General features: G+C 46.8%; 14 protein-coding genes across 14 annotated transcripts; 4 read left to right on the forward strand and 10 right to left on the reverse strand.

Moving 5' to 3' along the window:
* Positions 1-21,118: 21,118 nt before the first annotated feature.
* PtA15_4A6 (uncharacterized protein) lies at positions 21,119-47,120 on the forward strand (the record flags this gene model as incomplete). Its single annotated transcript, XM_053168610.1, has 11 exons — positions 21,119-21,257; positions 21,392-21,535; positions 21,604-21,740; positions 45,425-45,454; positions 45,531-45,678; positions 45,930-45,968; positions 46,064-46,260; positions 46,361-46,685; positions 46,851-46,926; positions 47,008-47,028; positions 47,096-47,120. 11 exons carry the CDS (start codon positions 21,119-21,121, stop codon positions 47,118-47,120), a joined length of 1,281 nt encoding a protein of 426 aa, XP_053019113.1.
* A 16,785-nt stretch (positions 47,121-63,905) lies between these two features.
* Positions 63,906-64,777, reverse strand: PtA15_4A7 (uncharacterized protein; the record flags this gene model as incomplete). Its single annotated transcript, XM_053168721.1, has 5 exons — positions 63,906-63,939; positions 64,049-64,102; positions 64,195-64,421; positions 64,494-64,622; positions 64,721-64,777. The coding sequence occupies 5 exons, from the start codon at positions 64,775-64,777 to the stop codon at positions 63,906-63,908; spliced, it is 501 nt and encodes a 166-aa protein (XP_053019114.1).
* A 384-nt stretch (positions 64,778-65,161) lies between these two features.
* Positions 65,162-67,434, forward strand: PtA15_4A8 (uncharacterized protein; the record flags this gene model as incomplete). Its single annotated transcript, XM_053168816.1, has 5 exons — positions 65,162-65,180; positions 65,263-65,373; positions 65,455-65,537; positions 65,629-66,977; positions 67,053-67,434. The coding sequence occupies 5 exons, from the start codon at positions 65,162-65,164 to the stop codon at positions 67,432-67,434; spliced, it is 1,944 nt and encodes a 647-aa protein (XP_053019115.1).
* A 472-nt stretch (positions 67,435-67,906) lies between these two features.
* PtA15_4A9 (uncharacterized protein) lies at positions 67,907-68,566 on the reverse strand (the record flags this gene model as incomplete). Its single annotated transcript, XM_053168827.1, has 5 exons — positions 67,907-67,924; positions 68,014-68,054; positions 68,143-68,202; positions 68,285-68,488; positions 68,557-68,566. 5 exons carry the CDS (start codon positions 68,564-68,566, stop codon positions 67,907-67,909), a joined length of 333 nt encoding a protein of 110 aa, XP_053019116.1.
* Positions 68,567-69,228: 662 nt separating this feature from the next.
* On the forward strand, positions 69,229-70,291 carry PtA15_4A10 (uncharacterized protein; the record flags this gene model as incomplete). Its single annotated transcript, XM_053167960.1, has 8 exons — positions 69,229-69,296; positions 69,373-69,431; positions 69,498-69,575; positions 69,649-69,756; positions 69,829-69,931; positions 70,002-70,095; positions 70,161-70,190; positions 70,277-70,291. The coding sequence occupies 8 exons, from the start codon at positions 69,229-69,231 to the stop codon at positions 70,289-70,291; spliced, it is 555 nt and encodes a 184-aa protein (XP_053019117.1).
* A 19,802-nt stretch (positions 70,292-90,093) lies between these two features.
* Positions 90,094-96,061, reverse strand: PtA15_4A11 (uncharacterized protein; the record flags this gene model as incomplete). Its single annotated transcript, XM_053167971.1, has 3 exons — positions 90,094-92,032; positions 92,107-92,237; positions 96,059-96,061. 3 exons carry the CDS (start codon positions 96,059-96,061, stop codon positions 90,094-90,096), a joined length of 2,073 nt encoding a protein of 690 aa, XP_053019118.1.
* Positions 96,062-98,391: 2,330 nt separating this feature from the next.
* PtA15_4A12 (uncharacterized protein) lies at positions 98,392-99,435 on the reverse strand (the record flags this gene model as incomplete). The annotated part of the gene is made up of 2 exons (XM_053167982.1): positions 98,392-98,645; positions 98,757-99,435. 2 exons carry the CDS (start codon positions 99,433-99,435, stop codon positions 98,392-98,394), a joined length of 933 nt encoding a protein of 310 aa, XP_053019119.1.
* A 1,313-nt stretch (positions 99,436-100,748) lies between these two features.
* Positions 100,749-102,121, forward strand: PtA15_4A13 (uncharacterized protein; the record flags this gene model as incomplete). The annotated part of the gene is made up of 2 exons (XM_053167993.1): positions 100,749-101,093; positions 101,186-102,121. 2 exons carry the CDS (start codon positions 100,749-100,751, stop codon positions 102,119-102,121), a joined length of 1,281 nt encoding a protein of 426 aa, XP_053019120.1.
* A 1,865-nt stretch (positions 102,122-103,986) lies between these two features.
* On the reverse strand, positions 103,987-105,683 carry PtA15_4A14 (uncharacterized protein; the record flags this gene model as incomplete). The annotated part of the gene is made up of 2 exons (XM_053168004.1): positions 103,987-105,179; positions 105,257-105,683. The coding sequence occupies 2 exons, from the start codon at positions 105,681-105,683 to the stop codon at positions 103,987-103,989; spliced, it is 1,620 nt and encodes a 539-aa protein (XP_053019121.1).
* Positions 105,684-105,946: 263 nt separating this feature from the next.
* Positions 105,947-108,128, reverse strand: PtA15_4A15 (uncharacterized protein; the record flags this gene model as incomplete). Its single annotated transcript, XM_053168015.1, has 8 exons — positions 105,947-106,077; positions 106,139-106,294; positions 106,383-106,667; positions 106,750-106,924; positions 107,022-107,195; positions 107,306-107,745; positions 107,821-107,908; positions 108,009-108,128. 8 exons carry the CDS (start codon positions 108,126-108,128, stop codon positions 105,947-105,949), a joined length of 1,569 nt encoding a protein of 522 aa, XP_053019122.1.
* A 23,385-nt stretch (positions 108,129-131,513) lies between these two features.
* PtA15_4A16 (uncharacterized protein) lies at positions 131,514-132,872 on the reverse strand (the record flags this gene model as incomplete). The annotated part of the gene is made up of 2 exons (XM_053168026.1): positions 131,514-131,966; positions 132,048-132,872. The coding sequence occupies 2 exons, from the start codon at positions 132,870-132,872 to the stop codon at positions 131,514-131,516; spliced, it is 1,278 nt and encodes a 425-aa protein (XP_053019123.1).
* Positions 132,873-133,404: 532 nt separating this feature from the next.
* On the reverse strand, positions 133,405-134,806 carry PtA15_4A17 (uncharacterized protein; the record flags this gene model as incomplete). Its single annotated transcript, XM_053168037.1, has 3 exons — positions 133,405-133,421; positions 133,806-134,530; positions 134,622-134,806. 3 exons carry the CDS (start codon positions 134,804-134,806, stop codon positions 133,405-133,407), a joined length of 927 nt encoding a protein of 308 aa, XP_053019124.1.
* Positions 134,807-135,315: 509 nt separating this feature from the next.
* Positions 135,316-135,738, reverse strand: PtA15_4A18 (uncharacterized protein; the record flags this gene model as incomplete). Its single annotated transcript, XM_053168048.1, has 1 exon — positions 135,316-135,738. One exon carries the CDS (start codon positions 135,736-135,738, stop codon positions 135,316-135,318), a length of 423 nt encoding a protein of 140 aa, XP_053019125.1.
* A 442-nt stretch (positions 135,739-136,180) lies between these two features.
* PtA15_4A19 (uncharacterized protein) lies at positions 136,181-138,470 on the reverse strand (the record flags this gene model as incomplete). The annotated part of the gene is made up of 8 exons (XM_053168059.1): positions 136,181-136,231; positions 136,305-136,505; positions 136,566-136,848; positions 136,949-137,387; positions 137,475-137,685; positions 137,759-137,849; positions 137,915-138,087; positions 138,369-138,470. 8 exons carry the CDS (start codon positions 138,468-138,470, stop codon positions 136,181-136,183), a joined length of 1,551 nt encoding a protein of 516 aa, XP_053019126.1.
* Positions 138,471-143,351: the final 4,881 nt, after the last annotated feature.

A 143,351-nucleotide genomic window follows, 5' to 3' on the forward strand; every position in this document is an offset into this window, starting at 1 on the left:
CTCTGACACAAACCGCAAGCTCAGAGCAGTGGTAAAACCTGATCTCTAAAGCTGCTGAGAGACAGAATCTCTGTCAGCACCAAAGACAAATTCAAACAGAAAAGGACCAAACACTCCAATTCCTCTCAAAAAGAAGGAAACTTAAACAATGATGTGGAATCTCTCATTAGATGTTTTGATGAGTTCCAACCAGACGGAAGGTGATATGCCAAAGGCTAATGCCGTGATAATGTTGCACTACATCTCTGTTCATTATTTCTGTTTTATAAATCTATAGAAGAGAGTGGTTGAACACCTGCTCCTAGGTAAATAGTTAAACCAACTGTTCTACTCATGATTTTTCTACATAGTTTGTCTAGCGCAATCCCTAACAAAAGAAATGAAAACTCCTAGTCTTTTGTCTTCTTTCAAAAGGGTGAGTGGCTTACCTAGCTCAGAGAGATGTGTCAGTCTACAGGTATCTCTCCTGATCAACCAGGGAAGGAACAGGCTGATATTAAATACTGGGTGGATTTTGTAATCAAGTGATAGCTATGCAAAATACTAATGAGACCCCAAAGGAGGGTGCTTAAATGGAGTGTGAAAGCTCTGTTTATGAAGCTTAGGGCAAAAAACACCTTCAAATAAGGGTTTTGGGCCCTAGCACTATAACTGTGCTGATTTAAACACTGGTAATATAAATTACCAAACTTGTTACATGGCAAATACGGCCACTACAAGGGTTTAAACACTCTGTAACAGAGGAAAGATTCATTATGTAATTATCAATTACAGGGAATTAATTTGGCATAAAATTGGGTGGTAAGCGCTTAAAGTGATTGGCTGCTTGACAGATGCAAAGGTCTTACGGCAACTACTTATAAGGATAAAGCTTTAAATATGCTAATAAGAGATGTTTGATGATTTAAAGGTTTAATCCAGTGGATTTTGCATGCAAAGGGTGGTGTAAAAGGAAAAGGGGCTACAATATTAGCAGGGGAGAATATTCACAACAAACTTATGGTTTATGGGCAGTGAATGATCTGGGGGATCTTTTCCTGAGGGCCAAACAGGCCTCTATTTATAGAGGGGACTTCTGTGGGCGCAACCACTAAGTGCTTTTCTCCCTATGGGAGTATCCTGGAGGTTAGGCGTTAAAATGGCTTGGCTTTGGGCATTTTATTTATATTACAATAGTCTAATTTCCCTGACTCTGTCATGTTGTGGTATACAAAATGGGAAAAATCAAAAGTTTTTTCTCATGTGTATATTTACTCAAAGAAGGCCTCACAGTACATCCAAACGGACCCCAGAAATGAAGTCTGCGGTCAAACTTACCCCTATTCACCACCGGAAGTGTAACCAGAGCCCCACTGCACTGGAAGTTAGGCCTTTTGAACAACCTGTAGCATCTCATCAACCCCCTGTCACACATCTCAAGTCACCTTTCCCTCACTATACACATACACACCCATACATCCCCCGCTCCACTCTAGCTCCACTGCATATATTAGTTTGTATTTGTTTGCCATCCGCATTATGCACATCATGTAGCACTGCCCCCGCGAGCTGTGCCCCACTACCCCATTGTTCCTCACCTCATTTATGCACCTCCTTGCATAAATTAAGCACAGCCTCACTCATGCACACACCCTTGCATAAATTGTACACAGCCACTCCTGTATTTGCACAGCCCCCCTGAAGCAAAAATCCCTCACATTTGTCTATATAAGGAGCTCTCTCCCCCCCCCCCCCCCCGTTTTTTTCCCCTAGTTTGTTACTCACCAGTGATTCACTCAACACCTTTTACAAATTACAACTATACTCATAACAGCCCTTACCTATCAATAACAAACTCTTTATACGGTGTCTCAAACAAACTCATCTTGAGCATCCACTCCTATCACCTTATTAAAACTTGCCAAGTGGAGCTTGGTGGGTCTTTTAGCTGGTAGTATAGAAGGGCAGAGCTTTCAACTCCTTAATCCCCTTCTCCATTCAGAAAAAGGGTTTCACAACCACTTTTGAGTCTTACAACGTGACATGTTTATAACCAATTGTCATGCAAAAGAGCTTCAGTAGAAGACTACATAATAGTTTCACAGGGTATTTTTACACAAGTAACATTGCTCTTTTAAGTAATGTTATTCAAATTTATGTACTTTATTTATTTTGCTAACTTTTTGTATGTAATCCTTTTTTGGGCGCATTTTGTGGTGTCCTTATTTATACAATACTAGAGGCTAAGGCGGCTTCGCCGCTGCACTCCCAGGTCTCAGCATCTAAGCTGTATGGAATAATTGTGATCCTCATGAAGTGATCTCTGGATTTACTATTCAATAATGGTGTTCAAATTTGAAATCATAAATTTGTAAGCATAAAATCATAAATTCACAAAGCTTTTGAGTGCTGCTTTTTTATGTGCTGTTTGAGAATTAACACACTCCTTTAAGTGTTTGGGTGATACATCTTTTTTTTTGGCTTGAAGGTTTATGATTTCATTCTAGCCTAAGTCTGCTGATGGAAAGCCTCTTCCTGAGGATATACATACATATGGTCTTGCAAGCGTGTCTGGGCACATGCCCAACTCCTTGGCCAAGCAACAGTGGGGGTTCGGTATGTGCCCAGGGGGCTTGATCAGGCAGGATTGATGAGAGGCAGCACTTTGCACACAGCCAAGTCCTGCTTGGTCAGGATCAATCTCTGGGCCAATGGAATATGTGACTTGGAATGCACACTGCACATGCCAGTGATAAGACTCTGGCCCTTGCCTCTGCCTTGAAAGGCAGCAATAACATACCCTTGAGGAGGGGAAATGTTTCTCCTTGATGGCAGGCACAGCTTTTGGTGGTGTGGCACCCTCACTTGAAATTGGCCCAGCAGGGCTTTGTCCCAAACCCAGCAAGCTTTTCCATGTGCCAAGCAGGGGTTGGGAGTGTGTCAGGCGGGCTTTGGGATTGGCTAAGCAGGCTTTGGGATTGGCCAAGCAGGCTATGGGATTGGCCACACACGCTTGGCCGCTTTTTGGCTGAATTTTGGCATGTGCCCAAACTGGCTTACAACACCATACTTCAGGAAGATATTAGTTAATCATAGACATTGATCTGACCAGATTGATGTTTTAAAAGTTCTATTAAATCATCAAGGGGGTAGAATATACTTCTAAGATTGAGATCCCATAGTTCTCTCCGGTTGGTCTTTAGGCCGCAGTACATTTTAATTGATGTCAAATTAATATTCCCTGAATTAAAATTAGTTCCAGCTTGAATGTACTCCAAAATTTTACTATGTGCACTCCACATTTTTTGGCTTTTCCTCCATTTCTATGTGCAAACCAAGCCTTGCAATTCAATTTAACTTTCTGACAACTTTGCTTGTCTGAGAGGTTGGAAATATCCTGAGGGTTAAGTTTGATGAAATTTGGGAAAAATGTAAACAATTACAGAGACAGCTAGCATTCAAGGCTCAAGATTGGGCATTTGAGGTTGTGCATGGATATCACTTGATTGCAAATGGTAAAAATCTGTTGGCATCAGTTCAAATCCTGGTCCATCTCCAGAATGAATCACTGTTTGCGCAGACCAATAAGACTGCTAGAGTGTAAGTTCACCATGATTGAAATCAAGTGAGTGTCCAACCTTATCAAAAATCTTGAAAGATGAAGATTGTGTTGAGATGTTTGTTGATCTGATGTTTAGATTTGTTGGTCAGATATTGGAGGAATTTACAGAGAAATTAGCAACTTTGCAATCTGAGATGGATGGGTGTTGTACCACATTTGTAGAGAAGTTGAGCCCCTCTCGATGACTGGCACAGATGAGAGGAGGTCTCGATGACTGGTGGTCTGTACCGGTAAATTGAGGAGAGGTTTAACTCCCCTTGATGACCAGATGGCGAGGAGATATGAGTCCACTCGGTGACCGGTAAAGGCCAGTCATTGAGAGGAGAATGAGTCCCCTCGATGGCCGGTCTGACTGGTCATTGAGAGTTGCAACTCCCCTCGATGACCGGCACAGACCGTTCACGGAGAGGATATCTAAGCTGATCTGAGTCCCCTCGATGACCGGTACAGACCGGTCATCAAAAGGTGTGACTCCCCTCGATGACCGGCGCAGACCGGTCATCGGGTGGAGATCTCAGTCCCATCGATGACCGGTGCAGACCGGTCTTCGGCAGGATATCCAAATCCCCTCGATGGCCGGTCAGACCGGTCAACCGGCCATCGAGGGGTGTGAGTTCCCTCGATGGCCAGTCAGACCGGTCATCGAGAGGAGTGAGTCCCCTCGATGACCGGCACAGACCGGTCATTGGGAGGATATCCGAATCCCTTCGGTGGCCGGTCAGACCGGTTCCCTCGATGGCCAGTCAGACCGGTCATCGAGAGGAGTGAGATCCCTCGATGACCGGTGCAGACCGGTCATTGGGAGGAGTGAGTCCCCTCGATGACCGGTGCAGACCGGTCATCGGGAGGAGATCCGAATCCCCTCCATGGCCGGTCAGACCGGTCAACCGGCCATCAAGGGGTGTGAGTTCCCTTGATGGCCAGTCAGACTGGTCATCAAGAGGAGTGCGTCCCCTCGATGACCGGCACAGACCGGTCATCGGGAGGATATCCGAATCCCCTCGATGGCCGGTCAGACCGGTCAACCGGCCATCGAGATATGTGAGTTCCCTCAATGGCCAGTCATCGAGAGGAGTGCGTCCCCTCGATGACCGGCACAGACCGGGCAGCGGGAGGAGATCTGATTCACCCTGAGGAAAAAAACCTCTCAAGCTGACCTGTAAACACTCGGACGAGTGTGTACAGGTGAAGCGGGGCTCTTCAGATGACAGAGGCTCAGCGGGAGGGGCGCGCGCACAGATGAGGAAAACTAGCTATGTCTAGGATTCCGACTAAAAAAAGGAACTGGGGAAAAACCCCTACAACTGAAGAGAGGCCACTTCATATAGTGGCCTCGAGAATGAAACAACAACACGTGACTACCCTGAATACAGGGGTACAAGAAAGAGTCTACAGCCGTACAGGACAACCCCTGCAGCTGTAGCAAGAAGAAAGAAAGGAGGCGCTTTAGCCTAACTCCGGCACTAGTCCGAACTAGGCGAGGAAGGCGGGTGCCTCCTGTATCTCGCCTCCAGAACGGGGGGTACCCGTCTGGTATCTGTAGCCCGGCTACAACATCCCCCTCCCTAAACGGGGGCCGTCCCGGACCCTGATGGCGGCGGTCCTAGCCGGAGCCGGAGCCTTCTTCCCGGTGTCCTGACCGGGGGAGCCTCTGGGCTCGCACTGGGTGCCTCAGACGTTACTGAGGGCTTATTCTTGGTCTTAGCTAAAGACCGTGTTTTCTTGAGCAGGTCCCTTGCCACTTTGGCGTCGGCCCTCTTCTCGCGCTGCGCAATAGCAGGCGGTGCGGCCCACATATCATTGACGATGAGTGAGCGCAATGCAACGGGTTTCAAACTGTTTCCGTTAACCGGTCTAGGGTATTCAACACCCTGATGATCCTCAACAATGTAGACATTGTTTTCGAGGACTGCTTTGACCATGAATGGTCCAAACCACCTTGGCTGACCCTTGGTGTGTTTCTCATTGCGAAGCTTCACAGCTTGCCCTACTACGAGGCTTTCTAAGTCTCGTGCAAAAGTCGTCTTCTTATCGAAGGCTTCCTTATTCTTCAATGCACGCGTAGCAGTATTGCCGGCGGCAGTGATTCTGGTTTTATTCAGCGCTTCAATGCGCGATTTAAGTTCATCATGCCCAGGAAGGGCAGCTTCTGCGGCGATCATTCGCTGACGGTCCTGTGGCAACCTTGGTTTAACACCATAGAGGAGCTCGAAAGGAGAGAATCCACTGCTATCGCTGGCGTGGATCCTTGCGGAGAACAACACAGCCGGGAAAAAGTCTTCCCATTTAGCTGGATCTCCAGTCTTGTTCATGCGGAACAGAGCCGCTTCTAAGATTCCGTTGAATCTCTCCGACTTTCCATTAGTCTGGGGATGATACCCAGACGTCCGGACCGGCTTGCTCCCAGCCGCAGCTGTTGAGGGTAACTGAGGTGACACAAGACTAAGAGAGATTTGACAAGGTGTCGAGGACAAAGTCCGAGCACAGTAAGTCAAAGTAAAATCATCATTCAGTGAGGAAGGATAACAGTAAGAAGAACAACTAGACTATATACATGTATAATATAGGCTAAGTTGTTGGTGTATAGGTTAGAAGCATACTACATAGGGAAATGCTAATACACTATCTTAACAGCAGCCAGGAACTTCTGGAAACCAGCGGACAGGTAGTTGGAACCGCGGTCCATTAGAAATTCTTTTGGGGCTCCGAAAGGTGTAATCACCTCGTCGAAAATGGCCTGTGCCAATTCTGCCGCTGAAGCATCTTTCAGCGGAACTGCGACCGGCCACGACGTGCAGTGGTCAATGGCGGTCAGGATCCACTTGAAGTGGCTCTTGTGACTCTCCGGCATTGAGATTAGGTCCGAGGACCATCGCTCGAACGGGAGGACTGCCGGCAACGGTTTTTGGAGGCCGGTTTCTTGGGATGTATGCGGTCTTTCATGCACTTGGCATGACGCGCATGTACGTATGTAGCTGTTTACATCGTCATATCTCTTCGGCCACCACCCTCAACCCCGGAGGATCTGCAGGGTACAGTCTCTGCCACGATGGCCTAGTTCATCATGAACCGACCTGAGCAAGTCGAACCGGTACGCGAACGCCACAAACGGGGACCTTTCCTTCAATCCACGACGGCCAAGATAGATCAAGGTTTCGTCGTCTGGATCGTACTCGAATAGCGCAATATTTTCCTTTGCCCTTATTACCAGGCGCTCCGGGATTCCTTCCGGTAAGTCTCTTCCGTCAACCAAATAAGGTATGATCAACGGCCAGTCTGTCTCATGAAGCTCATTGGTGACTTCTTCTAGCAACGCGAGGTCGCTTCTACGCGAGAGTGCGTCGGGCACGACGTTGTCGGCGCCTTTCTTGTACCGGATGTCGATATCCATCTCGGCGAATTCTTCAATCCAGCGTGGGAGACGCTTCGTAGGCAGCAGCTGGGTCTGCAGATAAGCCAGGGAAGCATGGTCAGTATAAACCACCGTAGTCTCAACGGCGCCATCCAAATAGATGTGCCATTTTCTCCATGCATGTATGATGGCTAACAATTCCCTTTCTTGAGCAGGGTAATTGATTTGAGCTTTATTTAGCTTACTCGATTCAAACGCCACGGGATGTAGCGCCAAATCCTCTCCGTCCTGAAGCAGGACGGCTCCGATGGCGAAGTCTGATGCATCGGTCTCCATCACGAACCGTTTAAGGACGTCTGGTAGTAGGAGGATTGGCGCGCTGACCAATGCTTCTTTAAGCTGTTGGAACGCCGTCTCCTGCTTCGGCAGCCATAAGACGGACTGCCGCTTAGTTACTCCACCGGCTGTCAAATCATGGAGCGGACCGGCGATCTTGGCGAATTTCTTCACGTACCGCCGATAGAAACCACACAGCCCTAGGAACGAACGTACGTCATAGACCGTCTGAGGTCTCGGCCAATCGCGCACACAACTTAGCTTCTCTTCCATTGGACGGATCGAGTTGAAACCGATAATGTGGCCCACGTATTGGATTTCTTGTAAGCCAAATGCGCACTTTGCGCCACTGCATTTCAGATCCTCGCGACGAAGCACTTCGAGGACCGACTTAACATGTTGTACATGTTCTTCCTCTGTAGCCGAATAGATCAGGATATTGTCGAGGTAAACCTGGACGAATACATCGATAAACGGACGGAGGATCTGCGTCATCATACGCTGGAACGTGGACGGGGCGTTCACTAACCCAAACGGCATCACCAACCACTCGAAGTGGCCATATTTGGTGCCAAATGCTGTTTTAGGTACGTCTGTCTCTGCGATCTTCATCTGGTGAAAACCTTGCTGAAGGTCAATCTTCGAGAATAATTTTGCTCCCCGCAACGCATCAAAGCATTCTTGGATAATTGGCAACGGGTGCCTATCCTTCTTGGTAAGTGCATTTACTTTTCTGTAATCTACGCACAGCCTAACTTTCCCTGAGTCGGGATTCTTCACCATTACTATAGGCGAGGACCAGGCCGACGTCAATGGACGAATGAACCCGGCTTCTTGCAGGCCAGCCAGCCGCTCTTTGAGGGTACCCAAAAGAGCCGGAGAAAGCTGCCGCACAGGTTGATGGACCGCGGCCGCATCCCCGGTATTCACTAAATGCTCAATGGTTCTTGGCTTATCCAAGACCTTGGCGATCGGCCCAAAGACCTCTCCGAAGCTAGCCACGAGGGACTGCAACGACTGACGAAGTGTAGCATCCGGCCCGAACACTGTAGGTAATCCCACCGGTTGTTCGTCTCTAGGGCCGGCGACACCTTCCGATTCCATCAAGCAGATGAACGACTCCCGGGCACCTTCGTAAAATTTGTGGCGCCGGATGGATCTAGGTAAGAAGACCTCTTTGTCGTCAGTCATCATGGCCAGCTCGTGAGACACCAAGCTGTAGACTGAGGACGCTGATAAACTGAAAGGGACGACGTTACTGAATCTATCCCTCAGGTGCCATGTATTTGAATCCCAGTCGCTTGAGACGACATTCGCGGAAATCCAGTCACGACCTAGGATAACGTCATAGCTCGACAGCGGTGCTACCCTGCAAACAACTTCGAAGTCAACCTCCGAGAGAATGAAGTGGACGGTAGCCAGCCTATCTTCGGACACCCGGTCGCCAAAAGCTCCGGTAACTCTGAACGACACGGCCAAACGATTGATCGGCAACTTCTGATCCACGACAAACGTACTAGACACGTATGACGAACCCGCGCCGGTGTCAAGGAGAACCCTGGCCAAGCGGCCCTCCACGAGGTGATGGAACTCTGCCCGTATGCCCTGAGGCTCGTCTGGCGCAAACTCGATTGCATGGCATCCATCGATGCACAAGCAATCTCCGACAACATTGGCGGCGGTCTCCGGCGACTCAAAGCCGGTCTCAACAAGCGCGTCCAATGCGGCTGTCCCCATGACTGGGCGACTAGCACTATCTTCAGCTGATACTGACTCACGGTGGCACGACTCACGGTGAGGCTCTTGTAAGTCCTTCTCAACAACAGATGGATTGCATAAGGGAGAAGAAATTACAACTAACGTTGGTGGGAGAGACTCTTCCTCACCAACTACTCTTTTTTTTGGTTTTTGGCCTGGTTAGCCTTCTCCCACGCCTTTTGGGCTTCGGTCTTTGTTTCTGGGCAGTTCCTTGCGGAGTGCCCCTCGACTTTGCAATTGTGGCAAGGCCACGAAGTCTTCTTCCAATTCTTGCCTCTGTCGCCGTCGGCTCGGCGCTTCCCGGATCCCGATCCTCCAGCAACTGGCGCTGCGACCGAGGTGCGGTAATGCTGGTCGTTGGCGATGGCTGCCATAACGACGTCCTTCATCGCGCAGGGATTACCGCGGATGGTTTCTCCGGTCACAAACTCCTGGACCCTTCGAGAGAGGCCCAGTGTGAGCCGAGTGATGAACGCGGTTTGTTCATCATGGGCGAAGTGGATTGTCTTCGCCTTCTGCTGCCAGGCGCAGAACCGCTCATAGAAGAACTGGACGGCCTCGTTCGGCCCTTGTCGCAGCTTATCCAACTCCGACGCTAGTAACGCCGGCGTAGTGCCCAACGGATTCAACCGGACGAGCCACTCCTTGAACTGTGCCCAGCTTTTCGGCTGGGTGTCTTCGGCGGACGCATCGGTCCAGTCGCGAAATGCCTTCCCACTGAGGCGCTGGCTGGCTACTCGGTGCCAGATCCCTGGGTGGGCTCCGCGATCCTTGATGAGGACCGCGACTACTCTTAGCCAGGAGGTGGCGCTTTCGCCTAGCCCCCCCGCAAACTTCGGACTGTCTTTGTCCGGCCATCCCTTTAGAACCTTCGACGGATCAATCTCGGGCGGGATGACAAGCTCCGGCACATCGGCCGGTTCGGGGGCTTGATGGAACACCCCATGAGGATTTCCTGCGGCTGGAGCCGCGTTCTGGTACCCAGTCTGGTGGTACCCTCCGGCCTGCGCCAATTGTTGATACCCTTGGTGCTGGTATCCTTCGGCCAGGGCCGGTGCTGCGGCTGAAGCCGGATTCGGAGCGTGGTGGGCCGGCTGGTGTTGAGGGTGGTTCACCTTCATTTGATTGAAAGCGCTCGTCAGAGACGCTTCAATCTTCCCTACGGTCTCCTCAGAGGATGCGCCAGAAGAGGGACCTACTGTTTCGGGTTCCCAGTCAAGTAAGTCATCTGAACCAGCAATCAGATACTCGCGCTGTCTCAGCCACTGACGTTGTGGGCCAGTCGTGGCGTTGACTTCCTCCTGAGTGTACTTCTCCTGATTCGCCGGCCCTGGCGGGACTTCGCCGAGATCGGCCGAAGAGCCTTCGCGGAACTTTCCCTTCGGGCTGTGGGCGACTTTTCCCATGTTTGACATCTAGAGGACGCGTGGAGGGTGGTAAAGACAAAAAATAGTAAGCTATCTCGAGCCCTTCTCTCTTCTTCGAGCACTATGCTTGCTATTCTGTTGCTGAACCTCACCCAGAGGCGTCACCCTCTTAACAGGGCAACAACAACTGTCACAAACTATGGACTTCGGGACCAACCCGCACGGAACTCAGAAGTAGGAAGAAAAAACTGAAACCTCGACTGACCGCAGGGCTCTAGCGGCGAGGAGGATAAGAAGATCCTTGAACGCAGGACGGTGACGGGTGCGTTGGATGGTGTGATAGTAAATCCGAAGTAAGTAGGTAAAATTTTTTTATAGTAATTATGACGAGTTGTTATGATCGGATGGTTGACTTTAGCTCTCGCTACCACTGAAGCGGGGCTCTTCAGATGACAGAGGCTCAGCGGGAGGGGCGCGCGCACAGATGAGGAAAACTAGCTATGTCTAGGATTCCGACTAAAAAAAGGAACTGGGGAAAAACCCCTACAACTGAAGAGAGGCCACTTTATATAGTGGCCTCAAGAATGAAACAACAACACGTGACTACCCTGAATACAGGGGTACAAGAAAGAGTCTACAGCCGTACAGGACAACCCCTGCAGCTGTAGCAAGAAGAAAGAAAGGAGGCGCTTTAGCCTAACTCCGGCACTAGTCCGAACTAGGCGAGGAAGGCGGGTGCCTCCTGTATCTCGCCTCCTGTATCTCGCCTCCAGAACGGGGGGTACCCGTCTGGTATCTGTAGCCCGGCTACACAGGCCAGCGTTCTGTCTGCCCAGGTGGAGGGCCCTCGCAACACGTTGTGGTGTTCAGGTGGTTGCAAAGGATTTCAGCAACCAGGGTTTTTTTCACCTGGTGTCATATGCGAGCTGGGAGATACTTAAAGGGCTGGGGTGAAGCTGTTTGTCCCCCCAGGGGATCTGGTTTCGTCCCACCCCCTCCCTGAAGGCCCCCTATTTCACTTGAGTAGGCCCCTTCTTGATTTGAAAAAACAAAAATTCTAATCTTGAACAAAAATTTAAACTTCAAACTCACACAAAACAAAAAATATGACCACAATCAAAACACACAAAAAAATAAAATAAACTCAAACAAAACCAAAGATTTACACTTAAAAAAACAACTCTAAACTCAAACAAAAAAACAAACTTGAACTTTTTAAACTTAAAAAACACAAATACCAAACTTTTTATTTTTTGGCCTGCAATTTCAATGAAATGCAGCATGAACCCATGAAGTCAGTTTCTGTGAAACTGTGGTTTTAATAAACTTGGATGTACACAAAGGAGTAGGAAGAGAGGGTTACTTTAAGTGGGTGACCCCCCTTAATTTATGGTGAGGAATTTGATTCTGCAATAATGATTTACTAATTATTATTATTTACAATGTTATGGCAGTCTTTTGGATACTTGATGTATCTCTAAGGCTGACAGAGTGTCCTGGTTGTTAGACTTCAGGAAGTGGCCTAAGCCTTGTCAAAATATTCTGAACCACCATAGATTCATCATAGTATTGATTTCCTCATAAATTTATTCACTTGTAGTCTACAGATATAGCAGTACACCACAGGTTGCAGTCTACTGGGTGCCAACATAATGAATTGCATTTTCCTGACCTCCCCAAACCCACCCAAATTTTTGGGTGACCAACCTGATGTCTCATATGTTGGTGTATCTTCCAACAGCGGCCTACAGAAGGGCAGCTATTGGCATATCTTCTGACAGCAGCCCTGCAAAATGCCTGCCGCTGGTGTATCTTGCAACAGCAGGCCTGTGCAAGTATAGCTGTTGGCTGGCAATCCCCTGCTGGGGCTAAAGCACAGCTACCATGGGTGTTGAACCCAGAAATCTGACAAACAATCAACCCCAGGGGCCCAGCAACAGCCACTGTGCTGATTTCCATTATGGGAATATTGCTGTTTGATCTATATAGCCACCAATGCATTGCACATTGTAGTATCCTTGCCAATCATGATGCTATTTTTTCTCAACATGTTCTCTCATTTCAACTTTTTTTTTCTAAAAATTTGATCTTGTGTAGGCTCTTTCATACAGCAAAAGAGATACATCTAGGTGGTTTGGTCAAGCAAAAAGTACTGATTAGCTTGGCCAATTTTTTTTCCAACCTGGATGGCAAACCAATCATGACTGAGGCTCAATGCGGCTCCAACCAGCTGGTGGCATTGGCTTGCTCAGTTATACAAGCCTTTTTCTGCTGCCGATTCCTGTTGGAATTGGGTTTGACATGCAATCAAGCCAACAGAGTCAATTAGGCATGCCAAAACCAATTACACCGTTGGCCTGCTCACCAAGGCCAAATGGGGTTGGCTGGGAAACCCATGCCATTTAATTGACCCAGCTGTCATGCTGAAAAAATGTTCCAGCTTGGCATGCAGGTCGGATTGGTCAGACCTGTTGATGTTTCACTTCTTGAGGGGAATGATGAGAGGCAATGAGAGGGGAGTGAACAAGGAGCTTGATGATTGGAGGGCACTGGTGGATCTGGCTTTGTTGTGCTCTGACTCGATGACTTGATTACACGTCCGAGGAGCGGACTTAGAACACACAACTAGAGAGCCCCCCAGCAAGATTCAAAGGGGGCCTAGACACAATGACATGACAACAAGACAGAACAGGAGGACCACTTGGTCAGACAGAACAGGAAGAGGACACATGGCCAGACAGCACAGGAGGGATGAAAGACCACATGGTTGGACAGGACAGGAAAAAGGCCACATGGCCAGACAGGATAGGAAAAAGGCCACATGGCCAGACAGGACATGAAGAAGACAGTGAGCGGACAGGCTCTTATTCTGACAAGACCAATGTAGTTCTGACCCATTGCCGGTGTGGTGCTCCATTGGCGTGACAATGCCAAAAGCACATTGCAGAGGTATTGAGACAGCATAGATACAGCTATCATTCATTATAAGAGGAGGAAGTTATATATAATACAAGCAGTGTATGTGTTGATGGGAGGAATGGATTCATTACAGATACAGACAGATGGATGAGGGATAGTGTTAGCACAGACGGAACGGCAGACTAGGATCATGTAGGATGGACGGCGTGATCAGGGATGGAATGGAGGACCATGACTAGGTAGGATGGCAGGGAGGTGGAAGGATGTTATCAATAGAAGAGGTGGAAGGTATTGGGAGCACATGTCTCAACCAGGAATGGAAGGGAGGATGGTGTGGTGTATCAAGTAAGGCAGTGTTATAAGGGTATATTACTTGTGTAAGGGTATATTATCTTTATAAGGGTGGTATATTACTTTATAAGGGTCTAGGATTCAGTATGATGGGATATGGATGTAAGTATTAATTAGGGAGGAGGAAGAAGGAAGGATGGAGCAAGGTGGGAGGAGAGGCTTTGACCCCCAATATTCTGGATGGAAGAAGGCAACAGCTGGACATGCAGGCATATGGTAGGTTACGGAAGGTTGTTTGGGTCACCTAACAACACATGATATCATGCAGTGCAGCATATGCAGGCAGATAAGGTGTTCAAGGAGCCTGCCTGCAGAATCAATTACATCATTCTTTGGCAGGCAGTGCAACACATGCATATCTTGCTGTGCAACTGATATCCCCTGCAGAAAATAGCCCTCACAAGGAGTTCCCCTGGAGCTAAATTCCCTCACCCTTCAATATATAAGGAGGCCTCTTTCCCCCCCTCATCAGATCTTTTCCCCATCAGCCTACAGAGGTTTGGTCACAGTGGTTAGTTTAGTTACAGTGGTAGTTTAGTGGTATTTTAGTGGTAGTGGTAGTGGTAGTGGTAGTGTTAAGTTTGAGTCAGTAGTAGTAGTAGTAGTCAGGAGCTCTAGTAGTAATTAAAGTGCCTTATCAAGAGATTGTTAAGGAAGAGATTATTACCAACTTCATCAACAACAATTATAACAAGTAGTAGTAGTGTAGTAGCAACCAGGAGCTCTAGTATTGATTAAAGTGCCTTATCAAGAGATTGCTTAAGGAAGAGATCATTACCAACCTTCTCATCAACAACCCAACATCAACAACAATTGTATTTTACATAATTGATCCCACTGGATTACATTATCCCTCCAGCATCAGAAGTTGTAACAGATCTGCAAGAATAGTGATTTGAGGAATCTAGGTCTGATAGAGATTACTATACAAAAGTAAGATCTATCTTGGAATCAGCCACATCTTTATAAATATTGATTACAAGACTCTTAGTTATTTGCATAGTACCATTAGAGGGGCAGGTCTTTCAAACCACCCGTAAGTTGTAATAGCCTTTCAACCTATTAGCAATTTATTTCCCCCTCAGAGGATATTTTCACCAAATAAACATTTAAGTGTCCCACAAGAGTCCCTACACCGGTGTTGAACCGTCTGCGCCATGAAATGCAGGGTGAACAGGTCATGCCAGACCTGTTCCTGACCCTGCAGCTGATTCAAAATAAATTGAGTGGTGCATAAACTTTACATTTGGGGGTATGGCCGGGAACACTTGAATCCTGAATATTTATATGGATCAAATTTTTGTTTCCTTTTAACCAGTTCAATGAGAAAGGGTTCCTCCATTTCCTAAGTCAGTTACAACACTCATGAAGTCTGGATTGAGAAAGACTCTTCAACTTCATCACATCTTTTTGAGAATGGGTAAACCATAAAATTTATGACACATGTTGTATCCTTTTCAACAGCTGTTATGACCAAGCCTGCCTCCAGTTTTGAGGTTACAAACATTTGATGAAATCCAATTGAAAAATAACTCTCTGACTTGATCAGATTTGCTGGAAAACTTAAATCCCAATCCAAATCAACCCTTTTTTTTTCCTTTTCAGTCTTATCAGAGGGTGTTCCCCTGTTTCCAATATCTCTTACAGCCCTGGTGAAGTCTAGATCAAGAACAAACTCTTCAACTTCATCCCACCTTTTGAATCATGAGCTACATACATATTTTGCTTCCTTTTGAAACAGCTATATGAGCAAGCCTTCCTCCATTTTAAAACATAATCACACCACATTTGATCACGTCTGGATTGAGAAATAGCTCTCTAACTTCATCACACTTATTGAGAACAAATCTTTATCAACTACCTATTTTCCTTTTATATGAGCAACAGGGAAACTGATACAATAAATGTATTGTATCTGTGTTGGTGATACACAGTTTTCCAAAACTGTGTATTGTATTGGAAGCTAAATATGTCAAAATACAATACACATGTATTTTCGCCAATACCCAGTGAAATACACTGTATTGGGCAGTGATCTGATACACTTTTCAAAAATAATGTGTATTGCATTGGAAAACAGATACACAAAACATATGTGCCTTTCAATAGGATACCACACAATACACAATACATGTGAAGTATCAGTTCCACTGTTGATATGAGAGAGCGCTTCTCCATTTCAAATTTCACTTCAGAACATATGAAGTCCGGATCAAGAAAAAACTCTTGCTCTCCTCTACATTTTTTGGGAGATAGTCCTCAGTTGTATCAAACCTTTGTTTACTGCATTAAATAGTATTAAGATAAAGTGTTCCTTGATTTTGGACATAATTTTCAGCACTCATGAAGTCTGAATCAAGAAATAACTCTCTGACATCTCTCCTCAAATCCAAAATTTTGCAGGGAAATCTAAGATTTGGAACTCTGGACCACTTCAGGGAGCTTTGGGGACCTTGTACAGGACCCTGGCAAGCCCTAAGGCCCCGTTTGGCGCCAATATAATTGGTGAAATAATCACGGGTGAAATAATCTGTGACATTTTGATTATTTCACCCAAAATAAAATGTAATTCAACATATTGCTGGCGTCTGTCAGTACATCGAAATAAACCCAGCCAGCCAACCACCCACCTCTTGATCAACCAAGAAAGCAAATGGATGAACTCGCCCTCTACTCAATGACCACCCACCCAGTCATCAAGTGGCTATAGCCTATGACCCACCTCACCCACTTGATGACCCAGTTGGCCATTGAGTGGATGTATTGTAGTCCACCCGATGAACAGGACGGTCATTGAGTGGACTTATATCCACTCCATGGCCCGGTCAGTCATTGAGTGGAGTATGTTCCACTCAACAACCAACCGGGTCACTGAGTGGATACCTACTCCACTTGATGACCAACCGGGCCATCAAGTGGAGTATTTATCCACTCGATGACCAACCGGGCTATTGAGTGGATAAGTCCATTTGATGACCCAGTTGGTCATCGAGCAAGTGAAGTGTTGTATCCACTTGATGACCGACCGGGCCATTGAGTGGATATATAAGTCCACTCAATGACCAACTGTTGGTCATCGAGTGGAGTGTTTTATCCACTCAATGAGGTTGGGAGTTGCAAGGGGTGGGTCTGATTTAGCTGCCAATATATTGGCATGTAGGAACTGTAATTTGTAATTATTTCATATTTTGGATATATTGGTTTGCCAAACACCATCAGCATTTTACCGATATAATTGTGAAATATTTGTGAAATATGTTGCTGATTATATCAGTGCCAAACGGGGCCTATAGGGAGGTGTTGAAAAAGTCTGGATTTTGGCAAAATCCATACCCGGGGACCCCACGGGGACTGTTCTTTTTTGGCAAATATATACCTTTTCAAGAGTATGCTTGGCCTAAAATCCCCTAATTATAATTAAGGTGGGATCCTGGAGGAAATATTGGGGCCGGGGCCTGAACCATAGATTTTATCAGTTTTGATCCGTTTTGCATACCCAAAACGGGCTATTCCAAGAGTACCTTTTGGGCAAAATTCTTCAGTTCATACCTCTTTCAAGAGTATGACTTTGGGCTTTTTGCCCATATTTTGCCCTGCATCTTTCAACACCCCCCTCTATTGGAGGACTTCCCGTTGAGTCTGGTAGCCTCCCAGATCTCAATTTACACACCCAAATCCTTAATTTTTGACAAAAAGGGAAATGTTGTCCTAGCCCTACAGTTCATTACTTTCATGTGCACTGGTTGAGTTTTTGATAGGTGTCTTAATTTAAGATTTAGAGAGGCATCTAGAGCTCTCTAAATGATGACGGGAAGTCATCCATTACGGGTCCTCTCCTTACGTAAAATCTAAAATCTGAAGGCTCAGATCTGGCTTTCCAGATCAACAGGAAGTCCTTCAACTCTGATTGGTAAGAATTCTGTACTGGCCATCGAGGCGAGCGGCCAACCAAGTGTGGTGTGGGAGGGTGGGGGTGTGCTTGGTGGTGTGTTGTGTAGGGTGCCGATATGACCCCAAATTTACACCCCCAAGGGCCAAGGGATATGGGTAGGGATGAAACCAGGTCGGGTTCGGGTCGGAAAACAGTGCCCAAACCCGACCCGGGTATAATTGCGGGTCAGGGCGGGTCGGGTCGGATTCAGGTTAGCACTGCCCGAACCCGACCCTGCTTGTGATGAAGTCGGGTCCGGGTAGGGGCGGGTCGGGTAGCGGGTCAGGATTCGGGTCAAGCCATATTTATGGCTTATTTCCATGCCAACAGCTCATGGAAATCATTCAATCAATCTCATTCTTATTTAGTAATTCTGTCTTATTTATTCAATGTAATTCTGTATATATAACACGATATCAATATTTTTTCAATGAATGTGAAAGAGGTTGGATAAAAAAACATCAGAACTTATACTATATCAGTCGGAGTCAAGCTCAGATTCTTTGGGCTGTTGGTCAGAGAGGCCCTCGTTGGTTCTAATCCAATCTTGCCCGCAGACAAGGGCTTCGAGTGTTTCGGGATTCAGCCGATTTCTAGAGGGGCTGAGCACTCTTCCCCCAGTTGAGAAGGCTGACTCGGATGCTATTGATGTCATCGGTGCTATTAAGAAGTACCTCGCCAGTTTTGAAAGGGTTGGGAATCGGACTGCGTTCGTTTTCCACCAATCGAGGATATCGAACGACGGAGTATCGACGGCAACCGTGCCTTCTTGCAGATAGAGATCAAGTTCTGCCGTAGCCGTGACTGTTGGTACAGTCTTTGTCATCTTGCTTGCAAGGTACTCCTTGAAGCGACTTTCCTCGATGTCTTCAAACGTATTTTTAGAATCTAAAGTTGTACTATTGTTGATCAATTGAGAGCCTTGAGAGGCATTCAAAGTGTTTGATTTTGGTTTTGCGTTGGAGGCGAACTTGTTGAACAAGGCGTAGAGTCGTTTTGTTATGCCATCGATTTTTTTCGGAACTTCACATTTGTCTGTGTCCGAATCACAGTTTTCGAGGAGCAGAAACTCAATGAGCGAAAGCTTGTATCGCGGATCGAAGACGAGGAAGATTGCGGCCAACTCTTCAGGGTTTTTCCAATATTTGTCGTACTTTTCTTGCATCTGTTCCACTAGATCGCAAAGTTCAGTCGGTCCGGATTGAAGAACATCGTTCAGCTTCTTTTTTATTCTAACTATATTCACATAAAGCATGTGGGCTGTTGGACAATGAGTCATGCACAGCTTCAATGTTGCTGCGGGTTTGAGAATAAACAATTGAAAATGAGTACATTATTCAAATGGATAGAGTAAATAAAATGAATATGTCAACTAACCAGTGTTGAATATTGAAAGAAAATCTTTCATTGCCGTGATCTCCTCCCACTCTTCGGCAGCAGGACAGTTGTTATAGTTCGCATCTTGCAGGGCTAGATTCTCAAAGGCCTCTTGGTACGGTATAGACGAATTGAGCATATGAAATGTCGAGTTCCAGCGCGTTGGCACATCGAGTACTGGCTGGGCTAGATTTCCAATATTTGTCAACTCAAGAGCCTCTTTGAATTGTCGCTTTCGGGAGGGGGTACTTCTGATATATCGGACAGAGTCTCGGATCTTGCTGATGGCGGGAGAGAGCTGATGCAAACCATCTTTGACGATCAGGTTGATGATGTGTGCGGCGCATCGCACATGGAAGAACTTCCCTTCCATTATCGGTGGGGATTGACTTTTGTCTTGAAGTAACTGTTTGACTCAAGCCACGGCAACATCGTTTGCAGCGGCGTTATCGACAGTAATAAAAGAGACTTTGTCGATAGCTTTCCATTCAACAATCGCTGAGAAGAGCTGCTCAGCGATTAGCAATCCGGTGTGAGGTGGCGGAAGTTCCTTGAACGAGATGAGTTGCTTTTTCAGAGTCCAGTCGGACAAGAGGAAATGCGCTGAGATCACCATGTAGGGGGTTTGATTTGAAGTCGTCCAGAGGTCAGTTGTTAAGGCAATTTGATTCGCTTCGACGATCTCAAGGGCAATATCGGCTTTGGTTGAGTGATACATCTCCAAGATGTCTTTCTTGACGGTTATTCGACTATAGAGTTTGAACTGAGGTTGTAAGCTCGCCACAAATTCCCTGAACAGCTTACTCTCGACCGACTTGAACGAACGTTCGTCTGTAACGACCATCTTCGCAAGAAGATCGCGGGACTTCTGCTGAGAAAACACCCAATTGGCCGGTGTCGAATTCTTCAAGATTTGCAGCATAGTCTGCCTGCTTCGTGATTGATAAGAGGTGCATCGTTCGAGGTGTCGCCAAAGGTGTTTCGTTCCGCACGAGCTTTTGGCAGATAAAGTTTGCTGGCAGTACCGACATTGTCCTCTTTTCTCTTCACCTGTTTCAACATTCAAACAAAATAAAAATAAATAAACATTAGAATATTTTTGATTCAGAGAATAGAGAAAGTAACAACCAACCTTCCCCACTGGGTTTGAAGTGGTTCCATATCTTGCTCGTGGTTTTACGCGGTTTTTGGCCTTGAGACGAACTTTTTTCTCCGGTTTGGGAAGCTTCGTTTGCCAAGCGGGGAGCTTTTTCTTGGGATTCACGGGGCTGACTGGGGTCCAGGACTTGGATGTCGTCTTCGGCCTCACTTTCCGCAGGTGACTGGTGGTCTTGATCAATAGAGCCCTCGGTGTTGTTAGTTGCCCCGGTATCGTCTTCGGTTGAGGAGGGGACGTGCTTCTTGCGCTTGAGGGGGCGTACTTGTTGAGAGCGGGTCCTGGCCATGGTGAAGTCGTGGGTAACGGGCCGGTAGCTGAGAGCGGCAGCCTGAGTATATGTACATATATTCAGTGCTGACGGGCCACGGCCCCGCAAACTATGATTGGTGGCCCAGTGGGAGCGCCGGCCGCGCAATTGATGTAGTCTGGGAGCGCGGGGCCACGTGTTTTACATGGGTACCCGCCTGCTGCGCGGGTCTGTAGACGGGTCGGCGGGTCGACCCGACAGCCAAAATGGCTGCCCGAATCCGACCCAAAAATCTGGCGGGTCTGAGGCGGGTCGGGTCAAAAATGGGTTTTTGTGACAAAGGTCGACCCGAACCCGGCCCCAGACCCGACACGGGCCGGGTACCCGCCGGGTCGACCCGACCCACTTTCATTCATGGTACGAGAGCTAAGAACTGCGAGAGTACCTAGGTCCATGAGCGTGAAGGGGAAGCGGACTGTTCTGAGGCAGACCGGGGGACAGTCAAGAATGAAAGGCCCGAGCGTCTGCCGCAGACGAAGAGCAAGTGGAAAGCTATATGAAGTCAGCACGGTCGACTTCATACTTTGTCCCACACACCAGCTCTACCAGTCCCGCTTTCACCCTATCTGATTTATTCACGCAAAGGCGACAAATAAATCAACTTTTTATTTTACTTCTAAAGACTTCTTAAATTCTTTTAAAACTTCTTCAGTATTTAGAATGGTCAACCAACCAAACGTGACAAGAGCCGCAACCGCCGCAGCGAAGAAGTCGAAATCCTCTTTGAGTGGTCGAGACGCGACTGAAGTACATAGGTTGTTAGTACCGTTGCCGGTAGTCAGCGAGGAAGGTACAGCAGGTGAGTGGAGCGAAGTACCATCAGACCTTTCGAGTTTAACTCAGGATGATTGGGAACCAGAACCAAACAACTGTGAGATTTCTCCAGGAACAAGGAAACTGATTAGATGTTCGTTATTTATATGGCATCTTCAGATAAAGATACGGTTCTGGGAGACGTACCCGTTGAAATCCGTGAGGATCCTTTGGTGTTCGATGATGAGGAAGATAACACGAGTGGAAAGGACAAGCAAGATGCTGCTGAACCAGACTTCATAGAGTTCATGAAAGCCGTTCCAGGTTAGTATATGTATGATAAACTTCTATTCCACATTGAAGATGGGAATTGTCAATTTATACTGTTGTAGATGTTGGAAAGACTCCAATCGATCCAATATCAGTATTGTTGGAGCAAGCTTTGGCCGCCCAAGTATCGGGAAATACAGTTATGGCGAATGTTTTTCTAAAAGCTATTCGCGAATTGGATCCTAAGAAGCAACAGAACGTCGGTGTGGCATCAGTGGAACCAGAAGAAGAGGCGAACGATGGAGGTCTAGATTATGCTGAAGGCATTGGAGCCTCACACGATAACGTCGGTTATGCACCCTTCTTAGATGAGAATATCAAGAAGCTGCGTGGTCCACTTCCGCTTACCATTTTCAACAAAATTTGGCGAGGGAACGCGATTTCTTGGCATGTGGAGAAACGACCGAAGAATGAAGAGTCATCGGCAGTCACGAACTATAGGGTTTACCCGTTTGTGCCAGAATGGCACATGACTCATTCTCACTGGACGTTCAACCATAGAGATTTCATTCGAACTTTGATAAATGTGTATAACAATAAGAAGTTTGCTGATAAACTTTTAGAGCACAAGAAGAATGTGGATGAAATATCGGACACCAGATGCTTTATGATTGGTTTTTGATACGATATGATCATGCGTCAGATAACGTTTTCTAGCCGAGTTAACGTCAATGGAGTCCTCAAAATCCCTGATATTTCAAAAATTAAAGAAGATATTGTGGAGAGTTGCTACAATACTTGTCGAAATTTCGGCAAATTGAACTGGGATGAAAATTATTACGCACCGAACTATGGTCACTGCCATATCAATCCGATGACAGGAAATCCTCGTTTGAATTTGCAAGCCAATAATTTTCACAATATGCCAGCGTCAAACAATCATCCTATAACTCAAGGGAAGCAGTTGAATCCAAATAATCATTTGAACCAATTTGCAAAATCTCAGCAATCGACCAATGATAATCATTCGTCTCAGGAGTCGAAGAAGAGAGCTAGATCGGGTTATAAAGGGTCCCATTGGGTTGACGGTTATAATGAAAGGCGATCAAACTCGAATCCTCCGGCTAGCGGTTCAGGCTCAAACAATTCCAACAAGTAAGGATTTTTATCCTGAGTTTAAGATGATTTTATGTTGTCTCTCTTTTTACGACAATATTAAATACATACAAGATGTGTTGGCTCTTAACTTTTCATATTTTTATTTGTGTTTTTTATCACTTTTGTTTTATCTTTTCAAGGAAGATGTCCCGATTTCATTTATTTTCTTTCTGACGAACTTGTATTTTTATCAATTTTTGTCTTAAGATGTGTATCAGTTGCGGAGCAAAGGACTCTAAATTGGCCGGAGAAAGTCGAATGTGAAATGAATATTCCATTTTGGGAATACGCTTTGAAAGCAGCAAGTCTTGACGGAATTTATAGAGACGTGATTCTTGGTTTTAAAGAAGGTTTTCATCAAGGGATACCAATTCACGATTTGGGATCGATTCCCTGTTATGTTCCGGCAAATCATAAGTCGGCACATCTAGCTGCGGAAAAAATAGCTAAGTCTTTTGAAAAAGAAGTAAAAGCTAGGAGGATGTTCGGTCCATTTTCAAAAAAGTTTTTGAATACAAAATTCAAATTCTTTAGGTCATCCCCGCTAGGTGCCGTAGTGAACAATGATGGGTCAGTGAGACCGATAAATGATCTGTCATTTCCGCGAAACAATCCAGATATTCCTTCGGTAAACTCGTTTGTCGATTCAGATGATTTCCAAACGACGTGGGACGATTTCAAGACAGTGGCACAATTTTTCAAGCATCTGCAGAAACCGGTAGCTTTAGCGCTTTTCGATTGGGAAAAAGCATATCGGCAAATTCCGACGCATCCGTCACAGTGGCCTTTCTTGGTTGTACAAGATCTGGAAGAAAATTTATATTTGGATACATGTATCACATTTGGGGGCGTGGCGGGATGTGGATCTTTTGGACAACCGGCGGACGCATGGAAGGAAATAATGGAGGATAAATTTGACCTAGTGAAAGTTTTTCGGTGGGTTGACAACAACCTGTTTGTGAAAAGTGCAACGTCAAAAACGAAAATGGTCGATATTGTGGATTACTCGACCCGTCTAGGCGTCCAAACAAATCAAGACAAATGTTCCGAATTCTCAGAGGAACAGAAGTTTATTGGATTCATTTGGAACGGGACGGACAAAACGGTCCGACTACCAGAAGCAAAGTTACAAGAGCGGATCAAACAAGTTGCAGTATTGTTAATTGAAGTGCGAATATTTTCGTTTAACGATATCGAAATATTGGCGGGTCGTTTGAATCATGTGGCGTACATTTTGCCGCAACTTAAGGCATATTTGAATAGCTTGTACAAATGGATGGCCGGATGGCGACATAAGTTTGCGAAAAGGTCCGCGCCGAAGGAGGTTCTGGAAGACATGGAAATATGGTATAACAACCTCCTAACTTTTGAACGGACTAGATTAATACCCGTTAGACTACCGGTGAACATTGAATGGGTAGGCGATGCAAGTACTAGTTTTGGAATCGGAATCAAGATCGGACGACTATGGTCGCAATTGAAACTGTTCGATGAAATTAGTGCGGACAGGCGGAATATCGCCTGGTTGGAAACGGTTGCTATACGCCTTGGCCTCCTGATGTTGAAAAAAGAGAAGAGGATAAAGAAGGGTTCTAATCTCATCGTATGGACAGACAATAACACAACCCTGGCCGTGATTGAGAACAAGAAATCTGGGGATGTTGCAGTCAACAACGAGTGGAAGATTATACAGTCCATACTAATGATTGAACAGATTGATTTAACAGCTAAAAGGGTCAAATCAGAAGATAACACGGCAGATGCGTTGTCAAGGGGTATAAAGGGAACACATCGAGACATTAACCGGTGCTTGTTTGAGATTCCCGAAGATTTGGGAAAAATTTTGTACCACTTTATATAATGACCGGTGTGGTGATCCAGATCTGTTGCACGCAACAAAACTGCCAAAACCTCAACTCACAGCCTACAATACTAGCATATGATAGAATATTATTAGAGAAATAGATTCTAAATACAAACTTAACCCTAGTCACTCACTTCAACTACCCAGCTAGCTCTTTTAGTTTAGAAGTTAGTTACAATTATAGGTTTAGTACAGGCCATACCCAGGTGGAAATTCATATAAATCATAAAAGGCATGCATATATAGAAGAGTATAGTTAGATTTACTAGTTAGGCAGGCCTCCACTATTAGCTACAGATCACCTCACGCAACCTGCGCGTTGGAAACTGCATTGACTAGGCCTCCACTCAACAACTCAACAGATTTGCACGGACCTTACATCGATGCATGCGGTCAGAAAGCCTCCACTTTGGCAGTGCAACCAACCTAGGTGGACTTTGCCTTAAAAAGTACAAATCACACATGGTCATGCGGAACATCAGTTTAAGTTATGCACCCCTGGCAGAAGGCAGTGCAATCCGCAGGGTCACCACCAGCAGAAATGCCTCAAGTGCAGCCCTCACCAGCAAAAATAACTCAGAAAAGAATATATAAGGAGGCCCTCCTCCCACCATTTTTCCATCATCACCCAGGCACCCCAGCTCAGTGGTCACCAGTCATCATTTTGCCATCATCACGGAAGACACAGTCATCATACATTAACATAGAAATCCCATACCACACTCCATCATCATTTCCCTCTGCTGAAACCATTAAAAACCCAACAAAACATATTCTCACTTGATTATATTCTTTGCCCATCTTGCCATATAGAGGTTGTATACGCACCTTGTACTTGTTAAAACTGATCTAGGTCTGATAGAGACTACTACATACAAGTTTTCTCCATCATAAAGTCACGCCACAACAATAAATAAATTTGTTGTCAGAATTCTGTGTAGTATAATAGAGGGGCAGGTCTTTCAAACCACCCGTAACAGTAGTATTACTTAGCTGGAATATCATATTGTTATTTCCCCCTCAAAGGACTGCCAACCCATCCCAAAGGAGTTCTCACATCTGGTGTCCCAACAGTGGCCGTCAAATTTCAGAAAGATCAGCAACAGATTAACAAAACCGAAGCGGAAACAACTCACATCCTGGATCAGAATCAGGAAGATTCCCCTCCAGCACATTCAAGCGAGCAGCATTACGGCCAGTCTGCCATTGGCGACAGAAGGAACACAGCAAGCAAACAGAGAAGGATTTGGTTCAACGGCAGTCTTACAGAACAAGAAATCAAATCACTTGAGGAGGTCGTGGAGAAGATTGAACAGGATCAGAAGCAGAGTATCAACATGTCTAATCACGAAGAATCAACTATGGATAAGTCAAATATAATTCAAGAGCAAAGGGAGAAGATTTCGAGGATGGAAAATTCGGTAGCTGAGTTAAGAGATCTGGTACAGACTCTTCTTGGACAGGAAAGAGCCCCACGAAATGTACCTTTACCGGAGACCCCGGTACACAGACCGACAGCTTTGCGATTTGTAACTTCGACACCGTACACTAGGGGAACCCCAGAAGGGGACACTACCATTGGGGCAGGATTCAACTCTGTTTTGAATTCGGTTGCTCAGTCCCCAGCAATTGAGCAGTCCAGGCAAAGAGTTGATATCAGTCTCCCAAACGAGCAGAAAGGAGTGTTCCTGGACACCAAAAAGACCAACTTACAATTTGATGGTACCGAGGTTGAATTATTTATCAAGCGGGTAGAGAAGGTGGCCTTTCTACAAAAAGCAGGAGGGATAGATGTTGCAGTCCAGCTACCATTGATAATTCATAACCAAAAAATCAGCGAAACCATTGAACAGATGGAAGGACATGAGAGTGGTGACTGGGAACTCCTCAAGAAGGAAATGATTAGGAAATGGGGTCGGGCTACTCCATTAAGACGCTATAAGGAGGACGCAATACCAACACTGGTGCAGATGGCTCAAGCAAATGGCGGAATCAGTACCCGACAAGAGTATAAGAAATTTATTGGCACTTACGAAGAAATCATGGACTACTTTACAAGGATGGAATATAGAAACCTGAACTTGGAAAGTGGGGACCCCTTATGGAAGGCACTTTCCACAGAGCTGAAGAAGGAGGTTACTAAGGAGTTAGCCCACGCAAAGGAGCTGCATACAACAAAAGATGGGAGGAATATTGTTCCAAACCTAAAAACCCTTAAGCACTATGTGGAACTAGCACTGGTTATTGTGGATTTTGACGGCGACAATGAGGCATCGGTTCCCAAAGACAATGCAAGAAAGACGGTAAAAATACAGGAGCCCTCCTCCTCCAGAGAAGAACTTGAGGAGAAAATTACAAAGTTAACCATAGCATTGGAGAACCAGAAGCGGCAAGTTCCTCCACATTTCGGCAGACCATCATCACCAGGACTTCCCGAAGGGAGGGCAAGATTGGGTCCTTTAGAGTGTTTTTATTGTAAAGAAAAACACTTGGTAACTCAGTGTGAATACCTTCAGCAAGACCTGAAAGTTCGGAATGTATACAAACACCAAGGAACATACTACTATCCCAACAACCAGCCAATAATAATGGATAAAGACTCCTCAGTGAGGGATTTGGTCAGGCGGTGTGGTAGACGGAAAAGTGGAAAAATAAAAAGTTTTTTCTATACCACATAATTACTCATACTAGGCCTCAAGATACAACCAAATGGACCCCAGAAATGGATTCTACGGCCAATTTCACCCTTAGTAACCACTGGAAACACCCCTGGACCCCCGCTAGCATGGAAGTTACACCTCATGGACACCTATCACACGGCCAGCCCAGTAACCCAGCTGTCACCTGCCCCAACCCAAGTTTCACAGTAGTACACTTATACATATCACAGGATACAAACATACATCTCCCTGTCAGGCTACACTCATTACATATTAACTACATACACTCCTTTATATACATAGTATGACATCATTTACACTGTTTCTGCAGCCTCAGACTTTGTGTATACACTAATTCCCCCTGTATGACAGCTCATGCAGTCTACTGTCACCTCATGCATGCATTAGAATGTTCTGTTGTATATTCTGACACCATTCATGCGCCCCTGAGGGGTTATGACATCATTTGTATCTACTCCCACCAGCTAAAATCCCTCACCCTGTTGTCTAAATTAGCTGAAACCCTAACCCACAAGCCCCTTTGGGGCTCCCCTTTTGTCTATAAAAGGAGCTCTCTCCACCCCCAGTGGCCTGCTCCCCAGTTCCTCACCCAGAACTCACAAGTCACCCAACACTCATCCACACTCAAATCCTAAAACCCTTATAACAATAAATCAACCCTTATAACAACATTTCAACCCTTATAACAAAGTAATTGAAACACTTACACGTTGCCAGTCAAACAGATTTCATCTGGAACAGACCAGACCTATCACTTAATAAAACTTGCCAAGCTGAGCTTGGTGGGTCTTGTTGACTGATAACAGAAGGGCAGAGCTTGCAACTCCATCATACCCTTCACCATTCAGCAAAAGGGTTTCATTACCACTTTTGAGTCTTACAAGGGAGTCCCCAACGTGATCGGATAACCCTGTTTGATCAACCACGTGTAACGAACTTCAATTCAACCCAAAGTAATTGCCAAGGGATCACAATTGTGCTAGTGAAAAAGGATCAAGTCATCAACAACTCTAGTACGGACAGTGGCATATTCATTTATTCCGTTGGACAACTAGTCAACTTTTGAACCATCCCAGGAACCAATTTCAACTCAAACCAGAAGGACTTGTCAAAGGATCTGAACTTCTAGCGGCGAAAAGAATCAAATTTATCAACAAATCTAGAACAATCAACGGCATATTCAGTTATTCTGTTGGACGACTAGTCGACTATTAGGAACCATCTAAGGAACCAACTACGAACCTCTGAAAGGAACACATAACTACCAAACCTGAAAGGAGTGTTTCGAAGGAAGCAGCTAATTATATACTGGAAGACGGTGTGTAGTACCTAAGGATCTGGATAATTAGATACTGTTAGAAGAAAACTCTGGAGCCAACTCGAAGGAAACAGCCAATTATATACTGAAAGACGGTGTGTAGCACCTAAGGATTCAGATAATTAGGATACTGTTTGAAGAACCCTCCCAGCACGGTAAAGTTATTTATATCAATATTAAACCCCCCCCAATTTGCCCTGGTAAAGAGACCAGAGACCAGATATTATTGTTTCTTTTTCAGAGCACAGTAACAGTTACCAAGGATTGAATGTATAATGAAACTACGGAATCAACAAGAATCAACATGAATTTATTGTTTGGCGTACCAGATTTTGAAGATACAATTCTTCCAGAAACCACTTCAAGGAAAAGGCCTTTTACAGGAACTCCAGCTATGATTAGGAATATGGAAAATACAATATCAACTTGGCCAAGGAAAGACAAAGGGAAAGGACGAGAGAATAAATTCAGAGATCCTGCTGAAGAACACTTACGTGACTCAGATGAAACTCAACAAAACCAGAATATTCCACTCAGAGGCACTGTGTCACATCAACAACCATCTGCTTATGGAATCAACAAGAATGAAGCCATTCAAGAACCTACATATCAACACAAATTTCAACAAAGACAACATTCAGAACATCATCAATATCAACAAACAACATATTATCAACATCAACCAATACCTTATCAACAACCAAGTCTATCATACCAAGAATCCGATTATCCACCGGGAATCATTGATGACAATGAATTATTCTACAATGGAAATCGATTCTTTGAATTCCTACGGAGATACGAAAGGGCAGCAGATTGGTTTGGTTCAACAAAATTTCAAAGAGCTCTTCAGATTGGACGATTTATACGAACAGAGGAACTGAAGTGCCAAATTGAGGATACGGACGGTTACGAAGAATGCAACTGGGATACCCTGCGTAAGGAAATGATTGACACCTGGGGAGAATTTGATTCTTCAGTTTTGTACACCAAGAAGGATCTATTCAAGGTAGCAGAACAACAGGCCCAACAAGGAATCTTAAACTACCAGGCTTACAGAAGATATCTTGGAAAATTCAACACAATACTTGATTACATGATGGAATCCTACCAGGTTTGGAAGAAAGAAGAAGCCAGTGTTTTATTCTTAAGTGCCTTTTCAAGAGAAAGTCAGGAAAACATCAATCAAACCTTATTCAACAACGGCCAGCTTCAGAGAAGTAGGAAATATGAAGTTACCGAATGGAATCACCTGGTTGCCGCTGCAGAAATGGAAGTTATACAGATAGAGGAATACTTCTGGAGAAAAATCGAAACTCTGCAGCAAGAACTTGTGGAACTCCAAAAACAAGCAAAGGCACTAGACTTACCTCCGGATTACAACCAGCAACTCAAATTCACAGAAGAACCAAGTGAACATGAACCGGCCATGGAAATCACACAACCTGTTATGGATGTTTTGGAACCAATAACAGATAATTCAGAACCTATTACGGAAACAGAAACTTACTCTCAGGAATTGGTTTTTGAGCAAGCGGCCTCAACAATTCACCTACAGGATATGGTGGTAAACCAGAAAACAGTGTCAAACTTAATGGATACACCAATGGAGCTTAAACACTTTGTTATTGACATACCAGAATTTGTCTCCAATGATGTGGATATGGCAATCAGCATGGATCAGGAAGGAATTTTGGATCAATCTATTCAACAAAACCAAACTGTGGATCATCAGACACCTCAAATCAACAATCATGACTCACAAATTGAAGATTCTATCCTTACAGAAACAACAGTTCAGGAGTCTCAATTTTCTCACATCCCGGCTGTAGTTTTGATTGAAGATATCAACAAACCGGGAAGCAAGATTTTCAACAAGCACCTCTTTAAACCTCACTTGGATCAACAAGAAGAAATTTTCAACAAATTTAACCTTCAAGCCCCAGGACCCACAGATACAGACCCTGGAGAAAATGAAGGCAAGACTATCAGTATATGCAACCCAAGTATTAGTACTACTACAGATCTCAGCCCAACAGACTCACAAATTCCAATCGGTCCAAATCCAATCTGTACACCCTCTGAAGACATGTTTATCTTGCTGCCTGCACCGGTTCCACCAGATATTAACTCAACAAAAACAAATTCAAGTAGCAAACACAATGAATACCATTCAGAACCTAAACAAGAATTGAAAGGATCAATCAATGATCTATATCATCTTGAATCACAAAGGAATCAATTTATTTACTTATTTTACTCACTCAGGAAGCTCCTTGTTCAACCATCACTGAAGATTCCGCCTGACCTCTTTGGACTACTTCAGACACACTTCAACCGCCCAAGGCTCCTTGTTGGAATCGGTTAAACAATTACCATTTTTCTATTTTCTGAATCATCAAAACAGATATCAGCTCTAAATTCTGAAACTATTGGGGCTTAAATCTTTCAAGTTGGGGGAGGAACTCACATTCTTTCAAAAATTCACTCTTTTATCACCATCCTCCCACCATCAATCTCACAATACACAATTCAGAATATCTCAAAAGTCTATGGAAACCTCCAACTAAATCTACCTCCTCAGCAAGAGTTTAAACTGCTTATCAACACTTGTTTTTAAAAAAACCACACTCTTTTTTACTTTTCTTTCTTTCTTACAAATAACTCACTTTCTTTGAGGTTGAGGACAACCTTCTCAGTTGGGGGAGGGGGCTTTCAACTTCATTCTGGGATTCAGAATTTTCAAATTTCATGATAAAAAGGATCAGTAGAAACCGCTGGATCAATGCTATACTGGATCAACATTATTGGTTACACAGCTATTGTTACACATATTTAGTCTTGGGAACGAAGGATGGCAGCTCCAGATACAAACAGCTTTGCTTGTGTTAGGACAATCGGGAACGATTGGTCGGACGTGAACTCAATATGGACTTCAAAAACCCAATCATCATTTCTACGCTTCTTGGCGCAAGCGACAAAGCTCACAGAAGGACAACTCACCTTGTTCCGGGTTGATTGGGCTCAAACTGGAGGGCGGGCTTTGCAACAGTTTGATTAGCTTTATATCGCGCCACTCGCTAGTCAACGATAGTAACGTTTGGGCAATAGGGGGAAGGAGGACTTATCAGTTCTACACCCGAAAGCGATCATCAAGGACAAACGAGATCGACAACGATCTTTGCAATGGTTTGGGGATAACAAGCTATGCACAACAGTATCGTTTGGACGATATGGTAGTAGAACAACTAGTTAAAATGAGGACCCGATGTGGTACGGGTGAGGATGGAGATGACGAGGCGAGGCAGACCTTTTATACCCTCGCAAAACCCTCGGTAGACTCACCGGGGGGGAGGCACTCGAATCCGAACTACTGAGGCGATGACGTCGATGGAGGAGGGCTCAGCCCATGTCCAATACACACAGCTGCAGGGCTTAAAGGACCTTCGATCGACCTTGTTTGATCAGCGGCAGCAATGCGCATTAGAAGTCGTTGGAAGATCTAGAAGAACAAGACAAAGAGACGGTCGTCAGTCTCTCCGTCTTAGCACCGGTCAAAAGAAAGGAACATGTATGTACATACACTGTTGAGGGTATGGGCTATCGAGTCCAGCGAGCGAATCTGTCCGCAGCGGTGGTACGAGGAGCGCTGTCGAAGTAGAATAGGGCTGTCAGCTGTCAAATCTGGTATACACAGATGGGTTCTGTTTCTTTTTTGTCTTCTTTGGAACCAAGAAGAAGCGGGCTCCAAATCAAAGAACCGCTAGCAGAACAGAAAAGAGAAAAACCCACTCCATATGACGAAAGTGGTCCGAGGTCAAGAGAACCAACTTGAGGAAACCAAGCCAGCGGCGCCGGTGACGTATGTAGTCAAAGAGGTCGGAAGATCGGCGAAGTCAAAGGGTTGGGTGCTGGCCAAGGACGAAAGGTAGAGGATACATCAATACCCCCCCTATGGGGTAAGGTCAATATACATACACATACCCCGTGGCGGGGTAGGGAGTAAACACTCGAGACCGAACGAGAGCTTGACGGGCGGGTACGATCATCACTGTGTACCCGGGCCCCAAGCCCGACCAACCAATCATCGGAGACGGGTCGAGTCCCCAATCACTACTCAACACCCGAGGCCCGCGGCTTCAATAGCGCGCACCCTAAGGCGCTAGAGCAACAGCTGCGGCCGCCACCACAGCACAAGCAGCACTACTGCGCAACTGCGCAACTGCGGACTGCGCGCAGCACTTTAACTCCCAGAACCAACAAAAAGTTTTTGTCAAGAAAAACCCTAAAATTAACAAAAATCAAATTTTTGGCCAATTTTCACCCTGCGCAGCCTCTCAAGCCACGTGGCCCAGAAGACGTCAAAATGGCCAATTCTCCAAGGATCCTGCAAATCATCACGTAAATTCACCATGTCACAGGTTCAAAAGTTGACAGAAAGCACTTTTCACGTCAAAATTGTCTGGGGACAGACAATAAGTTGGGGGAGGATGTGGTAGACGGAAAAGTGGAAAAATAAAAAGTTTTTTCTATACCACATAATTACTCATACTAGGCCTCAAGATACAACCAAATGGATTCTACGGCCAATTTCACCCTTATTAACCACTGGAAGCACCCCTGGACCCCCGCTGTGGTAGACGGAAAAGTGGAAAAATAAAAAGTTTTTTCTATGCCACATAATTACTCATACTAGGCCTCAAGATACCATCAAATGGACCCCAGAAATGGATTCTACGGCCAATTTCACCCCTAGCCATCACTGGAAGCACCCCTGGACCCCCTCTAGTGTGGAAGTTACACCTCATGGACACATATCACACGGCCAGCCCCAGTAACCCAGCTGTCATCTGCCCCAACCCGAGTTTCACAGTAGTACACTTATACATATCACAGGATACAAACATACATCTCCCTGTCAGGCTACACTCATTACATATTAACTACATACACTCCTTTATATACATAGTATGACATCATCTACACTGTTTCTGCAGCCTCAGACTTTGTGTATACACTAATTCCCCCTGTATGACAGCTCATGCAGTCTACTGTCACCTCATGCATGCATTAGAATGTTCTGTTGTATATTCTGACACCATTCATGCGCCCCTGAGGGGTTATGACATCATTTGTATCTACTCCCACCAGCTAAAATCCCTCACCCTGTTGTCTAAATTAGCTGAAACCCTAACCCACAAGCCCCTTTGGGGCTCCCCTTTTGTCTATAAAAGGAGCTCTCTCCACCCCCAGTGGCCTGCTCCCCAGTTCCTCACCCAGAACTCACAAGTCACCCAACACTCATCCACACTCAAATCCTAAAACCCTTATAACAATAAATCAACCCTTATAACAACATTTCAACCCTTATAACAAAGTAATTGAAACACTTACACGTTGCCAGTCAAACAGATTTCATCTGGAACAGACCAGACCTATCACTTAATAAAACTTGCCAAGCTGAGCTTGGTGGGTCTTGTTGACTGATAACAGAAGGGCAGAGCTTGCAACTCCATCATACCCTTCACCATTCAGCAAAAGGGTTTCATTACCACTTTTTGAGTCTTACAGCGGTTCGAGGAAGAACAGAAGAAACCTTCTTCAGAGACAGGTAAGGGAGAGAAGGCGGCAACCTCAGCAATAGCGGAAGTCGAAGAATGGGGATCATGGTTTCCACCACAGTTTAATGTGGGGGAGGACAATCTGGAGAATAATTTAGGATTTGGCCTCCGGAAGTCACAGCGACTACAGGAAAAAAATGGGACTTCTGGAAGCCAGCCTGTTGAAAACAAGGATGCAGAGAGGGAAAGTCAACCCAAAGCCAAAGCGCAAGAAGCTCAAAAAGAACCCAGTAGGCGGAAAAGCTTTCCTGGATCGTGGATGGAGGAAAACGAGGATGAGAGTGTCATTGTCCCTGTCAGGTCTAAACCAGTCACAGAACCATTGGCAAAGACCAAGAATCTCCGGCCAGAAAACCCAAGAGAGCAACCAGAACTACAAATGGACAGGTCAATCCGAAACAAATTCTTTCGTCAGACGTACACGCTTACACTGGAGGAGATTTTGAAGATTGCCCCTCACTTTCTCAAAACGCTTGGTGAAGGTCAAGCGGACCCAGCAGAGAAGGGGGTAAACAACGTCAAATTTAATGGTTCCACAAGTTTGGAAATGGAAGAGGATGATAAAGACTCAAGGCTCATGTATGCTTGTCCCGTCGGCATGGTGGACATGTCCATTAACAACCGGAAAATCAGAACTTTAGTTGATACTGGTGCAGAGATGAATATTATTCCTGACCATCTTGCAGACCAGCTAGGCCTTTTAACTACAGAAGTATTTATGCGATTACGAGGAATAGGAGGGCATTTTACACCAATCATTGGAATCACGGAAAATATACCTGTAACCGTATTTCCAGGATATGTGCACTTGGCAAACTTCTTTGTTGTCAAAGGTTTGGTGCATACCATGTTAGGAAGGCCTTTTCTAGCGGATCATAACATCAGACTGGAGCTCTCCAACCAGAAGGGAGAAATCTTAAGCTTTATGGACTCAGAACAACGAAGACTTTGCATCCCTATATGTTTACCAAATGCTCCCGGATGGCACAAGGAGCCACCCAAGTTAAGACAAGTTTGTGCGTTACAAGTGACAAACTGGGAGGCGGAGGAACCGAAAAATGAGGAGGAATCTATGCAAAGTCGAATGGAGCATTATCAGTCATTGCTTCCCTTTGAAATGATGGATGGGGATAGGTGGAACATAACATTACCAGAACCAGTGGATTGGGAATTGGAGCTTGGAGCAGCACAGCTGGATGACAACCCTTGGAACACTTATCATCAGATTAACTCAGTAGAGTGGGGAACAAATCTGGACCCAGAAGAGGACGCTTGGGGCTGCTATATAGCAGAAACACGAATAAAGCCACGATTCAAGGAAGTTTTCACGTGGTACGGGCAGCAAAGGGTTTTTAAAAGACTACCCGCCTGGTTGAAGGAATTGCCCGGAGGCGGGTTAGATCCTTTAGATTTTCTGCAAATTTTGACATCAAAAGGCGGAGCACAATACTTGAAGGTTGGTCCCTGGAGATCAAGATACAGGCCGGTCAGCTTGGCTATCCGGTACAAGCTGTATGGTGGAGGCATGAAGAAGTGGTATAAAAAACATGTGTTAAAGAATCCTCAATACCAAGTTAACGCCTTGTATGGCAGGGCGCGGGTCTTCATCTGAAAAATGCACCCAAATTCACCCAAGTATTTTCTTTGCTTATCATCTCTTTCAACTATTTCAGGATTACTATACCAGAATTTTTTTTTGTGGCTCTCAAAGGTATTGAGACAGCACTTGTATACTAATGTCACTCTACATTAAGAAGGGATACAGCAATTTCATTTTATTTATTTTTTGTCTGAGGTTCAGTTTCTATATAGGTAATCAATAACCAGAGAGAGGAAAGAATATACCAGTACAATGGTAGCAGGAGCCACTGTTGCTGACAGGGTTTTTTTTAGGCTAACACTAACATTTATAAGTAGAAAGCTGATAGTTGTTTTTGTTTCCACAAGATTTCTAGCCAGACGGGGAACAGGGGTTTTTTTTCTTAATTATCAACACCATGTCTAAAGAAGTAAAAGAAAAGGTAAAACCAAAGTCAGCATTCCATTTAAAAAAAAAAAAAAAAAAAAAAAAAAAAAAACGAACTCAAACGCTTGGTATACATAATACCAATCATTGGCAGCGTTCAGAATGAACTCAACAGAGTTGAGTTCATTATAGACGGTATGGCCTTGAGCAGTACGAGTTAGAAGATTTTTGAGGCGGATAGTTAGGTCACGGAAAGATGCCTCAAACATTTGGCGAGGTAACATGGGGGGTCTCGCCGGGGGGAAGGTGGGAAGCTGATGTCGCGGAAATAAACGAAAAGGGTTGTAACGTAGGCGGGGATCTACTAGCGTCTCTACAGTGAATTCTGCATAATTATAACGCGGGAACCCGCGGGGAGACCCCGGATAAGTTTGATAAGGTTGGACATCCGGGGAGGAGTCGCGCGTCTCGTTGAGGGGAGGAACTGATGTCAAATTAAAGAAGGGATACAGCAGATTATAGATAAGCAACGCATGCGTATCAGGGGATAGTCTAAGATAGGAAACCTACCCGGGATGTCAGATTGTTCGGAAGCGCCGCTATCAGATTCGTCGGCATCCTGGTCACTAGAGTTTATCATGTCCGAGTCAAGATTTTCGAAGTGATTGTTAATCACGGCATGGGCGGCCAGGACATCAAGGTCTGAGTATGGAAATGCAAAAATCAACAACTAACACAACAGGTACTAAAATAAGATCATAACAAACCTTGATCATCATCATCAGAACCAATATCTTCGTCACTAGCCTCGTCGGACGAGGCCATAAATATGTTATGGTAAGAATATGGATCGTCATCATCAGATACTGGGGATGGAGTGTCCGCGACATGAGGAGCGTCAAGAGAGACGGTCGACGCGGAGTCATCAAATGAGATGATATATTGTTCAGGATAGTCAGCCATCTTATGAAGCGATAGTAGGATGGAGAAAGAAGGACTAGCGGACCAGGGTTTGCCTTTTTATGTCCAGCTGGACAGCAAGGAGTGGCAACAGCTAGTCGGGTTGGGCACACTGGTAGCGGAAGTCGGAGGCGCAGTTTCACAGGAGGATGGATTGAATCAACACGCGGTGGAGCCGACCGTTCGGGCCCAGAAGGCGTAACGGTACAGGACCAAGCAAATTCGAGAAAGCAAACGGTTCAAATGAGGTAGAAGGACAAGTGGAGGGGCCGTTAACCGTTCGTGCCATGTTGTATGGTGGTTCAGAATCAAGACATTAGCATGTAGCTCCGCCGAGTAGCAGCAGAATCAGGAGGAACTCACCGAGGACCTGGAGAAGTCGCATGATTTTTGAGGCCGTTAATTCATATGAAATGCGAGAATACAATCGACATTAGCTAAACCGATCGGAGCCTGAGAAAGAACAAAGGAAAGTAACATTAGTAACATGAGAAACGAGGCGAGCACAGCGTCAACACCTACCAAAAACAGCAACGGAAAGCTGGAAGCAATGCAAGTACTAGAGAGCCTCGGCTTCGCAGTTTCGGCCGGCGGAGAGAGGGCACAGCGGCAGAGAGAGATTGGGCGGGCTTGTGGAGCTTGGAACGGGCTTACGCCGACGGGCCAACGCAGCTCGCTTGACACCTCATCTCTGTGAAAGCTGCACACAAGAGGATCCGGGCGTGCGGCGCAGGTTAAGTCACAACTTTTGATTGAAAGCAGAAAAGAAAAAAAAAAAAAAAAAAAAAGAAAAGAAAAGAAAAGAAAAGAAAAGAAAAGAAAAGAAAAGAAACCATGGGGTTAGGATTTTTTATGGTCCTGTATGACCAAAAACTGCAAACCAGACTTTCAGCTGAATCAAAACTATAGTTACAAAAACTTTCATCAAAAATTGATATACCATACACACCATGGCAGAATTATCAGCGCACGCTGCCAAATATAAAACAATAGACAAGAAAATTAGGCCAGTCAATCAGCCTATGCCCCAAGATATCAACCCCCCATTACAGAGACCTCCGCTTTCAAGGGATCCTTACAAGACACCGCTGACACCACACCCACCAGAATTTGCCCCTACGGCACGAATCACAGAAGAGAGATTGGAAGTGGTAAACTTCGGCCCAGCTAAATGGCTTATGGAAGAGGAAATTAAATTATTAAAACATGTTATTGTTATACGAGAAAAATCAATAGCTTTTTGCAAGGAAGAACGCGGGATTCTGAAACATAGCTATGGGCAGCCATATCAAATACCAGTGGTAACACATGAACCCTGGCAGAAAAAGCCCATCCCAATACCTAAACCTATCCTACCAGAGTTTGTAAATCTAGTCAGGAAAAGAATTGCGACAGGCCTTTACGAACAGTCAACATCAAGTTACTCAAGTCCAGTCTTTTGTGTTACAAAGTCCAATGGAAAACTCCGGATTGTACACGACCTTCAGCCATTGAATAAGGTGACTATTAAGGACGCAGGATTACCTCCAAAAATTGAGGAATTTGTTGAATCCTTTTCTGGGAGAGCGTGTTATGGACTGGGGGATATCATGGGAGGATATGATGAAAGAGAACTCGCACCAGTGTCAAGACCTCTTACTACTTTTGAAAAAGTACTAGGGAGGCTCCAGTTGACACGATTACCCCAAGGCGCTACTAATTCAGTTGCTGTTTACCAAGCTCAAATGACATGGATATTACAAGAAGAGATACCGGAGAATGTGGGTATATTTATTGACGATGGAGGGATCAAGGGGCCACGATCCACGTACAATAATGAAACAATTGCGGAGAATCCAGGAATTAGGAAGTTTGTATGGGAATACGCAGTCACTTTGGAAAGGGTCTTGTTTCGTATTGAGGAAGCTGGTCTTACAATTTCTGGAGAAAAATTTGCTTGCTGTGTACCCGCTTTAGATATAGTTGGTCATGTGGTGTCACATGATGGCCGACTGGTGGCGAAGAAGAAGGTTAACAAAATCCAAAGTTGCCCAAGGCCGGTAAATAAGAAGGACGTCCGAAGCTTTCTGGGAATATGTTTTTACGTTAGGATGTTCATCCAAAATTTTTCTGCGCTGGCGGCACCACTGAGGAGGTTGACACGACTGGATGTAGAATATGAATGGACAAAAGAATGTGAAGAAACCTTCCAACGTTTAAAAGAAATAATTGGAGAAGAGATAGTATTGCACAAACTAAACTATGAGAAGGATGCGGGAAAAATTACTCTGGCGGTAGACTCAAGCTACATTGCAGCCGGGGCAGTGCTTATGCAAAAAGACAAAGACAGCAAAGATCGACCTGTGTTATACGAATCAGTGGGATTTTCGAGGACAGAATCAGGATATGCTCAATCAAAACTGGAATTATGTGGAGTAACCAAAATCCTAAAGAAACTTCAAACAACATTATGGGGGCAACATTTTGAGTTACAAGTGGACGCAAAAGCATTAATAGAAATGATCAACACACCAAGCTTGCCCTGCGCACCAATGACGAGATGGGTAGCGTTCATTCAACTCTTTTCTTTTGATTTAGTCCACAAGCCGGGAAAAACTTTCACAATGCCTGACAGTCTGTCAAGACACCCATTGGATGATGAAGAGGAAGGGAAAGATTTTGACGAGGATGAAGAATGGGTTAAACCACACCCAGGACTGGGTGTTAAGCCTCTAAATGTGTCATTTATAAAAGTTGCAGATGTAGACAACAGTCAGTGCGGTATCTGGAAGAAGATAGCTTTATATCTGCAGGACTTGCGACGACCCCCAAACTGTTCAGACCAGGAGTTTCAGAAAATTAAGCGGCGGTCACATAACTACTTTCTTGAAGAGAATCAATTAAAGAAAAGAGCATTACCGCATGCACAAGTTGTGATATCAAATCCTAAAAATCAACAACGGGTGATGAGAGCATTACACGAGGAACTTGGTCATAGAGGGATTGCGGAAACATATAAACGGTTAAATTACGATTTTGGTGGGAAGGAATGAAGAAGATGATACAAAATTGGGTTCAATCGTGTGAGCCATGTCAAAAGAGAAGCAAAAATCTTCCTAAGGAAATTGGTCAACCAACATCCACATCAACCTTGTTTGAGCGGGTCAGCATGGATGCAGTACATGTTAAAGCAGGAAAATGGAAATATATCATAATCGCTAGGGATGACTTTTCGGGATGGGCAGAGACTACAGGATTGACTAATCTAAAATCAAAAACTATAGCCGATTGGTTTGTCTCAGAATGGATTTGTCGGTATGGAGTTCCAAAAGAGGTGACTGTAGATGGAGGCGCTGAATTTAAAAAGGAACTTCAAAGCGCAATGAAGAAAGTAGGAACAAAACTAAGAACAGTAACACCCTATTACCCGGAGGCTCAAGGAATGATTGAACGGGGGCACAAAGAGATTAAAGATGCACTCATTAAATTATGCGGGGAAAATGGAAGCAAGTGGAAAGAGTATTTGCCCCTGGTCACCTTGGCGGATCAAATATCAACAAAAAGGACGACCGGCTTCACGCCATTTGAACTCCAGTTTGGACAGCCAGCGGTCTTGCCTATTGATATAGAACTAAGGAGTTACTTAACGGTAGAATGGGACAAAGTCAGAACAACTAGTGATTTGTTAGCAGCAAGAGCGGAACAACTGGCACAAAGAGAAGAGAACATTAGTGAAGCAACGGAAAGGTTGTACCAAGCTAGGAAGCAATCTGTGAAGTACTGGGACCGGAGATTGGCTCATCGCATGAGAGCACCTTTGAAGCCAGGAGATTTGGTGTTAGTTTATAACAAATCATTGGAAAATCAATGGGGCCTACTTTTCAAGAACAGGTGGAATGGTCCATATAGGGTAATACACCAAATTAACAATGGTCCATACGAGCTTGAAGAACTGGATGGAACCAGGCTAAGTCGCCGGTACGCTGCCAACCATATCAAGCGTTATTATGTCCGGGCAGCACCTATTACAGAAGAAGACGAGGAAGAGGATGAAGTAGATGAGGAGGGTACAAACAAAGATACAGGTAGTAGTTCTAATACTAGCAATAGTGAGGAATATGGAGAAGATTTTGGCGAACAAAGCGAGTTCAGGACTGGATAGGAAATTTTAGAAAATGGATGAAGAAGGGAGAAATTACGGTTTAGGCAGGTTATCCTAGCTCGATTTTCTGGACTAAGTGTATTATCAAATGGAAGGAGGTGGAAACATAGGGAAGAATTTAAATGGGTGTAATATTGGACGACATCACCCTTTCTTTAGTAGAGAAAATAGAAGTATAGTTAGGCCTTAAAAGGAGTACGATGTGACGGAAGGAAAGATTTAGTTAGAAATACATAAGAGTACGGGAAGCCAGTTGGGGGGAAGTTAATCAAGAGGGTTTAACTTATCAACTGGGGGACGTATGTTATACTTTCGTCGGAAATCATCAACCACATCCCTTTTCTTTGGGCCAACGACAGGAGTACAGAGTATACTCGGAGGGCGGTAGGATCCTTTGATTTGGGAGTGGCAGGGGGAGTAGGTTTACATAGGACATACATATACTAGATTTTGAGATAGAGAAAGGATGTATAGTGGGAAGATACAATACCGATTTGGAGTTGACTCAATGCAACACAAGTAGCCAATCGGAAAAACACAAGGAACAGGAAAGAAGGCACGGAAACTTGTACAAAATTGTCGAGGACTTACGAAAACATCAGTGGACTAGAAATTTCTTAGTGGGAAGGACTCGACAGTTTTGTTGCTTGCTTAGGAATGCTGTGGACAGCATTAATTTGGGGGGGGATGTGGTGATCCAGATCTGTTGCGCGCAACAAAACTGCCAAAACCTCAACTCACAGCCTACAATACTAGCATATGATAGAATATTATTAGAGAAATAGATTCTAAATACAAACTTAACCCTAGTCACTCACTTCAACTACCCAGCTAGCTCTTTTAGTTTAGAAGTTAGTTACAATTATAGGTTTAGTACAGGCCATACCCAGGTGGAAATTCATATAAATCATAAAAGGCATGCATATATAGAAGAGTATAGTTAGATTTACTAGTTAGGCAGGCCTCCACTATTAGCTACAGATCACCTCACGCAACCTGCGCGTTGGAAACTGCATTGACTAGGCCTCCACTCAACAACTCAACAGATTTGCACGGACCTTACATCGATGCATGCGGTCAGAAAGCCTCCACTTTGGCAGTGCAACCAACCTAGGTGGACTTTGCCTTAAAAAGTACAAATCACACATGGTCATGCGGAACATCAGTTTAAGTTATGCACCCCTGGCAGAAGGCAGTGCAATCCACAGGGTCACCACCAGCAGAAATGCCTCAAGTGCAGCCCTCACCAGCAAAAATAACTCAGAAAAGAATATATAAGGAGGCCCTCCTCCCACCATTTTTCCATCATCACCCAGGCACCCCAGCTCAGTGGTCACCAGTCATCATTTTGCCATCATCACGGAAGACACAGTCATCATACATTAACATAGAAATCCCATACCACACTCCATCATCATTTCCCTCTGCTGAAACCATTAAAAACCCAACAAAACATATTCTCACTTGATTATATTCTTTGCCCATCTTGCCATATAGAGGTTGTATACGCACCTTGTACTTGTTAAAACTGATCTAGGTCTGATAGAGACTACTACATACAAGTTTTCTCCATCATAAAGTCACGCCACAACAATAAATAAATTTGTTGTCAGAATTCTGTGTAGTATAATAGAGGGGCAGGTCTTTCAAACCACCCGTAACAGTAGTATTACTTAGCTGGAATATCATATTGTTATTTCCCCCTCAAAGGACTGCCAACCCATCCCAAAGGAGTTCTCACACCGGCTTAGAGGTACTCACCTGAATCTCTTGTAGTACTGAAAACTCGTCAATTTTCCCTGATAACCTTTCCAATTGAATCAACAACTTTCGGACCAGATATAACCGTTTTCCCCGTCATTATCCTCTTCTTGCTTCTATTTCCCGTGTCCGTCTAGATATTAGTTATGAATGACCCCAAATGGGAATCAAAATTGAGCGCTTTCTTACGAAACGGTAACGTTCACGTAGCCTTACGTACCATAGATAAACACATCTTGTCGAACTGGGCGATGTCGACGCTAATCGGTTACAACTGTGCTGTGAAAAAGTTCTTGGTTTTTAAAAGTCAGACAACTTCCGCTGATTTCACCCTACCGATATCTTCAGACGACGCGGAAGAATTCTGTTTTTGGGCTGGCCGGAGTCGGTATACAAACAACACAAAGAAGATTAACTGGACCTCGGTCAAGAACTACATCTACGGATTGAAGGCGTGGCACGCCTTTCACAAGAAGAGGTTCCCTACAGTTTCCGATACGCGGATAGAATACATTTTGAAGGCTTCTGCAAAGGTTGATGCGACCATGCCCCCAAGGCAGAAGAAACCGGCGATGATGCTGAAGCATATGGTATGGTTATGCAACGTATTGGCCTCCGGGACAAAAAAGGATGTGGCGATTAGGGATTTGGTCATAGTCGCGTTCTGGGGGATGGCTCGAATCGGAGAAATCACTTATCACAATCAGATAGGACCCATCAGGATGGAACACTCCGTTCTCACATCGGATGTACGGCAGATGCAGACTGCTGTCGGCCGCAACATGTACATTACTGTTCAAAACGCGAAGACCGCCGCACCAGGAAGACCTCAAAAATTGGTCCTTCACAGCCTGACAAACATGCTTTGCCCCGTCGAGGCGATACAACGACGACTCATAGAGGCACAGGGCTCGGTCACTTCTCTGTTTGGTTACTACGAAGGGGGGATCCGGCACCACCTCACGAGGTCCGCCACCATACGCAGGATACAGGATGTACTGCGCAAGGGCGGTTTCAATGGGTTATTAGGTCACTCTTTTTGGGTCGGGGGGGCATCGTTACGCAACGCCTTGGGGGTCTCGAAAGATGACATCTGCGATTTGGGGCGTTGGAAATCTTCCTGTTATAAGCTTTATATCCGTGTGTACACCGAGGCCGAGTTGGCCGACACGAAGAGGATCATCGCTCATTTAAATGCTATATGGAGGCCTAGTTGAGGGGGGCCTTAAGGATCGGTACTTTGTTGTGCTTGCTTTTGTGTGCAAAATTATAAATGGAGGTTTAGGGTTTCGCGCCAAGGGCTCAGGCTCGATTTAAAAATTTTACCTGAGTTTTAGGTTTTGCCTTGCTTACCCACCTCATTTATGCTCACAAACAATACAATCTGCCGATACTCTTATAGCCTGATTGAGTTTACAAACTACAAACTCAATTCCTCCCTAGACTCGGGTGGACTGAGAAAACCGCAAGTTTTCCTATACACCCTAGAGGAAATGGTGTGTTTTAAGTGTACTGAGTACAGTCATGAAGAACCATACACAATTCCTTGACACGAGTACTAGAAGTTTTAGTACCGCGCGCAGAATGGATTGATGGTACGAGAGCTAGGAACTGCGAGAGTGCCTAGGTCCATGAGCGCGAAGGGGAAGCGGACTGTTCTGAGGCAGACCGGGGGACAGTCAAGAATGAAAGGCCCGAGCATCTGCCGCAGACGAAGAGCAAGTGGAAAGCTATATGAAGTCAGCACGGTCGACTTCATACTTTGTCCCACACACCAGCTCTACCAGTCCCGCTTTCACCCTATCTGATTTATTCACGCAAAGGCGACAAATAAATCAACTTTTTTTTTTAAAACCCATCCCGCCCACCCTTCTTGTAGTATTAACGAGCAAGGGGGGGGGTCCCGTAAATTCGGTTTTTTCCTTCAGCGGAGCATAAAGGATAACGTTGAGGTGGTTTTGCCTTGCTTACCCACCTCATTTATGCTCACAAACAATACAATCTGCCGATACTCTTCTAGCCTGATTGAGTTTACAAACTACAAACTCAATTCCTCCCTAGACTCGGGTGGACTGAGAAAACCGCAAGTTTTCCTATACACCCTAGAGGAAATGGTGTGTTTTAAGTGTACTGAGTACAGTCATGAAGAACCATACACAATTCCTTGACACGAGTACTAGAAGTTTTAGTACCGCGCGCAGAATGGATCCCTAGATATGGGCAATGGCTGGGATGATGAGCAGTGACCTGATAACTTCTCTCAAAGCTGCCAAAAGTACACCGTATGGCCTTCGGTGAGGCCCGGTTGTAGAAAAGCAGTCCAAATGGGGCCATACATAGTTTGAGGAGGATGTTTGATGAGGTGTGATGAGATGTAGGCAGACTGAGTTCGAGGGTTGGGACTGAGGAACTCACATAAGCTACCTCGAAGCCCTCGACGAGGTCCATATTCCCACCTTCTTCATTCCTCCAGACTCAACAGCGACTCGAACGGACACAACCAGTAAGTCAAACCCAACCATATGCTTCTTAGTATGTACGCGAACTGACTGCCAACCTGTGCACATACATCCCAACAGATCTCATACGAGAAGCAAGGAAAACAAGATGACACCGGTACTGGACTATTACGAGTCAGCGCCAGCGTGGTTGAAATCCGCGATAGCACTCACCATCGTTTACCTCTCCTACCGGATTTGGTCAAGAATCCTGAGAACTCGCAGGGAGGTACAGGCTGCTAGGTAGGAGTCATCCATCTGCATAAGACACCCACCGAAACATCTTCTCATGCACTACCTCATTTTACCCCAGCTGGATACTCAGTCAACGTAGGAGGGCTGGCATCCCAGATTCGGATAAGAGACCATTCAAAATCGCCAAGGCCGCGGTCGAAGCAACTAGGACGCATTCAACCACAACCCAAACACCATCCACCTCACCCTTACCAGCACCACCACCACAGCAAACCACTTTACAAGTAAAATCGAAGCAACTCACGTCACCCTCGGACCCACTAGGTCAGTGAAGAATTGTCCATAAAAAAAAAAAGAAAACAAGTTTACACGCACTAACAACAACCAATTCGTACTTTAATCACCGCTTGACCAAACAGATTGTCCTCCTGAGAAACTCCACCCACGCCTGACAACACACTCCAAACCATCAAGCCATACCTTCGATCATTCAAACCAAACCCATCAAACAACTACGCGGACTCATGAACCCAACAAGCAAGATCGACACACACCTGCACCCTCATCACTCAAACCAGATCATGCGGCCAGGAAAACCAAGTCGAACAAGCCTTTGGTAAGCCTGTCTCCTTTTAATCAAATTAGTCCCCCAGATGAGTATACGCAACTTGGGGGCTGACGTGGCTTTTTTTTTATTATCTATTTCGATGCTTAAGATCGACAAGTCCAATCAGAAGCGTGTGGCACCCATCTCGAGCGATGGATCTGACTCTGAGCACTCAGAAACCGAGCCAGAGCGGTCGGCCTCGAGGAATCGAAAGAAGAAGGCAAGGACTCAACACGATCGACCCAACCCAGCTACCGCCTCACTGCACCTGAACCGGGAGTTGGCTAGTATTGAATCTTCTACTGCTACTACTACCAACGATCAATCCAATGGAACAAATCCTAACGGCTTCAAGGATGTTCAACGTAAGAAGCGGATTCTATCAGACTGCGTCAGCGAAGTGGATGCAGATCAAGCGATGAGAATCAAGAAGGGTCGGTCGGAAAAACTGTCAGATCTCAATCGGATTCGGGATCCCCGGCGCACCCCAGAAGTTGAAGATCTGATGCGAGTGGACAAAGATGAAGAAGAGCAGGTCGAAGAAAAAGAAGACGAAGACGAAGCAGAAGGAGGGAATGCCGAAAAACAATCGGATCAAGAGTTGTACATCATTGCTGATGATGGCCGAAGAAAGAAACTCGTCAAGATTCGTCTAGGATCGCCAGAGGTCTGTTGGTTAATACCTATTCAAGCTATCCATATTCTTACTGAAATTTAGCAAACCTTTTCTTTTCCTTCTTATCCTGTTGTTTTTAGTCAGCCGACTCGCAAGAAGAGGTGTGTCTTTTTTTAAATTGTTTATCCCTCTGGTTATAAGATTTAACTGACGATTGACAAACATCAGAATAACGTTGAACAACGATGGGTGACTCATAAAGAGTTTCGAAGACTGAAAGAGGATCACCAGCTCTTGATGGATAATGATCAATGGGATAGTGAATCGACGATCAGCTCGTCTGACAGTTTTGATTCCGATTCGAATCGTCTTTCCACCCCCTCAAAGCAAACTGTAGGTCCTTCTGAATCCGATCGATTTCTCCTCTTCATACTTGCCTGACTATGTATTTCACCCCATTTTGCCTCCTACCCTCTACAGGCCGAACGGGGTCCGATCTGGAGTATCGAAGGGAAACCTCGCCCGAATCCGATCCTACCTGCCACCGAGCTCCCCCTGAGGGTCCGCCCGGTCTCGAGACCACGGAACTCACTCGGCCGGATGCGTCTCAGCCTTCCACCTGATCCTGCTTCACCCTCCCAACTCCCTCGATCACGATTGATCTCTCCCCTGAGACCCTCAGTTTCTTGAAGTTGGCCAAATTGGATAAATCTCATGAGGGCTTGTCTGTTTCTTTTCATGATTTTCTCTAGTCATACATACGGAGTCATACCACACAGTGTAGTTTGTTAGTTTCAGCTTGTTACTGTTCGTTTGTTTCTTCTCAGCGGGAGAAGAAGAAAAATAAAATAAAAGGATCTGTTCATCTCTTTCTTTTACAAAACTCCATAATCATTGAGCCAACCAGAAATTATAAGTTTTTTGTTTTGTACTGTTTGGTCAACAAGGCGCATCGGTTTCCAACCATCCAACCGAGTCCTCACAGTTCCCCTGATCGACCTGATTAACCACTGCCCCTAGCCCAAGCCATCATCATCACACTACCACGGAAAGATGGAAGGCTCAAGCAAAGACCTCAACTGATTGGTCTCATCAATTAAAACTCCACTCGATCAACTGACTCAGACTAGCAGCAACAATAAAACATCATACTACTCAACAGCATAGATAACAACCCTAAACTACCCACTCCAGACGATCTCATCCTCCGAACTTAACTAAGTTCCGCCTGAGGCTTCGCCGGAGGGACTTATGCCCTATCAGGAATTCTCGCGTGAGACGTTCGGATATTTGATCCGTGAAAACGTTATATTCCTCGTCACTCCTGCAGATCTCATCCGCTGTTCTTGAAACTCATTTTTCCTGATACACCTCCTCATCCCCTTACACCAGGAAAATAAAATAGTCACTTGATGACAAGTGACATCATGCCAGCTCCAGCGGGCTACCCACCATCTACCCACCATCTAACCAGTTTAAGAATTTCCACAGGAGATCTTCAGTTTTTGCTGGCACCACTGATCCCCATTTCTGGTCAGCTGATACTCAGCTTTAGCTCTCAGCTTATGCTCAGCTTTGGTGCCCAGCTCATGCTCAGCTTTGTTGCCCAGATCAGAACCAGTCCTGGCCCAGCTTATTTTCAGCTTTATTCCAGTCATGGCTCAGCTTAGACTCAGATTAGGACTATCATTGGCCCAGCCAATGCTCAGCTTTGGACCAGTATTGGCTCAGCTGATTTTCAGCTTTGGATAAATCTCGGCCCAGCCAATGCTCAGATTCTGAGTCTGACCACTCCTGTAACAGCTTATGCTCATCTGTGGACCAGCCTTGGCTCAGCTGATGCTCAGCTGTGGACCAGCCTTGGCTCAGCTGATGCTCAGCTGTGGACCAGCCTTGGCTCAGCTGATGCTCAGCTGTGGACCAGCCTTGGCTCAGCTGATGCTCAGCTGTGGACCAGCCTTGGCTCATGTTAGGATCAGCTCTAAGGGAGAAGGACCGGGTCGTGCCTCTAGCGGCAAACTATGTAGATTGCTAGATGAGGAGAGTTTGGGGATCTCTCCTCCGCTCCCCCTTAGGGTGGAGAGCTGTGACATGTACTAACTACAACATGTCCCAGGCGTGACATAGCGTACGGCGCGCGTGCAGCTCATAACACTATCCCGCCCTTAACGCCCAAGCCCCCGGCTCTGCGTTCTCTTCCCCGGGCAGCATTAAAAAAACCTCATGGGTAAAAAAGCTTAACCCTCATAATCTCCTCCTTGTCCTATGTCGCGCTGCCGCCTGTGGAAAATTTTTGTTGAAGTCGTCCAATAGTTGCTTTGAATTTTCCAGATGATCTTCCGGTTCCCACGAGTTATGTTGCGGTTCATATCCCTTCCAGCTAATTAGATACTCCCGTCTCTTTCCCTTTTTTCTGCAGTCCAATATCTCTTCCACTTCCCATTCCTCCTCGCCTTCCACAACCACCGGCGTTGGATGTGCCACTTGTCGGCCCGCGATTTCGTCCTGTTCCTGTTTCCTAAGGACAGAAACATGAAACACTGGGTGTACCCCTCTCATTGAGGGGGGTAGCGTTAGTTTGTACACCGCAGACAATATCTTCTTGAGTATAGGAAAGGGGCCTAGCCATCTGTGAGCCAATTTTGGGCTAGGTCTCGTTGTCGAGATATTCCGGCTGTTGAGCCACACTGAGTCGCCGACTCTCCATTGCGGTGTGTCGCGGACACCCCGGTCGAATTGAGTCTTCATAGCCTCCTGAGCGCTTTCCAACCCGGCGGCCAGTTCTTCCTGAACCTTTGCTAGTTCCCTCAGACGCATCTCCACTTGTGGCAGGCATTGCTCCGGAGAAGGTATCCCCGTGAAGGACGGCTCGAACCCGTAGTTGGCTTTGAAGGGGGACATCCCTATTGACACGTGCTCGCTGTTATTGTAGGCGAATTCAGCTGTTGGCAGTAGGTCGTCCCAGTTGTCCTGCCGGTAGGTGACAAAGTGTCGTAAATACTGCTCTACCGCCTTGTTGACTATCTCCGACTGACCATCGGTTCGCGGGTGATAGGCCGTTGAAGGACAAAGCCGTATGCCGAGGCGTCTATTGAGTTCTCTCGTAATCTGGGACACAAATATGCTTCCCCTGTCGGACACTATTGTTTTGGGTGTACCGTGTAACTTCCATACGTGCCGAGTCATGAGGTCCGCCAGTTGGATTGCCGTTGTCGACTTCTTGCACGCAATGAAATGTGCCATCTTAGTTAATCGGTCGACCACCGTAAGGATGCAATCGTTGCCTTTTGACTCCGGTAGATCTGTGATCAGGTCGTAAGAAATGTCGGTCCACGGGCCCGCGGGTATGGGCAAAGGCTCTAGGGTCCCGTACGGTTTCAGCAGAGATGGCTTCACACGCTGGCATGAGCTACAACCGTCCACGTAGCGGTTGACGAATCGCTTTACCGACGGCCAGTTGAAACAGCGTCTGACCAGTGCTAGTGTTTTGGCCCTTCCCGGATGGCCTGCTAGTAGGCTGTCGTGCCGGCTCCGAAGTATTGCCGTCTTGATGCCATCGTCTGCCGGTACTTCAATTCGCCCATGACGATACACCAGGCCCTCCACCGTAGTGAATCCGCGCTGATCCGGGCGGGTCGTCAGATCATTCATCAGCCCCGTTAATCGTGGGTCATTGGGGGTAGCAAGTCTGATAAGACTTATCAATTCCGTGTCCGACGGTATGGGGTTCTCTTCCTCCACTGATTCGTCTTGATCCGCAACCCCTACCACATCAATTTCAAACCACCTCGCCGCATCCTCAGCCTCAAACGACTCGTCCACGAACCAACCGTCGAATTCCGCAACCTCCGCGAATGTTTTAGGTGTGATGTTATCCGGTCGTAGTAATTGTCCAAAGGACAACTTGTCCTCCTTCGCCGGGGCAAGATCCGGGCGTCTGGACAGCGCGTCTGGTTTGGCGGCCTGTCTGCCGGGTCTGAAAACAATCTCGAAGTCAAAGCATCCCAGCGTCTCTGCCCATCGAGCTTGGCGCCTAGTGAGTTTCTTTGTTGTCATGAAACTCTCCAGATTACGGTGGTCAGTGTACACTATTGCCTCTAGTCTGTGGGGGTTGCCCTCCAGGTAGTGCCTCCATTCCTTGAAAGATGCCACGATTGCCAGTAATTCCTTATCGAAAATCTCGTAATTACGCTCCGCCTGGATTAAGGACCTGGATAGGAACGCTACAGGGTGTAGCTCGCCGTCTTTTGCGCACACCTGCGACAACACAGCTCCTAGCGCAAAATCCGAACAGTCACACTCTAGTATAAACGGCCGGTATGGGTCGGCGATTTTCAACACTGGCGCCGTAGTGAATGCCGTTTTCAAACGCTCGAACGCCAGTTGGCATTGATGGTCCCAATGGAAGGTTCGATCCCCTTTTGTCAAGTCGTGTAGCGGCCGGGTAGTCCCCGAGAAATGGTCGATGAACCGTCTGTAGAAGTTGGCAAACCCAATAAAACGTTGGAGTTCGGTGACGTTGGTGGGTGCCGGCCAGTCAGTCACGGCGGTGACCTTTGCCGGGTCCATGCGCAGTCGGTTGCATGAAATCAGAAGTCCCAAGTACTCGACCTCGTCTCTCCCAAATTCACATTTTTCGGGTTTGAGCCATAAGTGATGCTTGCCCAATGTCTCGAGGACTCCGTTGACCGCTTCTTCATGATTGGATCCCTTCTGGGTGTAGATCATGATGTCGTCCAAGTAGGCCGCCACGTCCTTCCCGATGCGTCCAAGTAGTATGTCCTGGATAAAAAATTGAAAGAATCCTGGTGCCCCAGTTGGGCCGAACGGCATAGTCAACGGTGCGAACTGTCCAGCCTTGCACACGAATGCAAGTTTGTCTTCATCCCCTTCAGCGACGCGCAAGTTGCCGTACGCGTTTCGTAGGTCAAGCTTGGTGAATCTGTCCGCGTCGAGGAGGCTGTCGACGAGATCTATGGTCAACGGCAGCGGGTACTTATTCTTGACGGTAACCGCGTTAAGCTTCCGGTAGTCAAAACAAGGCCTCAAGTTCCCGTCCTTTTTTCCCGTGAACAGCACAGGAGCCGCCCACGGAGATGTCGTCCGTCTGATGGTCCCATGTTGAAGGCCTTCGCGGATCAGGGTGTCCATTGCCTCATTCTCTGCGGGCGATAAAGGAATGATCCTGCTGGCCTGCGGGGTGGCGCCCGGTATTAGATCCACCCGGAAGTCGTATTGGCGCCTCGGTGGCAGTCGCTGAGCGCCAACCTTCTGGAACAAATGTAGGTACCAATGGTAGTGCTGTGGTACCATCTCCTCCACCGTCCTCGTTGGCCCCACGCGTCGTGCCTCAGCCGCCAATCGGGCCGATGTGGACCAAGACGTCTTAGCCGTATCGATGATTGTTTCTGTTGGATGTCCTAGTATGGGCAGACGCTTGCTAGCTGCTTCACTGGGGTTAAGGGATAGGTGTGCTGGGGACTCACATTGCGGGGGCGTTATCCCACTAAAAGTGCGCACCCCCTCGTCAAATATCCTCACTTGCCTCACGGGCCCTCCCCCGTCTAACGAGGCTTTTGTCGGATAAGACGACGTTGCATCAGCAACTGCGATGTTCCCGACCCGGTTCGACCCGCCCGAGGTGATGGTGTGGTTCGTCGGTGTCCTGTCATTGCGGCTTTCTAGGAGAGGATCCTGCTTGCCAGTTGATTCTCTCGGAATGTCAAGGGATGGGAAATCGAGCTTACATTGCGGGAGTGCTAACGTGCTCGAAGCACACACCCCCTCGTCAACTATCCTCACTTGCCTCACGGGCTCCTCCCCGTCTGGCGAGGCTTTTGTCGGATAAGACGATACCGCCACCGCGGTCGCAATGCAGCCTTTGTCCCGTCGTAATGAGTCTCCCGATGTCCTGTGGGATTGGCTTTCTAGGAGAGGATCCTGCTTGCCAGTTGATTCTAACGGGGTAAGGATCAAAGGGAAATCGAGCTTACATTGCGGGGGCGTCAACGTGCTTGAAGCACACACCCCCTCGTCAAATATCCTCGCTTGCCTCACGGGCTCCTCCCCGTCTGTCGAGGCTTTTGTCGGATATGACGAAACCGCTTCCACGGTCGCAGTGCAGCCATCCCCCCGTCGGAATGAGCACGTCCTCCAATCAATAAGGTGCCCAAACCGTTTGATCCACGGCATCCCTAATATTCCGTCGTAGGTATCCTTCAGTTGAGTGACGATGAACCGAGAGGGTCGGGTCATCCCCTCGAGCTGGAGTTCCAGCTCGTACGAAGATTTCTTTGTCGATCCATCAAAGCCCGCGATCGTCCTTGTGCACGAGGACACCAGGCCTAATAGCCCATATTTAGCCGTAAAAGAGAGGCTCAACACATTATGCGTGGCCCCCGAATCCACCAGGAATCTGGCCGGACGAGGGGTGGTAGTCGTGGTATGCTCAAGGAGGGTGTGCGGCGCGAGGTTAAGAGGAATAAACAATCGGGGGTCGAATGCATTACTATCAACCAAATCGCTAACGCCAACACTAACTAACAACTCCTTGTTTGAGCTCGGGAGGGGCATACCCATCAGTCCCGAGCTCCGCCTTTTTTTGACCCCTCCGCAGTGCCCTCCTCTCCAAACCGCTTCGCTCCGCTCCTCCACTGGTCCAGTTCCTCCATTGCGGCCACTCGTACCGCTCCCTTCCCTTTGCCCTTGTCCGGGCACTCGCGTGATCGATGTCCTTGCTTCCCGCATCGAAAGCACAAGCCCTCTCTCATCACACGGCTCCTCTCGGATTCGGACAATTGACCTCGTATCGCCGAAATGTCCATCGCATCCGGGTCCGCTGCCGAGGTCGAGGGGACGTTGTTGGACTCGACCCCATTCAACTCGTTATCGATCTTGAGCGCCAAGTTCGAAACCGCAGCCAGGGTATCGAACTGAGTGCGGGACAGGACCAGGGCCACCCGGACTTCCTTTTTTAGGCCCTGGGTGTAGAGGCCGACCAGGGTTCGCGGTTCCCATCCCATGTCGTGAGCATAGAGGAGGAATTGGTGGGTGTAGTGGCCCACCGTTTTGGTCTGCTTCAAGTGTCGTAGGGATCGTTCGGCCTTGCTTTGCTTCTCGGTGTCGTAGAACATGCTCTCAAACGCCGCCGTGAATTCGGCGTAGGTGGCCGCTTGGTTGTCGCAAATCTTGTGCATCCAAGGTTGAGCCCAACTACTCGCCTGTCCAGTCAGATACGAGAGCGCAAAGATGATCCTCGACCTGTCGTCCGGAAAGGCGGCAACGTTCGCAAGGATGTACAGGCTGACTTGGCTCGCATAGACCTCCGCTTTAACGCCACAAGAGCCGTCGTATTTGTCTGGCACGCCGATCTTCGGCGCTCGAATAGGTTGCTGGGCTCCTGGTATGTTGGCTGCTGCCTGGGCGTCCGGAGGAGGTTGGGCGTTCTTGGCTTGCTGGCGGGCGGCTTCGGCTGCTTGGCGGGCGTTCTCGGCCTCTTGTCTGGCGGCTTCGGCTCGTTGACGGAGGCCGCGTTCTTCATTGACGACGGCCATCAAGTCGGCCAGTTGTTGTTGTAGTGCGGCGACGGCGGCGGCGTCCATCTTGATTACAGGGGTTCAGGTTGGTTTCTTGGTTCGTGTCTGTTCGGTTGGTTCTGTCTGGGTCCAGCGAGTCGGTCTCTTCTGGTTCGGTTTCTGGTTCGGTTTTCGGTTCTAGTCGGTCCTCGTTCCTTATTTATAATGAGATCTAGCAATATGTTAGGATCAGCTCTAAGGGAGAAGGACCGGGTCGTGCCTCTAGCGGCAAACTATGTAGATTGCTAGATGAGGAGAGTTTGGGGATCTCTCCTCCGCTCCCCCTTAGGGTGGAGAGCTGTGACATGTACTAACTACAACATGTCCCAGGCGTGACATAGCGTACGGCGCGCGTGCAGCTCATAACAGCTCAGCAGATGCTCAGCTGGGGAACAGCCTTGGCTCAGGTGATATTAATCTTTTGAATAGTCTCAAAAAATCTGATACTCAGCTTTGGAACAGCCTTGGCTCAGCCAATGCTCAGCTTTGTACCAGCATTGGCTCAGCCAATGCTCAGCTTTTGAAATATTTTGGCCCAGCTGGTGTTAATCTTTGGAACAGTATTGTCCCAGCTGATCCTAAGCTCTGCACAAGTGTTTTCCAAGTTGATGCTCAGCTTTGGACCATTGTTGGCTAAGCTGATGCTCAGATTTGGAATATTCTTGGTCCAGCTGACACTTGGATTTGTTTCAGGCTTGGAATATCCAATGCTCAGCTGTGGCCCAGGCTCAGCCAATGCTCAGCTTTGGCCCAGGCTCAGTCAATGCCTACTGCTCAGCTTATGATGAGCATCAGCTGTTCCTGGGGAAAAAATTGGATCAGCTGACTGTGCCACATTGAGTGCTCTGGTGCAGTCCTGCAAGCTCTACAAGTGCTGATGGAGCAGACTTGGAGCAGCGCTGGAGTAGCTCTGGAGCAGAAACCAAAGCTGCATCATGTCACTTGCCATCAAGTGACTATTTTTTTTTCCTGGTGTTATTTGTTATATTGTTATCATTCTTTGTATCTTTGTTCAATATTTTTTATATTTTTTTTGTAAAATCTCGAATAAAAGGAAAATAACTATTGTATCCCAGCATACCACTGGGATTTATGAGCACAGACCATCCTATTACTTGGCGCCAAAAACACAACCATTTCGAGTATTGATCAAGGCTAGCAAGCCTGATCAAGGCTGAGAGAGCATGAAAAAAAGAAGGGTGCACGTACTCGTATAACGTTGTATCAGAGATGACGATTGCGCATGGACTGATTGTTTTGTGATCCGCTCCGAACCTGGGGAAATCAGTTTTTGGGACGTTTTTGAAAAATAAAATCAGCACAAAGACAAAGAGCAGATGGTTCCAAATTGTATCAGAAGAAATATATGATGTAGGCAAATCATCAACTAGATTTTTGAATTGGTAGCTAATTGTTTAGGTTGAGTTTTGGCAAATCAAAGAAAAGTACCACCAAAACTCAGAATAGGCTCACGCAAGAATTCCTGATAGGGTGTAAGTCCCTTTGGCAAAGCCTCAGGCGGGGGAGGGACTTAGTTAAGTTTTCTCATCCTCTCAGATCCTGATTACATATCAATTTGGCCATATTTGGTCAGTCAGTCAAAATCATCAAATCCACCAATGAATAGCCCATGGGTCTTTGAATTCCCAGAAAGCCCACTGTGGGCCCCCACATAGCTAATGGGCTCTTTGTGGCCCATAAAGATCCCCATGGGCCAACAGATACTAGAGATGGCCATTTTGCACCCGCTGGCGGGTACCTGCCACCTTTCAGGATGCAACTGTGTGCCCTGGCAGGTACCCAGGGCTGCTGTGGAGTGAATTCCTTGAATTTTTACTAGGATTGAACATCCCACACCGCCATGGGTATCTGAAAGTGCACACAGTTGCCTTCTGAAAGGTGGCGGGTACCCGTCAGCGGGTGCAAAATGGCCATCTCTAACAGATACACCCCTCATGTGATCCCATGGGCTGTTTGCTTCCTTTCTGGGCCACAAAAAGTCCATGGGGAGCTTTTTGGACCACCAAAAGCCCATGAAGATATCTGTTGGCCCACGGAGATCTTCATGGGCCACCAAAAGTCCATGAGGGTATCTGTTGGCCCATGGAGATCTTCATGGGCTACCAAGAGCTCATTAGCTATGTGGGGGCTCATGGTGGGTGTTCTGGCAATTCAAAGGCCTATGGGCTATTCAGTGGCCCAGGTTGATCCTTCTAGACCAACAAAAGCCCATGTTGAGATTTTGGGGCCATCAAAAGCCCCAGCAGCTCCCAGGGCAAGGGAAAACTCCTTTATTACTGACCAAATGTGCATTTGGGGCAGGCCCATCTCAGGCGCGCTCAGGCCCGCTCCAGGCCCACCAGGCCCGTGAAAAAAAATCATCCCAAAACATTGTCCAATGATTTTTGTTCAGTTGGAGACATTTTATTTTTTTTGCTCAGCATGCTCAGTTTGTTCTGAGTGAAATTTTGGTTTGATTTTTTTGGACTTACTTTGCGCACTGCAAAAAACTCTTTCCGCACTGCGCATGAAGGACGCAACTTTTCCATTTTTTTGACCAATCAATTCTGGTTGCTGAGGTAACCTCTGCAACCAGGAGGTTGCTGCTGTCGAGGTAACCTCTGCAACCTGGAGGTTACCTGCTGGTTGTGTGCTGAGGTTATTTAACCTCTGCAGCCAGGATGATTTCATCTTGGTTGTCAGGGTTTTATAACCTTTGTGACCAAGATAATCTCCTCCTGGTTGCCAAGATTTTTGAGTATTTTTTCCTTCTGGTTGCCAAGATACAGCCCCAGTGACCGGAACCAATCCCTCCTGGTTGATGAGGTTGTGTGTCCTTGGAGACAAGGTGGGGTTTCCCGGCTGCCAAGGCTGTAAAACCTTGGCAAACGGAAGGAATCAGGCCTTCCGGTTGAAGTGGTGGGCAGGTGGAGGTGAGTTTGGATTTAATTACCCAGGTACCCGCCGGCCTTTTCCCAAAATCTCAGGCATCCACATCTGCACCCACACCCACAACAGGTTTGCTAAGGCCATCTCCAAATAAAAGAAGCAAAAAACTTACAAATGGGGTTCTGGACCACTTCTCCAAGATCATAGGTGAGTGCTTTTCTCTTTCTGAATCTTAAACCTCTTCCACCAGTTGGAAATCAATTAAATGAACACCCAGGTACTATGCAAATGTGGATACCAGAATTTGGAAGCTCAGGTTTGACTGTGGGAACTAGAGATCACCAAGTGGACCCGGGCGCGGGTACCCGCCACATGGCGTCGGGTACCCGCGCGCGGGTGCTGTGTACAGGTCCGGGTGCGGGATTTTGGGCAAAAAAGCACCAGGTACCCAGATACCCGCCAAAAATACCCGCGGCAGGCGGGTCTTCCAGGTACCCGGTGTGGAACTACTCTTTGGGGGAATAGAGCTTAGAGAGGGATGAGTGCGTGAAAAGCTGCCTCTCAGGTTGGGAGAGTAATATGGGACAAGAATAAGAGTATGGACTCTTAAAGAAAAGTGTGGCTGATGAAGTATTGAGAATAGTGCTTTCTAGACGAAATCAAGGGGGAAAATATACTGTAAAATATGTGGTAAAATAGGCTATGTAATTCTTATTCTGTGACCAGGGATGCAAAGTGACAATCTGATGGGGGACAAACAGAATGGGCCAAAAGGCTCTACATTTATAGTGAGGGGACAACAGGTGGTTCTGAGACGAAGAGAAAGATGGGAACAGGGTACAAAAAGCCTCCAACAAGGTGACAAGGCAACAAAACAACAAGGCATCTACTACATGGCTTGGGATGACATAAGAGGAAAACAATAACCATGGCGCATCAGCCGCCATGCATCTGAGAAAGAGTTACGCCTTGCTGGAATATAGAGGAGTTAATTCTAGTGAACACTCAGGGTCCTTCCTAATAGTCTGGCTCTGTTTGATGGTGGACTTTCTCCCACTTTGAACCTGATTTTGTACATATTTTATTACCCATTGTGGAGGGCCATCCATGAAAGTGAATACTGAGAAGTTGAGGCGCCTTGTAGAGATGTTTCTAGGCTATTATGAAGTGTCTGTGGGCGTGGATTACATGTACCAGAGTGATTTCTAGAGGGCGTTTGGCGGTGATTCCTTCCTGGTGAGTGTCTGAGTGATGTAATAAGGTTTTGATTAGGCTCACCACACCGGGTACCTGCTGTTACGGTCACCAAGGGGGTTGATTCCTTGAGATGACCGGGACAGATCCTGGTCATCAAGGGGAATCAGCCCTCTCGATGACCGGGACAGACCCCGGTCATTGAGAGGAATAGTACAGCCCTCTCAATGACCGCATCAAGAAGAATCAGCCCTCCCAATGACCGGGATCTGTGGCCTGGTCATCGGGAGGGTTGTTTTCTCTCGATGACCGGGCCAGATCCTGGTCGTCGGGAGGAATCAACCCTCTCGATGACTGGGACAGACCCCGGTCATTGAGAGGAATTGAACCCTCTAGGTGACCCAGACAGATCTCGGTCATCAAGGGGAATCAGCCCTCTCTGGCCGGGACAGATCCCGGTCATCGAGAGGAAACAACCCTCTTGATGACCGGGACAGAACCCGGTCATCGTGAGGAAACAACCCTCTCGATGACCGGGATAGAACCCGCTCATTGAGAGGCTTGTTTCCTCTCGATGACTGGGACAGACCCCGCTCATTGAGAGGGTTGTTTCCTCTCGATGACTGGGACAGACCCCGGTCATCAAGAGGAAACAAGCCTCTCGATGAGCGGGGTCTATCCCGGTCATTGAGAGGAAACAAGCCTCTTGATGAGCGGGGTCTATCCCGGTCATCGAGAGGAACCATCACTCCCGATGACCAGGATCTGTCCCGGTCATCAAGAGGAAACAACCCTCCAGATGACTGGGACAGAGCCTGGTCATCGGGAGGAACCATCACTCCCGATGAACAGTCTGTAGCTGTCATCGAGTGAGGGTGTTGGATAAAAAAAAGCACAAGTACCCGCAAAAAGTACCGCCGGTACCCGCCCAAGGGTGCCGTGTACGGGTACGAGTGTCTGAAGATCACGAAAAACACCGCGGGTACCCGGACACGCGGCGGGTACCCGGATCCACTTGGCAATCTCTAGTGGAAACCTGTTGTAGGGATTGTGGATCGGTACCCGTGGCGGGTACCTAGTACCGCTTGGCAGGTACCGCTTGCACCCGCTTTGTACCCACGCAGCGGTGCCGGGTGTGGTACTAGGTACTTGGGTTTGGCCCAAAAGCAATGTGGTACCCAGGTACCACCCACAAATACCACCCGTGGCGGGTACCAAGTACCGCCTGGGGGGTACCGCTTGCACCCCCCTCGCACTCACCAGGCGGTACCAGGTGCGGTACTAGGTACCAGTTGGTACCAGGGTCTAGATCAACAATCCCTAACCTGTTGTCATTTCCCAACAACAGTGTGCAATGTGTTATGCAGCCCTTAAAATGCCTCTTGATCACTGTAGACCCATGGCTTATAAGAGCATCTCCACCTGGGGAGGTAAAAGCGGGTTGCTAAAACCCCGGGATGGCAACTCAGTTTTTGCATATAGCAACTCGCGCGGCTCTGGCACACACCTGTAGTTGCTATAATACACACACACCCAGAAGCCCCCCCAGATGGCCAAGTCATTGAATGGAGTTACAACACATCTATGACCAATGCAGCCAGTCACCAATTGGTGATAGCTTGCAAAGGTCCCTAAGACCAGTATAGCCAGTCTTTGATGGCTTGCCAAGCTCTCAATGACTGGTATAGCTGGTTGTCAATGGCTTTCTGCAAGGCTCTCAATTACCGGAATACATAGCCAGTCATCAATGGCTTCCAAATCTTGAGCTTGCAAGGCTCTCAATGATTAGTATAGCCAATTGAGAGAGCTCTTAATGACCGGTGTAGCCATTCATCAAGAGAGCTCTATATACCAATCAAGAGAGATCTCAATGACTATATATCCAGTCATTGAGAGAGCTCTTGATGAACGGTATAGTCAGTCATCAAGAGAGCTCTCAATGAACGGTATAGTGAGTCATCCAGAAAGCTCTTGATGACTGTATATCCAGTCATTAAGATAGCTCTCAATGACCGGTGTAGCCAGTCATCAAGAGAGCTCTTGATGACCGGTATATACCAATCAAGATAGATCTCAATGACCGGTGTAGCCAGTCATCAAGAGCTCTCTCAATGACCGGTATATACCAATCAAAAGAGATCTCAATGACCGGTATAGCCAGTCATTGAGAGCTTGCAATGTTCTCAATGTTTAGTTATAAAGATTTAGCCGGGCATCAAGTGCTTTTGATGCTCTTGATGACCGGGCAGGCAGTTGGCAGGACAGCCAGTCATTTATAGCATGCAATGCTCTTGATGACCAGTTTGATGGAGGGTATATGTAGTTTTAATAGGGTTGGTGTATACACTCCTGATGGTGGGTATGGAGGGGGGGATGAGCTTGGGCAAGTTGCTATTGGTTTTCTAGTGGGTTGCCATAAATAGCAACCCAATAGAAATTTTTAGCTCCCAAGCCAAAGTAGAAACTTGTTTGGCACCCCGGGTGGGTGGTGGTTTTTGGGTTTGGGTTGGTAAACACGGGATAGCAACCCCGTTTACCTCCCTGGGTGGAGATGCTCTAAGCTATCTGGCAGTTGAGAATCAATAGGAACTCTTGGAGTTTAAATGTAATTAGAAGTTGACAAGCCACTACAGGATAAATGTGACATTTCAAGAAAAAAAAATCAAGCACCTCCGCCGTGACACTCAATATTATTTCTCTAACCAACAGGACTCAGATGACATGTACACAAATAAAAATTGACAAGTGGATGAAAAGTGTAGTTTGAGAAACTGATTTGGTATTTCTTCTTCTATCTGCAAGAGCCAGGATTCAATATTTGAAGTTGGTAGATAAACCCATGAGAGCAACTTCACCGCGGGTGCTATCTGAAATTTAGCTCCAAGAATGACAAGTTTGAAGGCCACCTGGGGTGTTAGGCAAGCTTAACTAAGCCTCTCCAAGGAGGTGTGAAGTGTCTCCAAAGGAGAGGCTTACATGTAAAGTCGGGCTTGCAGCCTGAGAAGACCGGGTGTTTTGCGTTATTTTGTTGCGTTTTGGTTTCAAGATCCTGTAGCACCTACAACTGAGCACCCCAACAAAGAATCAAAATGAGGGAAGTGGAGCCTACCTTCTTGCCTATGATTTCCAAAAAAAACTATCACCAGGAAAAAAAAATAGTCACTTGATGACAAGTGACATCATGCCAGCTCCAGCAGGCTACCCACCATCTACCCACCATATAATCAACTTACCTTTCAGAATTCCCAAAGGAGAACCTCAGTTTTGGCTGGGCACCACTGTAAGGGTTGGGAGACCCTTCACTGTTTGGAGACGGGTGGCACGGAGAGACAAGGCCTAAAGCCTGGGGACGTTCTAGTTCCAACGTCCTTGGGGGGCTGTATTGCAGGCTAGAACGGCAGACAGAGTGTCAAAGGTTCCGGGGGTCTCTCTATCAGTCTATGTACAATAGGTCTTGAGGCTTCAAGGAAAGAGGTGGAAGAGAAGGTGAGAGGACTTACCTAGCACGGCAGAGAGAGTTTCAAAGGGTCCGGGGGTCTCTGCCGAGCTAGGAAGGAAGGGGAGCAGTTGAGACTATAACTTGGCTGGTGATCTTATGTGATAGGCGGTGTGACACCTGGTGAACCCTGCAAGGAGTGCAGGGCTTCACAACCACTAATCCTCATTTATGGTCAGCTGATACTCAGCTTTGGCTCCTAAATCATGCTCAGCTTTGGTTTCCAGCTCATGCTCAGCTTTGAAACAGTCCTGGCCCAGCTGATTACCAGCTGTAGTCCAGTCATGGCTCAGCTTAGACTCAGATTAGTACTATCATTGGCCCAGCCAATTCTCAGCTTCTGACCACTCTTGTAACAGCTGATGCTCATCTGTGGACCAGCGTGGGGATACATCATGGTAGCAGACTAACAGACAACTCAACACTGTGGACCAAACTTGGCTCAGCTGGTGCTCAGCTGGGGACCAACCTTGGCTCAGCTGGTACTCAGCTGTGGACCAACTTTTGCTCAGCTGTGAACCAGCCTTGGCTCAGACAATGCTCAGCTGTAGGCCTTGTGCTCAGCTTTTAAAAATTCTTGGCCCAGCTGGTGTTAATATTTGGAACAGTATTTTCCCAGCTGATCCTCAGCTCTGCAAAAGCCTTTTCCAAGATTACACTCAGCTTTGGAACATTGTTGGCTGAGCTAGGATGCTCAGATTTGGAATATTCTTGGTCCAGCTGACACTGGGCTTTGTATCAGGCTTGGAATAGCCCATGCTCAGCCCAGGCTCAGCCAATACTCAGCTTTGGCCCAGGCTCAGTCAATGCCTATTGCTCAGCTTTTGATGAGCATCAGCTGTTCCTGGGAAAAATTTAGGATCAGCTGACTGTGCCACATTGAGTGCTCTGGTGCAGTCCTGCAAGCTCTACAAGTGCTGGTGGAGCAGACTTGGAGCAGTGCTGAAGCAGCTCTGGAGCAGAAACCAAAGCTGCATCATGTCACTTGCCATCAAGTGACTATATTTTTTTCCTGGTGTATGTCAAAAGTGACATTGTTGAGGTTTCTACATGTGTTTCAAGAAAGCCAATGTTAAGGGCTCTGAGGGGTGTGAAAGGGGTGTGATAGTGTTTTACCCTGGTAACCAATATGTGATTCCTGTGACAGATGATTGGCTGCTGGCCAGCTTTACAAATGGTTTCAAACACAACAGCAGCTTTTTTTTAAAGATTTCAACAGTTCAGAACATGTAGGAAGTCCTGATGATTCCGATGGTGCCATCAGCTTCTCGAATTTCAGAGGGGTTGGGGGTCATCTGGGGGGTTTTATGGTCTTTCCAACCCTTTGGCTGGTATTCGTCCTGCAAGAACCTCAACAATAGTCCCTCCTTGGCAGGAGGGTGGAGGGACTTGTGTTAAGTTTGGGTGTTAGGAGCCTCGGGAGCTCAGGTGGTGCCAAACATACCAACACCTGAGCTTCACGAATAGCTCCTGTTAAGTTGGACATCCGGACCCTGAACATCCGGAGAGACCCGACCGGGTATCGAGTCGGGTATGCGATTTGGTACATCCGACATCCGTCGGGTATCCGACTGGGTACCTATGTTAAACTTTGACACCTCAACTTTTGTTGACATCTCACCACCCCACACGCACACACCCCCGAACCGCACTCGGGACCTGGTGAAAGCCGAGTTGCCCTCAGGATAGCTCCCGCGCGGTGGATGCCGCAGTGGGCCGCAGCAGCTCGGGAGCTAAACATGGTGAACTTTTAGCCCCGGGGAAAAGCTCCCGCGTTCGAGTTGCTCTGATGAGAGATAAAAACCTAGCATGCACTTGATAGAAGAAAGTGTATGAGAAAGTGACAAGCTGAAGCAGACGACAGTATTCAGGCTGGCGGGACTGCTTAGACCTTCATTGACTTGAGGCCATCGTTCCAGCTGTGAGATTGGAAATCATGTATGGGGTCAGAGGAGATCATGATAATGATGTATATAGGAATGGTTCGCAATGGTTTGTTTTGAGTTGAGCTCGGAAGAGATTGCTTACAAGCTGAAATAAGCCTGGATTCCATCCTCTCGGTAATTCAACAATGCGACCATTCTGAGATCGATCAGGGAACAATGGAAGTTTCAGAGCGAATCATACATAAGGGCGATAGATTGAGAGGGCGAAGGGTTGGGATATTTACTGACCCCTCTGGATTCATGCTCTCACCAACGTAAAATTCGTAATCCTTGAAGTTGCCAATGATTTTCTTGGCGGCCTCCTGCGCCTCTTTTTCAAAGGCTTCCACCCGTTCGGGATTGGTCGCAGCAAGGTGAGTCTTGACTGCTTTCATATAGCCTTTTAGGTAGGTCATGTAGGACTTCTTGTCGAACGAGGTGGCTTGTAATCTGAAAGTGTGGACCAAGTTATTGACCTGTGTGGGTGCGTAATCAAATCAGACTTCTTCTTGCCACTTTTTTGTTGAATAGATTCTAGAATCGCTCACGGTCTTGGCTCCATCCTCAAGGGCCTCGGTTTGCTCCTCTGCTGAGGCGTTGGCACCGATATCCACTTCACCTTCCTTGATCGTGACATTTTCACAGTTGACTTCGACCAAGGCACCGACGGGCAACATCTACGTACAGTCAAGATTGGTGAGAAACCGAAGGACACATACATAAGGGTCCGAGAAAAAAACAAGAGGCCAAGACCGTAGGGGATAGAATGACAAACTTTGAAAGCATCCGAGCAGAGCTCATCGCCGGTGATGGCGTCGGTGAAGATGATCATGCTGAAGCGTCTGACTCCTTGGATTTGATGGGTGGAGGCAGATGCAGGAGTGCTTGAATAAATGAGCAAACACCGGTAAGTTCACAGCGTCAGGAACAAGCTGTGAGGAAAGGGGCTGGCTTACCGTAGTTACTGGGTTCGTTTCGACGTGGTTGATGGCGGATTGTGCGGCAGGGGCAGGATGCATACATGGAAGTGCGGGATACAGGATATCCGAACCGGAGGATCTGCCTATGCAATATTCAGAAGGGGAGTTAGGGTTAGCCTGTCCCAGTTGGAGCATATCAGTGATAGGTATGCTTCTACACAGACGAGCAACATGCCGGATTTCTCGTCTGGAGTGGCCGCCAAGCCAAGCCAGCAGGAACCAGCACCCCAGACGAAATGCCAAAGATCAGGAAAAGTGCGTGTAAACAAATACATAAATTATATGTTCTGGGAACCGACAAGCTGTGACTGACTGACTCTAACCCAACTGGACACAGAAACTTCAAAGAGATCGACGACTAGGATGAAAGAGAAAATCAAACACAAAGTTAAAGAAGCACACAAGAAAGCTAAGAAAAACTCGAAGAAGGATGTCACCTGGAAATCTAGTTGAGTCTCAATCAACGCGCTAAGAACCGAACCTAGTCTGATTCCTCAATTCGCGCGGTGTTCTCATCATCCTTGCACAGGAGTCAAGAAAGATATCGGAATCCCTGCCTTGTTTCCTTTCAAAGATCAATTACTGGCAGAACAGCAACAAGCCAAACTACAGGTAGCTTCCCAGCTTCACACCTCATCCTCCCACTTCAAAATCCACAAAAAAAATCTAATTTCTGACATTCACAATCCATTGATTACCAAAGCACGCCGAAGAAAAGCAAGCCCAGCGACAGAATGCCTCTACCAGTGCTGCTGCCAGCGCAGCCGCTCTAGCAGAACTCATGGATAATGATCCTTCGATGGACTTGGATCAACCGCTCGACGAACAGGATCAAGACCTTCCCGATGACCCCGCTCTTACCACCTCCTCAATCAGAGCACACGCAAAATCACTACAGAAAGTCCTGGCCTTATCGGACGTCCTGATCGAAGTCTTAGATGCTCGTGATCCACTAGGTACCCGTAGTCTTCAGCTGGAGCGAGATGCCGTACAGCAGGGCAAGAAGGTCCTGTTGGTTTTGAACAAGGTCGATCTAGTACCCAAACAGAACGTCGACAGTTGGCTGGCTTATCTCCGACGCTCTTGGCCCACTTTGCCTTTCAAAAGCTCAACGCAGTCTCAGCGGAATAACCTTTCTTCCAGGGGGTCTCAGGCTTCTGGCCGAGAGAATTCATCCTCCGCCAACGCTTGTTCGATCCAGCCCTTGATGCAACTTTTAAAAAACTACGCAAGACGGTCGACAGTCGTTGACCCCAGTCAGCCTTCATCCACCGTAAAAGGCGTCAAATCTCTTGCGTCGATCACCGTCGGTATCATCGGTTTCCCTAACGTAGGCAAATCATCACTTATCAACACTCTCAAGCGAAGCCGGGTATGCGGCGTCGCCCCAACACCTGGATTCACAAAGGAGGTCCAGGAAATCGTGCTTGAAAAAGGTCTCAAGGTGCTCGACTGTCCGGGTGTGGTACTTTCGATCGACACGACAAATTCCGAGACTGCGGCTGCACATGTCCTCAGAAACGCGGTCAAAATCGAACAGATCCTCGACCCACTCGCCCCGGTGGGTGTGATACTTAATCGGTGCAAGACCGAGCATCTGATGTTGCTCTACAACATCCCGGCATTCACATATCCTGGGCAATCCGAAGATGAAAAGCTGAAAGAGTTTTTGATCCAAGTCTCCCGCAGTCGGGGTCGCGTCAAGAAAGGTGGAATACCTGACCTACAAGGTTGTGCCAAAGCCATCCTTCAAGACTGGAATACCGGTCGGATACCGTATTATACCGTCCCTCCACCATTACCCAAGGGTGAAGAAAAGTCGAAAACATCAACTAACACTAACGATCTCGGTACTTCTACGATACTCAATGAATTGGGGGCTGAATTCAATCTGGACGCACTCTTTGCCGATGCTGATCGGGATGTTCTTGGCCAAGCGGAACCTACGGATAACGTTATTCGGCCCGCCGTTCGTATGACTTGTTCGAATCCAGAGAACGCGGGTAGTGGTGAATTGAAGTTACTAGGAGAGTCGGCTGACGACATTGAAATGTAAGTGTATATTTCTCAATAGTATAGCTCCTGGGTCCTCTACTCGATACTCAGACAGATCTATTTTTCTCCCAGGCATGACGAAAGGCCGGTAAAGCGAAGTCAAGAGATCTCAGCGCCAGAGGTCGTTTCACTAGCACCCAAGAAAAAATCGAAGCAGGTCAACTTCGCCACAACAACGTCAGCAGCGGCCAGCAGTAGTGGGACTACTAAGGCAAGTCAGCTGGAGCGCATGGGCATCTCTGCGCCGATTGGGGAAAACAAATTGATCGCCAAACAGGCTCGTAAGGAGCGTAAGAAGCTTGCCAAGTCGAAAACCAACGTGATCGAGGAAGACGAAATCACAATGGAAGATGCCAATAATGTCAATCAAACGACTGAACCGGTTGTAGAAGACCAAGCTTATAGTTTTGCTGATTTCTTTCATGGTACTAAGGCCGTTGCCAGGACCTTTTAGCCATTTCAATCGTGTGCTACTCTTCTGTCAAATTCCCGTTTTCTTTTGTTTTGTGTTACCATCAATGCAACCAAAACAACCAGCAAGTCCATTTTGTCCATGTTTCAGGTATTGACACAAGTTCCTTGAGAAAACATCTTTGAAGAACTGATTGTAATTGTTTGCCTGAGTTGAATATATTGGTTGCTTGAATTCCTGGAAGTTGCATACGTGAAGTTGAATTACAAAATGTTGCAACCTCGTTGTGATTGAGCAACATGTTGGAAATCAAACAGGGAAAGAGGGCGCATCAAAGGAACCTCTGATCTTATTGGAGAAAGGTTTGAAAGCAAGATATTGCAAAGTAAAGTAGCTGCCAATTGTTGTAATGACTGCAATACATTGTGGTTTGCCCGTGTTTACAGGTAAACAAATATCCGAGTCCATGAGACGGGTTTTTTATCAAATGGGCTCAAAAAAGAGAGTATTGAATCTATCCTTTTTGAAATCCCTATTGGCTCATGTGAAGGACGTTAAAATGCGAGCAAACGAAAGTCAGTGCCCAACGCGCTGTGGAGATAGAGATTCGAATGAACCTACCAATCGTTTCCTCTCGTAGAACAGGTCCGTCCGACTAGCGCCTATATGAAAAGTTCAAACGAGACATTCTGCTTAGAGCCGATGACAAGGGAAAGTGAAGGAAAAACAAGTGAACAACGCAGAACAAACCAAGATTGACGATCTTGGGACACCCGTCCCTATCCTTTTCCAACCTTGTGCACTCGGTACCTGTCAAAAAAGCCCGTCAGCATAACGTGTAGCGGCAAGCGAGAGGTTATGGATTCTGATGAGAGTAAAATCGCAGACGAACAATAGTAAGCATCACTTATACCAGGGCTACCGCAGATGATACATCTTCCACCGTATGTGCCAAAATTGCACTCATCGCATATCCTAACCAAGGTTTGCGGTCGGACGTACGAATCGCAAATCGGACACTTTCCATCACATTTCTCGCACATGCGCGCGATCGCGATCCCAGGCTGTTTTCGACATTGAATCAAGTCCGGATGATCTTTCGGTGACAGTCTGATGAGTTAGTCGGGAGAGGGTAAGTTGATTGCAAGGTTCGGAAATGCTTACGCTTGGACATGACTGAGTAGAACTTTCACGTAGAATAACTGGCGTTGAGCTCGATGTTGCGCTGCTGATAGCCGGGCGGGTATCGATGAGGTTGGAGAGAGGTTTGGTTGCAGGTCTGTCCGAGAACGCCTCCGGCAGTTTTTGCGTGTTGAGCCTCACAAGCCTCTCGCTGTAACCCTCACCACTCTGAGAAATTCACCAGTCACAGAACACAATCAATCAGACATTTTTTCTATCTTCAAAGGAGTGATAGGCATGGGCAATCAAAACAATGTTTGGTTACCACAAAACTAGCTCAAGAATGAACAAAAATACTTGGACAACTAGTTGACCACTTTAAATTTTCCTGCAGAAACCTGGTTATCTGATGTGAGCTTGTCACACTAGTGGAAACATTCCTTGGATTTCAAATCTGCTGGTAGCATGATGTTGGCTTTTCAGTGCTCTGGGCTTGTGGTCTAATTAACTAGGGTAAGCCACAGGTGACCTCAGACCAATTGAATTTCAACTCTTGCTATAACATGGGGAAGTTGATGAACAACCCTCCCTTTGGAACCACAGCTGTTTGAACCAACTAAACCTCAAAAAAGCATCACATGTAAGCACCTTGTCTGTCCAAACAGTCCTCACTTTTAAGTCAAATTCCAACAATTTTTTCACTTTTAGTTCAAAATGAATACACTGCCCAACATGCAAGAAAATTCAGTCACTGCTGGGAGCTCCAGTGAAATAAAACGCAGGTTAGTCCCATAATTGAAATCATAACCCTTCAAATGGGAAAAGCAGTCAATCTCATAGGGAAAAATATTTCTTCAGGAGAAAACTCCCACCCCCTTCATTTACCTCTTCAAAAACTTCAGAGTCTTCAAACAATCGTAAGTTGAAAAGGTGACCTTGTTGGCACTCATTTCTTGACTGAAATTACTGCCATCTGTGAGTAGAATCATCTTCACATCAGGGACGGAAACGTGCCAGGCCACATGTTGATGGTGATTGGCCAACACACATCTACATTTCATGTATGTTTGGATAAAACTTAATATTACTCTGATCAATTGATGAATATAAATTGATGAGGTGTGCATGATAAAGTTAAATTCCAGACCAAAACCATTGAACTCCTCAATAAAATAGTGGCAAAGCTAGCTCAGGAAGACACGTCAAAGGCCTGGCATCTATTAACAGAAGGAAACATGAAAGGTAAATACATTTGTTCATTATTGTCATATCTAAGTAAGAGTTTGTATGATTAAAATAGGGCACTTTAAACAGATTCTTCTCTCCATCTATCACTCTCACGTCCAGCATTTCTAAAGACCAATGAGAGGGATGAGTTCATAGAGGATTTGAAAAAAAGTGTTAGGGGAACCAAATTGTAAGTTTTTTTTGTTAAATAAACCAAAACTAATGTAAACCTCAATAGTGACACTTGATTTTCATCCAAGGTTTGAAATGAATTTTTCCAACTTTTCAGCTTTAGTCAATGATGAATGCACAAGAGGATTTCTGGCTTTGGAGGTTGGGAAAGGACATTCATTGGTAAGCCAATAGTTAAAAGTTATCACAAAAATTAGAGAAATATTCATTAATTTTGTTTTGTTTAGTTATGCGATCTGCTGGCACCCATTGACAAGGTTCTTGAGAGGTTTTGCCAGGCCACATACTATGAAAATCCAAAGTTTCATGTTTCAATTGCTTGGTGCTTGCTGAATCAAGGAAGCCCTTCCAAGGCTGATTCCTTGAATGAACTGATCTCCAAGCCTTTTCTTGAAAGCTTAAATGCCTTGGAATTGGGTTGCATTAGAAATATATCTTGGGAAATTGCTTATTTTAATGTTGTTATTGGTAAAAACATTTACAAGATCACATTTGATTAATTAAGTTAATTGTATTGTTGTTTTAAGGTGATGTGGTATTTGTGGCAGTGAGGGAGGGATGGAAATTTGGCAGTGAAAATACCAATAGTGGCACAAGAAAATGGTGTGATCCCAACAGTGTGGTGGCACAATGTGAAACTGTGGTGGTTTATATGGGCATGTGTTGAAAGAATGTCCACTTGGCAATAGTGCAGGTGGGAATGCATGTGCTGCTGAGTTCACCACAAATTTGGTGAAATTCACATAGGTGGTGATGTCCAAAAGCACAATCAAATGCAAGCAAAAAGAACGGGGCAGGATGACCTGCAGATTGCAGATTGCAGTAGCCTAGACCAGACACCACCCAGAAAAAGAAGGCAATGAGTGCACATTGCCATGCTGAAATATATATATAACAACAGTTGTAAACATAGCAAATTATGCTGAAACTTTTTTTGTATGTGTTTCTTATATATTCTCAACATTGAACCTAAAACAATCATATATGCTTTTTTCTACCTTCTACCTTGAAAAAACCCAAAGGCGTGCAGTTTCTAATACAATGTGTAATTAATTGCGGCCTGACATTCACAACTCACTAGAATTAGGATTATGGCTCCCAGGAGGTTGCTTACACCGCCTTGGCCCGTCTAAAATTTTGAATGTGGGTCTTGAAGCTTCTTGTGAGTCAGAACTCCAATCCCCCTCTTGGAAGGGAAGTTGGAATAGAGTTCTAACTCTATTTTTCTCTTTTCTTTTTCTTTTGGGTTGTGCCAAATGCACACCAAATTTTTACTACATGCACACCAAAAAGCTGTAGTACACAAGTGTGTACGCCATTGGTTTTTGGCGCGCAGGAGCCAAAAAGCCGTACACAGGTGTGTATCAACAGTGGGCCGCTGCTACACTACACTACACTATTCAGCGCTACGCGTTAGCTTAGCGTCAGGGTGTAAACGGGTTGGGTTTGGGTTGAAAAACAGCACTATGGAGCTCCGCTTGGTGCTAGGCTGGCGGCAGCACTGGGAGGGAAAAGGTTTTGATGTGACTGCCCTCACGGATGGTCTGGAAAAAAGTCGTAGGGATTTGAGTGATAGCTTGTGGTGGGGTGGTTTTGAGAGTTTGCCAAGGGTTGGATTCTTGGCGGCGGTTTTGTTGAGGTTACTGAGGTGATTTGAGTGATTTGTCAAAGGGGGAAGGATTTTTAGGACTTGAACTCTTGATTCTCCAGATCAATAAGATTCAATGGCGGATCAGAATGCCATGCCGCTCCCCTCCTTCAAGTTCAGTGAACTTGGGCTCGGGGAGACAACATGTCACATGCATTTCATCATATCCTTGCGTGCCATGCTAGCACACACAACAATCACAGGGACAGAAAAGAAGACAAAGCCAGCAAAACTCAAAAGAAGCGGGAAAAAGAAACCAGACATCAAACAACAAGGTAATGAAGAACAACCACAAAAAGAAGGAAGAAAACCTGAACAGAGGAAGGAGGAAAATAAACAGAAGCCAGAAAGGAGAGAGGAAGGGAGGGGAGGAATTAAAATCAATCAAATAAACCCACAGTACAAACTGTGCTAGGACCAAGAAAATAAAATAGGAGTCTTGAGAGAGGAAGGGAAGAAAAGATGGGGGGAGAGAGCAGAATGGGGAGGAAGCTGAGAGTGAGAATGGGTAATTGATTTCTTGAGTCTTGATGATTGAAACTTGAGGTCCAGAGCTGTAAGTCTTGATGTGAGCGCTGGTGAGATTCAAGAACTGAAAAATTGATTTGACTACTGGGTTGACCACCAAAGCGCCTGAACCCAATCCAAATTTTAGCGCGGGTCGGGGCAGATTTTAGAATATGCTGCCCAAACCCAACCCGATGTCATACTATTTTGGGTTGGGTCCAGGTTGGGTTGGTTTGGGTCTTGGGTTGACCCAACCTCATAGGTGCCAAAAGCCCCCAACTTGACCGTTGGAGGTGTCATAGCCGGGTCGCAGGCTGACCCGATTGGGAAATAGGCTGCCCGAACCCAACCCAAAATTTTACAAGTCGGGTTGGGTTGCGTTTGGGTCATGTCATTTTCTTCAAGAATGTGCCCAAACCCGACGGGTCTCAGGTCGGTTTTGGGTCGGCCCGGCCCATTTACACCCTGAGCGTAGCGGCAAAAAGTGCCCGCCAATTTTGAATAGTGTTAGTGCGTTGTTAGTGTTGAGGGGAACTTGGGTGACATGAAGACTAAGTGAGAGATGACAAGATGTCAAGGACATAGTCCAGGAGCATTGAGTCAATGTATAATGATCATTCAGTGAAGTGAAAGAGAAAACAACTGAGACAGGGACTGGACTACATCAGATGGTACATGATATGGGCCAGCTTGTGGGTGTATGGAGTAGAAGCATACAACTCTAAAAAAAAGGCCTTTTTTCCGCTAAAAGCGCTGTAGCGCGCACTCTTTGGCGCCCTCTGTGTGTAGTGTTAGCGCAATTGCTCAAATCTGCGCTAACGCTACGCTAACAGCTAAATTAGCTGCGCACCTTGTGCACTTAGCGTGAGCGCAGAGACGGCACAATTCCGCTAATGCTACGCTAAGCGTTGTAGTAGACGGTGTGGTAGACAGAAAAGTGAAAAATCAAACGTTTTTCCTCATACATATATTTACTCATCCTAGGCCTCAAGATACCACCAAATGGACCTCAGAAATGGATTCTACGGCCAATTTTACCCTAGTCACCACTGGAAGCGTCACTGGAACCCCGCTGGATTGGAAGTCACACCCTCTTGGACCCCCATGGACACGGCCAGCCCCAGTCATCAACCTGTCACAACCCTCAAGTCACCTTTCCCAGGTATACGCATACTCAGCCCCAGACAAACACATACTCTTTTCTATCCCTCTTATCTCCACTGCATATGCAGGGGACCAACCCCATTTCTTCTGTATTTGACATGTCCCCGCTTCATTTCTGCACTCCTTGCATTAGTCTGACACCACTCATGCACCCCTTGCATGAAGTACCTCTGTATTGACATTTCCCCGCTTTGTTTATGCACTCCCTGCATTAGTATGACATCATCTTTCATTTCTCACCCCACTTTCTGCCTGTATTTAATATCTTCTGACACCACTTGTGTGCAGCCCACCAGCTAAAATCCCTCATCCAGGGTCCCCCTTGTAGCTAAAATCCCTCACATTTGTCTATATAAGGAGCTCTCTCCCCCAGTTGTTTTTCCCTCAGCTCAGTATTCCCCAGTTATTTACATACCACCCATAGCTTTACCTTTACCCTTATAAATACCCTTATAACACCTCATAACAGCCCTTACTTTGCAAATAACCACTGAGCTCACTCTCATATCTCTCATATCTCTTGCTTAACATATCACGTGCCTGTCACAAGTTACCTGGTTCCTGGTTCAACTCCTGACTGAGACATATACCCTTCTCAGTCTAGACACTCTTCTCAACTTTTTATATCACCCGCTCAAGGACCTGTGTTCAAACCCCACCGGAATCATCAAGTCAACTTTCACCGTTTCCATCATCATAAATCCTCTCAACTCTCACATACCTGTCATCAAACAACTTCATCTGGAACTAGACCAGACCTATCACTTGATTAAAACTTGCCAAGCTTAGCTTGGTGGGTCTTGTTATCTGATAGTATAGAAGGGCAGAGTTTTGCACCTCCATCATCCCCTTCTCCATTCAGCAAAAGGGTTTCACAACCACTTTTGAGTCTTACAAGGGAGTCCCCAACGTGATAGGATAACTTTGTTCGATTGACAACGGATAATTGATTTCGACCAAGAAAGCCAGAAATACCATCTTCTACAGATCTCAACTTCGAGCGGCGAAAGGAATCAAATTTTTCAACAAATCTATAACACTCAACGGCATATTCAGTTATTCTGTTGGACAACTAGTCAATTAATTACGAACCATCCAAGGAACCAATTACAAACCTCTGAAAAGAAACGTGTAACCACCGGATCTGAAAAGAGACTCTTGAAGAAATCAGCCAGTTATAAAACCTTAAGAAGGGCAAGAGTAAGACCTGAAGAATTTGGATAACTAGGAACCTGGTAGAAGAGAACTCCGGAATCATTCAAAGGAAGCAGCTGCTTATAAGACCTCAAGAAGGGCAAGAGTAAGACCTGAAGAATTTGGATAAGCAGATACTGTTAGAAGAAGTTTCCCAGCACGGTAAAGTTATTTTAAATATTAAAAGAAAAACCCCCAATTTGCCCTGGTAAAGAGACCAGAGACCAGATATTATTGTTTCTTTTTCAGAGCACAGTAACAGTTAGCAGCGGATCATCATAATATGAAACTACGAGATCAACAAGAATCGACATGAATATAGCGTTTGGCGTACCAGATTTTGAAGATACGATTAATTCAAGAACCACTTCGAGGAAAAGACCTTTTACGGGGACTCCGGCCATGATTAGGAATATGAAAACTACAATGTTGGCTCAAACAAAGAAAGAAAGCAAAACAAGATCAGATAATTGATTCAGATATCCCACTGAAGGGGACTTACCTGACTTAGATGAAACTCAACCAAAACAAAGCACTTCACCAGAAAAAAATGAAACAACAACAACAACCTGCTCAGCCACCACATCCTTGGATTCCGGTTCAGCAGCACTACCCTATCTATCAACAACCATCATATTATTGGCCTCAACAACAACAACAATATCAGCCTGCCTACCAACAATCAGATTATCCACCAGGATTTATTGATGACGATGAACTATTCTATGATGGGAATCAATTTTTCACCTTCTTACGGAAATACGAACAGGCAGCAGATTGGTTTGGTTCAACAAAATTTCAAAGAGCTCTTCAGATTGGACGATTCATACAAACGGAGGAACTGAAGTGCCAAATTGAGGATATGGACGGTTACGAAGAATGCGACTGGGATACCCTGCGTACGGCAATGATTGACACCTGGGGAGAATTTGATGCGTCAGTTTTGTACACCAAGAAGGATCTATTCAAGGTAGCAGGACAACAGGCCCAACAAGGAATCTTAAACTACCAGACTTACAGAAGATATCTCGGAAAATTCAACGCAATACTTGATTACATGATGGAATCCTACCAGGTTTGGAAGAAAGAAGAAGCCAGTGTTTTATTCTTAAGTTCCTTTTCAAGAGAAAGTCAGGAAAACATCAACCACACCTTATTCAACAGCGGCCAGCTTCAAAAAGGGAAAAGTGGGAAATATGAAGTTATTGAATGGAATCACCTGGTTGCTGCTACGGAAACGGAGGTTATACGGATAGAGGAAGTTTGCCGGAAACAAATCCAACATCTGCAGAAAAAGCTTACTGAACTCCAAAAACAAGAAAACGCTCTGGGCTTAAATTTATCTCCTGATTACAACTATCCACTCGAATTCTCAGAAAAACCACTCAAACACGTCCCGGAACCGGCAATGGAAATCACACATCCTGTGACAGATATGGTGGAACCAATAACAGATGTTACGAAACCTACGTCAGAACTTACAGAAACAGAAACACAGACTTACTCTCAGGAATCAGTTTTTGAAACAACAGCTTCAACAATCCAGCTACCAGATATGGCAACGAACCAGAAACCATCAACGGCATACTTCATGGATACCGTCATGGAGCTTAAACACACTGTCATTGAGATACTAGAATTTGACTCCGACGGTGTGAATACGGCTATCAGCGTAAATCAGGAAGAAATCTCAGATCAATCTGTTCAGAAAATCAAAACCTTGGATCATCAGCCACATCAACTCAACAACAACTATAAGTCAAAAATTGAAGATTCCCATCTTACAGAAACAACTCAGCAAGATCCACAATTTCCTTGCTCCCCTGAAATCAGTTGGATTGAACATATTCACAAAATTCAAAGCAAGATTTTCAACAAGCACCTTTTCAAACCTCACTTGGATCAACATGAAGAATTCTTTAATAAACCTTTACCTCAAGGCCCAGGGACCGCAGATACAGCCCCTGAAGCAAAGGAAGACAACATCATCAGTCTATGCAACTCAGATAATCATCCTACCAATCTTGAACCAACAAACTCACAAATTTCAGTCAATCTGAATCCGCTTTGTCCATCTGCTGAAGAAATATTCAAGACTCCGCCGGCTCCAGTTCCTCCGGATATCACCTCAAAACCAACTTTTTCAAGGAAGAAATTAAAACCAAAACAAGAATTGGACAGATCTATTAACAACCTATCTCAACCCAAATCACAAAACAATGAATTTCTTCTCTTATTTTACCTACTAAAGAAGCTCATTTTTCAACCAACTCTCAAGATTCCACCGGATCGCTTTGGACAACCTCAGGAAGCATTCAACTGCCCACAGCTCCTTGTTGGAATTGGTTAACAATTTACCATTTTTCTCTTTTTCTTTTCTAAAATTATCAAAACAAGATATCAGCTCTAACCTATCAAAATCCTGGAGCTTAAATCTTTCAAGTTGGGGGAGGAGCCCACATTCTTTCACGACTTACTCTTTCATTACCGTCCTCCCTCCATCACTATCAAAAATCTTACTTATCCCCTCACTAAGAATTTCACAAAAATCTCTACCTCCTAGACATGAGACTAAACTGTCCAAACAAGCAAAAAGACCATCATATCAGTCATTTTTTTAAGTTGGGGGAGGAACTCACTTCTTTATTTATTCCTTTTTTTTGCCCTCCTCCCTTTATTCTTTTTCTATTTTATCATGATTCTCCACCATTCAGATCAATCTACTTACAATTCCAACTCAATCCACTCCTTCAAAACTCACACTCCTTTTCATTTCCTTTTTTTTGACTTACTCAAACATCACTTTCTTTGAGGTTGAGGACAACCTGCTAAGTTGGGGGAGGGGGGCTTTCATTTCATTTTGGGGCCATTTTCAATTTTTTCATACAATATCTAAAAACAATCTTGGATGGGGTGCGGTTTTGAACTTTGACGGGGCCAGGGGAGCGTTCCCAGTACCCAACGGCTACCGGACCGGATATCCGAACCAACCAGGGGGGCTTATACATAACGGATCAAAAAGAAACGACTTACCAAGTTTACTTGCTCGGCATCAGTCGGATCGATCACGAAAGCGCTGGTCACTATCCGGGCGCTGGTTGGTATCTGGGCGTTGGCGGCGAGCACGACGGGCCCGCAAATCAGCGGATTGTTAGAAGGGATCGAGCCAATCAGTACCCAATGGCAGCTACGGATCAGATATCCGAACAGAAGACCGGATGGAGCAAAAAGCAAGGAAGAAACTCACCTTGTTTATCCTGATCGACGGCGGACGGATTGATTAGTATCCGGAGCTTGGTACGGACACGACGAGCACGACAGGCTTTTGAATCCGCGGATCGATCGATGGCGTTGAGCTGGGCGTGATTCCAACGAATACAAGAAGATTAGAAACCAGACAACATGGAATTTGTAGTAGGTTCTATAGAGTGGACAATGAGACATAACAAAGAATCAAACTTTTAGTTAGCACGAGGCAAGTAGGGTACTGGTGGGATGAGGAGCGAGTGAGGAGTGGAGAGTATCTGGGAAGAGGCCTCTCTTATAACTTCCCAGTCTCTCAAGGAAACCACTTACTTGGCCGGTCCCACACAAACACCCAGCACCTTCCAGAAGGAACCCACGGCGAACGACATCGTACGAGGACCGACCTCAGATTGGGCCGAATTGAACAAGTTGCGGGGCAAGCTCAAAGGCGGCCAGCTCAAACGACAGCGCGGGTGGCGGCGAGGCGAGATCTGACAGCTGCAGGTCTACATTGTGACGGACGGATATGTAGCTCGTTAACACGGCGCTTGAAGACGAACGATTGTTCGGCCTCCACAAGTTGAGGGAGGGAATGCTTACCAGGATTCACAGACAATTGAGGATTTAGAACGGTCGAGGTCGGTGAGATTGAGAAGGCGGCGGAAGTTGAAGGTACATATACCGTATACCCATAGCCCTCAGGGGGTATGGGCGATATACATACCCCAGGGCGAGCCCAGACACACACACGGGCGGGCGCGAGCGCAGAACACCCGGCCCTAAGGCCCGACCGAACTTAAGCACTTGGACCGGACCAACGGGTCCCCGATCAACACTTGATGACCGAACCTCGCGGCTCAAGGCGCGCGCACCCTACCAGAGCGCTCACGCGACTGCGGCAGCAGCTACAGCAACTCGACGTCAACAACTGTGGAACTGCGCGACTGCGCAGCTGCGGACTGCGCGCAGCACTCCGACTCCCAGAACCGTCAAAAATTTCCCCATTAAGAAAAATCATAAAATTGACAAACATCAATTTTTTTGATCCAATTTCACCCCGCTACGCCTTTTAGTCACCACACCCAGAAGACATCCAAAAAGCCCATTTCCCAAGGATTCATCATTTCACCCGGTAAAACTCAAGCCTCAACTGCCCAAAAGTCAAGATACGGCACTTTTCCGGTGGAATTGTCTGGGGACAGACAATAAGTTGGGGGAGGATGTGGTAGACGGAAAAGTGAAAAATCAAACGTTTTTCCTCATACATATATTTACTCATCCTAGGCCTCAAGATACCACCAAATGGACCTCAGAAATGGATTCTACGGCCAATTTTACCCCTAGTCACCACTGGAACCCCGCTGGATTGGAAGTCACACCCTCTTGGACCCCCATGGACACGGCCAGCCCCAGTCATCAACCTGTCACAACCCTCAAGTCAACTTTCCCAGGTATACGCATACTCAGCCCCAGACAAACACATACTCTTTTCTATCCCTCTTATCTCCACTGCATATGCAGGGGACCAACCCCATTTCTTCTGTATTTGACATGTCCCCGCTTCATTTCTGCACTCCTTGCATTAGTCTGACACCACTCATACACCCCTTGCATGAAGTACCTCTGTATTGACATGTCCCCGCTTTGTTTATGCACTCCCTGCATTAGTATGACATCATCTTTCATTTCTCACCCCACTTTCTGCCTGTATTTAATATCTTCTGACACCACTTGTGTGCAGCCCACCAGCTAAAATCCCTCATCCAGGGTCCCCCTTGTAGCTAAAATCCCTCACATTTGTCTATATAAGGAGCTCTCTCCCCCAGTTGTTTTTCCCTCAGCTCAGTATTCCCCAGTTATTTACATACCACCCATAGCTTTACCTTTACCCTTATAAATACCCTTATAACACCTCATAACAGCCCTTACTTTGCAAATAACCACTGAGCTCACTCTCATATCTCTCATATCTCTTGCTTAAGATATCACGTGCCTGTCACAAGTTACCTGGTTCCTGGTTCAACTCCTGACTGAGACATATACCCTTCTCAGTCTAGACACTCTTCTCAACTTTTTATATCACCCGCTCGAGGACCTGTGTTCAAACCCCACCGGAATCATCAAGTCAACTTTCACCCTTTCCATCATCATAAATCCTCTCAACTCTCACATACCTGTCATCAAACAACTTCATCTGGAACTAGACCAGACCTATCACTTGATTAAAACTTGCCAAGCTTAGCTTGGTGGGTCTTGTTATCTGATAGTATAGAAGGGCAGAGTTTTGCACCTCCATCATCCCCTTCTCCATTCAGCAAAAGGGTTTCACAACCACTTTTGAGTCTTACAACGGAAAGTTGAAAAATCAAACGTTTTTTTCATACATATATTTACTCACCCTAGGCCTCAAGATACCAACAAATGGAACTCAAAAATGGATTCTAAGGCCAATTTTACTCCTAGTCACCACTGGAAGCGTCACTGGAACCCCGCTGGATTGGAAGTTACACCCTCTTGGACCCTCATGGACACGGCCAGCCCCAGTCATCAACCTGTCACACCCCTCCAGTCACCTTTCCCAGCTATACACATACTCAGCCCCAGCCATACACATACTCTTTTCTATCCCTCTTATCTCCACTGCATATGCAGGGGACCAACCCCATTTCTTCTGTATTTGACATGACCCTGCTTCATTTATGCACCCGTTGCAGTTGCATGCAGTCTTCTGACCCCATTTCTGCACTCCTTGCATTAGTCTGACACCACTCATCCACCCCTTGTTTTTGACATTTCCCCGCCTTGTTTATGCACTCCTTGCATTAGTATGACATCATCTTTCATTTCTCACCCCACTTTTTGTCTGCATTTAGTATCTTCTGGCACCACTTGTATAGAGATGGCACTTGGCACCCATTGGCGGGTACCCGCCACACTTCAGCACATAATTCTATGCGCCTGCACGCGCCCATGGCGGGTGCCAGGGGTTCCATTTTAGTAAAAATACATGCAGGGAGCTGCACAAGTGCAATGGGTACCTGCAAGCTCAACGAATTATTTGCAGAAGTGTGGCGGGTGCCAAGTGCCATCTTTACACTTGTACGCAGACCACCAGCAAAAATCCCTCATCCAGGGTCCCCCTTGTAGCTAAAATCCCTCAAATTTGTCTATATAAGGAGCTCTCTCCCCCAGTTGTTTTTCCCTCAGCTCAGTACTCCCGGTTTATTTACATACCACCTTCACACTTACCATCACATCCATACATCACTACAACCTCATATATTTGCAAATAACCACTGAACTCACTCTCAACTCTCACATACCTGTTGTCAAACAACTTCATCTGGGACTAAACCAGACCTATCACTTGATTAAAACTTGCCAAGCTTAGCTTGGTAGGTCTTGTTATCTGATAGCAGAAGGGCAGAGTTTTGAACCTCCATCATATCCTTCACCATTCAGAAAAAGGGTTTCACAACCACTTTTGAGTCTTACAACACATATTTCCGTGGAAATGTGCCACAGAATGTACCAGAACTGGATTCTGTGGAGTTGTACACGTGTAAGCAGTGCTTTATACATGCTCTGGAGGTGCTCCTTGAATGCTTCAGTTCATTTGACCCCTTCTACATATTTACTACATGTGTAGGCATGTGTGCTGAGGCGTAGGAGGAAGCTCTAGGGCGCCTTCTATGCTCTCCTGCACACGCTACAAGGGGTATTCTGGTCTGGTAAGACGTGTAAGGTGTCCATATTTGATGATGTGGTTATTATACCTTATCTAACTGTAAATTAGATGTGTGTGGTACGTGTAACACATGTAATATTCCTATTGGGGTGTATTCTGGCCCATTCTTGGGTACTGGTAACCCAGGAGATTTGGTTGCGGGCTGGTTTATGCATTATGCATATGTGTACACCACATGTGGGGGCTTGAGCTCCAGGCAACAGGGCTCTACTGGTGTCAGGTGTGCCTGGCTACAGAGCAGTTGGGCTTGGATGTGCCATATAACAATATTACTATTGTCTAAGCTATACACAACACCTCAGTTTTGTCACTGAAACTGGGGTAAAAGCATATGTGCTTATTTATATATATAAGCATACAGGTGCATTCACACAGAACGTGCTGCACCTGTTGAACTTTGAAGTCAATTTACACAAGGAAGGAATAACAATTAAGGGTACCTTGAAGTGAGGTACCCTAGGTTAAATTAGGCTTAGATTCAGAATATGGAATAATATTCCAGATTTTATGATATTTCATTTTTGCTTTTGATATTATGTCACAGTGGCTCTGACATAGTAGCCAGCTGACACTCCCATCAGACATCAACATAGAAATCTCATATCACACTCCATCATCACTTCACTCTGCTAAAACCATAAAAACCAACAAAACAGATTCTCACTTGATTATATTCTTCACCCATCTCACCATATAGAGGTTGTATAAGCATCTTGTACTTGTTAAAACTGATCTAGGTCTGATAAGAGACTACTACATACAAGTTTTCTCCATCATAAAGTCACGCCACAACAATAAATAAATTTGTTGTCAGAATTCTGTGTAGTATAATAGAGGGGCAGGTCTTTCAAACCACCTGTAACAGTAGTATTGCTTAGCTGGAATATCATATTGTTATTTCCCCCTCAGCGCTGCCAACCCATCCCAAAGGAGTTCTCACACCGTTCTGTACCGTTCATCAAGGACTGTGTCTCCGTGATGATGTCAAAATGATGACTGTTGACCACTGAGCTGGGGTGCCTGGGTGATGATGGAAAAATTGTGGGAGGAGGGCCTCCTTATATATTCTTTTCTGAGTTATTTTTGCGGGTGAGGGCTGCACTCGAGGCATTTCTGCTGGTGGTGACCCTGGGTATTGCACTACCTTCTGCAAGGGGTGCATAATTTGAACTGATTTTCCGCATGACAATGTGTGATTTGTACTTTTTAAGGCAAAGGCCACCTAGGTTGGTTGCACTGCCCAAGTGGAGGCTTTCTGACCGCATGCATCGATGTAAGGTCCGCGCAAATCTGTTGAGTTGCTGAGGTTGCGTGAGGTGATCTGTAGATAATAGTGGAGGCCTGCCTAACTAGTAAATCTAACTATGCTCTTATACATATACATGCCTTTTATTATTTGTATGACTTTCCACCTGGGTATGGCCTGTACTAAACCTATAATTTTAAATAACTTCTAAACTAAAAGAGCTAGCTGGGTAGTTGAATTGAGTGACTAGGGTTAAATTTGTATGTAGAATTTATTTCTCCAATAATATTTCATCATATGCAAGTATTTTAGGCTGTGAGTTGAGGTTTTTGGCAGTTTTGTTGCGGGCAACAGATCTGGATCACCACACCAGCAACTGAGAGTTGTGCATCCCCTTGATGACCAGCACAGACCGGTCATGAGGAGGAGATCTGAGTCCCCTTGGTGACCGTTCATCAATAGGTGTAAGTCCCCTCAATGAGCGGCACATACCGGTCATGAGGAGGAGATATGAGTTCTCTTGATGGCCGGTCAGAGCAATCGTCAAGAGGTGTGAATCCCCTCCACGACCGGTACAGACCGGTTTTCAAGAGATGTGCAGACCGCAAAGGAGGTCAAAGTCTCCCCGGCCGCAAGCGTGGACACATTACTCCTCAGTGTTGAAACTCGTGCGCGCTCTGCGGCGCATCTCATTACGGGTGCGCTCTACGGCACATCTCATGAATCTCTCTCAGCTGTCCCTTGATATCACTCTTTGAAACCTAAACCTTCCACACTCCCTCAACCGCTGTGGTGATCATACTCGTGGCGCCGCCGGCGCGCAGGATATCCGGCGGGACTTCAAGCTCAGCAAGACTTCAAGACTCCAAGAATTCCCTCCCCCCCTCAAGGCGTCAAGATCCTCAAGATTCAGAATCTCTATCCCTGCTCATTCCTCCAACTCTCCCTTGCTTTCCCCCTCTTTTCTTTCTTGGTCCTAACACAGCACCTGCTGTGGGTTTTGTTTCCTTGTTTGGTTTCTGATTTCTGTTTCTTCCTTGTTTGTCATTGCCTGCCCTAAGTGTTTTCTGTATTTTCCCTTTTCTCTTTTCCTGTTTTGTTTCACTTTTGGTTCTTTTCTTTTTTCCTATCACTGTGTTTTCCTTCTTTCCGTGTTTGTTTTCTTTTCCTTCTGTTTCTCCTGGTTGTTGTTGCGCACTTGTGCACGCGGTGTATGATGACCTGTCCGTAGCATGTCACCAACTCCAAGGTTTGAGTTCAGTTCGAACTCAGGCTTTGGAGCGGCATGGACTTTGTCTGAACCATAAATTTTGTCTCAGATCATCCGTCAAACTCAAGAGTCCCAAATCTTAAAAGTCTATTGATCCCCACGTTTCTTGGCCGTTATACTCGCGGAGCTTCTGAGTTCATTCTCTCAGCCCCGGCGCCGTCCCCTTTCCTAGAGTCCTCTTTGTTTAGATCACTTTTCCCGGCCAGTTCGCCGGCTTTCTTTCCAGATTCTCAACAAACAAACCACCGCCGACGGGAATCTACCCCCCGTCGTCTCAAACTAAAATCCCCCTTCCATTTCTGCTATCCTTGATTCCCCAGACTCACACACCACCCGGATCACCGTGAAGGCAGCGCCACGGCGCAACATCCCTTCCAGTAACTGCCAACAGCCCAGCACCGGTCGGAGTTCCACACCGCTCAATCCCACGGCTTCCATAGTGAATCATCGATCTCGAACCCAAAAACTTCTTTCCCCAACTTCTCGACTTCGCATCACTCTGCTCGCTGCTCCAAACCGCTACAAATCTCCGACTCTGATCTAGTCTCCTCGATATCAACATCAACTCAACCCTTGCTTGTGCTCCGCAAAGCCTTAACTTGGACAGCCGTACTGGCTTCCAACTTGGTGAGAAATGCACCCTTGCATTTCAGATCTCTCATCGACATGGCGCCTCTGATCCTCAATGCTAATATCCCTTTCTTCCCCAGATTCTTTCCTAGATCTAGTCCTTGTTTTTTCCTTTCTCTCTGTCAAGATTATCACCTATACCTTTAGGGTTTGTTCCTTTTTCTTTCTCTCTCAATCTCCTCATTGTTTTCGTCAACTAACCACTCAAAATCAACATTTCAGTCTATCCACACTTCTATCGCCCTCTATCTGTTGTTGTCCTCTTCCTTCATATCCTTAACTGTCTCAGGTTTGGTTTCTTTCTACTTTTCTCATTATCACTGTCATGACTTGTTCTTACTTTTCTTTTTGTCAGTTCTGGTTTTTGGTTTAATAGAAATAAAGTCAAGGTCCTTTACTCAGAGCCAACTTCCTTGGATTTGGAACACTTCTGAATGACCCTGAGCGGTCATCCTGAGGAATACACCTCTCAAGCTGACCTGTATACACTCAGATGAGTGTGTATGTACATACAGTCCAGCATGTTGTCTGCCCAGGTGCAGGGCCCTGAAAACAAAGTTGTGGTGTGCAAAGGATGTCAGTGCCCAGGGTGTTTGCAACTTCTGTCATGTGTGAGCTGGGACCAATACTTCAAGGGCTGGGGGGAAGCTGTTTGTCGCCCCAGGGGATGTGGTTTTGTCCCACCCCCTCCTTGGAGCCCACTAATCACTTGATTAGGCCTTGATTACATTGTTGACCAACCGTTTTTTGCCTGTTGCTCCGGCATGGGCTGGAGGGTCAATACAAGGTGCCCTCTGGGGTGTTTGGGGATTAATTTCAACTTTTATGGGATTTTTGCTAATGAGCACAGGCAAAAACTTTGATCTTACTTACTGTGTTTCTGTGATTTTAATAAACTTGGATTAAAATTCTGACTCCCATTCTGGATAGCGGAATTAATTTTCTGACTTCCAAAAAATTCCTGGACCAATTTTGGGTCCTGGCGAACCAAGGTGGACGTCAAATTGCGGTCTTTGGGATGTCCGCAACATTTGGGAGTTGATTTACGGACTTACTTTGCACACTTCAAAAAACTCTTTGCGCACTGTGCAGTGTGCAAAGTTTGCAAACACTTTGCGCACTGTGCAGTGTGCAAAGTTTGCAAACACTTTGCGCACTGCGCATGAAGAACGCAACTTTTCCATTTTTTTGACCAATCAATAGACAAGCTTATTATTGTCCTCCGTGAATTTATTTTGAGTTTTTTCAAGCTTCCTTGTATGCTTCAAAATCCCACCAATAAAAAAAACAAGTACAGTCATTTGGGGACCTGGAATCCATATTCCCACAGGCCAAAAAATCCAAATAATGTAGTAAATCATGGTAAATATGTATTTAAACTTTTTAGAACTTTTTGGCCACTTTTTGCAAGAATAAGGCTTTCAAAAATTAGGAAAGTTCACCACTTACTGGCACATTTTAGCATATTTTGAGAAAACATTACTGATTTTTGAAAGCCTTTCCCTTGTACGAAGTGGCCAAAAAGTTCTAAACCTTTTAAATACATACTTAACATGATTCACTAAATTTTTTGGATTTTTAGGCCTGTGGGAATATGGATTCCAGGTCCCAAATGACTGTACTTGTTTTATTTATTGGTGGGATTTTGAAGCATACAAGGAAGCTTCAAAAAACTCCCAATAAATTCACGGAGGACAATAATACGCTTGTCTAGGCAAGCTCCTGGTCGCTGAATGACCAGAAGGAAACCTCCTGGTTGCAGAGCTCCTATGGCAATCAGAAGGGCTTCCTTCTGGTCACTGAGGCCATGCCTCTTTGACCAAAAGGGGTCTCTTCCAGTTGCCAAGGTGAGTTTCAAGGGGCGGGTATCCACAGAGATTTGTGTGAGAATGACAAGACTTTAAGGTTGATTTCATCTTCAAGTCAGATAACTATTTTACATGAAAATATACACAAGACATAGAGGTGAGAGAATGGAAAAAGTGAGAGATATACCTATGAGGGCAGGTTTTTATGCTGCTCATGGCACGCGCTGAAGAAGGAGTATGGACAGGAGAAGAACAAGCTTTATTCTGGTGACAGGGAATAGTAAGAAAAAAAAAGGAAATGGGGATGGTGATGGTGCGGAGCGAGGTTGTTGCACTAAGGCTGATGATAACAATGAAAAAGGAGAATAACAAGACAGTGAGGCTGGGTTTTGGGTTCTGGATGAAAAGGTTTTGATTTGATAGTGTGTGGAGGTAGGAGAGCTATGATCTGAAAGGAAGCAGATGGAGACAAGGAGGAAAATAGGAGATTAGCACTCCTTTTATAGAGTTTTTTGTGTAGAACAGGTGAATTGCTGTTGCTACGTACCAGGGCTTGGTTGTGACTACATCAAGCCTGTCCAGGTAAACAGGGACGTGATTGCGGCGGTTTGTTCTTGACTGGTTTGAGTTTTCACATTCATTTTCTCATGGTCTGTACAACACGGTAATCAAGAAGGGTTTTTGATTAGTATCTTGACTGGTTCATCAGGGTTGGTTGTATTTCTTGACCTGGTTCAGTTTGTTGTGAGGGGTTTCTTACTTACCATTGGTGGATTGTTCCAAGGCTTCAGCGTGGCTGTTGGTGGGTTTGATGAGACTGCTTGGTTCCACTGGGCCTGCGCCTGATTCGGGCGGGCCCGGGCCTAGAATCTGACAATTTGTGCAGGTACCCTGCCGAGGCCAGCGGGTACCCCCCAACAAGTGCGGATGTGGGTGCAGAATCAGATTTCAGGATTCAGTCAAAACAGGCTGCGGGTACCCGGTTGCAACAGAGCCATCTCTAATTTTATTGTCTCTATTCTTGGAATTCACTAGGTGCTGGAGTCTGAGGATCTGAGATTTCCTTCTCTTGGACAACATTTTTGTCCAAATTGGGCCCAGGATTAACCTTGATGTTTTTCTTTTGTCAGAAAGAGAACCATGAACCGCCATGTTGAGTTGACTCCAAGACTTGAGGTAAATGTTGGTTTCAAAAAACTCTGTGGTCAAACTCAAACATCCAGTCAATCTGACTTTTAATTACCACTGGTGGCCCCCTGCACCTGCCCAACTTAGGTTGCAGTCAACTTCACGCAAGTCTGCTGCTGCTTGGGGCACCATCCAGAAAAGTGTGGCTGGTTGGTTTGCAAAGCAAACTACCCGCAGGGGTGACTTGTGCCTTAGGAAGACAAACTGGGGTGATGACCTTCCACCCTTTTGGGAGAAAAATTTGAACTGCAATCACAAGCATTCCTCACAACTTTGAGGATGTCAGGTCAGAGTTTCTTGAAGAGCTACATGATGCTGTTCATCCAACCCAAATTCAGAAGGAGAACATAATCTTGTGATTTTATAATGATTCTTATAAAATCACAGTTTGAACTTTTTTTACACCAGGAAAAGTGGATCAACCAGCCCGGGCACACCAAAACAAGTCATATCAGGACAAAACTGATGGTTTTCAAAATCATTATAAAATAATGAGCAGTGATAAAAAAATACTACATAACACCAAACAATAACAAGAAGCATGCCATCATTGTCTGTGAAGCAAATCGGGTGAATGTGAACAGCAATGCAACTACAGGGTGAGAAAGGCAAAATAGAGGGTTTTAACTTGTCAGCCCAAATCAAAAAACTATTATGCAGGAATGATGACATAAGGCACTAGCTGGCTTCCACTGTTATGGACAGCTCTGCTGCTTGCTCCCACTTCCTGCCTGTGCAGGCCTAGTTAAGCTCAAGGTTGTGGGTCTGTTGGGTTGGGCTGACATTGCAAGTTTCCCCCAACAGACCCAAACCTGGCCTGAACCCGGCTGGGTTTGGGCGGCCCATTGGCAGGCCCGCCCAATTGCCATCTCTACAGGAGTGCCAATTTTATAAGATTGTGAGATCCAGTCAAGATACCCGTTCATATCCGCAGGCCTGTGAACCTCGGATCTCAGATATCTGGTGTGACTGGGAGTCTACCCCCGGATCGTCTACCGGATATCCCGCACGGGATACTGGCTTGAGGGTTGAAGTGATACAAGCAGCAAGTTTCAAACACGAATTCAGATGAAAGAAAGGCATTTGTTTTTCTCTCTCTCTCTAATTATACACAGATTCTTGATGATGGTGATCAGTCGAAGAGGACATTTCGAATTCTTCGACCTGAAGAGGGAGGAGTTGCTGGTAATGGTACGGCCGATGGTTAAGATGATTCTGAGTCGAGTTGTTCGAGCCTGTGACTGGTTGATATCCCTGGCTTATCGGATTAATCGACGGCACATTCGACCAGGTTTCCGAAATTAGTTGTCTGAGTGGTGGTCCTAAGCAGGTTGAAAGTACTGAGATCGTCCCCCAAAAATAGTCATTTATTTAGAAACACAAAAAAAGTTAAAAGAGACAGTCATTAGGAATTCAACACCCATTAAATCCCTGATCGAGAAGCTAGTCTTTTTTTTGGTTTAAGAATGCTTGTTTGAGAGAGAGAGACAGAGAGGGAAAAGGTTTACTGAGAAAGGCAATCCAGGAGATGAATAGGATGGCGACGAAAACGATGAATACTTTGAGCGATCTGTCCATTTGAAAGGGTCTTGATTGACTGTCGAAGGTGATGGACGTGTTTCCTGGATGGTTGGGAAAGTCGAGTGGATACACCGTGCACCACAGGAGCGATCGACAGACATCTGGGCGTTCCGAGAACGACATATCCAGTCCGCCGTCCCCTGAACCCGCGGGACGTTGGAGGGGCGCAGACTGTCGATCGAAGCCCTCTCAACGTAGAAGAGTTTTATGTACATAACCAGAAAAACGTGATATCCTCTTTGAGCCTCTTTGTCTTGCCTTTCATACATAAATATTTATGTACATACTCCTCCTCAGCCTTAACTGATGAACTTCTCCTGAACTTAACTCTACGGTAGACACATTAAATAATTAAGTACAATGAATTGAAACAAACGAGTAAAGCAAACAAACATGTAGGTCATTGAAAAGTTGATCATAGGAAAACATAAAAACAGATTGGTTGGCATTTAGGTAAAGGAAACAATTTTAAGCAAAAATGATAAGCCATCAGTCATGGAAAAATGATGAAAAAAATGAACTCATTATAAACGACATACAAAAATCAATGAAGACATTTGAGATCAATGGTGTGTAGAGAGAAAGACAGAGGGGGGAAGAGTAAGGAAAATAGAAAATAAGATTTTTGAGAAATGCGTCGATTAGTTGAACTCGCTCTATCCAAACATGTCGAGAAAGAGTGAGAGAGAGAGAAACAGAAAGATTAGATAAGTAAGAAGAGAGAATTGAGGGGGGAGTCGAATAAGCACCAGTATATATATATATATATATATATATATATGTGTGTGTGTGTGTGTGTGTCTATTGTTGATTGATTGATTGAGGCGGAAGAATCATAAGCTTGAAGCCAGAGAAGGTGATCGAAGAGTGCTAGTCCGACCGATCCAGCGTAAACAAGAGACAATGAAAATGAAGAAAGGGGAGGAGAGCTTATTCTTCGCCGTCGGTGTTAGTGGTCGTCGAGGCATCGAAGTCCGGCCTAGAAGACTCGTCCTCGTCAGCCGCCTCAGGCAGACGATGATGTTTGTGGAGCTGCTCGAGTGGCAGATGGGCCAGTTTGAGGCCCTCGAGTTCTTCGAGCACCATTCCCACCTCCTCCTGGTCCTCCTGGTCCTCCTTGGCCGCTTTGATGTCGACGACCGCGACCGTCGGAGGCTCGGCGTGCTCTCCTATAGCACTCGGATCGACATCTCGATCGGCCAAGCTGGGCACTGGATCTTCGACACCCTCCGTCACGCTCGCCTCGGGCTCCTTGGCGGCTTCTCCAGCAGGTACGCTGGTCTCCTCTGCCGAACTGCCCAGAGCAGCCTCTAGCCCCTCGGTCCCCTCTTCCACGCTTGTGACTGGATCTTGACCCGCAGCTTCAACATCGTTAGATTCTTTAGTTGGCGGGCTCTCATTCATGAGCTGGGTCGGAGTTCGGGAGGCCGATCGGCTCTTTCCAGAAGTCACCGCGCTCGAGGGTTTCTTGGCCGATTTGATGGAGGCTTGGTCCGATGAACCTTCGGGAAAGGGCACGCTAGGCAAGATGGGTGATTTCCTAACGGTCGTCGAAGAGCCTTTGACGGAGGATGTGCGAGTCTTAGCCTTCGGGGTGCTCAAGTCGGGCGTGCGGGTCATCCCGCTCGTGCCAGTGACCGTCAGCTTCGGGCTGGCCGCACTCGCTACCCGGGCGGAAGGCTGGGCAGCACTAGATTTGAGACTAGGTGATTTTTTGATCCCACTCGAGATCGGTGTGGCCACACTGGCGACTCGGGTGCGTTGGAGGGGTCGTTTGTCTATTGGTTTGGTGGCCGAGCCAGTGGGATTGCTCGGTGCGGGTGCTGGCTTGGTTGATTTTTGTGGATCGGCTGATATGACTCGTCTGGTGAGCTTGACGGGCGGTGCAGGTGAAGGGGGCGCTGTCTTCGCGTTGGCTGGCGGAGCAGGGCCAAAGTTGGGCAAAGGGGGCACTTTGGTCTTGGCAATCACCGATTTCTTGAACGCGGTTGAGGGGGCTGGTGTTGATGCCCTGATGCTCTCCATCCGTGTCCGTTCCTTGGGCGTACTCGCGCTGGCCGCTCGGATGTCTCGAAGATGGGCCGGATCGGAGTCTTTCCTGACAGCGGCAGGCTTTGAGGCAGAGCTGGGCGGCTTTGCGATTCTCTGGGTAGACGCACTCTTGGGCAGGTTGTTCGCACCCAGGGCTCCAGCCGGAGTGTTGGTTGGCTGATTTCTGGTGGTTGGGCCGTTGGACTGAGATTGGGAGCGAGCGTTATCAGACGCTCTGATCTTGGCTAGTGAGGCAGCCGTTGGGGCGGTGATGTTGGTCTGTTTGCGGGAACGAACGATTTGACGGGCATCGGAGGAGATGGTTGCTTTGACTTTGGGCCGGGGTGAGGCTGCTTTGGTGTTGTTAGTCGCGCTGGACGGGGGTTTCTGGACGGCCAGATCGGACTGGGATAGGTCGGCCAGCCTGGAAAGATCTGGGGATTGGTGGATGGGCGGGGTGAGGGGGATGTCGAGCTGGGAAGGGATGGTTGGATCGGCTTTGTTGTTATCGGCGAGTGATTGTGGGGACCGGCAAGTGTTGATGAGATGGGAGCTGAAGGGGCTGGACTGGGGGTCGGCTTCGGATCGCGCGGCGTCGGACGATTTTGAGAGCTGGCTGCCTGGAGGGGCGGTCCAGGCGACCTGGTTGAGCGGGAGCGGTGCGCCGCCACTGCCGACACTCCACGACCTGCGATTCTGGGCGATCTCCTCTGGGTCTTGGCTCAGCCGTGGCTTGGGCAGCGGCAGGGCTGGTTGACCATCGAGATTGTCGATAGTCTGCTGGAAACGCTTGATGATCGAAGAAGCCTTTGGGGCAGGGGTCTCGATTGGCAGCGGCCTGTGGGGGGCATAGGGCGAGTTCAGTTAGCTAACCATTATAAGCTGCCACCGAGGACAGGAGTGCAGACTGACATGGTTCTGTGCTTTGAGTGTGGGGGGAGTGGCAGCCAACTGGTTAAGAGCACGAGCTTGCTGGGGAGAAGTGCTGATTCGCTGGGGAGGGGGAACTCAGCCGTTCTGTATCTGGGCCAGTTGCTGTTGCCCTTCACAGCAGCAGCACCACCCCAACAAGATTACTCAACCCCGCGGGGACCAGCCAGCCGACGTAATCACTCCCACTTAATCATTTTCTTCGATTTGCTGCAAGTTGAACTAACTGGCCGGGCCTGGTGTTAATTGTGTGCTGAGCCCATGGAGTGACATTGAAGGGTGGTTCATCTCAAAACACTTGCAGACTGACAGAGACCTCAGCCAATTTGATTCTAAACATGAAACACCCATGATCAGCTTGGCTCAAGTCCTGGATGGGCTGCGCTCACATTCAGTACAAGTGCCGGTTCTTGTTGATGTTGGAAACTAGTGGATGCCTTTCACCAAACACTTTTCAAAGCTCATCTTTCACTTTCCACCTTGGTCATCTGGAAAATTCAAATGATTGAAATTAGGGCCTTGGAAAAATGAATCCTAGGTTGTAGGAAAACAACTCCCAGAATTGAGTGACATCCGCACAACGGCTCCCGGCGGTCCTGACATGGTTGCCTTGACCCACTCTTCTGTTGTGGCCTTCTTGAGGATAGTTTCTCCCAATTACAATGTCCTGACTGGGAGTCATCAATATAATTTCCTCAACCATCTCATTTTATTATTATTTAATTATTCCTGGGAGTTGGCCACCTGAATTGGCCTGTGAGTTCCAGACTTTTGGGAGTCATCACACATCTATTCCTTGCCAAATACATATGTCAAGCTGCAAAGGCACCAAATTTGCATGTACTTCTGAACAAGCATATCAAATTGCTGAGAAAAAGGAAGAAAAAAAATAAGAGATCAGAGAGAGGCCAAAGTTGCCACTATCATATCTTTGGTGGTGGTTGGGGCTTTGATGGCTTCACTAGCTTGATTTACAGCCAGAGGACCTTTGACAACAGTTGGAAGGCCAAAAACCTATTCTTGCAGGCCTGAGCGGCTGCAGTAGCAGCTATCATATCTTTGGTGGTGTCACTAACGGCTTTATTTGAGGACCAAGGACCTTTAATGACCGCGGTTGAGGTTGGAATTGCAAAAATAATCTTTGGAGGGGCTTGAGTGGTGTGGTATGCCACACCTGAACGCTCCAGCTCACTGCAACAATGGCAACATACACAAGAATCACCCAAGGAGCACAAGTCTAGGTAGAGAATCTCAAAACAGACCTGGGTACCATTTGCACCACTTGTACCTGTGCAGTTTTTACCAATAAGGGGCACCCAGCACCAAGTAGCACGTTCATCAAAAAGGTTATCAAGAGGTGTCCTCAATGACCGGAATAGATGAATCATCAAGAGGTCCTCAATGACCAGAACAGGTAGCTGGTCATTGAGGAGAGGACCTCTCAATGACCAGAACAGCTCATCTGCCCCTGCAGAAAAAGTTTGCAAGGCATACATTGGGAGGAGAAAAATTCCGGAAGGTCAGGCTGACCCTGATGGCAGCTAGGCCATTAATTCTACCCAGATGTTGGGCTTTAACCTGGTACCTGGATGTTGGTTGCAGGGCCCGGGGTCATGATCAGATCCAAAAAGCAAAAAGTGTAATAAGCATGACTTGAGCTGTTGGGATTGTTTGTGTTCTGTGTGGTGTGTGTGCTGGGTTGGTTGATTGAGGTTGCTGTGAAGTCCCAGAATTGAGTGACTTGGTTTGAGTCCAGTCTGTGATTATATGCATATGCATGTAGCCCAACTCCCAAACGGGCAGAGGTTTTAGTTGGCCAACTCCCAAAAACAATAAATGAGATTGTCAGGAAAATTATCTCAACAACTCCCAGTTGTGGAATTGCAATTGGGAAAAAAACTTCCAAGAAGGCTGTGACTAAAGAGTTGGTTGAGACAACCATGTCAGGACCACCAGGAGCGGTTGCATGGACATCACTCAATTCTGGGAGTTGTTTTTCCAAGGCCCTAAAACTATATGGAAAAGGAAGCCACTATTGGTGTCAAGTTACAAAAGGAAGTGAAAAGAAGCCAGTGATTCTAGAATTGAATTTGTGCCAGAGAAAGGATGAGATACAGTCTAGTGCTTATAATCAACCCAAGTGGTCCACCAAATTTGTAAAATGACTGGAAGGGATATGGGTTAATAGAGACTTGACTGTATATTGATATTGCATGTATTTTTTGTGACATCTGAAAACCCTTACTGAAAAAAGGGGGCTTCACCAGGATTTCACTTGCCTTCAGAATATTTATTATGCTTGCTTATGCCACCAACAAACAGGGCCCAAGAGCAAATAATCATACGGTATAGATTTCAATACATACGGCCCCGTTTGGACGCCCCAAATTCAGTTATAAATTGGGTGATTTATAACGGGGGTTGACCGGGGTATAACACCTCCTTATTTGATGTTTGGGGCAGCCAGTAATATAATAAACTACATTACTCCGCATCACACAAAATCTATCACCCCCGCCATTTCAAAAATACTAGAGGTCCCGACCTCTATTTCCGGGTAATAAGCGGTGATATCTTGCCTGAAAATGTTGCTTCCACAAGTCCGACATATCGAACCACAAGTCCCACATATCAACATGGTTGCCCCTTCTCAGTGTCTACCATCACAAAAATCAAATGGCCCGACCACAATCTTCTCAACCAACTTATCAGGCCAAGCCTCTCAAGCTTCATGTAACCCCAAAGCGCGCTGGACAGGCTCGCAAAGAGAAGAATTCTCAAGCATCTTTGGCTACTCCGGCTACTCCATCAAATCAGACTCAGCAATCTAGTCAAGCCACTGGTACCAACTCTCAATCTCAAAACAACCAGACCCAAATTGAGGACAGCCCTGAAAAAAACAAGACCAAGAATCTCATCTGGACGGCCGGTATGGAACGCAGCGCACTCAAGATGTATGTGAAAGCGGTTGAATCGGGCAAGCAAGGCGAAGCTGGCTTCAAACCTGAGGTACATCAATCTGTTGCAATCAAGCTGGCAAAAGAGTTCCCAGGCGTTGAGTTCACCGTTGGGAAGGCTAAGTCTAAGTTCAACCAGACCTTCAAGAAGGTCTGGGATGCTTTTTTGGCTTGCAAAGGAGCAAGTGGTTTTGGTTGGAACGAGGCTGAATGCATGTTCACAGCCTCGGAAGATGTTTGGAACTCTTTCTTAGTCGTAAGTTTTCATTTCATGCTCTGTAGGACAAGTTCATGCCTGACTCATTGAACCTTCCTAGTTGCACCCCAATGCGAAGCGATTCAAGAACACTCCCTTCCCAGAGTACAGTGACTACCAAGTAATCTTTGAGGGAAACACGGCGAGTGGAGTATTGCGTTGCACATCCGGGAACGAGACTATCAATGCATGTGCAGAGGCCGTACCTTCTGGTGACGACGTGAATTCAGCTGAAGACTTGGAGAATGGAAACCAACCAACTCAGACTACTCAGACTCAGCGTCTGGGCGTCTGTCCTCCCCGCCAACACCAAGTGACCTCAGGCAACCGGTTTGAAAGCTCGATTGATTGTCTGGCTGAAGCATTCTTGGCTTCCTAACTTAGCTAAGTCCCTCCTCCTCGGGGGAGCGAAGCGACCTCCGGAGGAGGGATTTACGGGCTATGTCGCCCCCGCGGCCTGTGAGGATTAAGCAAATGGCTGGGGAAAATTTTAAAACTCAACCTACTCATGCTTTTCTGAACATTTTGCTTCCTTGTTTTGATTTAAATGATGGCCTCACTCGTGCGCATCTGCTCACCTTGACCGCTTCCCTTCAGCTCTCAAGGTTGGGCCACAACGCTGCCATGAAGTTTTGTGCGCATCTGGAATATGTGTTATGGCATCTGCCTGTAGTCCAGCGTCTTCCATGCATCGGCACTGCATCGAACAATACACACATACCATGGTGTTCGGGTCTGTTATTATGGTGCAAGCTTCTGATTTCACCAGCTGTATTCTATGCAGTTGATGTTGAGTGTCAGATGTGGTGGATGATACAGACTGAACATGAAAAAGCCAAATGTTGCTTGCAATCAAAAAGAGTCAGCTGGGAGAACCTGCTGAGCATTTCCAACATCATGAAGCGCACGGCTTGATTCTCCCAGATAAGCCGCTTCTTTTGGTGGGCAACTTGGTAACTGCCAAGGGTGTGAGGGTAGCTGTAGAGAGCTTCAAAAAAAAACCACTTTTTCCTAATCCTCATACGCAAGCCAAGTGACTTAGCGCATAAGTCCCTCCTTCGGAGGGTCCCTGCGGGACAGCGTCCTCCCTCCACATAGAGAGGGACTTAGTTAAGTTAGCTTGGCTTCCAACCCTCAGCCCAAAACTACATCAACCTCACCAGTAAACCAAGCCCTCGAGAAATTCCAAGATGCTTTTGCCATGAATTTCAGCCTTGATGAGCTCGTAGCCGGATTCAACGTCTTGCAAAACAAAGCCAACGCAATCACTTTTCTTGTGATCCGCACCAACAAGCATGCCCAGGCCTGGATAGAAATAATGAACAAGTGAAAAGAAAGGTCCGAGTGAAGTGGGTGTTGAACCCACAACCTCGTGTACTGGGAGAGTCAAACTCACATACTCAGCATTCATGAGTGATGCTCTAACCATTGAGCTAAGTACACATTGCTATGTTGCAGTTGAATACAGTAGATGTATGCTTATGATGATGTGTGGTGTTGCCCCAATGGTGATTGGATGTGTAAGCAACGGTGTGTTAAGCAGTGCTAGATTGACACTTCAACAAGAAAGGGAAATTGAACTCAAGATTTCCTTGGACAACCAAAGATAAAAAGCTGTCATGTACGCTCAACAACGTTACAAAGCATTGAATGCCTGAGGTTATAAAGTTCTTCTTTGTTTGCTGGCCTGACAACATCATCTTAATAAGCAACTAAGCCAACAAAAACAGAAAGCTTGGAATCATACCGTTTTCCTGCCTGTGCATTTTCGCGCAAGTGATAGCAAACCCCTCGGTACGGAACAAGAATACCCTTTGAGAGGGAGTACCCCGCATCGGCGAGGTAGAAAGAGCCGTTTGGGATTCTGAAGTCCTCGGCCATGGCGCTTCCAAGGACTCTTGAGTCGTGAGCAGACCCCTCCCAGCCAACCATCATGTATGTAAATTTCATGTCGAAGTCCACAACACCGAGGACATTTTGTGATAATCCTCCTTTGCAATTACGATAAGGGCCGGCCATGTGTTCAGGTACACTTGCTGGGATGTGGCACACGTCCATTGCCCCAATACACCTTTCAAAGAACGGCATAAACTTTGGGTTATTGAGGATAGATTTGTGCCCAACGTCGCGAGGAGGAGAAACGATGTACTTGCTCTGCAGCTGGAGCAAGAGATGGATGATGTGGTGGAAAATGCGTGAGATAGTCTCGCCACTATGCTGGAAACGATCTTGAGCTTGCCGGTTGGTCGCGTTTTGTCCGACAATGTAGAGGAAGATTGCAAACCGTTCATTCATGCTTACTAGCCTTGAGACTGGTTCACTATCAATTGAAAGCAGCTCGTCCAAACAGATTCTGAACACATCGATTGAGATTTGGAACATGGCCTGAGCTCGTAGTCGGTTACCGTTCAGGATGTATCTAACATATTCATGACCCGTTAAGATGCTATCGTTGTACGGATGTTTGATTGTCTTCGACCACTGACGGAGGCCGATCAGGATAATGATGAAAAGTGCCATCCTCTTTCGTCGGAGCTGGTACTGTTGTTTTTGCTGAAGCATGCTGGGAGGCGACATTGTGGGGGATGGTGATGAGTGTGTATGACACCAAGTGAATTTTGGTTTGCCAAACAGACTTGTAATAAATGAGTACTATATGATTATTGAGTGGAAGCGCCAAACAGACCTGTCATAAATGTGCTGGTTGCATAATTGATTTTATGACAATTGGCTTTTCACTTTTGTGTTATGTATATTATTATGTGATTTATAATATCACACCGGGCGTCCAAACGGGGCCTATGTTATAATTGTCTGTTGATATCCGTTGGGATGCATCATAATTGATGGATGATGACTGATTCTTACAAGGAATGATATATTTTAGTCCAAAAGGAAGTTAATGGAGGACTAGGGAAATACGAAGAGTATGCATGATCTGAATCTTAAATACAAGGAAAAACGGAAAGGTGTGATTATAAGTTTATGTCAAATGTCGATACTGCACAAACAGCGTCATTCTACCTCCACCGTGATCATCACCCTTAGTTTTTTTCATTTGATCTTTGAGATTCTCATGAGTTTTTTGAAAACCTTTTTGATTCCCTCAAGACGACCCTTGTTTTTTCTCTCCAGTTTCAGCGTCCGAAGTCTTGAACTTCCCAACATCGGTATTCCAGCTCTGCTGACGCCGGTCTCGATGAAATAGCTTGGCGACGAGGGACTGCTGACGATAGGGGGGACTGGGGCAGCTACTTCCAACCTTGGATTGCGCGGAACTTCGGGTTGGATAGCACCTCGGTGACGATCTAAATTGGGTTATGTAGCATGAATGGAAAAGAAATAATCCGGGAATCAGAAAAGTTTTGGTCTCAAAAGAAGATTGGATTGAAAATGAGTTATTGTAATAGCTGCCGAACCTTCGATCTTGAAATTGGATATGGCTCTGAGATCTAAAGTCAAGCCTAGGAAATTCTTATTCTTTCTAGGCTTGGTGTTGCCTCGGATAGAGGCCCAGGAATTTGAGGCTTGTGGGCGAGGCTCCGGCCTAGATAGGACAGGCTGGTCCTGCATAGTATTAGAAAGGCTTCGACATTGAAAAGACTCTTCCGCAGAGACACGCGTATCCGACTCTTGTGCGCAAAGATTAGTCCCAGATAGAACAGACTGTCCCTCGACGGAAAGGCCTCGACATCGAAACGATTCTTCAGAGGAGTCATGCCCGAATAGTTCAGGCTGATGCTGCATGCCTCGGCATTGGAATGAACCATCCGAGTTTTGATGAGCATCAAGCCTACGTCGTCCAGGCTCATATTTCAGGCCTCGGCATTGAAAAGACTCGTCCGAATCTTTCGTGGTTTGGGGTGACTTTGAACTTGAAGTACTTTCCGTGTCCACAGATCCTTCGGGCCTCTCTCCCGAGTCACAGCACACCCTGGGCCTCTTCGCAGCACCTGAAGCGCGTTCGGATTCTTCCATGCGCTGAATTTCCCCAGCCGGATACTTTTCTTGATCGGAAAGTCTCGCCCTTTTTCCCGCTTCATTCTCTTCATTGAGGAACTCCTGCGGGGAGCCTATCGAGACGCGGGTTCTGGACATGCCTGACAAAATATGGATAGGATGATCGGTTATTAGTTTGATAACTGGTGGAAGAGTTGCTGCCGAAAAAGCAGGCAGAAGCACTGCAACAGCGGCTTTTTATAGGAGCCATTTCGCTGATTCCTACTCAGTCGCATCCCGGAAATTAACCATGGCTGAGGGAGTAGGATCTGCCAGCCACAGGTCAGCAGGGGTCATATCCGCCTGTGGCTGAGTGCTTGAGTGCCCAAGTTGAGCAGCACGAACCGAGGATTAGTCAGATTCATGAGAGGTCTGCACCACAGCCAGCGGATTTTATCCGCCGTCATCCGGCCTTTAGGAAGCCTTATGATGCCCATGCCCCTTAAATTTCAGGGATAATAGGCTTATGCGATTCCGAAGCCGTTGATGGTCAGCTGAATTGGCCCGTGTGGCGGTGTGAAGGTTGGCATGACATAAGCCTGAAGGACCATAGCTAGGAACCAGTAACCTAGAGGAATCGATGCAGTCTAATGGAGAAACGGTGTGTAAAATATGCCCCGAGCACAGGAAGTGCGAGTCCAGGTGCCAGGATAAAGAAAAGGAAAAATAACTCGGATGCAGATTAAAGGGCTGGTTGAATATAAAAAACAAAAGGAAAGGTATATGGTCAAATGGCAATTCCTCAAAACCCACTTCCATGGCGTATCAGATCACGGTACTCGGATGATGATTGTCATTGGCGGTCGGTTTTATGGCCGGCCAGCCCTTGTTTGAGCCATTTCATGCCTTAATTATGTGCCAGAGAGACCTGAAGATCGATTCCCCCTACAAGCGCTTCAAGCACAATGCCTATGTACTTGATACAGACGAGAACGGCCGCCGGTGGCAGGGAAACGAAAGCGAACGAGAAGAGAAGCAACGAAAGGAATAAACATAAAAGGAAGGGATAAATATTTGCGACGAGAACAAGAGTCCGACCATCGCCTCCCCCGACACATCCCTCTCTCAAATGGAATAATCCACGGCAACGCGATCTGGTAGCTGCATGACCAAGGGAGAAGGGTACAGCGGCCCATTTGGATAGAGCCCGACGCATGATAGCTTGTGCTCGGCCTCTCTTCCCCTGATCGCAGTTAGCCCCAGCCTAGAAGAACACGATGCGCGTCCTGCTCACAGACACCCCGCGTCATATAAAATGGCCATCGACTGGCAGGCAATGGGCCCCCAAACCACCATCTGATCCTCTCATTCTCATCACCAATCATACCAGATTTCATCCATTTGCATTTGGGTCTAATATCCTTTCTGATACAAATCAGATTTCTTGAGGCCAACGATTTCGCGATATCATCATGCTGGAATGGAACAAGTCCAAGTCTTCATTCGACGAGCAATCCGAGCTTCCTCTGTACAACAAGCACTTCACCCGTCACATCTCGCCCGCCCAGTCGATAGGCCTCACATCGCGTGCCACCTCCCTCAGTCCGACTGCCACTTTTGGCACCTTACCACCCACTTACGCGGATACTCAGTCGCCTGCGCAAGAGAAAATCAGCCTTTGTTCGCGCCAGTTAAAGCTCAAGCCCCACGGTGATGGAACCCCCGAGACGGCTGAGGGATCGCCCTCGAAATTGAAGGTCGCTGCTGTGATCCTGTTCTACTTAGTCGCGGCCATTGTCATGGTATTTGCAAACAAGGTTCGTTATCTTCTCCCATCCTGCAAGCTCATGATATAGACACTCCAAAAAAAAAACTGAAGTATTTATCTTTGTTGGCTACTTCTGATTAGTGGGTTCTACGCGCGACCGCAATACCGATAACATTTCTGTTCTGTCAACTACTACTCGCGACGGCTTTACTCAAACTAGCCGGCCTGATGGGCTTCTTGGAGATACCCACGCTGGATCTGAAGATGGGCCAAAAATTGCTTCCGCTGATTTCTATCAACGTTATTGGCCTGATCTTCAACACCTTCTGTCTTCAATATGTCGATGCCTCTTTCTATCAAATCGCCAGAGGACTTGTCCTCCCCTTCACCGTCCTAGCATCCTACCTCTTCCTTCACTCCCGCCCGAGTCCCAATATTCTGTCAACCGTTCTAGTCGTCTGCGTTGGATTCCTTTGGGGCGTGCGATCAAACCATCTCTATACCTCCCGGATCGGTGTCGCGCTTGGAGTGCTCAGCAGCATTACCACTTCGGTTCATGCCATCGTCGTCAAGCGTTCATTATCGGTCACAAGCTCAGCAATCGAACTGTCGTATTACAACAACCTCGTCTCGGCCATCTTCTTGCTGCCGTTGATCCCATTCACCTCGGAAATCAGCACCTTCAGTGCCCTTCTATCAGAAGGCGGACGAGACCTTAATACGTTTTTGGTCGGCGCTCTTGTCACTGGGCTCTTCGGCTTCCTAATCTCGCTGGCTGGATTCTTATCAATCAAGATCACCTCTCCGGTAACCCACATGGTTTCCTCGGCCGTCCGTGGCGTCCTGCAGACGATTTTGGGCGCGGTCTTGTTTGGTGATATCATCACATTGAATAGATTCGTCGGTATTGTCGTCATTCTCGGGGGGTCGGTCGCGTATACTGCGGTCAAAGACCAAGAGGCTCGTCCCGAGAAGTATCACCTGACAACAAGAAATAGACCTTCACAGCCGCTTCTCCCCATTGTATCCCAATCAAAAAGCCCCAACAACCTAACAGCATTAAAAGCTGTCTGTTGAGTATTGAATTGCCCTAATATTCATTTACCTTTGTCCGAATAGTTTCTTTTTCTGTTAATTAAGTACCCTCCGAGTCAAGTTCAATAGTTAATTTTGTGCCAGTGGTTATATTCCATTCATTCAGCATTAATGTCTAAAGAAATGTGAAAACTAAATTGTTATTCTTAATAAAATGTTTCTGCTCAGCAAACCTACTTGTTCACACTCATAAGGGATCATCCTGATCATCCGAGTGAATTTGGTCAGATTATGTTCTATGCAGGAGAGAAAGTGGAAATGATGTGCCCTGAGAAATTGGGTCTCCAAGTCAGTACACCATAAAAGCTCAAATTCAGCCATCAAAACCCTCCAAATCGTAAGAAGGATTTGAATTTCACATGAAGAAAGTGACAGCCTTGTTTGTGAGTGCTTCAACACTTGTGAAGTCAGGTGGCATTTTGGTGAGCTCACCTTTTTTTGCAGGGAATTAAGTGTTCATGTGTCATGTGAAACACCACATTTATAATGTTTGATCAAATGCCACAATGCATGATTGAGACAGGAAGTATTCATACTAATTACTCTTAGGTTCTGTTTGTTGTTTCATAATTGAGCATGATGAATAATGTATTTTTTGTGACATGGGATTACCACAAAAGATAAGGTTTCACCAGGATATAACTTTCCTCCAGCATATTTATCATTTATACAGCTAACAAACAGGGCCTTATTCTACACATAACAGGGCAAAGGCCAAACCTTGCTGGCTGGTGAAAACTGATTGAGATTGAGTTTTCAACAGCAAACAAGGCTTAGCACCTCCCTCTAAATCAAGCTACATCCCAGCCAAAGCTGTAGCTTTTGGGGAAGTCAATTCAGAGTCAGAAAATATAAACTTTGTGAGGGAATGGAGGACTTCCCGTAGCCTAAATGGCCTGATTTTGAGGGAGCCACCAAACCTTGTTTGCGGGTGAAACCTCAACCTCAATTAATTTTCACCAACTAGTAAGGTTTAGCCTTTCCCTCCTCATCAAGCATTTTAGCCCACAGGAAGTTCTCCCATGTAGATGCTCCAGATCTGGTTTCTGTAGATCTTACCAGGAAGTCCTCAAGTCATATCATATGGTATCAATACAATAGGTTGGTTCACGCAGACAACTTCAAGGCAATTGTTATCAAATTTTAACAGTAAAGTTTCATGAAACTTTCAAAATTCAGATTTATTGTTTCCAGGAGAATCTGAACAGATTGCAAAATTTGCAAAATTTTGTTTAAAAATGTGATAATATTGGCTCCAGGTCCGTGAACCCCCCTATTATGTTTCCTTGAAATTGAAAAAATAATAATCTATGTTTGACTCCTCATTTGCTAAACATTTACAATTGTGAAGGCTTGTCCGGGCCTCTTGCCCTCAACCACCACCATTTGAATCACCCAGCCTCGCCCGCGAGCGTCCAAGGAGCGCCACTGCTGAGATCCCGACTGGTATTCATTCACTCATCTGTATCATTATTACTACTATTAAGTATATGGCCGACCGCCCGCTCGCCACAAGCACGCAACAGAAACCAGAGCCAGGAATAACACAGGCGAGACACAAAACAACGAGCAGATGTATCGGGAGAACAGCAGTATCAAAAGCAGAAGCAGGAGGAGTTACACAAAGAAGGAACGAGACAGAAGCCAAGAAGAAAATAGAAAGGAAAAGGAAGGGAGGGGAGGGGAGATAAGACGATAACGGTGTATATCTAAAGCACATATACATCTCTCTCTCCCTCTATAAGTAACTTGTTAATCTTCTATCAGGAAACGAGATACGAGGGAGCTAGAATGAAAACAGGATACACTAAGGTAAGGGCCAGAGGATGAACAGGGAGAGAGTGAGATCAAGGTCTGGAGCGCTGGATCGTGGAGGAGAAGAGGAACTGGTCGAGGGGATGGTTCGGGTTATAGAGCTCTTGGTAGAGCGCCTCGACGTTATCATTGAGCGCATCGCGTGCCGTATTGAGATCGTTCATGGCGGCCGAGGCCGAGGCTGAGGCTGAGTTGGTGGCTGTAGAGAACGGTCTGATGGAGGAGAAGGAGGAGGCGTAGGAGGAGATGGGCGGCAGCGGGTTGAGTTCCGGGTTGGTCGAGGGACGGGTGCCGGCGTAGTCCATGATAGAGGGCAAGTCGGTGATCGATGGTCTCTCGAACCAGCGGATAGGTCTGCGAGTGAGTCTGCTGACGACGGAGCTGGTCGAGCTCCTCGAGAGTCTCGCGGGCCCTGTGGTAGCAGCAGCAGCGGCGGCGGCGGGCTCCTGGGCGCGGTTGTCGGACCGGGGCCGGATGTGGGCGGCCAGCTCGGAGCCCGCGGGGTAGCGGCCGCGCCGGGCGAGCAGGCTGGGGTCGGCGTAGCGGTGGTACCCGGGCCGCTCGAGGTGCCATCGTTGGAGGTCGTAGTGGGCTCGCAGGGTGCGTGGCTGGTGGGCCCTGGCCTCGTTGATGTTCTCGAGCGCTTCCCTGAACGCTCTGCCGGTGTCCGTCTCAGGGGCCGATGATGGGTGAGCGCGGTGGTTGGAGGATTCTCTAGTCGGACTACTGCTGCTGCTGCTGTTGGTGTTGGGATTCGAGCGGTTGGAGTGGAGTGGACTCGAGGATGACTTTCGGAGCGACTTCTTGGGTAAACAGAGGTAATCAAACTCGATCTCCCCGATCTCTTCGCCGACCAAGCCGTCCTTGGAGCGCTCGTAGACCGTTTTCTGGTCGCTATCTTTCCATCGGAGACTGCCATCTTTCGAGCAAGCGACGATGATCTTCCTGCGTTCCATCGGATTGGTATCTATCGGGATCACCATCGTTCTCACTTTCAGTTGTTCGTCGTCTGGGGTGTAGAAGGCCGGCAAGCAGCGACGGGCATTGGATTCTCGTGCTGCTGCCTCTGCCAGCTCGGCTGTCGTGGGGTGACTGCTAGAGTTGAGATCTCCTGAGGTCTGGGAGGCTCGGAAGGAGGATCGATGTGAGTGGGGTTCACTGAGCGAGTCCTGGTGCTTTCTTTTCCGGTTTTCGCCCCATCTCTTGAGCGCTTCGAGTAATGAGTCTGGGGTAGATAGGGAGGGAGGGGTGTAGATGATTAGAAGCGAAATGCTCTTCCGTTGGAGGTGATCATCAGCTTACGATTATCGAGATCCGACAGGCTCGGCAGCGTGCGATGGGTGGATCGTCTCTGGATGGAGTGTTCCCTGAACTCGTTTGCACGTTCCTGGCCAGCCTGGGTTAGTTCGATGGATGAGCTGTTTGAGGGGGGGATGGGTCTCGGGGGGCTGGCTGAGGAGAGCGGTCGGAGGTAGTTGGTTATGGGGGGTTGTATTGTCCTGCGCTCTGGACGGTAGTCGGGGATGCCCGCCTGCCTGTTGAGTTCGCGCATCTGCCGACTGACTCGTCTGATCGTTTCGATATCGATTCGGTGGCCTGGGCTGCTGCTGGGTTCGTTTGGGGGTGTTTCAGGCTCTGGGTCGAGTGTGTTGAGTTCTCTGACGAAGTGGGTGGTGAAGAGTTCTCTGAACTCGTTCTGCTGTTCGGCTGGGCTGTTGCTGATTAGCATGGTTGTAGGTTGTAGGTTGCAGGGTGTAGGTTGTAGGGTGTTGTTGTTGCTGTTGGTGTCGTTGGTTGTTGGTTGTTGTTGGTTGTTTCTGGTTTTTGGTCGGCCCACTCTTATGTATGTATGTATGTACATACACAGGCTGAAGTGACACCCCAACCACATACATACATCACTCTAAATCACTCCGCAAACAATATTATTTAAAATAACATCTCATTTTATGTTTACATATGTTTATGTTTATTTTAGTAATTTTTTAGTGGTTACAATCCGCCCATGGCGATATACTTCACAGTCTGGAACTCTTCGATCCCAAACTTGCTGCCTTCTCGCCCAAACCCAGAATGCTTGATCCCTCCGAATGGGGTGACCGCATTCGAGACCATCCCAGTATCTAACAGAGAGAACCATCAGCATGCCAGCCATCCCATCATCATCAGCCATCTCCCACTCACTCGCACCGACCATCCCAACCTCCAAGGCTTCAGCCACCCGCCAGATCCGCCCAATGTCTTTCGAGTAGAAGTAGCCAGCCAAGCCGACCTCAGACTTGTTCGCCGCCGCAACCACCTCAGCCTCGCCCTCGAACTTATACAGTGCGGCCACTGGCCCTGAATCATATCAAGAATCATCGAGCGCGGGCGCAAAGAGCATCGATCAATCATCCTCCACCCGAGAGAATACGAACTGCATCCTCACCAAACGTTTCCTCGCCATCGATCACCCCACGTGGAACCTCACTGAGCACCGTAGGCAAGAAGAAGTATCCAGGGCCGTCCACCCGCTTCCCACCAATCAACACCTCCCCACCCGCCTCCCTGGCCAGCCGGACATGTCGCGTCACCTTCTCCAGGCTCCGCTCATCGATCAACGGGCCTATCGACGTGCCCTCTTCAAATCCCGAGCCAACCTTCAGTTCGGATACCTTCTTCGTCAGCTTCGAGGCAAACTCTGCATAGATCGACTGGTGCACATAGAATCTATCTGTATCCAGCCGATCGATTTCAGATCTCACCAGTTGAACTGCTGGAATCCCCTCGTATTCTACATAGGAGGAACCACTCACTTGCAGAGACACAGGCCTGTCCAGCGCATCTGAATTTACATGCCATAGCTCCTTCCACAGCTTTATCAACATCAGCATCCTCAAAGACGATGAATGGCGCATTCCCGCCGAGCTCCAAGGACAACTTCTTGAGTGTTGATGATGATTGAGCCATGAGCAGTTTGCCGACACCCGTCTAAATGTCCAGATGATTGCAGAGTTCAGGTAAAAGAAAAGAAAAACAGGCTGAGAACGTCGTCTGAATAGATTATTAATAGAGCTCGCGGACTAACCGAGCCCGTAAATGACAGTTTGCGGATCTCCTCGTGCTCGCAGAGTGCTTTGCCGATCTCCGGCGTTGCCGACTGAGTGGTGATGATGTTGAAGACTCCAGCGGGAAAGCCGGCTTGGTTGGCAAGTTCGGCCAGGGCCAATGCAGTCAATGGAGTTTCTGCGGGTGCTTTAACCTACACACACACACACACACATTTATATATATATATATGTATAAGTAACAAAAAACAGAGATAAGCTCAGCCACAACAAGTGTTGTGCAAGAAGAAGAAGAAAAACCTACGATGACGGAACAGCCTGCGGCCAGAGCAGGCGCAACCTTACGGGTGATCATAGCTGCTGGGAAGTTCCAAGGACACAGAGCAGCGACGACGCCGATAGGTTGTTTAATGACGAGATGTCTGACGGCAGGGGTCGAGCTGGGGACGATGATCCCGTCCGTGCGGAGGGCCTCCTCGGCGAACCAGTCCACAAAGCTGGCCGCATAGTTCACCTCGCCCAGCGCATCCTTCCAGCTCTTCCCGTTCTCCGCCACAATCAGCCGCGCCAGGTCCTCGGCATTCGCCAGGATCAGCCCGTTGAACTTGCGCAGATAACTCTGGCGGACCGCCGGCGTGCTGTGCCGATACCTCGAAAACGACTCCGTGGCTGCTTCGATCGCTTTCCCCAGATCTCCCAAGTTCATGTCCGGACATCTCCCTATTTCCTCACCAGTCGCTGGATCTGTGCGTGGAGAAGGATCCTTAGTATGTATGTACATATCCGACCAGCTGCTGCACGAGCTTCCATTGGACTGACCATTCACCGCGAAGGTTCGGGACGAGCTCGAGCCAACCCATTCTCCGTTGACGTAAGACTTATGTTTCAGCAGATCGTGGTTCTTGAGCTATAAGTTAGGGCTCAGTGGTCAGCTCGAGTTTTTTTTTTTTAAAAAAAAAAACAATGACCGGCATCATACCAGTTAGATCTAGAATACATGTGCTTACCTTGGAGGATAAGACCGAAGAGCGGGCGACGGGCCGGGTTGAAAAGGCGGCCGAGGAGCGTAGGGCCGGGATAGCTCGGGTGGGGTGGATGAAGAAGCGAGGGAGGGTGGTGGTGAACATGGTGGATCTGATCGGTTCTGCGTCCAAAAGCAGTACACAGTCCCGGAGAAGCCGAGATTGCCCTTTGAGACATCTTCTCCATCCCCACACTCAAATTTTGTACACAAACTTAAAAAATTGGATATTTGTAGATATCAGACTGACAGCCAGCTGACAGCTCAACCCACAAATATACAAAAACAAAATGATCATAACTCATGGCTTCTTTCTCTCAATTAACAACACACTTAATAGGGGGTTTCAAAGTTGGCAAGATGCGACTTGCATGCGCTTTTGCAAGTCGGTGTTCAAGTTCATTCTTGAACACCGATTTGCAAAAGTGCATGCAAGCCACACTGTACTACACCCCCTAAGCCTTCTTTAATGTTTTTTTGAAATTTGGTGTTCAATAAAAGCCTTGAACACCAACTTGCAAAAGTGCATGCAAGTTGTGCATGGCCAACTTTGAATCCCCCTAATTTGTTCATCCTGACTCCATCGAGGCCTTGCAAGTAGGTTCAACAACCAGCCCATTTAAGGAAGGAAAAAAAAAAAAACATGAAATATAGCAGGCTGATTTGATAGCATAGGCACAACTATATAGCGGATCCTGCATAAATTAAGTCACTCAAACTCAAAGATCTTCGAGAAGAAGGGTTGCATGTTGAGATCTCAGCTCTGGAAAGAAAATGCAAGATGGGCCTGCTCTTCATGCAGACGGGGTGATGAGAACAGGATCAAGGAGCAACAGTGTTATACACTACAGTGGTCCTCACTTGGTGGGTTTTTAGCGCAGCTATGCTACACTAAATTGTAGCGCACAATTTACACTAACAGAGATTCAACAAAAAGTGAAATTCAGTGTCAGCATGATTCAGCACCATGCAGCATGCAGCTAACACTAATTATGCCCAGATTTTTAGCAGAGACAGCTATGCTAACATTTTAGCAGCACTATTTAATTTTTGGCATAATAGGGGGTTTCAAAGTTGGCCAGATGCAACTTGCATGCACTTTGGCAAGTTCAAGTTCATTCTTGAACACTGAGTTGCAAAAGTGCATGCAAGCCACACGGTACTACACCCCCTAAGCTTGCTTCAATGTTTTTTTGAAATTTGGTGTTCAATAAAAGCCTTGAACACCAACTTGAAAAAGTGCATGCAAGTCATGCATAGCCAACTTTGAATCCCCCTAATAGCCGGCCAACTTGGACTACTGCAAGGAGCAAGGGATAAGTCTGACATGGCCCTGAGTTAGAAAAGGCTCTAATTTGGTGAGTTTACATATTGTGTCAGCTCCTGTCTCTTTGGTGACAAGGAGTTGATAGGTTTTTTGAGTTACGCTATAACGGTTTAGACAGCGGTTAACGGAGAGTGGGCCGCACTATAGCTTAAAAAGCCAGTGGGAATAAACCTCACCTCAACGCTGAATAGCAGAGGGGCTAGCTCCCTTACAAGTGTAAGGGGACACGGCAATTACTCGAGCCAAGCGCCGTAGCTTTGGATAAGAAGAGGTTATTTTCTAGGTTACAGGTGTGATAACAATCACCTGTACCTAGAAATTACACAAGTAGAGGTCAAAAAAGCTGTGAAAGGAGGAAAAGGCCAGTTGATTATTTAGAAACCCCACTCACTATAACTTGTAGTAAGGTGCACGGGTTTGTATGGTAATAATCTTGGGGGCAAGAATCTCTCCAGGGGAAAGACCCCCCCCTTTTATATTACAGGGGTCAGCTCCCTCCTTCGAGTCAAGGTCCTGAGGGATCCTTAACTCCAAGGAGTTGAGTAGTCCACGGAATTCAGGTGAGGGATTTTCATAAATACTCATGTAATCTCTCAGTTTGTATGTAAATTGTTCTTAATGTGGATAAATACATAGAGAGATAAGATTATCTCTCTCTGTATGAACAAATATGTAATCAATGTGAAATAAGCTTAATTGCATACTTAAAAAGTGTGAAATATTATGGTTTAATCCATAATAAATGTACATAGAAATAAAAGGTACAATTTCAACGTAAAGACAGGGAATTGAACTCATGACTTCATGTACATGAGTCAATTGCTAATGAAGTCTTTAACCATTAGGTTATAATAACACTGCGGGCATCTTGATGTTGCTGCGGTCCGCAGCAACATCTGATGATTCAGTGGGGATTCAAACCCTGCGCAACAAGTATTGCAGCAACACTTGGCCAGCTGTCCATCAGCGGGCCACCGGGGTATGTACACACAACGCACCTCTCAATGGCCGGCACAACAACCGGTCACCAAGAGGAGTACGCACTCCTCTCGATGGCTGGCCCAAGGACTGGCCATCAGGAGGAGTCCTTGTGCCGGCCATTGAGAGTTGTCTACACTCCTCTCAATGACCAGCATAACCACTGGTCATCGGGAGGAGTCCACACTCCTCTTGATGACCAGCACAAGGACCGGTCATTGGGAGGAGGAATCCATACTCCTCTCAATGCCAACACAGGCCGGTGTTGAGAGGAGTACATGCACCTCAATGCCTGGTCTGTGCCGTCCATCAAGGGAAGTGTGTATGTACTCCTCCTGATGACCGGGCCTTGGGCCAGCCATCGGTGGAGTGCATACTCCTCTCGGTTACCGGTTGTTGTGCCGGCCATCAAGAGGTGTCTGGACTCCTCTTGACGCTGGTGTGTGCTGGCATCAAGAGGAGTGTGGACTCCTCCTGATGACCGTTCCATGAGCTGGTCACCAAGAGGAGTGAGAGGAGTGTGTAATCCTCTTGATTGCCGGCACAAGGACTGGTCATCAAGAGGTTGTTATGTATGTACTGCGGTGGCCGGCTGTCCAAAGGCAAATCAGCCGGCCAGATGTTGCTGCAGCTGACGCTGCATTCTGATATGCAGTGTCATGATGTTGCTGCGGCCCGCAGCAACAGCAAGATGCCCGCAGTGTAAGACATGTACTTTCCAATTGTAGACACATGGACTTAGTGTATCAGTGTCTGACATATTGCATCTGGAAAACACAAAATTGTAAATTGTACCACCACAAGAGGACCCCGCAGTGATCAACAGTGTCTGGATGCATTCTGTAGAGACTGTGAAATGATGATGTGTCTGGTGAGAGTTGAACTCATAACCTCAGCTATGCTGAGACACATACTAGAGTTCTGCCTTTACCAACTAGCACAGCAGTCAATTGGTTGTTGCTGCGGGCTGCGTGTGACAACCAATTGCCCGCTGTGTAGGCTACAGGCACTTGTAGCTGCAAGCTGGGTGGTTGGTTGGTAGTGCTCATGGGTCAATCCAACAGCCTTCCATACTGTGGTGATACATCATGGTAGCAGACTAACAGACAACTCAACACTCAGTCTGGACAATATTAAGAATGATAATGAGGAGGAGGAATGTGATTGCTATAAAACTCAATGTTGCAAAGTAACTTTGACAAAGGTTGGAAGCTTATTATTGTTTTGTTCCGGCTTATTCCCCTGTAAATGATACACCATTCCTTTTCCATCTAGTTTTGTGCCATTACTAAGAAACTGAAATACTCCCAAAACTCAAAAGCTGAATTGATCAAAATCTGTTGCAAAAAATCTTGTGAAACTCCTCACACCGTTGAACAAGATGTGTGAACCCATTGGAATTCAACCCTCATCCAAGTTAAGAGTATCATCAGATGTCAGGAAGCAATGTAAGTCTATATTGATATTTCTGACCATGCAATTTTTGATGGTATTGGTTTAACTGACTGACTGCCTTAGTTTTTTAACCAACCCCAGTATTGAGTGGCAGCGTCACATACAACATGGGATCAATCAGAAGTTCCACCTGGATAAGTCCGACTTTGACTCAGCACATGACCTAGCAGAAATTCTGAACTTGTTCTACAAGATAACACATCAAATCTTGATCTCAGGCTCTGCTTGCATATTGAACATTGTCAGGTTCATTGATCAAATTACAGATCATCTATCAACAGCACTAACGGGTTCCCAGTTTCCACCTGCAATGAAGAATGTGTGTTGAATCAGGTTGCAAATAACAAACAAATACTACAGCTTGACTGACTCATCCCCTCTCTATAGGATAGCCATACATAAGTACCTATTGTCATCTACCTCATCTCTTTACTTTTGACTGATGAATTTTGCTTGTTCAAGTCCTTCACCCATTGTTCAGGTAAAAGTACTTCAAGTGACTCCAATGGGAACTGAAGCAATATGGCTTGGGCGGGAGATGTGGGTTACATATTATAAGCCAGGGCCAATAGCTACAAACCTGTCTTCAGCAACTAAAATATCAAAGGTAAATTCTCTTATTTCATTGATCAAATATTGGCTCATAAATTAATATTTTTATCATTCTTTCCCAGCCAAAGACTGGCATGCTAGCTGGCCTTGGCAACGCTGCTGCCGCTCAAGGCGGCCACTGCTCAACTGAAGCATTGGATATCTGGCTCTCTGGGGCACTTATCCTGGTGGATGAGGAACCAGTCAATCCATTGAAGTGGTGGATTGAACAGAAGAAGTCTGGAAACACTCACGGGGGCCTTGTTCAAATCCCACTTGATGTCTTGAGCTGTCCAGGTCAGTTGAAAATTTCCTGCCTTTCCCTCCTTGTTGCTTGAGCTGGTCAATCTCTCAATCTTTCACACCAAAATAAGTTGATGTCAAATGTGCTTTTACCTTTGGTTGTAATTATGTATTGCAAAGGATACACAAGCTCTCTGCTCATTCTTTAAGCAGGGGTGTTGCCATGGCATTCTATTCAAAGAATGGAATAGGAATAATTGAAGATGGAGTCTTGGTCAAGTAGAAGCAAGTGATTCAGGCAGAAAAGAAGGTTCAGGCAAAGGAGAAGGGTAACTATAAGATTGTAGTTGTAGATTAAGTCTGAAATTAGGGTACTAGAGTGAATCACATACAAGTTTTGAGAGCATGTACATGGTTATACTGCCGGTACCCTCCCAGGTGGTACCAGTTACCAACCTTTGGTCAAAAATAAACCAGGTACCCGGGTCCCAATCATCATCTTTAACCCCTTCTCCAATTAACTTTTCCAGCACCTGATTCTTCACTGGGGACAGTGGTGTGGTGTGCCAATTCTGTTTCAAGTATCAAATTGCATAAATTATTGGTTAACTCAAACTTAACAAAGTCCCTCAAGACTTTGGAGCTGAACTCGCGAAGCGAGCCTCCTTCAGGAGGGACTTATACTAGAGATGGCAATCGGGTACTCGTTGCCGGGTACCCGGTACCCGTTGGCAGGTACCCGTTTGGCCCAACAGGTACCCGCCGGCGGGTGCCGGGTGCGGGTGCAGGTGTCCAGAAGTCTGGGGGTGAGGAAGGCGGGTACCCGCCCAACTTTCCCAGCGCTGGGACGGGGGGAATCAAGGGCAGCCTTGGTTTTTGCGTGTCCCACGGTCTGGATCTCCAATTCGGCGCCGGATATCAATTGACCCCTATTCCTAGTCCATGGCACCGACTCCTTATCCTCCCCAACCCACCTAACCTATCCCCATCCACCATGGCAGGAAACAGCAGGAAACGTCGCAAGGAATCGGAATCACAAGCACCTGAAACCTCGGGGTCTGAAAGGCCTGCTCAATCTCAAGACCGAACACGCCAGAAGAAACACACCAGTACAACTGTGGTTGTCAACGATTCGGATGATGAACAACAAGGATCCAATGGTGACCGTGCAACGTCTCAGGGGCTGTCCAATGAACAAGAGCTGAGCAAGTCTCTCATAAATATAATCCTCATCATCTGTCAGCTGAAAAAAATTAAAAGACTGACCTCATGTTCTTCATTACAGAAAGGGCACTGAAAGTGCATCAAAATCAACTCAGCTTGTGTTATGCTTCTTACAACCGCCCAGAGCTATCCGACCAGTTGGACAAAAATGGCCGAAAGATGATAGCTTACCCTTGTAAAATGTGAGTTATTTTTCTTTTTCTCCAACGGGTTTTTTCAATTTAATCTACTGACACACTGTTTCCATGATAGCTGTGGGACTAAAATTCACCGCCCCACATACGACACCTCTCCAACAAACCTTTCCAAGCACATTGCTGCTTGCCTTAAGAAACGACAAGAAGTCGAGGAAACACAAAAATTGGCTTCCCTGGGGGTTTTGGGCACTGGAGACATTGATCCACGGGAGGTAAGTCAACCAAAATCCTTCTCTCCCCCAGAAATAGTCAGGAGATCCACATATTTACATTGTCGATTACCACAGGTGCCCCAGCTATGTGCGATATGGTGCACAGAGGGTGCTCAGCCATTTTCGGCTCTTGGGGAACAGGCGCACAGATCCATATTGCACCCGGAGGTCTTGAAGAACCTACCTAAACGACGGGCTGTTTCCTCCGACATCACCCGTTGTAAGACTCAAAAGTGGTTGTGAAACCCTTTTGCTGAATGGAGAAGGGGATGAAGGAGGTGCAAGCTCTGCCCTTCTATACTACCAGCTACAAGACCCACCAAGGTAAGCTTGGCAAGTTTTAATAAGTGATAGGAGTGGTTAGCTCAAGATAAGTTTTTCGTGACACAGTATAAAAAGGTTGTTATTCAGTATGTAAGGGTTGTTATATGTAAGTAAGAGGGTTGAGTGGGTACGTAAGTGTTTTGGGTGATGGGTGAGTATAAAACTTGATGAGTAATAAACTGAGGAACTCAAATGGGGGGGAAGAGAGCTCCTTATATAGACAAATGTGAGGGATTTTAGCTCCAGGGCAGCCCCTGAGTGAGGTATTTTAGCTGGCCTGGGCTGTACAACATGAGGGAGTTAAGAGGGAGTGGCTGTGTACAATTTATGCAAGGGGTGCATACATGAGGAGGGGCTGTGCCAGATGATGTCATAATTCATGCAAGGGGCGCATAAGCTGTGCAGGGAATGATCATGTGATGTAATAAGACCAAACAAAGTGGAGTTAGAAGGAACTAGAATGCGGGGAACCATTCATTCGAAGGGGCACAGCCTGCAGGGGCAGTGCTGCATGATATAATGTACATAACAAACAAACCCAAACCAATATATGTAGTGGAGATAGAATGGTGCGGGGAATGTGGCTTGAGGCGCCTGACAGGTGGTTGACTGGGTGCTACAGGTTGTCCAAAGGGTCTAACTTCCAGTGTAGTGGGGCTCCAGTGATGCTTCCAGTGGGGAATAGGGGTTACTTTAGCCGTGGTGTCCATTTAAGGTGTCCAATGGATGGTATCTTGAGGCCTTCTATATGTACATGAGAAAAACTTTTGATTTTTCACATTTTCGAGTACCACACCGTTTATATTGCGCAGTCGAAGAGAACTTCATCAAATCCCTTGCGGTGAGATTCCTTTTTCACTCATCAGAGTTCTCGTATTTTTTCTTATGAATTGATTTTTTCTCACTAGAAACATAAGGGAGCAATGTATCTAGGGCTAGACGCTTGGCAGTCACCAAACGGTTACGATGTTCTTGGAACGGTCATATATCGCTTGGTCAAGGATGGTACGGGTGGTTTTGAATTGGAGGCCATGCCTCTGGACTTTGTGATGTTAAAAGAAAGACACACAGGTGTTTATCTAGCCGACACAGTACGTGTTATTGTTGAGAAATTTGGAGTTCAAAACCAGGTAAACACTCTCATGCTTCTGAATTGGCTTTCAATGTTTTGATTTTGTTTTGCATTTTTTCCACAGATCTGTGGTATTGTTACAGACAACGCTTCCAACAACAAGAGCATGATCAACGAGATCAAAAAATTCAAGTGGCCCCGATTCAAAGGCCAAGCAAATTGGGTTCGATGTTTTGCACACATCTTGAATCTGATTGCCCAGGTTATAATGCGACCATTTGGAAGCCACAAGAAAAAGAAAACTAACAGCTATTTGGATGATGGAGAAGACTCGGAAAACTCCGATGACGATCAAAATGAGGTTGAACATCCAGACAAGCAAATTCTAGGGTATGTTTCTTGTCTCCTCGCTAGTGATCCTCATGCTTCTCGTCTGCTTGGTAGTGTCTTATTTTTCTGATGGTGATGCGTTTGCACACAGGTTGAATAAAGAGGGTTCCAAAGATGAAGATGAAGAAAACGATTATGATGAGTCAGGGGAGGATAGAACCCTTGCATGCAAGCTGATTGATGACGACGACATGGAATTGGAGACTACCGATGTGAACGGTTTCAGTGATGAAGATGATGACGACTCTTATACTTCCGGATCATGCAAGAAAACCCTTTCCAAGGTATGAATCAATTCTTAGCCGTGTACAATATGATTGGTAGCTTACATGAACAAATTTGGTTGTAGTTTCGAGCAATTGCCCGAAAACTCAATAAGTCACCTAATTCAAAGGCACTGTTCGTGAAGTTGTGTCGGGAGAAAAACTGCCTCAAGCCCCACAATGTCAAGCGCGATGTGAAGACTCGGTGGAATTCAACATTGATGCAGTTGAACAGTATCCTGCGATGTTCGGGCACGATGTGAGTTGATCTTTCCTATTCAAGACACCTGAGATGACAAAAGCGTATATTTTCCGTGGTGGTGAGGAATAAGCTCTGCAGCTTATTCCCCAAAGACATAGTATGGTCTTCGGATAGGCGAGTATCACTAATTGTAACCTAACTACTTAGGTTACAACAGCCACCCCCTCGCCTAGCCGCGAGACTCTACTTACAAGGAAAATAGATAAAGAAAGAGAAGAAACAAGGAGAGGAAAGCAGGGAAGAAGAAAGAAAGAAGAAAAAAAAATAACATAAGAAAAGAAAAAAAAAATTATTTAAGAAGATAACTCCTCATCCTTTTGAACAGTTCCGGTGAAAGACTCTTCGTGAACACATCTGCTTTTTGTTCATTGGTGGGGATCCAAGTAAGTGTGGTCAGTTTGCGGAACAGTGCTTCGTTAGTGATGTAAAAGTCTCTGTCAGTATGTCGCGTGCGCTTATTTGCCGCGTCATCGGTACCTACTTTTACCGCAGACTGGTTGTCGCAGTGGATGTGTCCGACAAAATCAGTCTTTAGAATGTCCTTCAGCAGATGTCTTACCCATAGAGTATGTCTGGTGGCGGCTCCCAAAGCCATGTATTCGGCATGACATGTCGACGCCGCCACCAAAGCTTGACGTCGCGCCACCCAAAGGATCGGACAACCTATGAACTCAACCAAGACACCGTAAGAGGAGCGGGAGAATTCTCCTCCCCAAGACGCATCGCAGAAAGTTTGCAGCGCTTTCGGTTCCCTATTGGGAAAAAGACAGAGTTTCTGCTCAGTGGACCCGGCAAGGTAGTTGACAAGGTGCCGGAGTCCCTTCCAATGAGCAACACTGGGTTTGGCCGAGAACCGAGCCAGGTAGTTCACCGCGAATGCCACGTCCGGTCTCGTGCCAACTGCCAAATAACTAAACATCCCAACTACATGAAGATATTTGGAGGACAAGGAAGGGTCACCGTCTTCGGTGGGCGCATTGAAATTCGGAGGTAGAGGAGTCTTCGTGATCTGAACACCGTCCCATTCTTCCTCCAGAATAGTGTTGATGAGTTTTGGTTGAGTGAGGACAAAACCATCGGCTGTCCTATCAATGTTCAGACCCACAATAGAGTCGAGCTGAGTGCTCCATTTGATTTTAAGGACATCCTTGAGATCTACCTTGAGTTTCTTGATCAAAGCCTCGCTGGATGCAGTCACTACTCCGTTGTCCACATGAATCCATATCACTCCAGATTCTTTCTCATGCCGTAAGATATAAAGACTATTGTCATACTGTGACGGGGAATAGCCAAGTTTATCCAGTATTGCACGCAGGTGAAGCCACCAGCAACGCGCCGCTTGTCGCGTACCATACAGAGCCTTTTTAAGTAGGAACCCATGTCCTGCGGGCACATCAACACCATCAGGAGGTTTCACCCAAATTTCTTCATCTATCGGTGAGTTAAGATAGGCCGCTACAAAATCAAAACTATGAACTGGCCAATCAAAGCGTGCCGCGATTGTGAGTAATAACCGTAATGAGACAAAAGTGGCTGTGGGGGCAAAAGTGGCATTGAAATCTTTCCCTGCCACCTGTTTGAAACCCTTGGCCACATAGCGGGCTTTGAAACGGCATGAGTTACCATCAGCACCCGTCTTCTTCGCGAAAACCCAGCGGCCGTCTAGCGGCTTTGTTCCAACTGGCATCGGCTTTGAGACCCAAACGTCCATCTGGTCAAGGTTGGATAGCTCTTCCGCAATGGCGTTGGCCCATTCAGCCTTTTCTCCTGATTTCATAGCCTGTTTGTAAGTCCTTGGGATGTCAATACCGTAAAAGGCACAGGATTGCAACACTGCATCCACAAGTAGTTCCTGATTCTCAAACTCGATCTCGTTCACAAAATTCCCAAGGGTGATTTGTCGAGCAATGAAATCCAGTGACATCTTCCCGGACGGCGAGATGACCTTCTCCGGCACAGCCTTCGCCGAGGGGAGTGTAACTCTCGGGACACTGTCTACAAAACGGACCATGGCCGAAGAGACAAATTTGTTCTCCGCAGGCATGTAGAAAAGCCAGCCTTTGCTCGCTTCCAGGTGAGCTACCACATATGCCTCGTGGGCCCGGTCTGCTAGTTTGTCCCGTTTCTCTGGCGGGACATGTATGAAAGCCTTGGATCCAAAAATCTGGAAGGTTGTAAAACTGGGTGGGCGGTTGAACATCGCTTCATACGGTGTCTTCCCTTTACTAGCCTTATTGGGCACTCGATTGAGCACATGGTTCGCCCAAAGGAACGCATAGTTCCAGAAAGTACGCGGTAACTGACTGTCGCTCAATACAGTCCTGCCCATGTCAGCTACCGTGCAATTGAAACGCTCCACTACACCATTTTGATAATGGTGATAGGGGAGAGAGCGTTCTGCTATGATGCCCTTCTCCTTCAGGAAAGAATTGAAAGCTTTGTTAGCAAATTCCCCGCCGTTGTCGCTGCAAAGGATTTTCACAGAGTCTCCGGTCTGCTTCTCCAGTTTTCGGATGATTTCAATCAGGACATCATTTGCTTCAGATTTTGCTTTCAGGCTCCGCACATAAGAGTAGCCTGTTGCTACGTCTCTGAGGGTGAGAAGATATTTGGCGCCATCCACTGATTCCACTGGGAAAGGCCCCATCAAATCGGTACATAAGATCTCCAGTCGAGTCGGACTCCGCATTGTGCTGGTGACTGGATTCAGACTCGTGCTTTTTGTAATCGCACACACGGGACAGTGGATCTTCCCAGGTGGCAGGTCAGATGGTAACCCAAAACCCAGCTTCTGCTTGATTAATGACCGTATCTTGCGCAGGCTAACATGCCCGAAAATGCGGTGCCAGAAAAGAAGGACTTTTTCGGACTCGGTCAGAGACTCCGGTCTCCAGGAGGAAGGATATACCCTCTCGAAAGGGGTGATGAATGGGTCATTGGGTGAGAGTGTCTTGGTCACACCGGTCACACCAAAAACGTCTGGATTAGAGCAAACAGTGTTGTTGTCGTTGCATTCATCAGACAAAGAAGAAGAGGAAACAAATCTGGACGGGTGTTTAGGCGATAAACGCCCAAGAGAAGAAGATTGAGGAAGTGTCGAGGTTGGATGAGAACAGATAGTGGAAGACATAGCGGAAGAAGGAGATTGAGAAGGAGAAGAAAAAGAGATAGCACCAGGATCGGGCCGCTTGATGATAGGGAATGGGATGCACCACCGGTTCTTTATGCGTTCGAACGGGCACCGAAACATCAAGACATCCTTCGCATTAAAAACGTCGAAGTGATCGCCTGGCGTGTCATAACTAAACGACCAGTTAGCCTTCCGGAGGGCCGCGAGAGAGAGAAGAGTAGAACAGGCCTGCTCACAGAACAACACTCCAGATATGACTATGGTTGTGTCTCCGGGCCCCCGGAAGCGTAGCTCGCCTGCGCCTGATATGTAGGCTCCAGCTCCTGAAGTTGCTACATTCAAGGCAATAGGGGACTTGAGCACTTGGAAGTTGTGGAGGAGCTGGATTGCTCCGGTGAGGTGATGGGTAGCACCTGAATCGAGGATAGCAGGAGTACTTACGTCCAACTCAGCCGTCATGGCTCCAAAGTCAACGTCGGCCAGACCATCTGGAAAACTGGGGACTTCGGCTTCCTTCGCAGATGCCCCACCCCCTTTTTGATGTTCAGGGCGAGTTCGCATGTGGTTGGGGTTGTGGCGGTGGGTTTGAGCCGAAGTTGGCCTGTAGCTGTCAGCTGGTCTGAAGGCTTGTTGTTGTTGAGCCGGATGTTGGTATTGTTGATTGACGGGGGGGTAGGGCATTGGATATTGCTGAAAGTACTGAGCTGGAGGGAACTGCTGACGAGGAAAAAGGCCGGGAGGGGACTGGAACTGTTGAGGTCCGTACGCAAAGTTCGGAGGTGGGTAGACTGCGCCGATCATTGGTAGAAAAGGCGTCTGTTGAGGCTGTTGTCGAGGTGCTTGTGCTGGTCAATAAGAGAAAGCACCGGGCCCACGTTGTCGACGGTTGACCGGAGTGGACCTAGATCTACCCGGGCAATCACGGAGATAATGCGACGCATCGCCGCAGCTCCAGCAGCGGTTCGCTGTAACCTGATGGAACTCGAGAGCTACAGGCCACTCCACTTCTGGAATGTCTGCCAAAAATGCCGATTGATCGAACGGTGGGAGATCGGCAGTCAGTTGATGTATCGCCGGAGAGTGTCCGGATGATGGCGAGGCCTTGACTGGTGACCGAGTGTGATCATCTTGGAGCTTGCACGCCGTCAGCAGTTGTACCAATCTGTTGAAAGTTGGTGTGGCGCATTCTTGTGATTGTTGTAACTCGAGTTCGATACTCCTGTCAAAATCCTGGCCCAGTTGAGTGTCCCGACCGATGCTGCTTTGAAGAACAAAGCCCATAAAGATGTCGGCCGTGAGGTCGATCTTCAGGTTGCGCCACTCAGTCGCAAGGTCCTTGAGTTTCGAGGCCACCCCAGCTGCTGTTGGGTTTGCTGAGTTCTTGAACTCAATGAAACGGTAGAATACGTCGAGCTGAGCCGCTCGACTGACTGACTTGAACTTTCAAAACATTAGGTCGTACATATTGTTGCAAGAAGCAGCACCATGGACGTCCGACTTGAGTGACTCGTGAATCATCGCGAGGAAAATGGCCCAACCAATCTTTTCGAGAACCGAATTGGATTTTTTCTTGCTGAAAAACTCCTTGTCGCTAAGATGAATCCCGGCCTTCTCGCCCAATTCTCGGGACCAGACTTCAAAATTCGATCCATCCGCTGTCAGCACAATGTCGGTAGGAATGTTGGAAGTGGCAGCATGGACTGCCTGGCCGACAATTTTTGACTCCTTGAGTTGCGCTTTGACTTCGGCCAGGTCAGTGGCTCGTTGCGCTGCGGAGAGGTGAGGTGGTCGGTCCATAACGAAAGAGGGCGGAGGTGGATGATTTGGGGATGGGGGAGATGGGGGAACTTCAAGATTGGGGAAAGAATGCTCGTCGGAAGGTACCGGCGAGGCGAAGGACGGAGGAGGGGGGGGTGGAGGTGGAGGCGCGGGAGGGGGGAAAATTGGTTGTCGGAAGGTTGATCTTGGGAGGGGGGCGTAGTGCCGTTCGGTCAGAGCTGTCGTTGGGTCGGCTGCCGTTGATGACGGAAGAGGAGGAAGTTGGGGATAGTATCGGTTACTGGGAGTTGCTGGTCTTGCTTGTTGCCACGCTCCTGGTATTCGCTGATTGATAGCTGTGGTATCGCCTGGAGACTGTGTTGATGGCGCAGCGGGACAAGAGTTGAGATCAAGATTCTGTCCAAAGATTTGATCAAGACGCTATGGTGTGTCCTGAATTGAGGCCGCTACTGCGTCGATTAATTCTTGGCCGCTGAGTTCCGCGATCGATCAACCAGACCAGGCTGATGAGGAGGAAGTTCGACGTTGAGGTCCAGAAGGTGGTTCCGTTGGACCGGGATTGAACATAAAAGGGAAAAAGGAAGAAAAAAAAGAAGGATCAACCGAGTCAAAGCAGGAAATCTGTGACTGCCTGTTCGAGCTCCTGAGTTCTCCGGAAAGGAAAAGAAGAGTAGATTTCGGATTATCAAGGTTGCGTCTAGGCCCTACACCGTGCCAGGGAGCAGTTTCACAGTTTTGGCGTACTGTTTAGCCTTATCACAACGTGCTCAATTTTCCTAGTCAGGTAGGGTAGTGGGGTGGGCGGGGAAGAACTCAGAGTCTCAAACAAACAGACACAAACCTTTGCTCGACCCTGAAGATCCAACGAAGAAACTTGAAGATAAATTTTGGAAAAAGGATTTGGGTCAATTACTCCCTACGCTGGGATACCCAAGATAATCGAAGTTTGAGGATTGTAGAGAGAGGAAAAAGCGGGTCAATTACGCTTGACTCAAAGCTACCCTGTTAGAGAAAAAAGGTGATCCGGTATGGCAAGATTTACAGGCTCATAACCTGAGATGACAAAAGCGTATATTTTCCGTGGTGGTGAGGAATAAGCTCTGCAGCTTATTCCCCGAAGACATAGTATGGTCTTTGGATAGGCGAGTATCACTAATTGTAACCTAACTACTTAGGTTACAACAACACCAACCTGGAGCACTTATAAAACCCTGCCTAAAGTCTCGAATGGCAGAAAGATAAGCGACATGGGCTTCAACGAGAACATTTAATCAACCAGAATGATATAGACTTGGCCAAAGACCTCGCCGAGGTCCTTCAGCCTTTTTACGAAATCACCCTCCAGGTATTGACTTGGGGTGGTGCTCAAATAGCTGAAGTGGTCGTTTACATTGACCAAATCGCCGGTCATCTTTCAAATGTGATTTCCAACAAGGAAAGCAGATACCCGGCCGCTTTGAGGAATGCCTGCCGGGCGGGTATTCAATTGACCAATAAGTACTATACTCTTACAGACTGCTCCCCACTTTACCGAGTTGCTATGAGTTCGTCTTTCTCTTTATTTTTACTGTTGGTCATTTGATTCTGATAGCACACTTTTTTTTAGTTCTTCATCCATTTTTCAAGGATGAATATTTTAAACTCGCCAAGTGGGAACCGGAATGGATTTCCGAAGCTATCCAACTTGCTCGTGAGATGTGGGAAACTCACTACAAAAGCGGAACTCAAGAAACTCAATCAATGTCACAAGAGCCTGCTCCTACGAAGGTTAGTATTTGCTATCTTCTCCTATCTACTCTATGATTCAAGCTTGACTGGTCCGCACTTCACAGCGGCCTCAGACGGGTGTGCTTGCCATGCTGAGTGGTGCGTCTGAAGCGCGATCGGGGCAGATCTCAACTGACCCGCTAAGCATGTGGCTTGCTGGGGGTTTGCATCTGTATTCGGGAGGACTCCCAGTCAACCCCCTTAAATGGTGGATTGCGCAAGGGCGCTGTGGAAACTCTTACGGCGGTCTCATTCAAATGGCTCTTGACGTGCTCAGCTGTCCAGGTCAGAAAATTACTCTTTCGTTTTCACTATTAATTTGGTACTAACGGCTAATTGATCTACAATAGCAACCACTGTGGACGTGGAAAGGTCATTTAGCTTTGGAAGGGATTATGTGTCCGACCGAAGGCACCGACTCAGCGCTTCATCTGTCACTACAGGGATGACCGTGGCGTTTTACTCCAAGAACGGTCTAATCAAAAGGGGAGTTTTGCGTCAATGGAAGCAAGAACAAAAGACAAAAAGAAAGGAGGAGGATATCGAAGAATTAACAGTAGAATGATTGACTACGATAAGTTTTTTTTTGTTCAATGAATGAGAAGCGATTATAAAAAGGATATATTAGTACCAAATGTACTGCTGGTAAGCCCGGGTACCTGCGCCTGGCACCCGGGTACCTCCCGCTCTGCACCCGGGTACCTCCCATGGCGGGTGCCGGGTGCGGGTGCGGGTGTGAGAAATTGGTCTAAAAACAGGGGGGTACCCGCACCCGCCACAGGTACCCGGGTGCCATTTGCCATCTCTAACTTAGACCCTAGTGTCAGCCCTCTGCTAGCCCAAGCAGCGCAGAGAGCCAACAAGGAGCCTCTCCTGCTCAAAGCGCGGAGGACCGCAAGTGACAGGCGGGTCAGTAACCAGGACAAATGATTATGTACTGACACGTCCAGTCAGCCGCAACTGTTGTGTACTGACGCGTCCAGTCAGCCGCAATAGTTTAAAGCTTGAGGCCGCCTAAAACGCGCATCAGAAGATGGAGGAAGAAGAGATCCGCGAAGTGGACCTCCCTCCTCCCTTATAGTAGGGGGACCTCTCAAGGAGAGTTTGTCCCCCAGAGTTTTTTGGTACCAAGCCCGTCCACATTGCTGATCAGAATCAGCGATTGGGGCCTTTACCTGTTGAACTCCCTTTTCTTTCATACACTAAATTTTGCTGATTCAAACCCTACAACCTTCCCTCCATCTCCACCAACCTCCAAGCGCGACTCCCTTCGGCCTTTGACTTCACCCCGCGGATACTAGCAGGTCTCCGACCAGGTAAAGTCAAGAGGCTCTCCTCCTTCTCCATTTCTCTTTTGTTTGGCGCTTGGATTCTCAAGATCCCGGCAAATATTATTCTTCACTAGGCCCCTCTTACCCAAGTGGCGTGGCTCCTCCTCTCGCACTGTCAATTGAGTAGAGATATACTTTGGTCTACGTGTTCCTCTTTAGTTTCTTCCGCCTCGCCAGTGCAGTACTCCTTGATACCCAGTATCAACTTCATTCAGAGTAACATCACCTTAGAGATGTACCCTGACACACCCCCAGCTCGCGTAGCGAGAATGGAATTTTGGGGTACTTCTTGATTTTTTTCTATAGCTCACCTATCACACCCACTCCCATGTGATTGGCTCAAGGTCAGCAGAAGATGATGGAGAAAAGAGTAGAAATTATTTTACCAACATTGATCCCCTCTACATTTTATTATGGAACTGAGGTGCTTGAGCCAACGGTGAAACAGATACTATACAATACAGTATCTTCAAATACTTGTGTATTGTATCTGTTGAAAAATACAAAATTGTAAATACAAATGTATTGTATCTACCTGAAGATACAATACCATAGTCTTGTATCAATGAAGTATTGAAACTTGATTTTCTTGTTGTTGGCCACTGTGGACTGTATACAGAAAAACTATCAAAAAACATAAAAATACAGTATCTTGTATTGGGCTGTATTTGCAGCAAGATACCAAAGTTTAAATAAATTTGTATAGTATTGGTCTTGGAATACAATACAAATAAATAGTATTGGGTGAAAAACAGATACAAATACAGGCAGATACCAATACATGTATTGTATTTTTTTCACCATTGCTTGAGCACAGACCTTTTCCATGTAAAATCCACAGATCCAGTGTATTTGATGTTTTTTTTTTTTGGAGTGGAGGGAATGGATTGAGATGCCTCAGATTCTCCAGGTTGGACAGGCAGAATCCAGTCTTCAACCTCAGCAAATTTAATCTCAAGAAGGTTTTGACAGCAAGGAATTATACACTGTTGAAAATTCCTCCCACCAAAATCTAGAATCTTGCCCCTGCAAAAAGGGGCAATAAGGCACAAGTCCCTCCTGCCAAGAGCTGTCAGAGGCTTGCTTTGCAAGACACGCGCCCGCAACAGCTAGGGACTTGGTTAAGTTTGTGGTTCACTGTATGAGAAGGAAACATATTCTTTGATGTATTATTGCACAATTAGATTCTACAGTTCATTTAACCCCTAGTCACTCACTTGAACCACTAGGCTAGCTCTACTCAGTCAAAAGTTATTTGGGATTACACTGTTTTTGATAGAACATAATCAAATACTATAGAATTATATTTGGTAGTACATAGTATAGAATTAAGTACCAGTAAATAGTTAGGGTTTAGATTATACAGGCTCACACATGTACCCCTGTATGTTCACATGACATCATCAGTCACATGTTGGATCACACGTTTATCACATGGCTCACTCTGGCTCACTAGCTAAAATCCCTCAATAGAAGCTTCTATGCAGCAAAAATCCCTCAAAGGAGAATTCACACCAGCATAAATCCCTCAACTGACTTCCCCACCAGCAAAAATCCCTCACATTTTACTATATAAGGAGCATGTTCCCTCCTCAGTTTCAGCATACCACCCAGGCAATCCTAACCAGAACAGACATCTCACTTAGAGGTTCTGTCACAAATCCAAGTAAATCCAGTAGTGTGATCTCAATCAAGTTTCCCATCAACATCTTTCATACCTCAGAGGATATATAAGTAGTCAAGTAGCAAGCATCACCACTTATGCCCTTAACAAGTCAAAGTGATCTTAACCCATTGTACTCTTAACTGAAGGTTAAGGAGGAGGGCAAAGATACTTTGAATAGTTCACATCTACCATCAGTTTTCTCTCAACATTCTATATCTCAGCACTTACGTCTCTCACTCATAAAACATATAAACCATATAAAACATATCTTACATTCCTCCACTACCAACTCCATTTCCCCATATCCACTCAACATTTCCACTGAATTCAAGATTAATCTAGGTTTGATTAGAGACTGCTGCATATATTTATCTCTATCATTATGTTACCACAACAATAAAATAAGGGACTTGGAAAAACAACTCCCATAAATTGGGAAAACGACTCCCATATGTTGCCGGGACCGGGTTTGGGAGTCGTTTTCCCAATTATATTTTTTTTTGGGAGTTGTCCGCACAATTTCTTTTATTATTTTTTTGCCAATAGAAAAGGGAGTTGGCTGCCTAATTGGCCCTCTGCAGAGCACAATTTTGGGAGTTGTCCGCGTGCGCCGGTAGTTACCCCTGTATGAAATTGTTACGCGGCATGTAACCCCATATGAAATTGTTACGCAGCATGTAAACCCTGTATAACATTGTTACACGGCATTTAAACCCTGTGTAACATTGTTACACAACATGTAACCCCCGTATAGCATTGTTACGTTGCATGCAAACCCCGTATAACATTGTGGCGTGGCATTTAACCCCCGTATAACATTGTTACACCCCATGTAAAATTTACAACAAGTAACCTATGTATCAAGCTTGTGCAACATGTAACATGTTCCCACATCACACAATCCCCATGATACATGTTTCTGCAACACGCAACCCCCATGTAAGATGTTCCCGCAACATGTAACCTCCAAGTACCCCACATGAATGTCCCGCACCATGTAACCTCCAAGTACCCCACATGAATGTCCCGCACCATGTAGCCCCCATGCAAGAAGTGTACAAACAGTGTAATACATGTATAACATGTAACATGTACACACCACCCGTGACATGCACAAACACCATGTAACCTGTAAGCAACAAGTACGCACACCACAAAACACATTTACACACGCAACATTCAACATGTAACATGTAGCCCAGCATGTAACATTTAAACATCTAATATTTCACCCACAATGTACCAATTGATGACTAACATGCAGCCCTAATATGTAATGTTCTGATTACATAATATATCCATAACTTTAATAGCATGGAGTATATACAGCATTTAAATATCTCCAAACTTCTTAGACTGTTTGGTTGTGTAACAAAAAAAGTTATACAGCTAGTGGTAATTTCCTCCTGAGCCAATCACACCCCTCTTATATCTCATGTTATGATGACACACTATTGCTAATAATTTAATAGCACAGATAATATGCATAATTAAAAGATTCCTAGAATTTTCAGACTGTTTGGGTTTGTAACAAAAAAGTTGTGCGGTTAGCAGTCATTTTCCTACTCCATCTGCGCACCCCCATATCTCATGTTCTGATGGCACAATATTGCTAAAATTCTCAGGGGTTTCATTTTATGCATATTTCTCTGTGATCTGAAATTTTTATGCATGTGGTGCATAGGAAACAAAAGTTATGAATATGGTGGATCATAAAATGTGCACCCCTCATATCTCATGTTTTGGTAGCACACTATTGCTATAAATTTGAAGGGGTTCAACTTATGCACAATTCTCTTTTATATCAAATTTTTACGCATGTAGTGCGTGGGAAAAAAAAGTTATGGGTCGGATGGATAATAAAAAAAATATAAATAATTAGTCGCGACGACTCCCAAAAAAAAATCTGTTTTAGGAAAACGACCCCCAAAAAGTGCCGTAGCCCAAAAAAGGGGCTAGGTTGTCGTCCGGACCCGGTCGCAATTTGGTCCTGGCGACGTATGGGAGTCGTTTTTCCAATTTATGGGAGTCGTTTTTCCAGGTCCCTAAAATAAATTTGTTGTGATAACTCTTGTGCAGTATCCTAGAGGGGCAGGTCTTTCAAACCACCCGTAACAGTTGTAAAAGCTTCCTACATACTTGAAATATTATAACTGCTATTTACCCCTTGCAGAAATGCCACCTGTCCCAAAGGAGTTCTCACAGCGGGATAATCTGGCTTGCTTGAGGTGTGGCTCCTGGCACTAAATCAACCCAAAATTAGTAGGTGGTGGTGTCCATGGTGGCAGTGGTGGTATCCATGTGGTGGTGGTGGTTTCCAAGGGTGGAATGGTGCCACACCACACAGCTACATAAACTACCTATAATATTTACTAGAATCTAAATCTATACTATATACTTGAATCCAAGTCTATACTATGCACTATCACTACATCTCTGCAGAATCCCATTATGCAATAATAGATGTAGAAATATGTCTCCTTCTCAATAGGAAACTGTGACTTTATGTGATTTGATACTTGAAACACATTTGGCACACCACAACAATATCTTACCGGTTCTAATCTTGGTGGTGCACTAGGAAAAAGGCTTGCCATCTGCTTTGGAGAATAAATGTAGAGTAGTTCCATTTAACTCACATTGTGGGGGTGGTGGCACACACCCCCTTGTCACATATCCTAGCTTTCCCTATCATGGGCCCTTGGTCCTCTGTTGAGGATGTTTGTGGAGTGGACAATACCACTGGAGCGGTAGCAAAGCCATTGAAGGGGTTCTGGTTGGGGTGCAGAGGGTCGGGATTCCATTCAGGGTACAGAGAGTTGCAAATTATCCTAACTGACCCAATTTTGCTGAAACCAGGAATGCTTATTGGAAATGACATGAAAATCTGTTGATGAGATGTGTCACAAATAGCAGTCAAGTCAGTTATGCACATTGTGCCTATAAGGACTCAAGATTGAGTCCTTCACTGATTGATAGTAGGGGCACGGGCAAGCGTCAGAGGCAGGCAAAGTCTAGTTCATGGGTCTCTGAATTTGCAGATGGGCAAGGGGCTAGCCAGGAATCCCGCATGAGCACAACCTTTGGGGACTGGAAGAATAGGAAGGGGAAATGAAGGTAGAAGAAGGGGAAATGGGGATGGATTGACTTACCTAGCCGGTGTGGTGATCAATTCTGGAACTCATGTCAAATTGTCCACGGAGCAATCAGTGCGGCGCACAGGCGGTGTGGAAACGGTGCGGAACGGAGCGGAGCGGAGCGCACAACTGAAGGCGGCGGCGCGCGGAGCTCGACGGCGGAACTGGACTCAGACTAAGCAGGCCAGCGCGGACTGGATAGCGGAGGTGGTGATTGGGGGAAGCCGTGGCAGCCAGAAGGGCGGCGTGTGGGATCCTGACAGCATAGGCTAGACAGAGGCTGGAAGCTAGAGAGAGGAGTTTGACGGCGGTCAAAGGCGAGCAGCGGAGACAACAGGAGTTGGTGTGAGAGTGGAGCTTGGCGGATGACGTGTGTGTGTGTATAGCACTTGGCGGATGATGGCTGTGCGTGTGTGAACGGAGTTGGCGGATGGTGTGCGTGGGAGGCGGGCGGAGGATATCTTTTAGTTCTCTTCCTTTTCTCTATAAAACCACAGTGGTGGAGGGAGGATTCTGCATCATACTCCCCACAGACTCTCTTTTTTTTACAGATTATTGTGCTTCTTTTGCTTTGCGTACGTTGTGGACTTGCTTGATGTGTTACGGTTGTGCTTGCTTTACGGCTTTTTTCTTGCAGTTTTTGCGGAGTTATCTTCTTTATGCGGGGGAGCTTTATTTTACTGTTTACTGTTGCAAAGCTAGATTATTTTACGTGCTTTACTTTATGTATCCCACTCAGAGCCCTACAACACGTCAGAGCTGTGGAGCGGAGTTTCTCAAGATCACCCGACTTTACCTGGGAATCATCTTGGAGCGGCGGGGTCCTGACATTTCTACGCAGTGACCACTTTTGTTCATCACACCGGGAGAGATGGGAAAACAGGAATCTCTGCCGGCTAGGAAGTGGGAGCAGGACTGAACTAAGTACAACAGGGCCTTTGGGCCTGTGATATCTCTTGTGAAACCTCACTTCATGCAAGGGCTTCACAGAGCTGGGCTGTTCACAAAGTGGCAAAGAGATCCAATAGCCCTGTTTAAGTTGGGACATTCTAAGTCCCTGGCTAAGAACATACCTGCGGGTTGATAAAATGGGGAGCTTAAAATGGCTGTGAGAATTGACATTTTGAGCTAAAATGCTGTTAAGTGTGTCTGGATGTAATTAAAATTTTGCTGATCAAAGCGCAATGTGAAGTTAAACCGGGCTAATTCTAAAGCTTGCCACGCTCCAATTCTCAAACCAGTATCAGCCAATCAAGCACAGCTGATCTAGCCTCCCATCCAGACTGCCAACCACCTTTTGACAAATATTGGCCCACTCGCTTTGAAGATTTTGGGCTAAATAAAACATAGATTTCAGTTTAGAAATAAAAATGAAAAAGGTACAATGATAAATAAGAAAGAAATGATTTCACCTAAATAAAACAGGAGCTAAATTTTGGATGAGAATAAAGAACTAAAACAACTCCTCTCACTAGGACTCAACAAGGCTAATAGAGGATGATCAGGATAGGGAATACATGGTCAACAAGGTTAAGAGAAAGAGATAAGAACCTAAGATAAAGCCGGCCTAGATCGATGACCTCGAAGATTGGACCGCGGATATGAAAGTGATGGCTTGATGACCGCGAGTCGAAAGGTTTGTCGAGATGAGGAAAGAGAGAGAGGAGTGGTAAACTGAGTGGCGGAAGAGGAACGGTCAACTGCTTCTAAAATGGAGTATTGACACTCGAGCCGCGCTCTTGACGTCATTGTTGGAGTTCTCAAGCGCCTCGTACAATAATACCCGTAACTGGCAAGTTATTCACCACAAATATTCCAACACTCTTTGTTTGTTGGTGGTGAACTTTTTTGCACATGAAAAAGCGGACCAATTCGAAACCCGCAAATGCTATGATACCTGGATAGATAGAGAAATCATCACAATTGACAGCAGTGGGACTCTTAGTATGTACTGATGAGTTTTATCAACACATGTCTTTTGAGCTTGCAGCACGGGTTGATATTGGCAGCTAGCGGTCAGGAGTGTGCTTGTTCAGACGAAGTACATGTGAAACTCTTACAAACCGAAGAATAGATGTAGAGGAAACCTTTAAAAATAGGTCTTTTAACTAATGTTTTTGCGGAGAAGCAGATGAACTAATAATCAACTGCGAGTAGGAGAGCCACGTGGGGATGATGATGATGATTGGGGTGATTTTTTAGGAGAGTGGGGCTGATCGCGTTGAAACTTGGTGCGAATTTTAGCAAGGAGCTCGGACTGAAGCTTCTTGCGTTTGTCGTTGAAGATGAGAAAGTCGGGGCCGAGGTTGGCGGCCATCCTTCTGACGAACGGACATCTGAAGAGCCCCGAGTTGTCGGCGAGATGGGTGTGATGGGGGATGAGTGTTGAGACAGACTCCGGCTCAGGTGGGCCAGCGGTTCTTGGTGATGGGTTGTGGTCAGAGTTGTTGGCTGATGCTCGTTTTTTGATGTTGATCACCAGTTCGTCTTGGGAATGGGAGACGGGTCTGCGAGTGACTTCGAAGCTGGCCTCATGATGGTTATCACCCTCCTCCTTCACCTCCTTCGAATCGTGTTGACTGATGGCCGAGTCCGACTAGCTTGGGGAGAGGTCGAGTTGATCGATCGCTTTGATGATCGAATGGCCGTGGGCGGTGATCTTTTTCTGGCCTTCTACTGCTGCTGGTGCTCCGCGATCGCTCGACTGAGACTCGCTGGGCTGTTGAGAGCGGGCTTGATCGCTGGATTGGGAGCTAGAGTCGGTATGGGAGACTTGGGAGCGGGCTGGGTCGCTTGGCTGGGAGTTGGAGTCGGCCTGGATGATTTGGGAGCTTGAGAGTCCGCGACAATAGAAGGAGGACTCGTCAGTGGTGGCCGGATCGGATGGTGGCGATGGGTCTGAGGGTGCAGAGCGTCTGGAGGAACTGGGGCGAGAACGGGCTTGCGGGTGGTCGTGCTTGTACTCTGGGGGGAGGATGAAGTCTTTGGAGATGACGGGGACGGCGTCGAGGGGAGGATGGTGGTCGTACAAGGATTCCTGTGCGGAGTAGAACGAGAGATTGGTGGATCTCAATGAGGAGGAGGAGGGGGAGCGTTTGTTGAACTGGAACGAATAGCCGCCGGCGGCGGATTGCCAGAGGGAGAGCGGGGAGGCGTTGGGGAGGGCGGAGGAGGATCGGCTGAGGCAGACGGAGAATTGGCTGGGTGGGCCGACGGCGGGCTGGTTGCAGGAGGCCGCGCCGGAGGAGCTGCCGGCGGGGGGCGGCCCGGACCGGCTGATGCGGGGCCTGCGAAGAGCCTGGCTGCCGGGGACACGCAGCAAGCCGTCGGAGAAGAGCGGGCGCTTCGGCGGGAGGAGCGGGGCAGGCTCGGCGGCATGCTGCTGGTGGACGAGCAGTCTGCTGAGCGCAGTCTTCCTCGACTTGCGCAGGAGGAGCGGGGTCAGACTGGTGGCGGGGGCCATATTGGTCGAGGAGCGGCTGTGCCGGCGTCTGTGCACCATCCTGGCACGAAATAAATAAAAAACAGCCCCCAGACACTGACGGGCTGGGGGAGGACTGCTTATATACCCCGCCAGCGGAGACACAGCCGAGTGCATGACGGCTGGCCATCCGGACGGACCGTGTGGCTGACTGAGCGGAATCAGGGCAACTTGCAAGTTAACTCGACACTTTTCATGCGGCCATCAGCCAGTCTGCTGGCCAAGTCACGGGCTTATCCTGGCTTACCTCGGGAGGCGCGTCGACTGACTGAGCAAATCAAAAAAAATACATACTGCCGTCATCATCACGCCGGGCAACGAAATGCATAAATACATACAAAGAGCCAGGCGAGGCACATCCGGGCAACGTATGTATCGATCTACCCACAGGGACATGATCATCGGATAATCGACTGTCCACTCGCAGTTCATGATAAATGCGAACGTTTCTGATGGCGTAGCCCATCTGTGTATATACTACTCTAAAACAAGGCGGTTTTGTGTGTCTGAATGCGAGTGATGATAATTATGTAGAGAGAAAAGATATGGACAGTCAAAGATCGAACGAGACTAAGATCAAAAGATAGACCAAGAGAACAACCCAAAGCAAGCTAAGCAGGTCAAGGAAGGCTCGGAGTAGCGGATGGCGGCTGGTCTTCTTCCGCCGACGATGGCGATGGTTAGCAAACGAAGAAGAAGAGGCAGAAGAATGGTGGAGACGAAGGAAGCGACGGTGGAGGAGCCATCGGCTGAGATCCTCAGACAGTCGACGCCCAACCAGCACTCTGAGGATCCTGAGCCAGAGTCGGTCTGGAGATAGAGAAGAAGGTGGGGAGGAGGAAGAGGAGGAGGAGGCGGGGATGGTTGAGGAAGTCTGGAAGCGACTGCTAAGACTGCGCCCGTGAAGATGATGAGGGGGGTAGTGTGCAGAGGAGGAGCTGGGGTCCTGCTGACCGAGCTCGATCGATCTCCGGAGCTTGTGGGCATGGTCGACAGGCAGGGCGGGCGAAGGGTGAGAGAAGCGTTGGTCGTCGTGGCCGGAGTCGACCGGCGAATGGTAGCTGAGCAGGCCGCTGTTCGGGGAGTGGAAGCCGTCGCCATGGTCGATGCCGAGCCCGATGGCCAGCCCGAGACTGGCGCTGCGTCGGGCCCGTTGGAAGCGCGGGCCGGCTTCCTCGTCCGAGCGGCCCTCGTCGGCCGACGAGGACGAGCTCGACGAGATCTCCTCGCCCTGAGCTTTAGCCTTCGTGAACATCAGCGTCCGCGAGAGAGACTTCCGGTGCCGCTGCTGCGCCCGGTGGTGGTGGATCGGCAGCCCGTTCATCCGCGCCTGCTCCCGACTGCTCCCCCCCGCCCGCGACCACCGTCTCATCAGCCTCCAGAGTCCCGGCCCGAAGAGCACCGCCAGACTCGCCAGGAAGAGCGGAACATAGAGATGCGTGTAGATCCGGACCTGGTTCGGCAGCTGGCACGGCCGGTGGAACGTCGTCTGCTCATCCGGCGCCCGCCCGAACCGCGCCGGATTCGATAGCGTCAACAGCTGGTAGCCTGGCTCCTGGACTCCCATCCCCATCGAGAACGACTTGACTGAGATCTCGTGAATCGAGAGCGGCGATGGGTTGGCCAGAGAAGTGGATGGAAGCGTGTGAACTACCTCGCAATAATCGTGGTCATCACCACTAGTGTCCCCCGCGTTTTTTTTTTTTTTTTTTTTTTCAGCTTCCTCCTCACTACACCTACATAGCCCCTGAGGTCATATAAAGGACTTACCTGAATACCAAGCTGGGCTGGATCTTTTCCAAGAGCATCTTCGTCGGCCCGTCCGGGATTTCGTTCTGGTAATTTACCCCAGCACCCTGGTGGATCTCTCGTCGTGATTCTCGCAGTGGCCCACACGACGTGCCCTCGGGTCTCCAGAGCGGGACATGAGTCAACAGAACTTTGGGTAGGAGCATGTCCTCTTAAGAGACAGAATGAATGAATGAATGAATATCTGCAGCAACCCAGAGCCTCTCCTATACATGAAACAACAGTCACTCACGGCCATCCAATTCCTTCACGAACCGGCTCACTTCCCCCTCCTTATCATCGCCCACCATTCCGGCAGCCTTTCTTTTAGCTTCTTCGATCAGACTGAGAGCATCGATCCAGATGATCGTATGGTTAGCCCATTCGACACGGCCGTTAAGCTTTCCGGGAGCCCAGGTGTTCTTGAAGCGTTGCCTGGCCTCGGACGATCTCTCGGCCGGGGTGGATGGGTATAGTCCTACGTCATGGTTTCCCACCAGATGGATCACACGCGCCGCTGGGGCATTGGGTTGGCTCGTATTGGCTGCTGCTGATTTGAGGTGTGGTGGGACTGGAAAGGTGTGGTAGAACCGGTCGACATAAGTTTGAAACCTGAATAGAAATAAATCCGCATCTTTGATCAGCCGCTCATGATTTTTCGAAAATAGTTCTCAATCTACATGTAATCTGCTGACTTGGTGTGATCGGTGGCTGCGATCCCGCCGTCCAGTAGATCCCCGAGGAAGACAACAGCATGAGGCTTGGTATTTTTGATGACGAGCCTCCAAGATTTCCGGATGAACTGGTCGATGATCTTGATACTCAGCCAGCGTAGCGGAAGTATCCTGGTTGGATAGGAGTAGTCAGTCGAAGGCAGCTGAGGATCGGCGATGATGAGAACATGGAATGGTTCGGTTCCGCTCGGTGCTCCCGGTGGTCGTGGCCATTGGCAAGTCTTGATGGTCCGATCGAAGTAGATCCATTCTGCCCAGAGCAGGGTGGCTATCCAGATGATCCTGAGTATCAGCAGCCGGTTGATGAGTCGGCGGGGATGGCCGGTGATGGCTCTGCCGCTCCGGCTGGGATGGTTGGGAGACATCTTCTGCGGTGGCTCTGCCCTCGGATCTTCCTCGTCGGCCACCCCAAAGACACCTAGCTAGGTTTGCACACACCCAATCATGTCGAAACAGTCATAATTACTCATGATCTAAACAACAACAACAACAACAACAACACTAAATAATGATAACAACCACCGAGTATCTAGAACAAATAACCATTAGATAGTTTCATTCATCTGATCATCAGCTGGCTTTTTTTTTCAAGTCATACAAAGCTGTACATATATAATTCATCTCGACACAAAGTCGCTTATATACTTGAACATGCGTTTCTTCTTTATATAATGCCATCTATCTAGCCGGCTTTCTCGGCAATAGTAATAGTAATAATAATACTGATAATAATAATACTGATAATAATAATGAAGAGAAGAATAAGAGGAGTGGATGTGTCTTCTTTTTATCTGGATAGATACTGATCTAGTGGTCGATTATCGACAAGTTACCGGTCAACAACTTGTTATCTAAGATCTAAGAAGAAAAGAAGTCGAGTCAGGAACTGGCTTGAATGCGAAGGCGGGAGAAACAATTGGTAAAAACGAACTGTGCCATCTGGGATCTCGATCTTGCTGCCTTCGTTAGCCACGATGATCACAGTGCCTCTCAAGGTCACCTTGCGCCCAAACTTCACATCCCCACTGACCGTCAAGTGGTCGAGCTCCAACATGCTCGGGATGTTCTTGAATCGGGATTGGTAAGCGGCCACTTTCTTGAAGTGGTCACCGAGCTTGACCACCGGGGTAGACTGAGACCATCACCAAATCAGCTCAAGCGTCAAGCAAGAAAAAAAAAAAAAAGAGCGTACCTGGAACATCCTTGCTTCGTTCATCACCAATCTACCATGTTCGAGCTGGTACAAATCACTAGTGACCAGCAAGAGATCCGAGCAACTCTTGACGGGCAAGAACCTGCTCCGAGGCACGTTGACCCCATGTGCATTCCTGAAGTGTTGGATCGCCGCTCCGGCTGCCGTCTCCAGTTGGATGACCGCCTCGCCATTTTCGGCCACCTTGTTGTTGACGATGATATCCAACTCCATCCCATCCGATTCCATCACTCGCTTCAACGCTCGAAGGTTCACCCACAAGCTGGACAAATCAGAAAAAAAAACGACATCAATTCTGGTGTTTTTTCAAACCCGTATTTTTTTTTTGTTGCTGTTCTGTTGAGAAAAAGAGAAGCGCTGACTTGTTGGTGTTGAAGATCTTGAACTTGCGGACCGACTTGAAGTCTTCGACGTGATCGTTTGGAACCTGGGCGATTTCCAAGAGCCGGATATTACCGTCATAGTTGATCAACGTTCCACCCTTGACATCAGCCTTAGTCTTATCGGTGACTTCCATGATGAACTCGGCCTGAGAGTCGATCATGTGTTGCATGATCTTGGTATCCAAGACGGCACCCAGGTTGTCCGAGTTGGAGACAAAGATGTATTCCTTGCCGGCTGCAAGCAGCTTGTCCAACAGACCCGAGTTCGTGATCGCATCGTACAAGTCCCCATGGCCTGGTGGGTACCAGGCAGACTTGTCCCCCGTCGCCGTGCGTGGGGCCGGCAAGAGACTTTCCCGGTTGACCCTCGGATATCGGGATTGGTTGAAGGTCATGATTTCGATGTTGTGATTGGCATCTGCATGTAGAGGTGCTAGTTGTTAGATTTTTGGAGTTTCTTTTTTCTTTTTTCTTTTTTTCAGACAGAGCAAAAAACACCACTAACACTTTTGAATGATGCGGGCGGTGTCATCATCAGTGTTGAAACTGTTCATCAAGATGAATGGAACATTGACTTTGTGGGCCAAGTTTAAATGTTCGATCTGGCGGACAGATAGATCCAAGAAGGTCATGCCATCCCGGACCTCGATGGCCGATTTCGGACCTACACAGCCCATGGTGGTGCCCAGACCACCATTCAACTTGAGTACGGCGAGCTATGAGATGAATAATAGTTGGCTTCAGCTTTCTTCTTGGGAAGGATGAACAAACAAAAAAGGATCGGTGTACCTTGTCCAAGATTGAAGGATCGGACGTTTCGGGTAGATCGGAGTACGAGACCACCTGGTCTGCGGCGGGAGGGGCGATACGGTCCCATTGGCTGGAATGATCGGGTGGTCAGAGAAGAGTGCTGGACAAGATCTATCACACTTGTGGAATGCTCACAGGGGCGTGTTTCTGGCCTTCTCCTGGAGATATCGGCTGAAGAGCAAGAAGAAGCCTTGCATCTCCGCCTCGAAGGCCTTGCGGTAGTTTGGATCGGAGACTTCTTCGGCTAGTCTCGATAGCTCGTTGCGCATGGCCTTGGCGGCCACACCGGTGGTGGCTGATTTGAAATCCTATCAACGGATAATTTCGTCAGTTCTTGTTCGTATTGGATTGAGCGATTTTCAGCAGCAGCACACGGGCATGGATACTTTTGGGAGAGATGGTCAAGTTATTGGGGAGGCGAGGACAGAATGTGAGGATGGGGGTATGAGCGTGCTTCTGAGCCCAGAGATCCCGCTAGATAAGGTGCTGGGGGTAGGCCACAAAGGCCCGAGGGCGATGCTCATTAAGACGGAGGGCATGGACAAGGGGGGAAGGCAGTGAAAGGGTTGAGACTGAGTGGGTTGCTGACCATTTGTGAGTGGCCTCTGATCCGTTTGCCGGCATGAGCCTGGATGTTTGGGCCGGGGGCGGTGAGCGAGGAGCCGTTGAGGGAGACCTGAGGGGCAGCCATGGTGCTGGTGGTCGGTTGGGCAGAGGTACTCGAGGGGGAGGCTGCTTTTATCCAGGGCTGGAGGCTGGCTGACTCAGCTCCGCTCAAGAAGACAGCTGAACTCTGCCGACGATCTCTTCGGGGGACCCCGATCAGCCATCCCTGGGACCGCCCACCACTCCCCTCACCCTGGCTGCCCTTCAAGCAAGGGCAGGATAACTTAAAACTCAGTACATATTAAAAATATTTCTCGGACGCACAATATTTCCATAAACAGAGCCAGCATCATCTTCAATATGACCAGTCGCAGTCACAGAGGACCACCACGTTCCTGAAGATTGAAGCTACATACTTACAACATATCATCTTGGCTAATTAGAGCCAAGCTGAAAGACATGCTCCGAGAATCGATGTCGATGTACGTAAATATTTGCATCCGAATAGGCAAAAGGGCTGGAATGTGCTTGGACATGATACAAAACAAAACCCTCGCACTGAAGGGTATTTATTTGCATTCGAGTTCAGGCAAGCCGAAATCACAGCTTCAGATCCAATATTAGGGGGGTTCACGTTAGACCATTCGCATTGGTCTGGTTAAAATTCAGGTTAGCAAATCCGGGTTAAAAGTCCGGGTCAGCTAACCTGATAGCGTCAAACGCATTCGTCCGGGTTAACTTCTGGGTTAACAAACCCAAGAGGGCAAACCTGTTTGCACTCGCATTGGCAAACCCAAAGCTCAACCACCAAAAACCCGAAATGTCATCCCCCGAGTCTGGCCAGTTGAATCCGGCTCTTCGATGGATGATGCAAGAACCAGATCCACTTGAAGAAGCAGACTTTTTAACGGATTCCGACGATGATCCCAAAATTACGCGCGGGAAAAGCAAGGATCGAAGGCGTTTCGAAGGCCAACAGAAGCTCGATAACGATTACTTTGTAGAAAATTCTACTTACAGTGACAAGGATTTCAAAAGGCGTTTTCGAATTTCACGAAGCTTGTTCATGAGGATTGAACAAGATATTGTTGAACACGACACATACTTTTTACAGAAGCCAGTGAGTTCATTTTCTAATCTTTTTGTTTTCAATCAATCCCTGAGTAGCATCAATCTTGTATTTACTAGGACTGCACAGGACTGCTGGGCCTCAGTACCCGTCAGAAGATCACTGCGGCCCTTCGGATGCTAGCGTATGGAGTGGCAGCCAATTCTACTGATGAATATTCGCGCCTTGCTGATACAACTAGATGAAACACCCTACGTCTGTTTACCCAAGCAATTGTTGCAATCTACCGTGAAGATTACTTGAGAAAACCAACCGAGGACGACTTGAAGAAAATTCTACACCAAAATGTGAAGCGTGGGTTTCCGGGATGTATTGGAAGCCTAGATTGCACCCACTGGAGCTGGAAAAACTGCCCATTAGGGCTTGCCGGTCAATACAAAGGCAAAGAGAAGTATCCGACTATTGCAGTTCTCAAAGCCGTCGCAACTCAAGATACTCGCATGTGGCATGCATTTTTTGGCTGCCCTGGGTCCTTGAATGATCTCAATGTCCTTGATCGGTTGCCTCTATTCGATGATGTTATCCACAAGCTTGGCTGCCAAGTATCCTTCAAGATACACGACAGCACATACGATTATGGCTATTATCTAGTTGACGGAATCTACGATCCCTGGGCCACTTTAATTCCGTCAAAGAAACACTCCACAACAGCAGCTAGTAAATACTTTACAAAAAGACAGGAAGGTGCTCGGAAGGATATTGAGAGGGCGTTTGGAATTCTAAAGGGCCGTTTTCAGATTTTGGACCGACCAGGCCAATTTTTCTACAAGAGTGTGATGGAGGATGTTATAATGTGCTGTATCATCCTACATAATATGCTCATAGACAAATGGAATGATTGCTCCTTTGCTCCTCCGACTAATCTTCCTTACAATACTCGAGTGATACCTCCAGAACCAAATCAGCCACCACTCACAAGCGACGAAATCAACTTCTGAAGAATGGATGTTCAATCTTGACTGCAACATTCATACTTGATTGAAGACCTTGTTGACGTGCAATGGTCACGGCGTGGTTTATCAAGAGAGCAAAGGATTGATGATTCAAACGACGAAGAGATTGATTATGAATCACATGATTCCAATGAGGATTCAGACAATGATGCCGAACATACAGACAGCAGTGCCATGGAATAGATTATATACATTTTCTATTTTCCATCTAGCAATACCTTGTTTTCTTTTTCACTTGGATGCACCAGGGGGGAATCTGTCGCACTTCCTACAGAGTGCCAAACCATAATTCCATCAGACCCAGGTGCCGATGTGATACTAGAGTTTACCGTAACTCTTGTTTAACTTTCCACAGTATTGCAAGGATAACTGTAGCCTAATGTATGAATAACTGCTCTGTTGATCAATTATTGAGTTAGTGATCAGTTGAAGGGGACCTTGTCTTTATGCCATGAAAATGGCCATTTCTATGAAATGATGAAATCTATTCTGGGATGACTTGTGTAAGATGTGAATCTTCTTGATTCATGATTAAACCAACAATCATGCCTTAAAAACGCCTCTGGATAATATAGTAAAAAGAATTATAAGGCATATTTTTGGATGAATCCAGCTTTTGTTTACTGATGCTGTGGGCCTTCTATTGGTTTGTTTAAATCATCTCCATTGGAGGGTACACTTGAATTCCCTTCAAGTTTTTAGCTTTTCAATTTTTGGTTAAAATTTGCCAGATGCAGGTGGCCATCCTCTCATGTGTGACAAGTATTGACTCTGTTATGGACAGATGTATTTACTCACCCATGACAAGCCCAAAGGGAACATTATGTGCAAAAGTCATGACTTGTAATGGGGGACATTTCCTCACAATTTCTGGACTCACTACGCTCCTTCCAGGGGAAAAAGGCGCACTGGAAGTTGGAACACACTGTTTTGTGATCAACAAAAATAAACTGGGCTTGGGATTGAGTGGGGATTCCTTGGATACTTATGCAACTCAATGATTGGAAAGCAGAACATACATAGAGTCTACATGCTTGGAATGTCCAGGTTTTGTAAGTCTAATCCTATCTCATGATCAGATTCTACACTTGTAAATGTGTTGCTTGCTTGGAATGCGGCTCAAGCTGCAAGAAGCAGTAATACAGTTGCTACTACTTAGCACGGGTTCAGCAGTTCCATTAATGACAATCAGTTGTATTATTTGTTTCTGTGGTTGCACACTCCTTTGTCTTGAATTAGAATATGCTGGTTTGTTAGCATAAATAGAAGCTGAGATAAGTGGGGGCTGATTCTGCTCTTTTTCCAGGTAATGCATGTACAGAGGGATATTGGGTTGTAAATTAAGTGTTGTGTGCAGTGACAGTATTCTCTATTTTGGGGGAAGCAGAGCATGGTTCACTTTAAAGATGCAGTGGTATCGCATGGCACGCATCTCCAAGAGCACATCTAGCTGGTGGGTAGGACTAACTTCACAAAAATCTCTCTTTTTGGAGGGCCTGGTGCAGCGCCACTTGCGCAAAGCACAAGCCTCCAAAGGAAGCGAGGGTCCCTGAGGGACGGCGTCCTCCTCCACAAACAGAGGGACTTGGTTACATTAGTGGTTTGAAGTGGAGTTGAGGAGTTGTTCAAAAATGTCTGATATCCACTGTGACGTTCGCGCGAACGTGAGGGTGGACAAGCATTGCGGGATGCCACCCCGCAGTGACCCTCCTTTGGAGGGTCCCTGCGGGAGAGCATCCCCCTCGACAAACACTAGAGGGACTTGCTTTATTTTAGTGGTCAGGAGGAGAGTTGAAGATTTGTTAAACAGTGCCTGATTTCCACCATGACGTTTGCGCTCAGTTCTGTCCGCAACCACCTCGAATTTTTTAAAATCCACCCCCCACACCCCCAAATCCTAAAACACACCCCCCGCCTCTGACAGAACTTCTCTTTCCCCATGCCCACTGGCGACCTCCCCCCCCCCCCCCCCCCCCCCCCCCCCCTCAACCCCCCTCCCGGTATTCGTTCTGAATCAGTTCAGGTCCTCTCGGACTTGATTCACAATCCCCAAGACGGGCATGCCGCCAACAACGCGTCGCCTGATATCGTCATGACCTCTGCCTCCGAACTGCGCCGACTCCCCGAAACCCGCCTGCCAGCGTCCCATGCCACTCCAGCGACCGAGCCCACGCCGGCTTCATTCCTCCAATACCTTCTGGCCCGCCCAGAACACCAAACTCAAGATGGAAAACTCGTTCTGGACGCGATGCTCATGACGTTGCTACTTCAACTCTTGGACAGCAAAGCGGAGCAGAAGCGCATGGTCCAACTAGCTATGGAGGAAATGTGCCAAACCTTGCAGGAGATGAAACACGCGATGGCGGACCTTCGAGAGCTCCCAGGACGCGTCACAACCATCGATGCAAGGCAATTGCCGCGTAAACAATCAGCACCGGTCAAGTCTTACGCAACGACTGCAGCCAAGCCAAAAGCCCCACCCCCCCCTCCGACCAAGACCAAGATGGTCGCGGCCCAACCTGGACTCACCATCATTCACGCAAGGACTGGCACCGCCCCGTTGAAGGAAGTGGGCACCGAGGTTACTGTCAGGAGGGTTAATGAGGTTTTAGACAAATTGAACGCAACGGTTCAGGGCAAAAGGGTCTCGGTGAAGGCCGTCTGATTCCTTCCATCTGGTGATGTCTCCTTTTATTCTAAGAACCGTCAGCAGAAGGAATGGCTGAATCGCAACAAACACGAATGGAGTAAACAGGTGCACCCCGACTTAGAAGCGTCGCCGAGTACCTATTCAGTTCTAGCCCATGGGATACCCCGGACTTTCAACGTTGATGCGGCAACCAGCAGGATCTCCATCACGTCGGACAACAATTTTTTGGCCAAA

This window comes from Puccinia triticina, chromosome 4A (genome assembly GCF_026914185.1).
Source record: "Puccinia triticina chromosome 4A, complete sequence".
In the NCBI taxonomy this organism is placed as follows: domain Eukaryota; kingdom Fungi; phylum Basidiomycota; class Pucciniomycetes; order Pucciniales; family Pucciniaceae; genus Puccinia; species Puccinia triticina.